Genomic DNA, 144,179 nt, shown 5'->3' on the forward strand with positions numbered 1-144,179 from the left:
CCTAACAACAACGCATCGCTCAAAGCTCTAGCCTTAGCAGTAGTAGCAAGCCTAAATGACGCTCCTACGATCGGATCTCCGAGTCTCCAAACACTTCACAAGCAAGCCCAAGCCTACGGCCGTCAACGACCTCCAGCTAGTATCTACGAAGCAATGCCTCCATCAACGAGGCAATGAAGCTCCCAAATGATGTCTTCTCCAACCACTCCTACTCACGGCTCTACAAAAGTGTCCTGCAACACACGCTCATGGGTGCCTCAATAGCCTGGGCTCCCTCGATGGCTCCATTGAACTCTCTCCTTAGGCTCTTCTCCTCGAGCTCCCCGTAGATCGAATGCCATGAGCTCTGATACCAGTTGTGGGAGAGGAGAGCACACACAAAGGGATGGGGAGACACCAAAAGTGGTGGAGCAAAAGCTACTCCAGCTTATTCCTCTATCATATATATATGAGTATACATGGGCACTGTACAAGTGGGTGGGCACACTGCCCTTTACCCCAACAAAAGGGGCCCCCAAGGATGAACTTAAGAACTGGAGACCCTTAATAACGCTAAACTACAACTATAAGATTTTTGCAAAAGCTCTAGCTCTTAGGGTACAAGGCAAGATGAAAGAGTTGATTCTCTCTGAGAAAAAGGGGCTTATTAAAGGACATCACCTTCTTGAAGCCATAATTAACATCTGGGAAGGGTGTGAGTATGCTAAAGAAACTAGATAGGATATATGCTTTATTAAAATAGACTTTGACAAGGCTTATGATAGACTGGAATGGGATTTCATAATCCAATCTTTACAGGACATGGGTTTGGGTCCTTCCTTTGTGTCAAATGTCAACCTTCTTCTCATGAATGCCACAGCCAGGGTTAATGTAAATCAAAAGATGAGTGATCCCTTTCTTCTAAAAAGGTCAATTAGACAAGTGTGTCCTTTGGCTCCTCTTTTGTTTGCTATAGCAGCAGATGCCCTTGGGTATGGCTCCTTAGAAGTCAAATTCAAAAGGGAAGTCTCCAAGGTATTGAACTTATGAATGGTAAATAGCTAGTCCATTTGCAGTTTGCTAATGACACTACACTGACCCCTAGAAATACTGATCAGGATGTCAGTTGTGTGATGGATTGCCTTGAGGTTTTTTGTAAAGCCTTAGGATCCTCAATCAACCACTCTAAAATGGGGTATGATACTCTCAGTGGTGGCAAGGAACAAGGGATTCTTCAATAGTTGGGGTGTCTCAAAATACAAAAGGGCACAATCTTTAGACTTTTGGGCATTCCAATGGGTTTTGAGGTCACAATGAAGCAAACATGGGTTGCTTGAAAGAGTTCTTATATAGCTAGTTCTTGTTGTTGACTTTCTTTAAATTACCTTCTTTGTGAAAGTTGTTGAATTTGCTTGTCATATAGCCTACTTGTAATTGATTGCATACGAATAAATCTAGTTGTTTACACTATGTACATTGATCTATTGCATGGTTGTTTTCATCTAATGTTAATGTATTATGTCTTTGAGATTTGTTTGATGAAATATCTAATTCAGTATGAAGTAGTGACACACGTGTTGATATTCTTAAACATTTGCATAAATGTTGGCTTTTTGAAAACTTTATGACATGTTGGTCTCCTCTTCGTTTTTTATTTCACTTAAATTGCTTTTGTTGCATACATTTTAGTCATAATCTAGTTGTAAAATTGCCATGGGATAATGAAAAAGTGCCATAATAGGATGACGTGTCAAGATCATCTTGCAACTCTAGATGATGCTGAAAAAGTGGATTCTCATAAGCTCTAAAGCTTTGTTGGCGACATTGTCACATAGACTAATGATGTTGTTCCCAAGATTGTCTTGCAATGCTTTAAAAGTGGGTTGTCATAAGCCATAAAAGCTTCGACGACTACATTTATAATATCCACTAATGATTGTATCCATATCACTATTATGATTATGAATCAATATTTCCCCATGTCCCCTTTTGGGTTCCTCTCTCCACCTTAGTTTATGGAACACGAGCAATTTACACCATTCTTAACAAGTAGTGGCGTTTGCAAATCACCTTGCTCTCATATTTATGCAATGGTTCTCCACCTTCCTCTCATGTTTATGTAATGGTCCAATCTTAATGAAATGATTCCATTGCTTTTGGGCAAAGCATCCACGAGTCTCCATCTTGTTGTTTATTTCATTTTGGCCTACTTTCTTTTTAATATTGGCAAAAATAATACATAGTTTTACATGTTTGTCAGTTGAGTTGTCACTTGTATACCTACCTTTATTATAACATAGTAGCCATAACTATACAATGTATAATTTAAGTATGATCCTAGCCACAACCATTGTACATAATGAATATTGCCCTATTTCAAAGTAGTCCTATTTGCTAATGAATATATTCCTGTTTTTGACTTCTCATAAGCATTTATTTTAAAAGAGGGAAGGTATGATTGCCACCTAAACTTGAGGTTGCAACTCTTCTGTAGGACTTGAAATTTATTTTTATATTTTCACATAATAAGAAATACTTATATCTAATACTACCTCTTAAAGGTAAAGTTGCCTTTCCATTTCCAAAGAGAGCGTAATTATAGGAGAAGGTGGAGCTTGAAGGCAATATAATTGATGTTGGCTATTGTGGAGCATGACATAGTGGCACTTCCTTGTATTCTTACATGGAAAGATGGTAGTTTTAACACATTAGATACTTAGGAATGGATAGAGATCTTAGAATTGTTTCCCTTGGTACTTTAAGTAAATTCAAAATATCCTCTTCCTATTTTGACAAAGAAGTGACACTTACAAAAGTGCGAACTACCCATTAGTTTGAATTGGAAAAAGGAGATTTAATCACTACACAAATCAAGGCATCACACCAAGGGCTATCATTTATAGAGCTTGCATTATCCTATACTATTTATGGGCCTATGCCCCTACATATCTAGGCAAAGCAAATACCATTTGGCTATCTAGTTAAGCCAAACATCCTTTCAAATTTAGGTAAATATGGGCTTACTTGGCTTGGTGCATGGTGTGTTAGGATTGTTTAGGATATTGACTTGTAGATATTCTTTTTTAAAGTTGACACCCTAGAGTTTCTTTTTTAAAGCTAACAAGCAAATAGTTCTTAACGGGGTCTTAACAAGGAGTCCCAAGTAGATATAAATTTTTAAAGCTAACACCCAATAATTCTTAACACCCGGTCCTCAACTCTAGAGAGTCCATGTGCGGTCTTCATAGGGTCCAAAGAGTATTCTCCATAGGGTCCCAACAAGTGTCCTCATTCATCTACAAACATATGTGCACACCACAAGGCCCCAAACTCCATGATCTTGATACTTATTAGACTTCAAAGACACCCTTAAGTTCCTAGGTTTTGCTTTCTTGCCTTGAAATTGAGTAGCACAGGACATTATATCATGTGTATTGTTACATTTTGCATGGATTGGAAAGGCTTATAACAAAAACATCCTCATCTACAAAGTTATGTGCATACATTCATGCTATACATACAAATGTGTGTGTGTGCATGTCCATCTCTCTCTCTCTCTCTCTCTCTCTCTCTCTCTCTCTCTCTCTCTCTCTCTCTCTCTCTCTCTATCTATCTATCTATCTATATATATATATATATGGACACACACCACACACATATATTGGAGAATCCATATATCGGTATCTATTTGTGTATGTATGTTTTATATATATACATACATACACGTGTGTGTGTGTGTGAATATACTTTTTTTCCATGAAATCCATGTATTTTTTATATTACTGGGAATTGCTTAATGTAATATAAAAAATACATGGATTTCACAGGGAAATAAAGTACATAAACACACACACGCTCCTTTTCTAGGGACTGCTTATTGTAATAAGCAATTCCCAATAATATAAGAAAGCAATTCCTAGTAATATAAAAAATAAGCAATTCCCAGTAATATAAAAAATACATGGATTTCATGAGAAAAAAGTACACACGTGCGCCCGCATGCATGCCTGCACACACACACGTAGAGAGAGAGAGAGAGATGCCTCTATATGACCAACATGCCAAGCACTAGGAGAGAAAATGAAGTCTAGTGCACAACAAAGTGCTATATTCTAGAGTTAGCCAAAGCATCCCTTTAGGCATATGGACATTTGAGTGCACGTGTTGTAGGGATTAGGGAAGTACAGAGATGAGTGGTTGTTGGGCCATGTATTGCACCATCAGTACTTGTGACTTGAGCCATGATGAGCATGCATGTCATGTACTTGTAACTTCAGCCATGATGAACATGCTGTAAAGGATGGAGCAAGCAAAGAATTGAACTCGAAACGAGTATATACATACATACACGTGTGTGTGTGTGTGAATATACTTTTTTTCCATGAAATCCATGTATTTTTTATATTACTGGGAATTGCTTAATGTAATATAAAAAATACATGGATTTCACAGGGAAATAAAGTACACACACACACACGCGCTCCTTTTCTAGGGACTGCTTATTGTAATAAGCAATTCCCAGTAATATAAGAAAGCAATTCCTAGTAATATAAAAACTAAGCAATTCCCAGTAATATAAAAAATACATGGATTTCATGAGAAAAAAGTACACACATGCGCCCGCATGCATGCCTGCACACACACACACGCAGAGAGAGAGAGAGAGAGAGAGAGAGAGAGAGAGAGAGAGAGAGAGAGAGAGAGAGAGAGAGAGAGATGCCTCTATATGACCAACATGCCAAGCACTAGGAGAGAAAATGAAGTCTAGTGTACAACAAAGTGCTATATTCTAGAGTTAGCCAAAGCATCCCTTTAGGCATATGGACATTTGAGTGCACGTGTTGTAGGGATTAGGGAAGTACAGAGATGAGTGGTTGTTGGGCCATGTATTGCACCATCTACATGTACTTGTGACTTGAGCCATGATGAGCATGCTATGTCATGTACTTGTAACTTCAGCCATGATGAACATGCTCTAAAGGATGGAGCAAGCAAAGAATTGACCTCGAAACAAGTTTGAGCTTCATATTGGATGCTCGGAGGCATGCACCACAACGATGTGAGTGGAGGAAAGCTTGTAATTGAAGGAGCAAGGAGGCTCGACATGTGGAGACCGGAAAGGGATGATGAGACAAGGCTTCATCAACACATTGGCCACCATGAGGTACGAGATGCAAAAATATCCAGTGGGGGGAGCGGGGCCAAGGTGCGCTAGCTCGTAAGTGAGATGGGGATGGGGAGACTTTGGAGGTGTATCCAGGGTGTGTGTGTCCTGGGATAGCTGTCAGGAGAAAGAATTTGGGAGAATCCAGGGGAGCGCAATGGGCCCCTGAGTTGAGCGTATTAAATATTATGGAAAAGGATTGAACAGACGCCTGAGATGGTATTAAATATGATGGGTAAGGATTGAACGGACGGCTAAGATGGGGCGATGAAACAGAGGGGTCCTTCTCTGTGTCACTATGACTATCGCCATCACCTGTGCGTTGCTGGTTCTCGCCATTTCTAGGGCTTCCGCACCTGCTTCTTCTTCTTAGCCACTTTTTTCCAGCACAGAATTTTCTCACCAGCTCCTCCATCTTCCCACCCTTCACCTTTCTCACATGGATAACACCCAGCATGGAGCCGCATTTCGTACCGTCTCGCAATCTAGTAAGCTCTTTCCTCGTTTTCCTTCCCGCTTTCAAAGAATTCCAAATAACACATAGCAGTGACGAGACTGCCCGTTCTCCGAATGCCACGGGTTTTCAAAACGACAAGCTGTACATTTTCCTGAAATTGAGCTTACTGCTAAGGATGATGTGCAACATTTTAGTCATTTGACCTCTCAAGTAAGCCATTCTCGCCACTAGCAGATGAATTCGGCTGGAACAACCGGCTGACGTCAATCCACCGGTTTCCGGAATTGCGATGGTTTTGCGCTCCGTATGCGCCGTCGTCCCCTGCAGGCACGCCTTTCTGAGGTGTCCTGTAGTTCAATTTCTGTCCCTTGCAGAGGGGTGCACGTTTTTTGGTGGTTGTCCTTCTATTCGTAGCAACGCTCCTAGAGCACCATCTCGTTCTCCTTTCCTTCAAAAGCATGCTCGTAGAGTAGCATCTCCTTCTTCTTCGCTCCAAAGAGTGTTCCTTTATTTAGCAAGGCCTGTGAACGATTTCAAAACTTTAAGAAGGTTAAGGACCATGAAGAGAACTCTTTCACGTCTTTTTATGAAAATACATGCTTCTGTTTATGGTTCATTTACGATGCCGATCCTAAAAAATTCTGAAGGCGAAAAAGAGAGAACTTTTTAAACTGTGCAAGGGTAGAAGAGAGTTTCTCGTCTCTCCAGGCCTGAAAACAGATGTAACAGAACCTTATGGGACAATGGGAGTGGTACAAAATCCTAATTTTGGCAATGGGTGTGATGGATAACTTGAGCCAGGTAGGGAGGAGTGCGGGGCCTCAAATGTTGCAATTTTATATGTCAGGCAACTAAACTGGGTCCTATGCCTACCTAGTAGATTTTGCCTTTGGCCCAGCAGCCTATGGCCAAGTGGCGATGCAAACTAGTGCAAACCCCTACAGTGGTGCCATTGAACCCCAAGGTTGAGGCCAAGGAAGAATTGCTTGATGCCATGATTAAACAAATGATGTGGAACTAAATTGGATTAAGAATCAAGAACGAAGGATCCTTCTAAGAAGGTACATAATAACATTTGGTGCGAACCCCATGGTTGATGCCAAGGAAGAATTGCTTGATGCAATGATTAAACAAATGATATGGAACTAAATTGGATTAAGAATCAAGAACGAAGGGATCCTTCTAAGGCGGTACATAATAACATTTGGTGCGTTAAGTGTAAGATTGGGGGCACTATCAAAATGAAGGCCTACTCTTGAGGAAACATAAGGTTAGAACTTAGGCAACCAAAGGATATGTACTGTACGTCATACGACTGAATGACACTAAGGATTGCTGATGGCTTAAAGCTAACGTTCCTCAAGTCCTACCTAGTTTGTTGGAAAAGCTATGCAGGCTGTGTCGGTGCAAGTGATGCCTTCAGGCCCTATGAATATCAGACATATGTGGTTAATCCAACAGTGCAAAATCGCAACAAGCTACAAATCCCCAAAAGCCTATCATTTGTGAACTGCATGCTTGGTGGACTTTATGTTCGAAGCTTTGTGTGTGCACTTCTGTCTCAAGATTACATATGTTTTGTAGAAATTTTGATGCTTGCTTTGGGAAGAGCTTTGAGTGGTTTATATTAATACCTTACAAAGTTTGCTCTTCAATGTAGGTGCTGATTTTCGAAAGATTTGGCAAGAAGCAAAATCTCGATGGCTGCGACCCAAAGAGATTTATGACATTCTTAACAATTATTGCAATTTTCAGATATGCACAGAGCCACCCAACTTGCCACCAAGTAAGTTTCCTGGTATTGTGACCTATATGGAATTTGTATGTTCAGCTTGACAGTGTCTCAAAAGATGCCTTTGATTCCTGCTGTTAAAGCATATTGATGATGTGAACTGGGTGGTTTACATGCAGGAAAACCTCGTTACTTTTGACCCTGCCCTGCAGCTTTGCTTTCGCTCTGATGCAATTGGAAAGCATTTTCATAGTTTGAAGCCAAAGTAGAGGTGCTTTTAGGGGTGTCTTGTTGTAGAGACAGGCTTAGAAGCAAGGAAATTGGGTTCCATCCTGCGAGTTAGACTCTTCTAGACCTCTCGGTTCTTAGGGCTCTTTCTTTTTAGAAAAGATCCATGTATGGATAAGCAGGGTTTATGGGAGACAATGTGGGTAGTTGTCTATGGCCGCAAAGATGTTCCTGCCTTGCAGATACCCAGCAGGAAGGCAGAAGGCACAAGGCGTATATAAGTTGTCCGACTAGCAGTCTCACTGGCGGATGGATACTACCTTGTGGCCAAGTTCAGGCTGATTGGCTAAGCAATTCAGAGGCTGGATTCGAGGACCTAGGGAATGTGTGGTCATATATCCAGATTACAGATTTATACAATATTAGGCAATCATAGCTGCATTGTGAAGAACTTGGAGCTTGTGCTAAACCGCTAAGTCCATATGCAATGTACTCAGTGCATAGCCCCTCATGATCTTTGGATCAGCCATTGTCTAGCTTCAGGGTTGCATGTTTTATATCATTGGTGGTAAAAAGTGAAGAAGCGGTAGGGCGGGGTACCTGTGGAAGTTTTGGGGTCTGCTAGTGAGGAGTACCATAGAGGTTGCATGCATATGAGTGCCAGATGGCTTGCTTAGTGAGGGTGGACAGGGACCTCCACTCAAGAGAGATTGCTTAGATGGCTTAGCTGATGAAGAGAAGACTGAACAGGACTGCATGAGGACAATGACTGATTGAGAGCGTATAGGTTCAAGAGAAATGAAAGAGAGGGACAGGTGGTCCCAGAGGAAACAAGAATGCATGGAACGCATAGCCCAGCCACAAAAGACAAATTAAAGCGGATCTCTTGACTTTTGAGAAAGAAAAGAGGATAAGAGAGATTTTGCAGCAGACAAGGAAGCGTTCTCCCATCTCTTCTAGGGAAAGACTTGGGAGGAGAAGCCAACACGGTAAGCCTCCCAGGCTTCCATACTCCAGGGAAACCACTTTTCCTTTGCATGATGAGAAAGTTGGTTGACTAATATTGATTACATGGACTAGTTAATTGGATAGCTACTTTTTTGTTGTTAGTAAGAGAAGTGCTTACAAACTACGCATGTTATTTATGAAATTTGTGATCAAGTGGCACAAATGGCTGATGTCGTAAATCACAACGTTTCCAATGGGATTGGTTTTGAAAGGACGTCAAGGCTCGCTTTTTGCGATTATCATACATCTCGTGATTGAAATAGATTTCTACAAGGCTAGATTCCTACAAGATTGTTTAAGTCATAATGAGATTGGTATGCCACCTGTTTCACCCAAATAGTAATCCACCTCTACTAGGATGATAATAGCATTCTAAAAGTTTTTTCCTTTGGCCCCATATGAAGCTACAATGGTAGGTTGTTATGAACCACAATGCCAAACGCAGCATGATTGTACATTGAATTCCTAGTTCGTAGAATCAGGAAAAAGAGATTATTGGCTCTCCAATCGGGGCCATTGTGGGTTTTTTTTGGCCTAGATTCCTACAAGATTGTTTAAGTGATAATGAGATTGGTATGCCACCTCTTTCACCCAAATAGTAATCCACCTCTACTGGGACGATAATAGCATTCTAAAAGTTTTTTCCGTTGGCCCCATATGAAGCTACAATGGTAGGTTGTTATGAACCACAATGCCAAACGCAGCATGATTGTACATTGAACTCCTAGTTTGTAGAATCGGGAAAAAGAGATTATTGGCTCTCCAATCAGGGCCATTGTGGGTTTTTTTTGGCCGAGATATTGATACCTACATGCAAGATCGTAAAGGAGGAGTATACGCATGCATGCAAGGTGGTTGCACATTGACCCATGATGAGGGATACCCTTTGTTTGGAACGAATGTTTTTCCATATGTTACCATACGCATACATCATAGGAGTAAGGAAGTATGATTGGAGTATGGTTCAGCCCTTGGGGCTGAAACATACGTGACCCTCAAAAATCAGGAAAATATACATTGTACACATTAAATTGACATAGAGCTACCAAACTTTCAGCTTGAAATTTGAAACTTGTATCAACTTTAATGTCATCACTCATGATTCATAAAGAGTCCAGCCTCTAGAGACCAAGGTCATCTGGATTCTGGATTCTGATACATAGTGTCATGAGGGCGTGATTTCTGGCACATGCATGTTGGCCTGCATGTGGGCAGGACCTTGGGAAAACAAAGAGCGAGGTCATGGGTTGCTTGATGTACTAGAACCCCTAGCATTTGTGCCTTGGGGGTAAATCAGAGGTTTAGGCCCAAGAGGGGTCGAAGAACCTTAGGATCCAAAGTTGGCCATTGGTTGTTTCTTAAAAAGGTCCAGGGGCAAATGAAGAGAAGGGGGGATGCCACGTGGCATTTTCCCCATCCTTGGATGCATTTAGCAAGGTTCAATGTGGAGGAAAGGGCTGGAAACTCACGTTTTCACGTATGGGAGCCGATGGGGAGCTTTTGGATGCATGGACGGGCTGATTTTGACGCTTTTTGATGCATGGCGGATCTGCCTCAGGGGCTGTGCACAGCAGTTTTGGTCGTCATGTGGCTGTTTGGGAGTCCGTACGGGAGGTTGGGTGTCCATTTGCAGCTCCGTGGGCTGCTGGTACGATGAACAGCCAGCACTAGAAAGGCTTCAGGCCTGGCTGCTGCACTGCTTGAGGGCCTGGCTGCTCACAGGGCCAAGTACACAGTTCATGAATCGCTTCCTGAAGGGGCTGTTCTCGTTCTGTTGTCTCTTTCTCTCCCTTTTCCTCAGCCATTGCTGTTGTATGAGCAGGCTAAGCTGATTTACAGACATGGTAATGCATAATTGGGGGCTGAATTGCTCAAGCTCGTGTGAGAGCTCGTTTGAATGCTCCTTGATTGACCAAGGTAAGCTGGTTGTCTTCTCTTTATCCTTGCTCAGCTTGTTAGCTGTGTTTGGAGAGGCCTGGTTGGTAGGGTGATTCACAATAAATGCTTGCAGAGGTTGTTCGTGCTTCTGTTCACTGTGGGCAGTTCAGTGATGCTTTAACCCATTGTTTGGGTATTCGAGCGAGTCAGTGGACACTTGCGATTGTCTGGGGAGCGTGTGGCCTTGTTTGGGCTGCTAGTAAATGCTCTTTGGCTCTTACGTAGGTGTTAGCACTGATGTAGATGCCTGTTGTCACTGGGGTGTGAGGGTAGAGCCCTGCAGGGCTAATGTGTTGTGATATTGATGCCTACTGAGTAAGGGAAGAGCACTGAATGCAAGCGGGTTTGAATTCATTGTGTATCCTATTTACTGGCTTTGGCAGGTAACATGTTCCGTGTGGGAATATGTTTTTGGTTTCTTTAGGAGATGGTCAGCTATGGGGGACTGAGTGGCTGAGTGGGCTGCTAGTAAGTGTTCCAGGCTGAGTGCAGTCAATCTGAAATAGAGATGGATTCTTATCGCCAGGTTTAGTGAGAGCGGTGAAAAGTAAAGGCTATGCAGGGTATGTGGATGCCCTCTGGGATGTGGAATGCCCCAATTGTAAGAACGAATGTATCCCCTTTGTAGGCTAGAATTCTGGGTCTCTCACTTAATTAAATAAATACCAAAAGGGGCGCTAAGGTTTGGGGCCAATCTGTGTCTTTGTCTTGGTGCAGGGGCACTTTAGCCCCCAATTTGCTGTTACTACTTTTGCTGAATTGTTAATGTAACAATGTTGACTGGTTACTTGTTAGTTTTACTGCCCTTTAATTTATTGAAGGCCGGTTTCACATTGTGTTAATGATAAATACTACACCAAAACATCATGATCAGAGGAAGTAGGTACTAGCAACTACACCAAAACATGAAAGGCAAAACATCATAGAGAAAAGGCTGCCACATCATGGAAATAAAGCTTAAGCTTGAAGCCTGAAATGCAGCACGATTCACAACCGATGAGGCTCAAGCCTCGAGCTGCATCTTCATCCTCATCCTCTTGTTCATCCTCATCCTTATCATCATCAGCATCAGTGCCTACACCCTCCTCCTCCTCCTTATCACTATCATCCTCATCTGCCTCACGATGGGGCTCCTATAAACTAGAGCTGTTTGAAGCTCCAGCAACATCCATCCTTCATGTAAGTGTAACAATAGGGGCTGCAATCTCTTCTCCCTCTGTATCCGCTTGCAAAACGAGCAGCCTCTGATCATCCCTCTCCTTGTTGATCATTTCCAGGGTCACTCCTATCTTCTCAAATCCCCTTTCCTTGGTTTTGGAGATGAGAAGTACAATAAGCTACACTTAAATAATGCAAGAAGAAACAATGCACTTGTACAATGTAGTTAAGAGTCAAGACTCGTCACTCAAGACTTAAAAGTTAAAGTTAAGACTCACGAATGAAGAGCTCGCAAGTTTTGAGTACTAAAAGGTTTAAACTGACAATTGAATCTTGTCACATGTGACATGAATGAAAACTGTATCTCGATACATATAATTGAAAGAAAGCTTTCGACTCTCAAGACTCAAATCTCTAAAGATTCATCCTAATCTGAATCTATGAGGTCACTGCCACTGCTAGATCCAAAGTCACCATCAATGATAGCATGGCTAAGTCAAACTCAATGTGTGTTATTACTCCCCACCCACCAAAAAAAAAAGAAAAAGAAAAAAACACTAGAGTGTCCAAAGGTGTCTTAAGATAAGACATGTGTCTTAAGTGTCTTATCATAAGACACGAGTGTCTTAACAACCATGGGTTTCACCAATTCCTTCTTGCTGAATTTTCTATACATTGCTAACACGGTGTGTTTTCGGCGGGTAACAAATGTCACAATCATGTTAGCATGTACCAACACTGGCTTCACCCATGTAAGCTTTCCAATGTCGTCAAACAAGAGGTCAAGGCAATGGCATGCGCATCTAGTATAGAAAATATGGGGCTACTCTTCCTCCAATTCTCCTGCCCGCACACAGTTAGATGCATTGTCCATACACACCTGCACCACATTTTCAGCCCCAACATCAAGAATGGCATCTTTCAATATCCCAAAAATGTACTCTGTGATTTATACTACCCACTGTGTCTAGTAACTTCAAGAAGCTGAGCCAAAAATGCATGAGACCATGATATTGATTATAGGCCGGTGCCGATTGTCAGACCAGCCATCACAAGTCATGCTGCAGCCATAGTTTTTCCACTAATCTCAGAGCTATAGCATCTCTTGATCTATGCATACTGTTAGAAACATGGTGTGTGTGTGAGAGAGAAAGAGCTAGGGAGTGAAGAACTGTAGAAATCATGAAGGCTTTCATTCGTTCATCATCATTACGAAATGAGACAAGTGAATACAAGCCTTTATAAGCTACACACTCACACATTGGCACCAAGTGCATATGGGATGAGTCCCATAGTGACACGTGGCACTCACACGACTCACACATGAACTAGTACTAGATCTCCAAGTGCTACATACCAACACATCACCTCAACACGCACGCTCTTTGGCTATGATATCTCCAACACCCCCCTTCAGAGCAAAGAGTGTGAGACGCAACACGCAACGAGTAGACCGATCCCCCTTCCACTGCAATACTGCAAAGAGCAAGTCCAACTATCGAACACCTCTTGTGTGATAGTGACTTCTCAGCCAGCTTGTGACCGACAAGGGCAAACCATCACTTGTCACCTCCCCTTACTCTTGAATTGGGTGGTCACCATCAAACCAAAGTAAAAGATAATACATTCATTTTTGGGGGACAACCGAGGGCAGAGTACGTCTTTATTGACTCCAAATACATTCATTTTAGAGGGACAAGTCAAGGCTGAGAACCTTTATTGACTCAACATAAACACACATCGCATAGGGGGCCTAGAAAGCCCAATTCGTGTAATATGGGTCCTCAAGAGAGAGGCTGTAAACCTTTGCTATAGCTGCATGTATCTCCTCAGGGGGCTCTTCAGGTTCAGCTTGTTCTTCGGCAAGGAGATTGACATGGTGGTTCTCTTGTTCCTGTTCCTTCTTCTTGAAGCAATGAGTGTGAAGAACCAGACTTTTCAAAAATGCAAATGTGTGCAATGCATGCAGAATTTGAATGCTGATTGGCCCTCCAATGAGGAAGAGCGTCCTTGTGAGAGTACTTGTTTCTATTTTTGACCTACATGCAAGGTGTGTGAGAGATGGCGGATGAATGCAAGGTGAATGAAGAATGCTACGTGAGATTCACAATGAAAGGGTGATACCCTTTCATTAATGTCCCTTGAGATCACTCAAGTTCCATCTTTCCATTTACACCTAGCCTTAGCCTATGACCCATGCATCTACCATTCAATGCACCTTAATGCACCCTTCCCTTCCTATTGCCCCTAGGACCTAGACACGTGTGTGCACATTTTATTAATAGAATAAGTATCACATGTCCAAATTCGATGCTGTCTGAAGCAGTGGCTCCAGCTCGACGAGTCCTATCTACTGAGGTGATCCATCGCCATAACAAATTGGTCGGTGTCCATCATAAATACATATACATGTTACACCATTGGCGTATAATATATAATAATGTTTTAATGGCTACTAATCACGGATTAGTGATTTCTCTTGTCATGACACTCCCTCCTGCTTGAATGGGCAGAAGTCCTGTTCTGGATCCTCTCTTGTCTTTTTCTCTTGCTTATGCTTCTCTTTTACTTCTGCATTTGCATCTCCTCTTCATACTTTGCAATAGTCTTCTCTTGGTAGTACACGATCTCTTCTGAATCAGAACTTAAATCCCATCTTTAAGTTTTGGTTCCTCTTAATGCTGAATATTCAAATGCAGAAGTACTACGGCAGTGCCTCTTCAATATCTCTTCTTACTCAGAATCCTCTTCTGAATACTTAGCTGCTGAAATCTCTTTACAGTAACCTGCTCAATAAGCTGAAACATGTTCTCAACAAACCGGTCAGTATTAAAACGATTCTCTCACCCAAATGTTTAATTGAACTTGATTTTGCGATGGAGAACTACTTAGGCTATAGGAACTATAGATCTTCAATCTTTTTTTTTTTTCCAGTTCTTCTATTTCAACCCTATTCATCCTAGAAGATACTCTACATGGAGGAGAAGATTCTTTATTCTTTGTCACAATGAATATGCCTACTCTCTATTCAGTTCACACATCCATACACCAGTGCTGGCTGAATGGATAGCATTTACTCTTGGTTCTATGTTCACCGTAGAGTCCTGGGATGAGGAGGTAGAAGCCTCACCCTTCTGCTTGGATGCTTTTCCTTTCCCTTTTACAAAATTAGTTTTGGCAATTTTGGCTAATAGAGTAGGACATTTATGCCATGGATGCCGTAGCTTATGTTTCTTATATCCGAAATATTTACCCTCCTTAATTAGCTTTTTCTTCTCATCGTCAGTCATGGAAGGAAATGGTATCCATCTAGGACGTGATTGACTGTTAACATTTTGTACAATAGCTTTCTCCTTTTCTTTGTTGAAGGGTTTACGAGGATTCAATTTCCTCTCAGCAATCTCAGCCAATTTAGTGAGGTCTTTCAAGGTGGTTGGGTTGAACGTCTCAACCTCATATCTCACTTTCGGGGTTAGGGCTGCTAAATATTTCTTCCTTCTATCATCTTCGCTCTTCTCAGGTAACTCTAAAGAGAGTTTCTAGAACCTAGCTGTAAATTCAGCGTTATTCTCAGTATCGAATTGCGTGAACCTTCCCGGCGGAAGGTCAATTCTTCTTCATACCTCGGAGGCATGAAAGTGGCCTTAAGTTGCTCTACAAATTTGGACCATTGAAGAATGGGCTCTTTTCCCGTTTGTGATAAGGACCACCACATTAAAGCGTCCTTTTGTAGATGTAGTGTGGCAAGAGCTAGCTTCTCATAGTTGGTCTTATCTTGATGGGCAAAATATAGCTCAAAATGGCGAATCCAATTGAGGATTTTATCCGCCTCTCTTGCTCCATCATACTTTGGGAACTCTATTCTCTCTCGGGGTTGGAATTTAGCTCTCTTTGAGGGGGTACTTAAATCGTCATCCCCAAAATTCAGCACTATCTTAGTCCCTAATTTTGTCATAATGGACTGTTCAATCATATGGCTAAGCTGAGAAACCAGCTTATCAACGGGAGACCCTTCTCTCCCTCTTGCACTTGGATTATAATCCATGTGTACGGGATTTTGAGTTAAAGGCGTAAACCTAGCGCCTTGCTCTTGGATGAACTCGTTTCTCTCTTCATTTCTAAAGGAAAACTCCCTATCAAGAGATTCTTGAAGGAGAGATGAAGGTAATTCTATATGTGGGTTATCATACTCAATATGTGTGTAACTCTCATCTACAATATCCTCTTCAGGAGGAGGTGATGGTGTTCTCTCCCTATTTTTTTCTGGTAGTGGAGGAAAAAGGACAAGTTCATTATTAAATATCCCTTCTCCTCAATTCTTTCCTTTTAGTAATACAAGAAAGAAAATGACTTGCTGTAAAATTTCAGAAAAGGGGTTTATTTTACAGCAAAAGTCAAGTGTTGTAGAGTTGGTGGTACTTATCCGACTCCTGCTTCCTTTGTGTCGAGAAAACACTTGAAATGACCTCTTCTTCCTTATGTGTTAAGATTTTCTTATTGTATTTCTGCTGTAAACTGGTGCGCTCTTTTTGGGCTACTTATTTTGAGTGGGTTGGAGCTCTAGACATTGTTATAGGGGGTTCTTGATGGGTGGATCACCCCCTTAAAATCTTGTTCCAATCCGACTTTCCGTTGGGAAGGATGGGGGGGATCTCTTTTTCCCATGGTTTAAGGGCTTCAAGGGTCTACTCACACCGGGGGGAGTCACCCCGTTAGGACACCCCGTTTCCCGTCCAAAGACCCAATAAATCAGAGAAGGCCCTTACCTCAGAGACTCTATAATTCAAGCATTCAATTCCAAATGCACCTTCCTTCGAAGAAAATTGCGTCGCAGCTTGTTGGCACTGCTTTGCCCGGATTTGCTGCCGATTGCCGGTCTTCAAGTCTCGTGCGTGTCATTCCAAGCTTGCCAAACCGTGACCCCCTTGTACGTCATCTTCTGTTCGTGGCGTCTCTTTCGTCTGTTAGTCCGCTTTCCGTGGGCACGTCTCCTCTCGCACGGGTCTGTTTGCACGTGGCCTATTAGTACGACCCTTCTTCTGCGCTGCGCTTGCAGTCCGTGATTTTGTGCCTGCAGCCTGCAGTCCGTATGGCTGCCTGCAGTCTGTATGGCGCTGTACGGACTGCCTCAAAATGCGCGAAAGCAGCAACAATTGAAAAAGCCTTGAAATGCATGCCTTCCGTACGGATCCGTACGACGCCTCAAGAAGAGAAGAGCTTCGAAAAACGTGCCCAGCCAAAATTCATCACTTTTCTTCCAAAGTTCAAACCTTGGGGAGGGATGGTAGGTGGGAGGCATTAAGGTTGCCACATGGCACGTCATTAATGCTCTAACCCACTCTACCAATGACACACTGGGATCCCCTTTTGGACCCCTCTGAGAATGCCTTAATTCTACCCTTGGTCCTAGTGGGTGCACCTAGAATGTGCCCCTAGAGACTTCTAGGAAGTCGACACTTCCTCTAGGCCAATCCCGATGGCCAAACTCGTCTCAGGTTTGTCCACGGGCGTAGCTACACATGACTTTTTACGTCCGCGAGACATTTCCACTGATGCAGAGGGGCTGGTGGGGCAGGAGCGGCCCCCCCTCTAGTGGTGATGGTGTTGGAGCGATGGATATCGAAGGAACATGAAACTTGCTCTGAATTGGACAACTCTTTGTTCGACAAGTTTGATTGGAAAGATCACTGATCATTTGTACGAGTGCTAAAAGCAAGTGGAGAGAAGGTTGCTGATGTGACGATCCAACTATCGCTGCATAAAGGAAAGAGTCATTATGATGTCACGGGGATGTGAATTTGGTAACCGTGACTACCTTGGCTTGGGGGATTAACCTAGGGGGGCCTTCCTTGAGTACATAGTAATTCATACATTCAGCATATAGCAGTTTGCAAAAGTGAGCTTGAAATTGAATATACAAAGCATTTTGCATTCAGTGCATAGCACGAGATGTGTGCCAACAGCAAAATCAGGTCCGTACAGCATAAATGTGTCCATACAATCAGTTGTTGCAGTCCGTACAATTGTTAAGTGCCTCCGTACTATCCATACATTAGCATTAATGGTGCCTAGGGATGAGTCCCAAAGATAGAGAAAGAGGCAAGCCTCGAAGCGTGAAGAGAGAGAAAGAAGATGCATTGAAAATCCCATACAAAATGAAGAATAAAACACTTTGGAGAGAAGGGTGCATGGGTGATTGCCACGTGGCACATTTGCCCCCCCTTCATCAAAGTCCTAATCCCTACAACCAATGACACACTTAAAAGCTCTAACCCTCTTTACCAATGACACATTGGTCTCCCCTTGGGCCCAACTTTTAGACCCCTCTTTTCTAGCATTAGCCTAACACTTGGGCCTAGTGGTTGCACCTAGGCATTGGATGAATTCCTAGGGACTTCTGGGAAGTACGTGACCATTAGACCATGGATCGAATCCTCACACTCAGGAGTGTCATAGAGGAGGCCAGGACACGGAGACAGAGGGTATATTGCTACTTTGTGGATTTTCGCAAAGCCTTTGATACGGTACCTCGAGCACGCGTCATCAGGAGGTTACAGGAGCTGGGGATTGGTTGAAAGATAGGTTGGACTGTTCGGACGGGGGGCGGATGGACGGATGAGATCATGAGCACCATTCGGGTCAAACAACTCTCACCGACCTTGTTTGGCCTCTACATAGATGAGCTTGAGTCTTTTATGAGGACACTGGCGCTGGTTGTTCTCTCGCCGGTGACTCACTCCAGATCCTTTTGTACGCTGATGATGTGGTGCTATTATCCTTGTCCGCTGAGGGTCTCTAGAGACATTTAGATACACTACTGGCTTTTTGTGAGTCTCATGACTTGAGTGTCAACCTGGGTAAAACCAAGGTTATGATCTTCAACACCTCCAGAGCAGTTGCACACAGAGAGCAGTTTACTTTTGACGGAGCACCAATTGAGATCGTTTCATCCTACACATACTTCGGGGTTCTGTTTTTAAGACCTATCTTCACGATGAGACTGGCGATGTAGACCCGCTTGAGTAGAGGTTACGCTTCCCTGGCTTTTTGCGAGTCTCATGACTTGAGAATCAACCTGGGTAAAGCCAAGGTTATGATCTTCAACACCTCTAGAGCAGCTGCACACAAAGAGCAATTTACTTCTGATGAGGCACTAGTTGAGATCGATTCATTCTACACATACTTGGGGTTTTGTTTTAGGACCTATCTTCACGATGAGACCGGCGATGCAGGCCCGCCTGAGTAGAGATTATGCTTCCTTGGCTGACTGGAGAGACAATGCCTCCACTCGCACTTTCACGACCCATGGACCAAGGTTCTCCTTTTCGACTCCTTGGTCTGACCTGCAGGCAAAAACGGTAGCGCTTGTTGGGGACCAGACCTCTCCGGCACAGAGTGGGCTCGAGTGGAGAGATTACAAGTTCTCCTACTCTCATGGATGATACACAGCAAGCCATCTGTCCCTCCCCAGATCATCCGAGCTGAGTTCGAGGCATCTCCCCTGTAGTTAGATGTGGCATTCCAGACTATCACTTATCTCTATCGAGTGCGCACATACGGCTCCCGTACCACAGAGCGACGCAAGCTTCCTTGGTTGACACTAGCATCTTCTATGGCACTAGTAGCTTAGGGTGATCAGAGATGTTGGTACGCACGCACATGCAAGTGGTTTGAGAAATTGGGTTTTCATATAGATAGGCTGCCACCCTTCTAGTACAGCATTGACGCTCCATTTGTCCCGTTCAGGGGCAACGAATTCAACTCAATCATCCGGGAGGATCTCCTACAACTACACACATTTAGGACCTGGCTAGCACAGGCAGAGCTCCTTGTGAAGCTTAGCTTCTATCGAGACCATTGCTTGCACATTTCAGTAGAGGGTTTCATCATTCCACCAGGATACACCCAGATTCACCTACCACATTCACTCAGGATTGCCCTTGGACAATTACGTGTGTCATCGCACCGTGCCCGATGTCACGAGGGCGTGATTTCTGCTGCATGCATGTTGGCCTGCATGTGGGCAGGACCCTCTGAAAACAAGGGGCGAGGTCAAGGGTTGCTTGATGTGCTAGAACCCCTAGCATTTGTGCCTTGGGGGCAAATGTAAGGTCTAGGGCCAAGAGGGGCCCAAAGAACCTTAGAAATTGAAGTTTGTCATTGCTTTGGTCCCACTAGAGGGGGAAAGGGGGAAATGAGCTAAGTTGGTCATTGGTGTTGACCAACTAGGGCTTAGGGGCAAATTAAAGCCCCTAGGGGCAAACTAAACTGTGGGCTGCCAAGTGGCAAGCCCATGCAATAGATTTTTGGAAAGGAATTCCAAGAAGCTTCTGGCAAGCCGACGGGCGTAAGGAGGAGTCGAGAGCTGGTAGAGGGGTGGCATCACGTACGAGAGCAAAGGTCCGTGGCTCGCTATGTGTACGGATGGGAGCGAAGCTGTCTATGGGACTGTGTATGACAGAATGGCCATTCGGGATGGACTATGTGTGCTTACGATGTGAGTACAGGCTGCAAAGGTGATGTGGTATGGAACTGCCGTACAGAATGCAGTATCGGCTGTTAGTCGTACAGATGGGCTGAATAGAATTGCAGGCAGAGGCTGAGTACCACTTGTGGCCGTACATGTACGGATTATCTTTCCTGGAACTTGCCGTACAATTTACACAGTTCACGTGCGGGAGCTGTCCGTAGGGCTGGAGCTATATGGAAAGATTCTGTTGTGCAGTACGGTGTTGAACGCAGAACCTATGAGGCTGAACGTTGTTGTACGAATGCAAATGAACAGGCTGGTCATCACTTTTTCACAAGTGGGCTCTGGACGTCATCACTGGTTGAGAGCTTGAGCTGACTGCTTGCATAGTGCTTTGTCAGTTGGTTGTGAGCTGTCCAAAAGGGGCTGGCTGCTCACATAGATTATGCTCTCTTTGCAGTCTATTTTTGGAAGACCTATGTCGTGCAGGGGGATTCCACAGAGGATAATTTCACGCTTTGTTCAGGCTTCTACTAATGCTGGTTGTATTTGTATGCTTTATTCTCTGCTCAAAGCAGATAAATGGCTAGGTGGGCCCTGGTAATGGTTATTGTAGGCTGTGTGGCTTGGTAAGGCTACCAGAAACAGTCTTGGGCTGAGTGCCTTTTATTGGATCAGCATTAAATGCTTACTATGAAGCTTGGTGAGAGTATTGCATAACAAGGTGTAAGCATTGGGGGCATAGATGCCTACCGAAGTGTGAAGCATTGCCAATGGATGCTAGCTGTGTATCCTTGTCCTGAGCAGGTGAATGGCTGAGAAGGCACTCAAGGCAGCTAAGGGAGTCTGTGTGACTAAGTATTGGCTGCTAGGAACAGGCCTAAGCTGAGTGCGAGTGTTTTGGACCTGAAATGGATGCTCTTTAGCTATGCTTGATGGAGGTCACTTTCAGTAGAGATTATGCTTTGGTTTCGTTAAGAGATGGGTCACATGCAGGCAGTGGTTGCTAGGCAGATGGCACATCTAGATTATAGCCTCGTTGCTGAGTAAGCTGGGGTTGGGAATCCATGCTTGGAATGGGAAGTATCTGTGGAGCCCCGGGAGGGATGGTACTGGTGTGACTGCCTTAGTTTTTGCTGTGTTGTGAATCGTGATGCCAGTTCTCTTATGGAAATCAACTTGATGTCTCAGGATGTATGCTGTCAATAGGGTGAGAGACTATTGGACATGACAGTCCTAGACAGTGGAGAAGGCCTATGTATGCTTTCCCTTTTCTGCTTTGAGCGGATAGTTCACTAATTGAGCACTAGTGACAGCTATGGGGAACTGTGTGCCCAAGTGTGGTTACCAGTGACAGTTCTGGGCTGTGTGCAAGCTTCCTGGACTAGGGATGGAGACCTACTGCCAGGAATAGTGGGAGTGGTGAACAGTAAGGGCTATGCAGGGTATGTGGTTGCTTACTGGGATGTGGAATGCCCCAGTTGTTGTAAGGAGTGTATCCTTTATATAGCCTGGATTTTAGGGCCTCTCACTTAATTGAAGAAATACCGAAAGGGGAGCCAAGGTTTGGGGCCAATCTGTGTCTTTGTCTTGGTGCAAGGGCACTCTAGCTCCCAATCTGCTGGTAATACTTTTGCTGAATTGTTAATGTAATAGTGTTGTGACTAATTAGTTTCACTGCCCTTTGATTTATTGAAGGCCGGTTTCATGGCCTGCCCATCCCAGGAAGATGAGCAAACCAGCAGTAGAATAGGCTACCAAACAGGAAGTCCGGGTTGCTGGAAATGGCTAGAGGGTGGAACCCTGACCTGCTCTGATACCATTGTAGGCTAGGGCAAGCAAATGGAAGCTCAAATGGAGGTGAGAAGAGAAAAACAAGATGCTGTAATGAATTGCTGCGAAAAGGCTCAAGAGAGAGCCAACATAACAAAACCCTAGGGCTAAATGCCCTAATTGGACTAAGTGTCCTAACTGTCCTAAGTGGTACATGTACTAACTGTACCAACTGACCTAACTGATTGTAACTAGGCCTACAAGGCACATATGAAGGAATGAGTGGCACCTATGGGTAGCCCATAGAATGGACTAGACCTCTCTCACGATTGACCCACTTTCATGACTAGGTCTGCATTGGGTTCTACCTGATTGAGATGCGACGACATAGAAAGACACTATTGCGATAGATCAGAGAGCAGGAGGAGGTGACCGTGCCACAGGTTATGGGGCAGACCAAGCATAGAGATATGTAAGAGATTTTTATGCATTTGAGTCAACTCCGAGACACAATAGGATGGAGCAGGAGGAGCTAGCTGATATGAGGGCAATATGGATCAGCAGAGAGAGCCGACACGATGCTGTCGAGTGAGGAACGCAAAGACCACACACGACACGGAGAGTGACCAGAGCACATACGATCCAGGTCCGGCCTATCTCAGCTTTGCTCAGAGGGGACCACTAGGGGATCACTCTTGACGTAGCCCATCAGATCCAGAGATGGAGGAGACCACGTCCTCTGCCACAACGCGAGATAGCTCGACAAACGCAGATATGGGATATCCTTGCAGCCTACAAGAGAGCCACCACGGTGTCGGGTTTCGGCTTCTGAGTCTCAGCTTCCAGTTGGTATTTGAGTTTGAGTTTTGTTTGAGCTCTTGAGCTTTTTAGCTTAGTATATAGCATTTAGAAAGGATCCTAGCACGCCCCTTGTTTCAGCCCTTCGAGGCTCGTATGAGTTATTTTCGCTTGGTGTACTTTGTCCCATATGCCTGCGAGGCCTCCCGAGGGTGTTAATATCTCTCTCTCTTCCCCCTCTCCCCAAAAAAGGAGAAAAAAACGTGACAGACACATAAGCTGTTTTCTTTTCCTTTTTTCTTTCTCTCACTGCTTACCTTTGTTTTGCAAGTCTTTTTGTTACAATTCGAGAAATGCCTACTTTGATAGGTTGAAGTCACTAATCTGTCCATTTATACAATAGGCCACCATCATTCAAGGGAACAGGAATATAAACCTTTTTACTTTTTTGTTTCTCATGCACCTTGCTTAAATATGGGATCCCTTGGCATGGTTATAAATATCTAAATCGCATGTAGTCATATGCTTTGCATTATGCATAGGCCTTGTTTGAATGTGCTTGTCTGTTCTTTTGGCTTTACAGCTCAATCGCTCTCAGCTGATATGGTTATCTGTTGCATTTAAGGTGGTACACTGATTCTCTTCGATCGTAAAATGTTGCGAAATTTTCGAAGGGATGGTCATCTGTGGCGGAAAAAAAAGGACAACAAAACAGTCAAGGAGGCTCATGAACATCTAAAGGTAAGCTCTTTGACACTTTTGATGAAGTCAAATGGGGCTAAAAACTGAATCATGTCTTGTCTCTCAGTAGGCAGAAGTAAGATGGGAAGTGGCAGTTGATACAATTTCAATGTTAAAGCATTTTGGGTGACAATCTTATTTGTTTCATACTTGGGTTTTTAATTAACATTCTTCTTTACTGGTAGCCTTAGTCATAGCCGAGTCTGCCTGAGATCACATGTTTATACAAGGTATCCGCTTCATATGAGGGCGTATGTTTGGACAGTGGTTTACACCCATCATGGGACATTGATTATGTCGGCGGGTACCACCGATGCCATAGTAGCTAGTCTCGACTCCTTTCCATGCGTGATGGAGTTTATCTTCAACCTTGTGGATGACTGTCATGACGTTAAAACAATACTGTGTTTTTTGTTTAAGAGAATGAACTTTGGACTTGCTCTTGCATTGTTTCACACACTTTTTTTTTTGTGAAAGAAAGATTTTGTCCAGAAAAATATAGCTTTCTTTCTCTCTCTCTCTCTCTCTCACTCACACACACACACACACACACACACACACACACACACACATTTTTTTGGGGGGTAAAAGAACTGGGAATGTACTTCATAGCTGTCCCAAAGTGAGACAGCTACTACACACACGCGCGTGCGTACGTGCACACACTCTTTTTTTTGGGGGGTAAAAGAACCATTCATGAAGAAGCACTACTTCATAGCTGTCCCAAAGTGAGACTGCTACACACACACACACACACACACACATTTATTGGCTCTGCCAAGGGTCCATGGAGAGTTTTTTTTCTGATCAGGTTCATTCTTTAGAAGTTAGTTCATTTGGTGAAGTTGACCATCTTAATGGGTGTTTAGTGTTAGGATTAGTGGTAGTTTAGGCCATTGTAATGAGTTTTAGGTTTAGGCTTTTGTCTTTTTGTGAGGGTCCTGAATGATTTTGTCACTTTGTGTGGATTAAGTTTTTGGCTTTACATGAGGGGTAGTGAATTATTTTGTCATTTAGTTTCCGCCAACAGATCAATCAAGTCTGAAATGGGAGCGACCCAACAGACCAACCAAACCTGAAAGGACAGCGTACCAATGCTGCCAACAGGTCAACCAACAATGAATATGTATCTGTAGAGCCATGGTAACAAATACAAAATACATTACACATAGGATGTAGCATAGCCAAGTGGCTAGCACACCAATCATAGAGGCCCTCACGGCGAAGATACTGTGTGTAAGAAATCCTAGATTTACTATATTTAGAAATGTTCTAAGGAACAGAAAGGAGACTGAAATAGCAGAGAACAAGGAATATTTGTATTGCTTGAGTGTCTGTAGTATCTGTAGTGTGTCATCCATACAATTGGGCCTCTCTTATATAGAGAGTGGAGTCACACATGAAAAGGTGTGTACTCCAAAGTGTATGTGCATGAAGAGGTGTGTACCCCTTGTGAAGGGTGTGACCCTTGATGAGAGGGTACATTACAATAGGAATGTCTCTTTAATAGAATGTCTCTTGTGAAGGGTTGTGCCTCATAGAAAGTGTCCCGTCGAAAGGGCATACCCTTCCACAAGTGTCCATTCATCAAACCATCCATAAGTCTAGATATAGAGAAAGGAATACGTCACAGATTGTGACATCCCCTCCCACTCAAAATAAGACCCTGGTGGAGATAATGAACTGATGCAGAAAATATCACGGTAAATTTTGAAAATACTGCTGTAAGTCTTCATCAGATTGCCAAGTAGCGTCGGAGTCGTCCAGATCTTGCCAAAGAACAAGGAATTCTGTGATAAGTCGATGTCGAGTCTCTCGCTGTCGATGGTCCAGAATACGCTCAGGAATAAGGAGAACACAATCGTCTTCAATTTCTAGGACATAATCACTTGCAGGAGGAAATGCTTCATCGCCTGGAATGTACGTCTTTAGCCAAGAAATATGAAATATCGGATGGATTTTACCCCATGATGGTGGTAATTCCAATTTGTAACTTAAAGGTGAATTTTTCTTGACGATCCGGAAAGGTCCATAGTATCTTGGTCGCAACTTAGGAAACACAGACTTAACCGTCTTATAGCGATGTGGGGCTACAAATAATAGCACCATGTCACCAGTGTTAAATTCTAGGTGATGTTTATGTTTGTTGGCAGACCGTTGATACTGCTCTTGCGCTTTTCGCATATGATCCCTGACTTGGAGTAGAATGTCTTGCATTTCTTGAACCAGTTGATCAGCTAGGGCCACTTGATGTTGAAGTACAAAATTCGTTGGTACAATCGGAGTGTGTCCATAAGCTTCTTGGAATGGAGTCATGCTAATGGCACTAGGGAAAGAGTTATTATAAGCAAACTCAAGGAGTGGTAGATACTCTTCCCAAGCTGCTAGGCATGACTGAATATAATGTCGAAGCATTTCTTTCAGAATCTTGGTTGACTCTTTCAGTCTGGCCATCTGATTCTGGGTAGTAGGTTGAACTGAACAGTAGAGTTGTACCCAAAGATTCGAACAGTGAAATCCAAAAGTGACTGGTAAACTTAGGATCTCTGTCAGATATGATATTCTTGGGCAATCCATGGTGTCGGAAGATGTGTTGTATGAAGAGTTTGGCGATGTCAGGAGCCTATGCACTACTTTTGCAAGCAACAAAGTGTGCCATTTTGGACAATCGATCAACAATTACCATAAACTGAGTGTTACCTCTGGAGGATCGTGGTAGTGTTGTAATGAAATCCATGGAAATACTTTCCCACCTTTCAGTTGGAACTGGAAGAGGCTAAAGAAGTCCTGTTGGAAGTCGTCGGCTTGCTTTCATTTGTTGACAAGATAAGCAAGATGTAACCATTTTGATGACGTCGCTTTTCATCTGAGGCCAGTAGTATGTTGCACTGAGTAACCGATAAGTCTTGTTGATGCCTGGATGGGCAGCATAAGGAACTACATGATGCTCTTTTAACAAAAGACGTCGAACATCCTTGTCATGTGGTACACAGACGCGATCTTGATAATACAGAAGGTCGTCCGTATAAGAATAGGATGAGAAAATCTTCTGTTCGGAAGTCGAAGGTTGATCTTTTGAAAGAACTTGTACTGCTGTGCCGAAGTCTTTATCATTGAAATACTTTCCTTTGAATGAATTCGGAACATCCACAGATAATGTAGAGATTACCATAGTTGATGCTAGAGTTAACCTGCTGAGAGCATCTGCAACTACATTGCGTAGTCCCGGAATGTACTCAATGGTCATGTGAAAGTGGGCCAGAAACTCAACCCAGCATGCTTGTCGAGCGTTCATGACTGGCTGAGTAAAGATATACTTTAGAGAGTGATGGTCTGTCTTGACCACCGAGTCGGCTCCCATGAGATAATGTTTCCAAGAGTGATAAGCATGTACAACGGCAAGAAACTCCTTATCATAAACCGGGTATCGGGTTTGGATATCATAATGTTTATGGCTGTCAAAAGCAATAACTTTGCCTTCTTGCATCAAGACTGCTCCTGTAGCGATGTCGGAAGCGTCGGTCATGACCTCAAATGGAAGGTTTGGGTCAGCAATAGTCATAACTGGTGTGGTAGTGAGTGCTTGCTTGAGTTGTTGGAAACTATACTTTGTTTCGGAAAGCCATTGAAAAACTGCTATGCTTTTCAATAATTCGGACATAGGAGCTGCGATTTCGGAAAACTGATAGACCTTTGTATGGTAGAAGTTTGCCAATTCGTGAAAAGAGCGGACATCATGAACATTCTTAGGAGGAGGCCAGTTTCGGATTACCTCGACCTTCCTGGGATCCACAGAGATGCCTTGAGCTGAAATAACATGTCCCAAATATTCGAGTTGGGTCTTGAAGAACTCACTCTTCTCAATGTTGATGTAGAGAGAATTTGCGCGGAGAACTTCAAAAACTTGGTGAAGATGTTGTTTGTGCTCATGTAGAGATTTGCTGAAAACAAGGATGTCATCGAGGTAAACGATGACGAACTTATCGAGGAAAGGCCTGAAGATGTCGTTCATTAGTGTCATGAATGTGGCCGGGGCATTTTTTCAACCCAAAGGGCATGACCAAACATTCATAGTGTCCATACTTTGTTCGAAAAGCTGTCTTGTACTCATCGCCTTCTCGTATGCAAATTTGATGATAACCTGAACGAAGATCAATCTTTGAGAATTGTGTTGCGTGTAGAAGTTGATCGAAGAGGTCATCGATGCGAGGCAATGGATACTTATTTTTGATAGTGAGCTTGTTGAGGGCTCGGTAGTCGATGCAGAGGCGCATTGACTTATTCTTTTTTTCCACAAGTAGTATAGGAGATCCGAAAGGACTGCGACTGGGCCGAATGTGACCTTTGTCGAGTAGTTCGGTGATCTGTCTTTGGATTTCTTCATTTTGAGTGTAAGAAACCCGATAAGGAGGTTTCGACGGTGGATTACTGTCGAGAATAAGTTTGATTGGGTGATCCACTGGTCGTTGAGGTGGTAACTGCTTTGGCAATTCCTGTGGAAAAATACCCAGGTAGGGCTGGAAAAAAGGTTGGTTGAGGTATTCAGGAGGATCCTTTGTTGGTGTCTCCTCTACTGCCGTAACCAACAGAAGTGAAGTCTTTACTTGACGTTTACGAACCCACTTCTTTACTTGTAGGGCAGAGGCAACTGGGGTTGAAGGAGAGTCCCTAGAACTAGTTAGCTCAATAAGTTTTCCCTGGTGGACACACTGGATAGTGTGGCTGCGAAAACTGGTTGATGGATCATAGTCGTAGAGCCACTATTGTCCAAGTATGACATCGTACCGAGAAAGAGGCATGATGTCGAAGTTCAACTTGTCCGTATAATGTTGGATGCGAAAAGACAAGTTTTTGATCCTGGTGTTGCACAAGAAGGTAGTTCTATTTGCGAGTTCAATCTGATAGTCCATGAGACTAGGACTGGTGGTCAACCGAAGTTTGTCGACCATAGAACTAGCTAGAAAATTATGAGAGCAGCCACTGTCGATGAGAATAGTGACCGTTGTTCCACGAATTGATCCTTGAACACAAAGTACTTGAGTGGCTAGGGAAGGTTTGGGGTTGCTGGCAAGGCTCAGGTGGATGGTATTCGCCATTCGAACAGCTTTGCCTTTCTTGTCTTGTGCTAGGGTAGCATCTTCTGTTTGGGAAGTGCGAGGTTCCATATTGGAGTTTTGCTTTGGTCGCTTGGGACAATCGAACCATCTATGGTCGCCTGTACAGATGGTACAAAGTCCTTTGTGTTGGAGTTGTTCTTCTTGTCAGTGGCCGCACCTTTATATTGGGGATGGCGGTGATGACTTTGTGAAGAAGAAGAGGCGTGATCCTTGAAGGAGTGCTTCTGTTGGAATCCAGCATACGATTTTTGAGACTTTTGGGGATCTTGAGATTGCCGCTGACCTTGATTACTCGAGTTTTTTCTAAACCTGGGGTTATCTTGAGGGCGAGCACCTTTGGCCATAGTAGAGTTCTGTGTTCGATTAGCACTCTGCTTCCCTGTGTTTTGGAAATCTGTTATGCGCTCTACGTAAGCAATAGCGCCAGCTGTGGTGGTGATGTTTGCTTTAAGGACATCAATGCGTAACGAGGGATTTAGGCCTGAGATGAAAGCATGAAGGCGATCATCCTAAGTTAAACCATCAATCTCCAACACCAATGTGGTGAACTGAGAGATGTAGGAAGACAGGGAGCCTGTTTGCTCCAATTGTCGAAGTTTTGAACGTGCTTGGAAGTCCGCATTGGCAAGTATGAACTGCTTACGGAGCACGTGTTCAAAACGTTCCCATGTTAACACACTTTTGCCGTCCTTTAAGCGTCTTTGCCACCATAGAAAAGCTGTATCCTTGAGGAGGGAGGCTGCCAAGGTGATCTTTTTGCCTTCAGTGAGGTCAATAGTATCAAAGTACATGTGCAAGTTTGCGAGCCATTGGTCAACTGTTCGGCGATTGCGTTGAAACTTGACCAGTGTAGGCTTCGAGAAGTTTGATGTCAAGTCTTTTAGTTTTGGAAGCTTGGAGTAAACGGTAGAGGGCACGAAGTTCAGTGTTTTCTACCTCTGGTGGGAATGAGTCCACATAGTCGTCTGGTTGCGTCACGTCATCCTCTGTATGTGTGGTACTGCGAGAATCTTGGAGTTGTTGGACTTTCTGGACCAAGTTGGAGATGCTGTCCTGAAGCTGGGAAAATTGAAGTTGCAGTAATATTTCGCCTTGTATGTTGACTTCAGGGGTCTTTTTTGGACTTGAGTCTTTGATCTCTGGAGAGGCTGCACGCGAGCGTTGCGACATATCTGAGGTCCCCATGAGAAAAGCACGAACCTGCGCTCTAGTTTGTACCATTCCTGGAAGAAGATTCGGGCTGCTCCTTGAGGTTGCTCATGTTGGAGGAGGTAGGCGAGGCAGGATGGAACCACCCGTGGAAATCTGGTAAAGGAGGTCCTGTCTGAGGTAACACCTGTGATGCCGAAATGGGTGTTACTGCTCGTGAGAGTACAGGAGTAGGTTGCAGAGTCCACGGATCTGAGAAGGGATAAGGAGCTGCTGTCGGAAGTGGAGGATATCCAGGAGAAAGAGTGCCTTCAGAGTGTAAATACTGTCTTGGGGAAGGTACAACCTGTAAAGGAGGATATCTGGGAGCTAAATGAGGTGGAGAGTACCCTGGAGATGCTGAAGCTGAGGGGTAAAAATCTCTCCAAAGATGGACAGCAAACTCATGAGGAATATCGGGTTCTGGGTATCATCGTGTCTCGTGGAACACAACCTGGACGGTGCTGAGGAAGTAATGTAACTGAGGTGCCTCACGCAGAAGGTATAGTATGTGGTCCAAATCACTAAGAGGGCACGTGACACAGAAGACCCACGATGCCAAAGCTCCGAAATGGGCTGGTTGTGCAATTTGAACACGATATTGTGTGGTAGATGATGCCTGAGGTGTCCTTGAAATGCCGAGTGAATTACCAGGGGTTTCCATGCTTTAAGGAAGTGTCTTTCATTTGCTGTAAGTTGATAATGACAAGAGAATCCTTAGAAGTAGAATTGAAAGACTCCACCTGGCAATGATTTAATCTGCCAAATTGTTGCGTAGAAGAGGCCTGCAGATTTCTGTCCGGAGGTCCATGTTGCAATGGGTGGCGAGAAGCAGATCTGGGCCTGGCATTTAACAGGCTGTCTTCATCGCGATAGGAGGCTGAAACTGCTGCTGATTTGGCAGGAAAATGTAGCGCCACAAAGGGGCAGGTTATCTATGGCACAACAGGCTGCAAGGTACCCAATTCTGGATCGCGATAGGGGCTGGCGCACCAGGCTGCTGATGTCAGGAAAGACTGGCGAAACAGAAGGGGGGGCGGCAGGCTGTCAATGGCGAAAACTGGTTGCAGGCTGGATCGCGGCAGAAATGGTGGGCTTCCAAGGCTGCAGGTTGATTTGCGGCAGAAAAGGCTGGCTGGCGCTGTTTTCACACTGCAGGCTGGCAGGAAACAAGGCCGGAAAACTGGCGAGGCTAAGGCTGCACATGGCGAGGGGAGCAAGGCAGCGAAATGGCTAGGGGCTGCGCGCTAGAAGGTGGGGGGCATTTCCTACAGGCAGGAGCGAAATTTGCTTTGATACCACTGTAAGAAATCCTAGATTTACTTTATTTAGAAATGTTCTAAGGAACAGAAAGGAGACTGAAATAGCAGAGAATAAGGAATATTTGTATTGCTTGAGTGTCTGTAGTATCTGTAGTATGTCATCCATACAATTGGGCCTCTCTTATATAGAGAGTGAAGAGTCACACATGAAAAGGTGTACTCCAAAGTGTATGTGCATGAAGAGGTGTGTATCCCTTGTGAAGGGTGTGACCCTTGATGAGAGGGTACATTACAATAGGAATGTCTCTTCAATAGAATGTCTCTTGTGAAGGGTTGTGCCTCATAGGAAGTGTCCCGTCGAAAGGGCATACCCTTCCACAAGTGTCCATTCATCAAACCATCCATAAGTCTAGATATAGAGAAAGGAATACGTCACAGATCGTGACACTGTCAGCAACCAATACCTTGGGTGAAACAAAATGCAACACCAAGTGTCCTCTAGATACATGAGCGGGTTTGTACGAAAGGCATGGAATTGCTAACTCCCCCCTGGTGTATTAGGTAATGCTACAAACACCTGAAGCTTTGCTGAACATGAATGAGTGCCACACAAAGTGGGCTCCAACTAGAAAGCCTCAAGGTAAAGCTGTAACACCTGAGGAGTATCTGCTAACTCATCCTCATCCATCGACTTCGCATGCAATTATGAATAATTACAAAATTTCACCAAGTAGTGTCGTGCAACTTTACGTCTTACCTTCCTTTCCCTATGTGCTAGAATTCGCTCAGGTACGAGGATCTTATCCAAGCCTTCGACTTCTGGTTGCATCTCTGAAGGCAGATCCATAGGCACATCACCTTGGAAAGGCTTAAGGAGACTCACATGAAAAGCATTGTGAATCCTCCAATGGTCAGGCAATTGTACATAATTAATATGTTGAGTTAAGGAGCATTCGTGAGTCTGAAAGGGATAACCAAAAACTCAAACAACCCAAAAGAAGTCGTGAACACCGTCTTATGCACGTCTTCTAGAGGTATGTGAACGTGATGATACCCACTCTTCAAATTAATGTGGCTAAAAACAGCTCCCTCCTTCTCAACCTATCCAGAACGTCATCTATCGTGGGTATAGGAAAGCGATTCTTAATGGTGATCTTATTCAAGGCGCGGTAATCATCACACATATGCCAAGAACCATGCTTCTTCTGAACGAACAGAACCGGAGAGCAATAAGGCGATGAATTTGGCTGAATCAGCCCCTTTTCTAAAAGTTCATTTACGTGACTCATGATCTCCTCCTGCTGCGCCGCACTAACTCTGTAAGGTGGTTTATTGGGCGGACTATTGCCAGGTATGATGTCAATCCCATGGTCCTCCGGCCTTTCTGGTGGAATCTCACTAGGCAATCCATTAGAAAAGCAATTTGAAAATTTAGTTAGAAAAACAGCTCTTTGCGTTTCCAAACGGGAGACAATATGCTCTTCATTCACAGGGGGTATCTCTCTAGTAGAAACCATGTACGCAAAAATACGACTTTTCATTACAAAATTAATGGCAAAAGCCGTTACGATTGAGATAGACTCCCCTTTTAATTTTGCATCAATTACATGGGTCTTCCCCTTATGTGAAACTGTAATTTTTCTCTTCTTGGCTTCTATCACCGCATCCCAACGATGCATCCATGGCATACCCCACAAAACGTCACAACTTGCAAGGGGCATAATATAAAAGTCTTCGCTGTCCACGAAAGACTGAATATGCAAGCGCAACTTCCCTATGATAGGTGTGACAGGAGTAGTGAACTCCGGGTTAGCCATACCGGCTTCACAGCTCGGTCCAATCTTCTCGGCTTGAATGCCTAATATCGCTGCCATCTCCAAAGAAATAGAGTTGGCCTTTGCACCTGGATCAAAGAAAATAAGGGTTGTTTAACCCCGAACCTTACCCCAAGCTCTGTACCCTGGGGTTGTTCACTGATCACATCATGCATCAAACCAACCATGGTCTTCTGTTTCTTCCCCTTTTGATCACCTTTACCTGCAATCTCGAGACACATGACCTGGTTCTTTGCATTTAAAACATTTATTTTCTTCATACAGATTTTTCCGCTCTTCTAGACTCAAATACGCAACTGCCTTTTTATTGTTTTTTCGCCTCCGTGCAACAAATGCAGCCTTTTGATAGAAGGAGGGAGAGAGAGAGGATGAGTCAGCAAACGGGGGGGCAGCAAGAGGAGAGGAGGGGGGGATAGAGGAGAGGATGGGGGGATAGAGGAGAGGAGGAGTGGATGAGGGGGGGGGGGGGGGGGGAGGCGGGGGGAGCAGCAGGTAGGGGGGAGGGGAGGGAGGAGGCAGCGCGCGGTTGGAGTCGGGGGGAGGGGAGGGAGGAGGAGCAAGCAGGGGAGGGAGGAGGCGGGGGGAGCAGCAGGTAGGAGGGAGGGGAGGGAAGAGGCAGCGCGCGGGGGGGCAGCAAGAGGAGAGGAGGGGGGGATAGAGGAGAGGAGGGGGGGATAGAGGAGAGGAGGAGTGGATGAGAGGGGGGGGGGGGGGGGGGAAAGCAAAGAAAGAGCGGGAGGGGGGGACACGGGGGGAGCAGCAGGTAGGGGGGAGGGGAGGGAGGAGGCAGCGCGCGGGGGGAGTCGGGGGGGAGGCGGGGGGGAGGGGAGGGAGGAGAAGCAAGGAGGGGAGGGAGGAGGCGGGGGGAGCAGCAGGTAGGGGGGAGGGGAGGGAAGAGGCAGCGCGCGGAGGAGGAGGCAGCGCGAAGGGGGGGGCTGAAGCAGCGAGGGAGGGGAGTCGGGGGGGCAGGGGGCAGCAAGGAGGGGAGGAGAGGGGAGGGAGGAGAAGCAAGGAGGGGAGGGAGGGGGCAGCAGGAAGGGGGGGAGCAAGGAGGGGAGCAGGAAGGAGGGCAGCAGGAGCAGCAGCAGCGATTTTTCCTTGTTTGATCCTGATGTCCCATGTCTAGGATGCCATTTCAAATAAATGAATTACAGAAATTCAAATGAGAGAGATCCTTCACTTAGAGCACAACAAGATTCTTAGTTCTGAGATGCCTGCTTTTCGCTTGTAGATGTTGATGTGTTGTCTCAATCTTGGCCTCGTCATTGAGCTTCAAGGCCTCGATTTCATTTGAGATTTCTTCTTCCCAACTACAAAAACAACCCCTCATGTAGCCGGTTGAACTCTTGCAAAACGTCCGACTGAAATGTTTATTTGCTTGTGAATAACGATTCGAATGTCGCAGGTTGACCTTTTCGAGTCTGAACACTCCTTTGTCCAATCAAGCCTCTGTGCTTGGTCTGTTCGAACCTCTACATTCTCTATTGATTGAAGCCCTTCAATGCTCAAGTTTTTTTGTCGATGGTCTGCATCAGATCCTTGAACTCCTGGTTCATATAGCTGAGCTCCAACTGTTCTATCTTCTCTTTGAGTTGCTTTGCTTCACGTATTCACTTCTTTGGATAGTGGATCAACCTTGCTGTTGATCTTCAATTGTCAAGCTATCAAAGGCCGGCTTTTCACAGCCCTTTTGATGGCTTTCTATAGCCCATTTGGGCCATTCGATCTTCGTTTTTGCAACCTCCTCACCCACCCTCTTAATCACATTTCGAGCTGTGAGACAGGCAGGAATTGACAGCAATGCAACACACGTGCATGCATGTGGCACCGTGGAACATCAATAAACCTTTATTACACATCATGGGACATGAGCAACATAACTCTAGTTTTGGGCAGCTTATACAGGGCTTTGACCAGTATGCAAAAAGCTTAGGGCAGCTCCAATGTGAGGAAGATCTGCAGCCCAATGAGATGCTTTTGATTACCATCCACAATCTATTGTACCCCCTTACATAGGATGTGTTGCATCAAGGCTTTTCTCCTTTTCGGCTTATTGAGAAGATTGTGATGCATGAGATTTCAAGTTGCGGCCTGCTGGTATTGTGATAATTGTTTCTATCTTAAATGGTGCGTTGCCCTATCAGCTAGATTTAGATTTAGATGCTCGTTGGGGAGAGACTAAAATGAAAATGTTTAGACTTCACAAGCAGTTGTAGCTTGAATGAAGAGATTTTGGACTACCTTTTGATTAGCCTTCTCCTTTAGTGCTAGCCTTCATCATGGCTGAGTCTGCCCTTCACCTCCGGAGTGCCGACAGAAACTCAGTACGAAGACTTTGTATAAATGGATGCTCAAGTATGTGTGGGTGTGTGGATTTGTATGTGTGAGAGCATATTTTTATACTATGGTCTACACCCACTGTTGGGCGCTGATGACGTCAATGGGGATGTCATAGTAGCTAGTCCCTGCTATGCATGATGGAGTTTATGGTTTTCAACCTTGTGAGTGACTCTCATGAGATTGAAACTGCACTATGTTGTGTTTTTAGAGGATGAGTTTGGGAATGTTCCCGGATTCATCTAGGTATATATACATGAGATTTCAAGTGGTCTCCAAGCTGCAATACACTTTGCCTCACAACTAGTGCGTTGCAAGCACGGAACAGTTCAATAGTACATGCACTCATTCACAAGGGTAAAGAGGCAAGTTTGCATTAAGAGAGTGAGAAATGCATATCCATTAGATATTCAAATACGACAAAGGCATATTATTTGTACCTAGAACGATGTTTTGTAGTCGGAATGCTATCTTTGAAGAAATGCCAAAGGACAACATACATGTCACGGTCATGATTCAAAAGATTAAATGCAGCCTGAACAGGACATTGGAATAGTTGGATGAGAAGTTGAACAAATAGGAGATGCAATGTCACGAGGTGTTGATTTCTGGCACATGCATGTTGGTCTGCATGTGGGTAGGACCCTGGGAAAACAAGGAGTGTGGTCAAGGGTTGCTTGATGTGCTAGAACCACTAGCAATTTTGCCTTGGGGGTCAAAATTGTGGTTTGGACGAGAAAGGGGTTAAAATGTTTAGTTTTGAAGTTGGTCATTGGTGGGGTTTTAAAAAGGCCCCACTAGAGGGGGCCTAGCCCTTGGGGGGAACCAAAGACCACTGCCGTACACACCATTAATTGTTGTATGGACTTATATTCAAGCACGGTATCCTTTGGCTGCTGTTGAAGGTTCATACGTGGCTTGCTTGGCAGAACTCATCGTTCATGTACGTATCAATCGTACAACCCGTACGGGCTTAGCCACCTATGAAGATCATGTAACAAAGGGAACCAAGTGTAAAGCCTGTCGGAAGACTTCGAACTTGGGACGAGGAAGTGCCTTTGTAAACATATTTGCTGTGTTGTCCTGTGTGGGAAGATAGGACAACTCTATGTCTCCTGCTGACAATCGCTTTCGAACATAATGATAGTGAACTTCAATGTGCTTGGTACGCGCATGAAACACTGGGTTACGCGCAATGGCCAAAGCACTTTGGCTGTCAGTGTAGACCATAGTGGAGGATGTCTGGTATTCTGTAAGTAACTGTCGAAGCCAGACACACTCTACTGTAGCAGTGAAGGCTGCCCTGTACTCAGCCTCACAGCTAGATGTGGCAATTATTGGTTGCTTCTTGCTAAGCCAAGAGATACATGAATTGCCAAGCAAAAAACAATTGCTAGTATGTGACACTTTGGTGTCGGAACAACCTGCCCGTCACTATCCGTGTAAGCATGCATGGTAAGTGAACCCTGATCACCATAGAAGAGAGCTAAATCCTGAGTGCCTCTGAGATATCTGAAAACTCTCTTCACTGCCTGCCAATGCTGTGAACTGGGCATGTGCATGAATCTGCTGAGCTGAGATAATGCATACCTTAAGTCAGGTCTGGTGTGACATAAGTAAATGAGACATCCAACAGCTTGTTGGTAAAGAGTGATATCACTTGGTGGGCTCCCATCATGAGCTGAAAATTTGAAGCCAGGGTCCACTGGAGTAGAGATTGGCTTGCAATCCTCGAACTGAAAATGATCAAGGAGCTGTCCAATATACTTGGACTGTGACATCATGATTCTCCCCTCAACATGAGCAAACTGAATGCCCAAATAATAGTGCAGCTGTCCCATGTCTGACATTTCAAAAACTTGCTGCAAATCAACCTTGAAAGCTGCAATATGCTGAGTATGTGGGCCCGTGATGAGCATATCATCCACATATAAAGTCAGCACTAAAAAATCAGATCCACTCCCAGGGACATAAAGAGTGGGTTCTGTGGGGCTATTCTGAAAACCAAGGGATAGTAAGTGTGCATGAATTTTGGCATACCATGCCCTGGGTGCCTACTTCAAACCATAAAGGGCTTTTCTAAGCCTGCATACCTTGTTTTCAGAATTAACAACCTCAAAGCCAGGAGGTTGTGTCACATAAACTTCTTCCTGCAGATCCTCATGAAGAAAAGCAGTTTTGATGTCAAGCTGATGCACTTGCCAATGATGGTGGGCTGCAATGGCGATGACACATCTAATGGTAGTAATCGTGGATGTGGGAGCAAATGTCTCTTCAAAGTCAATGCCTTGTTGTTGGGCATACCCTTTTGCAACAAGACGGGCTTTGTGTCGATCTATACTGCCATCAGATTTTCTTTTTAATTTGTAGATCCACCGGGTACCAATGGCATGCTTGCTGGGAGGGAGATCTACTAATTCCCATGTGTCGTTTTTGGCAATGGATTGTATCTCAGCTTTTATTGCATCCATCCACTCTTTGCTGTCAAAAGCATCTTTTTGACACAAAGGCTCTTCATTGCAAGCTGTAGCAAGGAGTGCAAACTCAAGAAAGTGACTATGCATTTGTCTATTCCCTGATCTTGTCCGGGCAGCAAAAGGCTGATCTTGTTTGCTGTCCCTCAATGTATCAAGAAGCCATCTGGGAACTTGCCTTCGCTGTCTATTTACAGCTCTTTCTTCAATCATTGCATCATGAATAGTGGGATCATTTTGTGCTGGAAGAGAAACCTGCAAATCAGCATGGGGTACTGGCTGATCATTGCTTGTTGGAGGGCCTGCAGGAGGCTCATGTTGTTGGTCAAAGTCCCCTTCTGAGGAAGCCAGAGGTAACCAAGAGTCAAAGGCATCAAACATGTCAACTTCTGGCTTAGCTTTACAGTCCACAAGAGGAGAAGCTGAATGTTCAGCAAAGATTACATATGCATTTGATTGCCTTGTCATCAAGCTTATGTCTCAGCTGAGATGGTACATGAACATATGCAGGAGACCCAAAAACTCTCATGTGTGAAAGTGAAGGCTTCTTGCCTTTCCATGTTAGAATTATTGTTATAATTTAGCAGTGACCAATGTAATGTAATAAGTAGGTTAGGGGCACTTTTCCCTCACTTAGAGGTTTTTCCCCCTAACCACAATTAGTTCACTAACTACGGTTAGTGAAGAATAAGGTTTTGTCACTTAGACAAAACCTATCACTCTCTTCAGTTGCAACTCTCTCATCTATTGCAACTATCGTTTTCAGCTCTCTCGCTCTCCTACTCCTGCTCCTGCTCTCACACTTTGCTCTCTCACTTCCACTCACATTTGGTATCAAAGCGGGTTGACCCTGCTTCCTGCTCCTAGCTCAAGAGCTTGCTGCCCATTCGTACCAACCCCTGTGCCATACCAGCTCTCTCGCTGTCCGTACAGCTCTGTTTGCCCGTGAACAAATCCGTACAGCCTTTGTTGGCTGTTCCGTACGTCCGTACTAGGCCCAGCTGTCCTACGCCATCTGCACGCTTGCCCGTACCTGCACTCGTCGTCAGCTTGTATAGTTTCGTACGTCCGTACTAGCTCGTCGTCAGCGCCGTCCGTACGCTTGTCCGTACCTACTACGTCGTTTGTACCTGCTACAGCGCCGTCCGTACATATGTACAGATGTGAAGCGGCGCCCGTACACTGCTCCGTCCGTACTTTGTACTACAGAGTAGCGTCGTCCGTACAGGTTGCCGTCCGTACCAGCTCGTCAGATCCGTATAGCCCGTGCCGTTAGATCCGTACATTTTGTACTGTCAGGTCCGTACAACCTTAATGTACATTCCGTACAGTTTCGTACTTTTGTACGGAGTGTGTCATCAGCTGTACAGCCTGACTGTACATTCGGTACAGTTCCGTACTTTTGTACGGACTGTGTCATTCGAGGTAGAAATTTCCTGTGCAGGCCATTTTGTGGGCAGATTTGGGCACATTTTCTGTATTGGGAATTTGGTCACATTTGGGGCTTTTGCATTTGTTGCAGAAATTGCAAATTTGGGGCTTTTAGTTAATTTGCCCTCTTTTGGATGCAATTTCCTTGAAGAAATTTGGGGCTTTTGCAGACAGAGTGCAATTTGTGCAACATTTGGGGCTTTTAGACCATTTGCCCCTTTCTGGTTGCAATTTTAAGCCACAAATTGGGGCTTTTGTGTTGGGAGAGCAATTTTGCAGGTTTCAGTTCACACTGCCTTTTTGTGAGTGTTTTGAAGCACTTTTGACAGGTTTTGGGAGAGATTGGATGCTCTGGCAGATTTCTGATAGAGACATTACGGAGATTTGAGTTGCATTTTTAGCCAGTGTTTGGCTGTATTTTTTGGGAATTGTGCACTCCACTCCCAGCAAGGGAATTCAGATTTGCATTTGCTGTATTTTCTTTCTCAGACATGGCCCAACAAAATTAGAATGATTTCTAGTTCAGTGGTCTCTCACAAGAGGATAAGCTGGATGGTACCAACTACTCCCTCTGGAGTTTTATGGTACGCAATATTCTGATTTCCCATAATTTGTGGGACTATGTAAATGGGGATGAGTTCCGGCCAGCAAATGTGGCACCTAATACCCCTCCCCAACAAGGAGGACGCAGAGGTCGTGCACAGGGTACAGCTGCAGCACAAGTTATTGGTGCAGTTATACCTACCACTCCAGAGCAAAAGAGATGGGATTCACGTGATGCTTTAGCTTTGTCATGTATTTCTCTTTTAGTGAAAAGATTCATCATTCCACATATCCGGTCGTGTAAGACCTCAAAGGCAGCATGGGATATTTTGGAGAGCATGTATGCAGCTCGGAATGATGCCAGGGTGTCTTTTTGAAAAGAGAATTGTCTCATACACATATGGAAGAGGGTGACTCCATGTCAGTGCACCTCACAAAGCTACAGGATTTACGAGAGCAATTGCTTAATATTGATGAGATCATTCCTGATTCAGAGATGATTACCACTACTCTGAATTCTCTTTCTGAGTTTTATCTGGCTGAATTTGTCATTGAGGGGGGGTACAAATCCTCTCAATTTTCACGAGTTGATAGGACTTCTCTTGCAGGAAGAGTAGACCAGGAAAAACATGGCCTCACGAGCAGGTGAACATGCCATGCTTTCAAAATTCAAGCCTAAAGTAAAGGGACAGGCAAAGACATCAGCAAATCAGCCTTCCAGTGGTTCAGGACAGCCTTCTCAAAAGGCTAAGGGTGATGCAGGTAAGCCCAAGAAGAAGGGAATATGTCATTACTGCAAAAAGCCAGGTCACTACATTGGAGAATGCAAGAAAAGGCTTGCAAAAGAAAAGAAAAACAGCTCCGGTATGGCTGTTTCAGATTGAGGTCCTCATGCATCTGACAATGAGCAAGCTACAGCCAACTTCGTGGAGCACGACTATGCCTTCTTGTCTTGCATTTCAGACTCTCAGTTGGCTGCTCCGGATAGTACAGCCACTTGTAATGATGACTCTTATGCTTTTCTGACATGCAGTTATGATTCTTCCAAGGATGCATCAGCTTTCAGTGTCAATGAGACACATTCCAATGATGTCTTTGAGGGATTACTACCCATTGCCTTGGGTTCCCTTGCTGATATATCTGATGCAAATCAAAATTTTCGGATACCTCCATATGCACCGATTCAGCCAAAGGATGTCTTACCACCTCCACAAGCAGTGGAAGAGGTTGTTCAGCAAGAAATCGCAGATATACATGCAGCAAAAACAGTCCCAAATTGGCTGTCACAAACTCTTAGGGAGAGTAAAATTGATGCTCCATTACCTGGCAGAACTGGGAGTGTAGTAAGGCATGGGGGGGAAGCTCTTTCAGTTGAATCAGCTTATGCTGGTACTCTTCTTGATGAGGAGGAACTCGAGACATTTGAAGAGGCACAAGATAATGTGCATTGCATGAATGCCATGCACGATGAGTTGCAGTCCATTCAGAAAAATCAGACATGGGAAGTTGTTGATTTGCCACCAGGTAAACACGGTGGGTTTGCAAAGATAAAAGAAAGCCAGATGGGACCATTGATAGGTACAAGGCAAGGCTGGTTGCAAAAGGATATGCTCAGAAAAAGGGAATAGACTATGAGGAGACTTTTGCTCCTACATCAAGAATGACAACCATCCGGTCAGTTATCGCCATGGCTGCAAATTTTCAATGGAATGTTTATCAGTTGGACATAAAAACAGCCTTCCTTAATGGAGACTTGTTGGAAGAGGTTTATGTCAAACAACCTCCAGGCTTTGAAATTTTAGGAAATGCACTTCAGGTATGCAAGTTGAATAAAGCTTGGTATGGGCTGAAACAAGCCCCAAGTTGGATGCCTCATTTATCTCTGCAATACACGACTTGCTATTCAGTTTGCAGTTTCTAAGGTGAGCAGATATATGCACAGCCCAAAGACTATCATTGGCAGGCTGTAAAACGCATCCTCCGTTATTTGCAAGGTACCAAGTCTGTTGGCTTGATGTTTCCCAGGGGGGGGTGACTTGCAAATGCATGCCTATAGTGACTCAGATTGGGCTGGAGACTATGACACTAGGCAGTCCACAAGTGGCACTTGTTTCTTTTTGGGCAAAGCTTGTATTTCTTGGTTAAGCAAGAAACAATCTATAGTGGCTACCTCTTCATGTGAAGCTGAGTATAGGGCAGCTTTCACTGCGACAGCTGAATGTGTTTGGCTGCGTCATTTATTTGCTGATCTTCATCTTTCATTTGAAGGTTCTTCTCCAATTCTCACTGATAGTCAGAGTGCTATTGCAGTGGCAAAGAATCCTGTGTTTCATTCTCGCACGAAGCACATTGAGGTTCACTATTACTACTACAGAGAGAAGTTGCATGCAGGAGAGATAAGTATGATCTATGTGTCAACACAGGACATTGTTGCAGATATTTTCACCAAAGCAGTTCCACGTGAAAAGTTTGAGGCATTTCGCAGTTCCCTGAACTTAGCTCCTTTTGGTGACTGATCATTTCCTTGTACATGACATTGGCATTGCAGGGGGGTGTTAGAATTATTGTTATAATTTAGCAGTGACCAATGTAATGTAATAAGTAGGTTAGGGGCACTTTTCCCTCACTAAGAGGTTTTTCCCCCTAATCATAGTTAGTTCACTAACTACGGTTAGTGAAGGATAAGGTTTTGTCACTTAGACAAAACCTATCACTCTCTTCAGTTGTAACTCTCTCATCGATTGCGACTATCGTTTTCAGCTCTCTCTCTCTCCAACTCGTGCTCTCACACTTTGTTCTCTCCCTTCCATTCACATTCCATGCTTCATAATTTGTAATAGTCTTCAATGCCCTTGTAGGTGATCTTTTCAGCACATAGGTTGCACACATCACTGCATCAAGCCAAAATTTATTGGTTGAGGACTTGACCTTAAGCATGCATCTGGCCATCTCCATAGTGGACCTGTTCTTCCTTTCAAGAACAGGATTATGCTGAGGAGTGTAAGGAGTAGTGCATGAGTGGCATGAGTGAGCAATGCCCCGTGAAGAAAAAAATGCATCAAACTCCTTTGACATATACTGACCCCCCTATCTATGTTGAGGGTGAGAAGCTTGCATCCGGATTCATTCTCAACTATATTCAGCCACCTTTGCAAGCATGAGAACACTTCAGATTTGGCTTTTAAAGCATATACCCAGCAATATCTTGTGAAGTCATCAATGAGAGTCATTAAATATTTGTACCCCCCAATGGCATTTGTCCTCATTGGGCCACAGACATCACTGTGCATTGGCTGCAATTTCCTTTGTGAGAGTTTTGGACAACCGATGCATCTTACCCAAAAGACAACCCTTAGACACATGTTTGGGAACTGTGTGAGTTTGAGGTACATCATTTGCCATGTCCTGTGAATGTAACTTGGCAAGAGCTCTATAATTGAGATGCCCCATTCTCTCATGCCAAAGATGAGTTTCAGCAAGCTGTGAATCTGAAATAGCAAATGCTTCAATAGAGAGTGCAGCTGAGTGATCATCAAGGTGATAAAGGCCATTTTGCAAAGTGCCAGTGAGAACTATGGCATTGTCATCACGAAGATTATATACTAGGCATCTGTATCCATAAAAAATCACTCTGAAACCTGAAGTGGCAATTGCTGATATTGAAATCAAGTTGACTTCAATTCCAGGCACAAAAAGAACATTTGTCAAAGTGACAGGATGGCTTGAAATGGATGTGAGCTGCATATCTCCAATTCCTTCTACAGCATAGGAAGCATTATTAGCACATGTGACAGTCCCTCCTCGAGGTGCATTAGCTAAGGAATGAAACAACTGTTTGCAAGAGGTGACGTGCTTGGAAGCACCACTATCAAAATACCAAGACTGAGCATCATTAGCAGTAGAAAGTGCATCAACTTGGGAGGCATCGAATGAACAATGGACAGCCCATGCCCAATCATCCTGGAGAGCATGTGCATGTGAAGCATCTGCTGGCTCATGGGATTCAATTGCATGTGAGGCATTAACTGTCAATCCTGCTTTCTTTTTCTGCGAAGCAGTGCGCTTCCTACATTCTGAAATGTCATGTCTAGGCTTGCGACAATAGGTGCATCTTTTCTTCTTTGACTTATCTGCTGTATTTTTAGATGCATTGGAGGAATTGCCACTATTATGCGCAGATTTAGGCTTGCCCATAGGCTTGGAAGCCTTGCCTCTTTCTGTCTGCTGTGAAGCAAATGCATGATCATGAATAATAGCGTGTCTATTAGCTCGACTTTGCTCTTCCATCAAAAGCAATGTGACTAGCTGATCAAAAGAGTAGTGGTATGAATTACCCATGGCCACTAATCGAAGGGTTGTAGCAAACCCTTGATATGTATTCGGCAGTCCATTCAATGTGGTACTGACAAGCTGAGAATTTGGCACCACCTCATCAATATTGGCAAGTTGTTCCATGAGGTCCTTGACGTTTGTTAGGTATGCATCCATAGAGTCACCTTCATTCATACTGACTTCCTGCAATTGCCTTCTTAAATATGCAACACGTGCCTCATTGCAAATCTGATAAAGAGAAGCCAATTTGTCCCAAGCATCCGTTGCTGTCCAAGATCGGATGTGTGGAATAATGATTCTCTTGCATGATAAAGTAATACAGGAATGTGCATTTGCATCTCTGGCATCCCATCTTGATTGTTCCTGAGTTGGGGGAGCAACAACAGGGGTGCTAGAAGATAAGGCATTAGGAGTAGTACCCTCTGCAGAGGGACCAGTAGTAGAGGCAACCACTGTAGCATTGGCTGGCCTTAGATCAACCCCAGAAACAATATTCCAAAAGTACCTTGCAACAAGATCATTAGATAGGACCACATCGGATAGTTGGTCCCATCCAGCTTATCATCTTTACGAAGAATGCCAAATAAGTCGTGATTGTTCCCAGCCATTGTAAATAGTACTGATAGAAATGCACTGATAAAGTGACGAAAGTATAGCCTCAAGGTTTTAAACTGCAAAAAATATGATTCATTGTCCCAAACACCTGTGAGCTAACAACAGATATTTCCAGGAGGCTGAACTGGGCCTCAAGGCAACACGGTCCCTTTTCTTGCTCAGATGATGAAATAGAGAGAGCAAATAGACTGAAAATATGTGCAGCAATGTATAGAAACAGGGTTACCAGCTGAAATTGAGCTCCCAACACAAAAGCCCCAAATTTTGTTGACTTGAGTGATGATGTGGCACAATGTGACAGTCCTGAACCTGAAATTGACTGAAAACTTCAATTTTTGGAAGGATTTCAGTTGTCAACCTTGTCCAAAGTATTGTATTAACAGGTTGAAGGTCGAGATGTCAAAAGCCTTAAATTTTTCGTTGGAAATTAGGCTTTGACAGTAAAAACTGTCAAAAAGACAGTAAAAGACTGCAAATGTTGCTTGTGAATGAGCTTCTGGTCCCCTGAACTTAAGGCTGAGACCCAAAAGACCTCTGTAGGTAGAGTATGACAGACCACGGAGCTGCTGCAGCAGATTGAAGTGCAAAAGGCGGCTGGAGCGAAGCTGGAACAGCCCTCAGGCACCTCGAAATAAGTGCGTGGCTGCAGGTGTTTCCTGTGGGGGTCTCTGAACAGGTCGCGATAGCACGCCTCCTCTTGCAGATGACTCTGGAGAGGTCACAGGAGCTGGGCGCCTGGATCTGAGTCTAGTTGAGGTCGCGGGAGCTGGGCGCCTGGATCTGCAGTACAAAAGTGGCGACAGATGGCCACGGGTGCTGTAGAAGACCTCGAAAGTGCTGCAGCAGGGGCGTAGAAGCAGTCGCACCTGCTGGAAGTCGCAATAAGGCAATTTTTGGCGACGAAAAGACTCTGGGAGCCTTGGGCAGCAGCTGGAGAGCCTCGAACAGGCTGGAACAGTGACGACCAGCAGAGGATCAGACTCCCAATGAGCAATGGAGGATTCAAGGGGCTGAGGAGAGCTGGAAGACAAGTGTAAGGCTGGCTCTGATACCAATGTAGGATCGATAAACGAGAGAGCAAGTACAAGGTACAAGAGTCGATAGTTATCAGCCGTCACGTCAACTAGACTAAAATGAAAATAAAAGTACATAGTATTTGTAGGTAGACCCTAGGACTAAGTGTCCTAGGTGTCACATAGGACTAAGTCTTCTATGTGGCATAAAAGGCACAAAATACACTAAGTGCCTATAACTATGCCTACAAGGCACATACCAGGGCCCATAGGGCATCACTAGAACATGGAGAAGATGGCCTACAGGGTGGTTCACAATGAATGCTTATAGGGTAAGTTCGTGCTTCTGAGCATCGTGGGCAATTCAGTTATGCTTTCACCCATTGTTTGGTATACCAATGAGTCAGTGGACATTTGTGGTTGTCTAGGGAGCGCGTGGCCTTGTTTGGGCTGCCAGAAAACAAAATGCTCTTAGGTTAAATGTAGGTGTTTGCACTGAGAATGGATACCTATGGTCACATGGTGTGAGAGCAGAGCCCTGCAGGGCTAGTGCTTGTGATACTGATGCCTAATGAGAGTGGGAAGAACACTGAATGCGAGCGGGTTCAAATTCATTGTGTATCCTATTTGCTAGCTTTGGCAAGTAACATGTTTCGTGTGGGAATATGTTTTTGGTTTCTCTAGGAGATGGGTCGGTTGCTAGGCAGTGGTTGCTAGGCAGTTGGGACATCTTTGTTAAAACCTCATTGCTGAGTAAGCAGGGGTCGGGAATCCATGCTTGTATCCTTGGAACAATGAGAGGGATGGTACATGTGTGACTGCCTTAGTGTTTGCCGTGTTGTGATGCCAGTTCTCTTATGGGAAACAAGTTGTTATATCAGGAGATGTGCGACCCATAGGGTGAGAGACTATTGGTCATGGCAGTCCTCGTCAGAGGAGCAAGCTTGTGTATGGTTTCCCTTTCTGCATTAACCAGAAAGGTGGCTAATTGGGCACTGGCAACAGCTATGGGGAACTATATGGCCAAGTGTGGTTACTAGTGAGAGTTTTGGGCTGTGTGCAAGCGTCTTGGACTAGGGATGGACCTACTGCCAGGAGTGTGAGAGTAGTGAACAGTAAAGGCTATGCTGGCTATGTGGATGGCCAATGGGATGTGGAATGCCCCAGTTGTAAGGAGTGTATCCTTTATGTAGCCTGGATTTCAAGGCCTCTCACTTAATTAAAGAATTACGGAAAGGGGCGCCAAGTTTTGGGGCCAATCTGTGTCTTTGTCTTGGTGCAGGGATGGACCTAATGCCAGGAGTGTGAGAGTAGTGAACAGTAAAGGCTATGCTGGCTATGTGGATGCCCAATGGAATGTGGAATGCCCCAGTTCTCAGGAGTGTATCCTTTATGTAGCCTGGATTTCAGGGCCTTTCACTTAATTAAAGAAATACCGAAAGGGGCGCCAAGTTTTGGGGCCAATTTGTGTCTTTGTCTTGGTGCAGGGGCACTCTAGCTCCCAATCTGCTGGTAATACTTTTGCTGAATTGTTAACATATTAGTGTTGACCGGATACTTGTAAGTTTTACTGCCCTTTAATTTATTGAAGGCCGGTTTCATGCAATGAAAGAGTTGTATGAGGAACATATGACCATAGGTGTATCTTGGTCATCTTAAAGCTTAGACATTAGAGTTAATTGAAGAAACAAGTTTTGCTCAATGGAGAAAAGTTATCAGTCTGCATTAGATGGGTGAAAAAACGGGCGGAAGAAGCAAAGGATTCTCTCAAGGACAAGAAACCTAGAAATTGAGGTCTATGTTGACTCTTGTCAATTATCAAAGAACTAGCATCTTTGGAAGAGCAAGCCACGCAAGAACATTGGCTTTAGTTATGAGGAAGAATATCAGATATCATGAAGTGTTAACAAGTCATGGAAACTTGTCGAACTACTTTGTAATTATAGTGTTCTTATGGTAGATGGCAGAGTGGAAAGATGCAAAGCAAGATTGGTCGCAAAACTCTTTAAGGGAGTAGATGAAGCACATCATATTGCTAGTATGCACAATGGACTTGCACGTTCATCATATGGATTCTTTCTTAATGGAGATCTACAAGCGGAGGTTAAACACATGAAACAATTAAGAAGCATATGATATGCTTACGGAAGCACATTGAAATTTCCCATCATTCCATTCGACATGAAACCGAGCAAGGAGAAATTCAATTGATGCATTAGTTTTTTTCAAGGTCAGTTGGCAAGGCCTATTCACAAAGATGTTGCCATTGTTTAAGATTTCAAAAGGTCAAAGAACTCTATGTATCAAAGACATTAGATCTTCAACTGAAGGGGAAGCGTTAGTAGTCAATATTACAATCTCATGGTGTATACGATGTCGTAGAGCAATAAAGGAGGGACTGAGACCTTCACCTAATCCTGTTACATGCATTCCACTAAAATTAAAGATGGTAGTTGTCCATAGTATGCTGTGTTCGATTTTAATCTTCGCATTGTATATGACATGGATGTTCAGGAGATGCGGTATTAGAAGAAAGCTATATTTTGTTTCATCAATAATTCATACTTATAGCAAGGGGTCACTACACTAAGTAGCTTTTCGAGATTGTTTTATTTAGTTGTCTATACTGGCTCCAGGTTGGCAGCGAGGAAAAAATACATGTTTATTATGCTCATGGTGAGGGTGAATCAAATCTTCAGCGACGGGTGTACTGGCTGCTGGACAAGTTAGTGCCGAACAGACTGGCAGATGCTATTTTTCTTTGACAGTTAGGAAGCACAAATTTCTCTGCTTTGCTTCTTTTGTAGTTGGATGCATCTAAACCCAAAATTGTATTCTCGTTTTGGGGATGTTCATGGATAAATCAATATATGGGATCTTGTTGCAGGAACCTTGAACACATCGTGCTCGTTCACTACTTGCAAGTAAAAGAGGTCTGAACTTTTGTAAGCTCAAAATGGTCACTGAAGAATTGAGTATAATACACTACACATTTTACTTGTCATTTGCGTGCATTTCTTTTAACCACAATACTTGCTTCTGAAAACAAGAGTAGATTGCTCATATTCCCGTTTCTAGTCAGGATTCCAAAATGAACTATGCAAGACACATTGTCATGCTGTAAAAATTTCAATTTTTGCAGGGTGTGTTTACTGCAGGGTAATAGGGTCAATACACAACACCCATGGCAACCAAATGCTTTAGAGGCTATGGAACTTGATCGGAACCCAGCATTTGAACCTCATCCATCCAGCACATTGTTTGCAGCTATGGCACCTGTGCAGAGTTCAGGGAGTTCTGTGGATGCTTCAACTCCTCAATTAGATCTGTATGGTTTTGATTCAAATAATGACTTCGACAAGTTTTCTCTTGAGGACTTACAGTCTACAGGGGAGACGGATATGAGCATAGACAGGACAGCAGTGGACAATTTGTGGTTGCTGGATTTCACTGGCCAGTCACAGGGTCAAATTTTACAAGGCAGCTTTGCAAAACAGACTATGCCAAATTCGGATAATACACAGTTCATCCCAACTGGTGCTGCACAACCTGCAACTTTTTCTGGATTGAATGTTGGGAAACAAGAAGTCCCGACTCCAGGTATGATCTCTTGTTGCAGGTTTGAGTCAGGGATATCAGTGCCAACCTCTCGCTCCATTACGGTTTCCCCTTTGTTGTTTGAAATGTGAATGGTACTTAGATGAAATGGGCATTATGTTGTTCTATTCCAAGAGACATGAAGATGATTAGTGTATAAAAAAGCCTTTGCATTTAAATCCCGTCCCCCACCCCTCTCAGCTATCCCAAGGATGATGAGATGGTCGCCTGACAATAAAATGGAAACACATTTGTTGTAGATCGGGGGAACACATTTGCTATCAACGTATCATCTTGGGCAGATTTCTTATCGCCAGCAAACACTGTACCTAGCCAGGCCTTTAACTGTGGTACACAGCATCCCAACAGCCTACAAACACCTACATTAATGGGCTGTACGGGGGATGCGAGTTTGGAAGGAGCATCCATAATTTCTCAGGTTTCTTTTGAAAACCAGGTAATATTAAGCACCGACTGGTCTGCTTATATACATAGCTTTGTTGGTTTGTGGAGGATGTCAGAAACAGGGCATAGCTGCTAGGGCATGTGCCATATTTGGCTTGTTTATATTGATTAATATATTCTTACTTTTGGTGTTCTTCTTGTAGGTGGCTTAGTTCTCAATAGCTGTGGTATTGCTTCATACTGACTATTGAATATGCATGCCTTTTGACACGTTGTGGTATAAACAATTACAAATCAGATCTCAGATGAAATTCATCAGAATCCCTAAGCGAAGCTTCCTACCTTTGTTTAACATCAAACTTGGAATATGATTTATAACATTTCAGCTTGGATCGGGGACATTGACGCCCCTTAATCATGCTGTCATGAATTGGTATGATGAGATTGATAGGTACCATATTTATGAAGTTGTTATCATCTATCTCTAGAGGGACGGATTGAGTTTAGGCAAGGATGGATGAGCTTAAGATTCTGTTGTGCACAAGATTGGCAGTGGACAATGAAATAATAAGAAACACCCGCTCATCTCAGTCAAGTGAAGGCTGTGTGGGCATTGCTAGGGTCCCAATGAGAGTCATAATGTAGGATGTGACAATCTCTACCAGTTCACTTGCAAGAGTGAATGACTCATGTTGAAGTTGGGCCTTATTCGTGTTGAAGATCATAATCTTGGTTTCACAAAGCTTGACTTTCATGTTGTGGCTGTCAGAAAATGTTTGTAGGGCTGGGTATCTCTGCAGCCCCCGTGCTGTGTGTGAAAACAGCACTATAATGTCAGCATAAACTATGATGGGGATGAGTGAATGTGTGTGGGCCGGGAGTAAATGTGTATGTGCCACAGACCTTGTCCTTCCAAAGTGTCCACAAAAGAAGCTAGCTCATTGATGTAGAGATTCAAGAGAGTAAGAGGATGGGGCACATCCCTGCTCCGTGCTACTCACGTCCTAAGAGACATTTTACATTTCCAACTCCACATCTTATAGTCTTGAAACAAGGTGGGCTGCAAAGAGCTTTTGCAAAGGACCTTCGCTCACCCAACCTAGTTGTAGTGTCCCCCACATGCTGAACATGGCATTCCTTAATAAAGCGTTTGATCTCTTCTATTTGGGCGCACCTTCTATAAGAGACTTCACTTTCTTTATGATATAGCTGTTTTGCAATAATCAAATACCTTCGAAGTATTTTTTTCATGCTAGGTAAGTTTGAGTAGCAAAATATGAAAAGATATTTTTTACTATAAAAAAGCTACAATAGGCAAGTGATTATGTGACATATAGGAGGTCGAGTCGGAGAAGCATTTCGTTTTCAGGTGCCTAGTATACTCCGAGATCCGAGGACACTTCTACTGCCTCTTTAGAGACAGTTCTGGGGCGTTGTCCCGATTTCTCTCCTATCTAGACGAGAAATGTTTGGCGCCTTTTATCCATGAGGCAGTCAAGCACCACGATCGTCTACTTCGATTGCGGAGAGAGGAGCAGACCTCCTCCTTGGTAGACTCTTCTTAGAGCTCAATCACAGAGTTCTTCGAGCCAGAGCATGTGGACCCCCATACTACGAGGTCCCGACATGATCAGGATCTAGAGCCAGCGACACGATAGCTTAGACAGAGGGTTGACGCACATATTACACTTGGGGATATCCCCTCTCTGTTCAGAGTCGGGGCTTGAGCGACAGGGGTCACTGTAGCCCTTGTTAGGCGCAGAGCTATGACCATAAGACGACACAGGACCACGCCCACGACCAACCGTCGATCGAAGAAAAGAACAACAAATAATTTCTTTTTCTTTGGTTCTTTTTATGTGCTGGGTTAGATGCGTCGATGTAGAGGCTGATGTGCATGTAGGAAGCTGATTTGTCCGGTGAGGCTCAAAGTGAGTGATACTTGCACCAAAATGTTTACGTTATGTGATGAGCATGTAGAGCACGAAAAATAAAGTGGCGTTCCTTTTTGGAGCGCCCTCAAATTCTTATTGGATCAAGAGATGCGACTTGATCTAGGTGGAGGGGCAAAAAAAGGGTGCAAAGTGCTCAATGATGATGTGGCATTCAGGGGGTGACATGCAGTGGCTGTGCCTGTGAAGGGGTGTGCTAGTGAAGCAGTGTGCTGATGTGGCAGCAACACTCTATAGCCGACTTTATGCTTCCGTTGTCTCATCCACCTTAATGACCTAATGATGATGATGATGATGATGATGAGAAGGATGATGATGAGGAGAAGGATGATGATGAGGATGATACTGATGTGTAGTCGATCACTTTGACATGACTATGTAGTACTTAGCACTAGCTTTTGCATTCGGCATTGGTGTGGATCCTCGTTTAGTAGCTCCACCCTCAATCAGGATTCTCAGAGTCTCATAGATCCATAGGTCTTCCGAAGATTGTAATAAACTTTCTTTCTTTCTTTCTTTCTCTCTCTCCCCTCTGTCTCTCTGTCTTTGTCTCTCTCTCTCTCTCTCTCTCTCGCCTACCCTCTCTCTCTCTCCCTCTCCCTCTTCGTTAGCCATACCTCTCTCCGTTAGCCATATCTCTCTTCGTACCTTTTTTGTACAGTCGTACCTCTGTACAACCGTACAGTCTTTGTTGGAATATGAAGCCAAAGTGAGTAAAAAATGAGTGTACTAGGTGTCTAGGGGGTGTTTTATAGTCTAGTGAGTCCTAGACGTGCCACGTGTCATATTGGGAGTTATCCCATATACACTGTGTCTTTCTAGAGTCTAGTGTCACACTATAGTGTTGTACTTGTCTTGAGTCTTTTAACATCAGTCAACATCAAGCTTTATATCATGTGAGTATTTTGGTTATCATTGCCTAGCACTTGTTCTTTCATTTGCTTTCCATTTTGCCATTATGCTTTCCATATTTCCATCCATTCCTAGTTAGCTTGGCATTCTCCTACTGCCATGTCTCTTCATATGGTATCAGAGCCACCTCCAAGAGGTTGAGGTAAGAGAGTAGCCATGAAGCTGCCTTGCCTCCTCCTCATTAGAAGGTCTGCTCTTCCACTTGGAGGGCTAGCCTCTCCTCCTCTCCTTCCTTGAGCACTCCCTCTTCTTCCTTTGCCTCTCCACCTTGAGCTCCTCTCCTCCTACCTATGCCTCACTATTGGCCGCTCCTTTAGCCTCAGCATCAGCTACAAAGCAGTCGTACATCCGTACGGACTGTACAGACTGGTGTGCCGTACAACAGACCTACTGATTGCCATACCAGGCTGCCCGTACACTTATGTCGTACTGTCTGTACAGCTTACTCCGCTGCCCATACAACCAGCTCAACTATCCGTACCAAACAGCCTCGAAATGCATGCCCAATAGTAGCTGCTCCTGCCCTCGAAATGCACGCCAAAATCTGCACTTAATTTCGCCATAGATTGCCTCTGCTACCATCTTCATTCTGCATACTTTGCATGAGGTACTACACATTGATTGGCATCTCGAAGTGTTCGTGACACCTCTGGCATCTATCTTGACATCGGTGACCCTCACTCATCCATTTTGAGAGTCACCATGTGAGTGCTCCATGTAGCTACCCCATGGACTTCACCGACACACATTGTGGGGTATCCATGCCTAGTGCTTCATTGACATCGTCATTGACTCGTAGGGATGTGCACACATGTGTATTAGCTACTTGGAGGACATCTCTTACTCCTAAGAGATCTAGTTTTATCAAACGTGTATTTATATGTGAAGAGCTCACCCCGACTTAGCTCAAACAAAGGAATGTTGAACTTACTAAAACGAAGGATGCACGCAACGTAAGAAAATGGGCAGTTTATCGTGATGGAATGGTTCTAATTAGAGACTTCAAACCTAAACCTAAAGACCCTCAGTCTTAAACTGATGTAATGCATGCCACTTTTGATATAAGACCAGAACTTAGTTGTGTGCTAAATAATCTCGAGCTGAGATGCCATGAGCACTCCTCGACTCTTTGAGTTTCAGAGATGTAGTAGCTACTCTTTTTTTGGTTTGTACTTTGTCTCATAGTCCTGACAGGGCTTCTGAAGACGTTAATATAATTTCTTTCTTCTCTCTCTCTCTCTCTCTTTCTCTCTCTTCTCTCTCCCCAATACAACGTTCCAATTCTCACAGGCAAAGTTCCACAAGGCTTTTAAATAGAGGGGTGCATCACCAACGAGATACTAAAACAGAGGAAACTGTCACAGAGGGGTGTTCACACAATGTTTACCCCAACTTTTTTTGGTGTGTACTTTGTCTCATAGTCCCGACAGGGCTTCTGAAGACATTAATGTAATTTCTTTCTTCTCTCTCTCTCTCTCTCTCTCTCTCTCTGTCTCTCTCTCTTCTCTCTCCCCAATACAACGTTCCAATTCTCACAGGCAAAGTTCCACAAGGCTTTTAAATAGAGGGGTGCATCACCAACGAGATACTAAAACAGAGGAAATTGTGACAGAGGGGTGTTCACACAATGTTTACCCCAACTTCTAAAATGTTCACTCCCAGAAGATCCCCTTTGAGGATTGGGCCCCTAATTCCCCCATTTTCCAGTTTCTACAAGACTACAAGAAGGCAAATGTATGAGACTATGGTCAAGATGAAGGAAGAAATTACCTTGCTGAACCAAGAGGTTCAACAGTTGAAGAACAACATGAATGAGATGGCCCAGAAAATGCTAGCCATGGACAGCAAGATAGAGAAGGGGTATGCAAAGGTTCTGAGCATAGAACAGAAAATGGGCAGCCAGTTAGAAAAAGGATATGCCAAAGTTCACAGCATGGAACTGAAAATAGAAAAGGAAATATCTGGGCAGAAAGGGCAGGTAGAGACAAAGCGTAAACTTGCACAACAGATGCCAAAAAAAGAAGACATCATCAACACCATTGACGAGTTGGTCAATAGTAGAATGAGGGAGCAAAAAGAGCAGCAAGAAAAAGCTCTAAACATCAGAATTGTGGAGGTGGAAGAGAGTGAAAACGAGGGAATGAGAGCCTTTAGGCAGGGGCTTGGGATTTCGGAGTAACAAGTGGCCGTCAACATGTTTTGCTTTGTAGACAATTTTATGGGTTCTGTTTATATACTTTTTGTTATGTCGTTTGTGTCATTATGACGTGATTATCGTTTTGGTGACAATCTTTGTTTTTCTGGTGCTTTGGAAGGTAATGAAAGGCCTTGTTGCTGATTCTCAAGTCTCACTTTCAGAAATGTTATGCTTATTTTCATATCCATGTGCTGCCTTACAAAGATGTGCTGCAAATCACTGAGATAAAAAGCAACATTCATTAAAGTGTATAATGGCTACTCTCAAGTTTTAAAGCTTTTGCAGGGTATAGCTCCACAAATTGACGTTATGCCATCCTCATTGGCATACAGTAGACAGACTGAGCAGACCAGCTGTGACAAAAGAGATGAGAATGGGCACCAATGGCCACAGAGTGCAGATTTTAGCTTGCAGATGACATGGTCAGAAAGTGACCAGGTTCCTTTTCTTGAATCTCAAAGTGATGACGGAGAAGAAGTTTTGAAAAAGTTGGATAGTCTGGACCGATGGATGAAGAGGGAACTTCCCATTGAGAACAAGAGTAGTCCTTTAGCTCCTTCAGTCAATTCGTATTCATACACTCCGATGTATGAGCAGAGTCAAAGAAAAACAGAGGATACTTCAAATTTGGCATCAGAAACACAAACGAGTGAGGAGTTAACCCCATCTTTCCGTCCACCGCTATGTTTCGCCATTACAGAATTTTCTCCAACTTGGAGCTTCTCATCTGAGGAAGTCAAGGTATCATCCTTTTATCACTCTAAATTAGACACTGATGTATACCAGTGTACTTGGATTATTGCCTTTGGAATGGTTGCTTCATTCTTGTCTTAAGTCGAGATGACATGAGGGAGGAGTTTCTATTCTAAATTTTCTGTGCATAGCTAAATTTATTACCACGTTTTGAACGCTTTTATCATTGAAATTGTTGACTCTTTGTGACATAACATAGGAGTTTGTATTGTAAATTTGTGTGCATACATTGCACTTTGCACATCAACAGAAAATGGTTTGCTGGATATGAAGCCTGTATCCTGTCTCACATCAGCACCAGGTACAAGGACAGTGACCACAATTATAACGTGATACAACTACTACAACAACGGCAGCGACGGCAACAGCAACGGCAACAGCAGCAGCAGCAGCAGCAGCAACAACATCAACAACAACTAAGATGCCACTAAGCCAATGGCATTTGCAACATGGCTGTGATAACAATTGCGCTAAACACGAATTAGCTTTCTCATGTTTATATTGTTGGGAGCATGCTCTCTTGAAATTTTTTGTATTGCTAGGGATTTGAACTAACTTGACAGTGCTTGGCACTAGGCATAGGGATCTATCTAGGTTAGTATAAATGCCTTGCGACCGATCCTTGGAAAATGCAAAGGTTATTGACTATTTTTTGATCTTGGTTCTTTACATATTATAGCACCCCACTCCGGTTAGCTTGCCAGGAGATCTTGGATTCAGGCTCCCTTCCACACTTCTTGAGCAAACGTTGGATATGCCCGATTCCGAAGGGAGGAGATAGATCAGATATTCGCCAGTGGAGACCGATTACCCTTCTGGACACAGCTTACAAGATCTTGGCTTAGGTCTTGAGTTTGCGCCTGAGACCCCATCTTCCAGATATCATTCATGAGACATAGCCTGGCTTTGTCTAGGAGTGCAGCATTGTGGATAATATCTTCACTTTCTAGGAGGCAGTTGACTGGGCCAGGGAGGAGGCGCAGCCTCTCACTATCTTTCTCCTCAATTTCGAGAAGGCATATGACGGGTCCTTACTGGAGGGGACTATGCAGAGACTCGGCTTTTCAAGAGATAATCAGAGGGATTTCAGCTCTTTATGCAGGAAGCTCCAGCCAAGTGATCATCGGGGGCCATACAAGCAAGGTCTTTCCGCTTTCTTGTTTAGTGAGATAGGGTTGCCCATTGGCCCCTTATCTTTTCCTTTTTGTGGCAGAAGCCTTGGCATATTTTCTGCGATTTTAGGCACTTGGCCTTACAGGGATGAGGCTACCGATCTGGCAGGAGGAGGAGCTTCTAGATTCGGAGTTTGCAGATGATAATGTGCTCTATGTTGACGGCTCTACAGCTAGTCTAGAGAGGGTCAGAGGAGTGCCGTCCGTCTATTGCGAGGCTTCCGGAGCTCGCATAAATTGGACCAAATCTGTTGGCTTCTTCATAGGCAAGGAGGTGAGCCAGGATGTTCGAGGTTGGGGAGTAGATTTTGGCTTTCGGTGGATTCCGAAAGGAGAGACGGCTAGATACCTGGGTTGTCAGGTAGGCATCGACATTTTGGCAGAGCAGTTGGAGAGTGTTTGGCAGAAGCTCTTGTATTGGAGCTCCGCTAAACACTCGCTCGTAGGTTGAGCATTGCCACATCTTGGTGCATTGCTACTTGTTGGTGTTTTCACCGAGGTTGCATGGGGCAGCTACGATGCTTTGTTTGCAATTTTCTTTGGTCGGGATCGGATAGCACGTGCAACACCAGAGCTAGGGTGGCCTGGTAGATAGTGATTTTGCCCCGGGCACAAGGTGGACTTCACATTTATGATTCAGAGATGCAGAGTAGAGCCCTCTTGGGCAAGCTAGTAGTGAGAGGCTTCACGCCAGGTGCGGAACCATGGAAACTCCAACTCTATAGGGGCTTCTTGGGAATATGCCTCGCACCGGTGGGCAGTGGTAGCAGTCCTATAGGTGGATCTTCTTTGAGGCTCCACTAACATGGAAGGGTTATCCGTTGATGCGGAGCCTCTACAGAGTGTGGTAGATATTGGCAGGAGTGTGCTAGGCTGTTTGCAAAGAGGATTTTGAGAGGCAACTGCTCATCTCGCATCTGAAGGTCAAAGTTTCGGAAGGGCGAATGCATGGGCAACGGACTTATATTGGATGGGCGCAGTGGGACAGGGGACCGGCCAGATCTTTTGGGACATGGAGATGACTTCCTAGAGAGACAGAGGCCTGCAGTCTAGCCCTCTCTTACCTCCAAGGAGCAGGCATCAGGATGCAGGAGATTGAGGAGGCGATCCCGGACTCTTGGTGGGAGGGACTACGGAGCCCTTGGACCCCCCATTGTTGGTCGGGACAGTTTTCGCGAACAAGGGTACCACTCTCGATATGCTTCTTTCGGGAGTGTCTTGGCTTCTATCAGTCTCGTTTCTATAGGGTGGGACTGGGAGGCTCACTACGGACCTAGCCGGAGATGGAGGGGTGGACTTAGAGGACTTGAAGTGGTAGAGGGTCAGGATTGTGGGCCGCTTGCGCAGGACTTGGTACATTGATCCCTCCAAAGTCTTATCGGCAATTTGGCGCCTATGGATTTGGGAGGGTAGACCCTTATGTGACATTCAGTGGGATCCATGGGAGTGGTTTTGGCCCGCCTGCATAGGGCATTCGGACCGAGTGGAGGAGGTTGCCTTCTTCTTGTACACTACTTGCATCAGGTGTCGTTTATAGCTTGAGGCAGCAGCATGGTCCCCCACAAGGTAGCGCCATTGGATAGAGTAGGATGTCTCGAGAGAGGTCATAGGCCGCTTTTGGCCCGGCCTTTGGACGAGTTTGTGCCTGCAGAATATATTTTATTTCTGGTTGGCGCATGGGGGCGTGCCCATCGGCCCCAGGCTAGAACAGATGTTGATAGATGGCAGATGCACTGGTTGTGTGGATGGAGTTTTGGAGACTATCCCGCACTGTCTATCGGGCTGCCTTGTCGCATAGCGGATATGGTTGGCTTCCTTCAGGATTGTTGCTAGCACATAGAGGATAAGCAGGGATTTCACGTGGGGGATGGTGGCTTGGCTCACGGAGGGAGGCTATGCCTTTGTAATCGACCCTGTCATGCTGGCTTACGGATCCATGGACAACAGGTCTCCCGGATTGAGGTCCATGGCGCAGTTCAGCCCTCACATTCACGCCCACCACCTCTCCCGAAGGATGGTGTTTGGGAGACTGTTTCTAGTATCACTGCCTTGAATGTTTGGGTGGCTTGATGCAGCCGGGTGATGGGAGGCCACACAATTTCTTCGACGGCTACCTTAGTAGCCATTTGGCAGGATATAATCTTCACCTTACGTGCCATTTTGGAGCGCGGTACTCAAGGCTCGAGAATGACTGTTGAGAGATGGGAGCACTTCCGCGAGACATGGCTAGCAGGAGTATTCTACATCGTTTCCGCGAGAGGTATTCGCTAGATGTATGGACCACCATCATGGGTGCTAGCTCCTCTTTCGGAATCTCTATAGGTGGTGATCCATGAGATCTGGAAATGGGTGTTTGTTCTTGTAGCTGGCAACCTGTTTTGTTTGTCTTTCTCATCGACAACTCCTTTTGGAAGCTGGTTGTATGGTTTTCAAGCATTAATAGAATTTTACCTCTTTTTGGGACGTTTTGCAGCTCTCTTGCTCTCTCTTGTTTTCTCACATGTGGTATCAGAGCTCGCCTCTACTCTCGGACCTAGAGCTCATCGTCAAGCTTGCCTCTCTACTCCCGGACCTTGAGCCCATCGTCAAGCTAGTGTGCATCGTGCCATCGTACATAGGTCCGTAAAGCTACACGCTACTCCCTGTCGTACAACCCACGTGTCCGTACGATTTTTGTTATACTGCATTCGTACCACGTTGTTAAATTGAGACGCCAAGTCTTCATACGGACTATACGTTTGTTGTCGGAATGCCTGCGCTCACCATTCGGTGCACCTGGAGCAACCATCATTCCGTACCTTGGAGCAGCCACTCAGCCAGACCGTACAACTGCCTCGTCCGTACAATTGCACCTCTTTGCCTTGTTTGTACTGTGTACGAATTTTTGTACCTGTAGGAGTGCTAGAGCCGTATGTTGTACGGTATTTTTAATTACCTGCAACCTGCGTTGACGTTAGGGTCGTACATTTTCGTACCTGCATGTGCAGCGCTGTACAGTTTGTACTTGCGCATTTGCTATAGCAGCGTTGCTGCTGTCTGTACAGGCTGGTTGTGTACCTGCAGCTCTTGGAAGCAGATGCTCTCTACAGGTTGTTTTGGCAAGGCCTCTTTGTAGGTGACCTTTGCAGGCTACATTTGTAGGTGATAGGTGCAGGTTACATTTGGGGCATTTTGTTTTTTGCAAACATTGCAATCAGTTTGCAAAATCTGCTCCAGAGTTAGGGGCTTTTGGTTTTTCTTGCAATTTTGCAGAGAAATTTGGGGCTTTTGCAGATTATTGCATACTTTGGGGCTTTCATCTAATTTGCCCTCTTTTGGATGAAGAAATTAGGGCTTTTGGCATTCGGATGCAATTTGGTAGTGTACTAACAGTTTGGGACTGTTGCAAGCAGTTTTGGACTCAGTTTGAGTGACATTGCAGACATTTGCCATCTTTGTAGTGTTATTTTGACATTTTTTGGGCATTTGCAGGACTTTTTGGGTGCATTCTAAGCCTTTGATTGGCTTTGACAGTAAGCTGGCATTGTTGACAGATTTCTTGGCATTTTTGGGTTGTGCATCTGAAATACCAGGAAGGGTAATCTTGTCACATTTGCTTGCTGCAATTTGTTTTTCTTTGGCAGTTATGGCCCAGAACAATCCGAATTAAGTGTTTGGAGTCCTCACATAGGAGGATAATTTGGATGGTACCAACTACTTACTCCTTATGGAGTTTTATGGTTCGCAATATCTTAGTTGGCAAACACTTATGGGATTATGTCAATGGGGATGAGACACGGCCAGAGAATGTAGTTGCACTTGTCACTCCTCCTTAACAAGGTGGAGGAAGGGGTAGAGGACAAGCTCAGGGGGCAGGACAAGTGTAGGTGCAGCAGCTGCTGCAATGTGGCTCCCTCACAGGAACAGAAAAGGTGGGATTCATGTGATGCACTAGCACTTTCAGCTATCTCCCTTTCTGTCAAAAGGTTTATTATTCCGCACATTCAGTCATGCAAGGCCTCATAGGCAGCTTGGGATATTTTGGAGAGTATTTCAGCCCGCAACGATGCCAGGGTCTCTTTCTTGAAAAGAGAGTTGACTCATACTCACATGGATGAGGGTGACTCTATGTCTGAGCACCTCACTAAACTTCAGGATTTGAGAGAGCAATTGCTGAATATTGATGAGATCATTCCAGATTCAGAGATGGTCACTACCACTTTGAATTCTCTTCCCGAATCTTATCTTGGTTTTATCACCTCGTTGAACCTGTCTTTGAGGGGGGGTGGCAACCCTCTCACCTTTCATGAGTTGGTAAGACTTTTGTTGTAGGAAGAACAAAGTAAGAAGAACATGGCTTCACGAGGTGGTAAGCATTGTGAGTAGAAGGGAGAGAGCAAAATGTGAGAGCAGGAGAGTAAGAGAGTGAGAGCTGAAAACGATAGTTGCAATAGAAGAGTGTGCTACAACTGAAGAGAGTGATAGGTTTTGTCTAAGTGACTAAACCTTATCCTTCACTAACTGTAGTTAGTGAACTAACTGTGGTTAGGGGAAAAAACCTCTAATTGAGGGAAAAGTGCTCCTAACCTACTTATTACATTACATTGGTCACTGCTAAATTATAACAATAATTCTAACACCCCCCTGCAGTGCCAGTGTCATGTACAAGGAAATGATCAATCACCAAAAGGAGGTAAGTTCAGGGCAAATGCCTCAAACTTTTCACGTGGAAGTGCTTTGGTGAAAATGTCTGTAACATTGTCATGTGTTGACACATAGATCATACTGATCTCTCCTGCGTGCAACTTCTCTCTGACGTAGTGATAGTGAACCTCAATGTGCTTCGTGCGAGCATGAAACACATGATTCTTTGCCACTGCAATAGCACTCTAACTATCAGTGAGAATTAGAGAAGGACCCTCCAATGAAAGATGAAGATCAGCAAATAAACGATGCAGCCAAACACATTCAACTATCGCTGTGAAAGCTGCCTTGTAGTCAGCTTCACATGAAGAGGTAGCCACTGTAGATTGTTTCTTGCTTAGCCAAGAAATACAAGCTTTGCCCAAAAAGAAACAATTGCCACTTGTGGACTGCCTAGTGTCATAGTCTCCAGCCCAATCTGAGTCACTGTAGGCATGCATCTGCAAGTCACCCCCCTTGGGAAACATCAAGCCAAAAGACTTGGTACCTTGCAAATAACGGAAGATGCGTTTTACAGCCTGCCAATGCATAGTCTTTGGGCTGTGCATATATCTGCTTACCTGAGAAACTGCAAACTGAATATCAGGTCGTGTATTGCAGAGATAAATGAGGCATCCAACAGCCTGACTGTAGAGTGTGACATCAATTGATTCACCTGCTTCATGCATTGTAAGCTTCAGCCCCGGCTCCATGGGAGTAGCTATGGGCTTACAATCCTGCATGTTGAATCTGTCCAGAGTTTCTGCACATACTTGGATTGAGACATAACGATGCCACTTTTCTCTTGAGTGAACTGGATCCCCAAATAAAAGTGTAGCAGCCCCAAATCTGGCATGTCAAAAGTGGTCTGCAATTCAGCTTTAAAATTTGCAATATTATCTTCATTTGACCCTGTGAGTAGTAAGTCATCTACATAAAGAATGATGACTAAAATATCCCCCCCATCCTTCTTGATGTAGACGGTGCTCTCAGTTGGACTATTGTGCAGCCCCTTGTTGGTCAGAAAGGCATGAATTTTGGCATACCATGCACGTGGGGCTTGTTTCAGCCCATACAAAGCTTTATTCAACTTGCATACCTGAAGTGCATTTCCTGAAATTTCAAAGCCTGGAGGTTGTTTGACATAAACCTCTTCCAACAAGTCTCCATCAAGGAAGGCTGTTTTTATGTCCAACTGATGAAGATTCCATTGAAAATTTGCAGCCATGGCGATAACTAACCGGATGGTTGTCATTCTTGATGTAGGAGCAAAAGTCTCCTCATAGTCTATGCCCTTTTTCTGAGCATATCCTTTTGCAACCAGCCTTGCCTTGTACCTATCAATGGTCCCATCTGGCTTTCTTTGAACTTTGAAAACCCACCGTGTTTACCTGGTGGCAAATCGACAACTTCCCATGTCTGATTTTTCTGAATGGACTGCAACTCATCGTGCATGGCATTCATCCAATGCACATTATCCTGTGCCTCTTCAAATATCTCAGGTTCCTCCTCATCAAGAAGAGTACCTGCATAAGCTGATTCAACTGAAAGAGCCCCCTCCCCCCCCCCCATGCCTTACATCAAGAAGAGTACCTGCATAAGCTGATTCAACTGAAAGAGCACCCCCCCGCCCCCCCCTCCCCCTCCATGCCTTACTGCACTCCGAGTTCTGCCAGGTAATGGAGCATCAATTTTACTCTCCCTGAGAGTTTGTAACAGCCAATTTGGGACTTTTTTTGCTGCATGTATATCTGCAATTTCTTGCTGAACAACCTCTTGCATTGCTTGTGGAGGTGGTAAGACATCCTGTGGCTGAATCGGTGCATGTGGAGGTATCCGAAAATTTTGATTTGCATCAGATATATCAGCAGGGGAACCCAAGGCAATGGGTAGTAATCCCTCAAAGACATCATCGGAAGAAGTAGGCAAATCAAATTCAGCTTGAGTGTGAGCTGAATTTTCTGAAAATATATTATCTCTACTGACAATAATCTTGCGTGTGACAGGATTGTAGAGACGGTAGCCCTTGCTCTTTGCACTGTACCCAACAAAAATGCATTTGATTGCCTTATCAGACAACTTATGCCGAAACTCAACGGGCACATGAGCATATGCAAGGCTTCCAAAAATACGAAAATGATCCATAGAAGGCTTTCTCCCTTGCCAAACTTCATAGGGAGTCTTGGTCTTCAAAGCTTTTGTGGGAGCCCGATTCAAAACATAATTGGCACACATGAGACCTTCAAGCCAAAATTTGTGAGGCAATTTTCTGCTTTTTAGCATGCATCTATCCATCTCCATAAGAGTACGATTTTTTTTCTCAGCTTTGCCATTTTGCTGAGGGGTTAGCCTCACTGTAAGCTGATGTGCAATGCCCTTGTCTTTCAAAAATGCATCAAAATCTGCAGACAAATACTCCCCTCCTCTATCTGTGTGTAATGTCTGTATCTTGAGTCCTGATTCATTTTCAACCATGGCTGCAAAGTGTTTGAAAACCATAAACACTTCTGATTTGCGTTTTAGCCCATAAACCCAAGTGTAGTTGGAGTAGTCATCTATAAAAGTGACAAAGTAAAGATGACCACCCAATGATGGAGTCCTAATGGGACCACAGACATCACTATGGATAAGCTGTAATTTTCGAACAGCTTTTACTGTTCCATCCTTCTTTAAAGGAAATGTGTGCATTTTACCAAGAATGCACGTTCACAGGCATGTGGAGGAGGTGTTTCAAGAGGAGGCAATGCATCAACCATAGCATGTTTTTGAAGCGTCATCAAGCTGCCATAATGCATGTGTCCATATCTGGCATGCCATAACTCCGCATTCTGCATAGCAGCAGTAGGAGTGGAAACTGCAAGAGCATGTGCTGGTCTTTTCTCATACATGTCAAGCTGAAAAAGACCACGTAACAAAGTGCTAGACAATCTCAAGGCATAGTCATTCTCTTTGTCATGGACTGCACACTTGTCTTCTTAAAAAATGACCTGAAATCCAACTCTGTTAAGAGTGGACACTGAAAGTAGATTTTTTGTGATACCGGGCACATACAAGACATCAGAAATTTTGAATATTGAGCCATCAATGGCTGTAAGTTCAACTTCTTCTGTACCACGAACTGAATAGGAGGAGTTGTTGGCACATGTGAGCTTTTTACCAACGGGTGGTGGATGCAGAGATGTGAAAAGACACTTCCTGGAAGTGATATGCTTTGAGGCACCGCTATCAAAATATTTGTGTCTCATTGACACTGAAAGCTGATGCATCCTTGGAAGAATCATAACTGCATGTCAGAAAAGCATAAGAGTCATCATTACAAGTGGTTGTACTATGTGGAGCTGCCAACTGAGAGTCTGAAATGCAAGACAAGAAGGCATAGTCGTGCTCCACGAAGTTGGCTGTAGCTTGCTCATTGTCAGATGCATGAGGAGCTGAATTTGAAACAGCCATACCGGAGCTGTTTTTCTTTTCTTTTGCAAGCCTTTTCTTGCATTCTCCAATGTAGTGACTTGGCTTTTTGCAGTAATGACATATTCCCTTCTTCTTGGGTTTACCTGCATCACCCTTAGCCTTTTGAGAAGGCTGTCCTGAACCACTGGAAGGCTGATTTGCTGATGTCTTTGCTTGTCCCTTTACTTTAGGCTTGAATTTTGAAAGGATGGCATGTTCACCTGCTCGTGAAGCCATGTTTTTCTTGGTCTGTTCTTCCTGCAAGAGAAGTCCTATCAACTTGTAAAAATTGAGAGGATTTGCACCCCCCCTCAATGACAAATTCAGCGAGGTATGAAAGTTGAGATAAGACTCAGGAAGAGAATTCAGAGTAGTGGTAATCATCTCTGAGTGAGGAATGATCTCATCAATATTCAACAATTGCTCTCGTAAACCCTGTAGCTTTGTGAGGTGCACTGACATGGAGTCACGCTCTTCCATATGTGTATGAGACAATTCTCTTTTAAAAAAAGATACCGTGGCATCATTCCGAGCTGCATACATGCTCTCCAAAATATCCCATGCTGCCTTTGAGGTCTTACACGACCGAATATGCGGAATGATGAATCTTTTCACTGAAAGAGAAATACATGACAAAGCTAAAGCGTCACGTGAATCCCATCTCTTTTGCTTTGGAGTGGTAGGTATAACTGCACCAATAACTTGTGCTGCAGCTGTACCCTATGCACGACCTCTGCCTCCTCCTTGCTGGGGAGGGGTATTAGGTGCCACATTTGCTGACCGGATCTCATCCCCATTTACATAGTCCCACAAATTACGGGAAATCAGAATATTGCGTACCATAAAACTCCAGAGGGAGTAGTTGGTACCATCCAGCTTATCGTCTTGTGAGAGACCACTGAACTGGAAATCATTCTGATTTTGTTGGGCCATGTCTGAGAAAGAAAATACAGCAAATGCAAATCTGAATTCCCTTGCTGGGAGTGGAGTGCACAATTCCTAAAAAATACAGCTAAACATTGGCTAAAAATGCAACTCAAATCTCTGTAATGTCTCTGACAGAAATCTGCTAGAGCATCCAATCTCTCTCAAAACCTGCCAAAAGTGCTTCAAAACACTCACAAAAAGGCAGTGTGAATTGAAACTTGCAAAATTGCTCTCCCAACACAAAAGCCCCAATTTGTGGCTTGAAATTGCAACCAGAAAGGGGCAAATGGTCTGAAAGCCCCAAATGTTGCACAAATTGCTCTCTGCTTGCAAAAGCCCCAAATTTCACTACAAAATTGCAGTGTGATTGCAAAAGCCTCAAATTTTTGCAATTTCTGCAACAAATGCAAAAGCTACAAATTTGACAAAATTCCCAATATAGAAAATGTGTCCAAATCTGCCCTCAAAATGGCCTACACAGCAAATTTCTGTCTCGAATGACAGAGTCCGTACAAAAGTACAGAACTGTACGGAATGTACAGTCAGGGTGTATGGACCTGACAGTACGAAATGTACGGATCTGACGGCACGGGCTGTAAGGATTTGACGGCACGGGCTGTACGGATCTGACGAGCTGGTACGGATGGTGACCTGTACGATCCGCGCTACTCTGCAGTACAGAGTACGGACGGAGCAGTGTACGGGTGCCGCTTCAGATCCGTACGTATGTACGGATCATGTGTAGGTACGGACAAGCGTGCGGATGGCGTAGGGCAGCTGGGCCTGGTACGGACGTACGGAACATCCAACGATGGCTGTACGGAATGGGACGGAAGCTGTACGGGCTGGGGCTTTATGGCAACGATGCAGCGCCAAAAGCTTGGGAAGCTCGAGTTGAAGGAGGAGCTTGGGCAAGGAGCTGGGAGCACGTCCGGGAAGGAGCACTGCTCTGATACAAAATGTGAGTAGAAGGGAGAGAGCAAAATGTGAGAGTAGGAGAGTAAGAGAGTGAGAGCTGAAAACGATAGTTGCAATAGAAGAGTGTGCTACAATTGAAGAGAGCTATAGGTTTTGTCTAAGTGACAAAACCTTATCCTTCACTAACCGTAGTTAGTGAACTAACTGTGGTTAGGGGAAAAAACCTATAATTGAGGGAAAAGTGCCCGTAACCTACTTATTACATTACATTGGTCACTGCTAAATTATAACAATAATTCTAACAAGCATGCCATGCTTTTGAAATTTAAGTCCAAAGGGAAGGGATAACATAAGTATGCAAATCAGCCTTCACATCAGCATAAAGCTGATTCTGGACAGCCTTCTCACAAGGCTAAGAATGATGCAGAGAAGCCCAAGAGAAAGGGTGTTTGTCATTATTGCAAGAAGCCGGGTCATTACATAGGAGAATGCAAGAAAAGAATCGCCAAGGAAAAGAAAAGGGATTCAAGTATGGCTGTCACAGATTCAGTTCCTCATGCACATGATAGTGGTGATGGGTGGTTGCTCCAGATATTACAGCCACATTGAGGATGACTCCTATGCTTTCTGACTTGTAGTTATGATCCTTCTAATGATTCATGTGCTTTCAATATCAATGAGACATTGAATAATTGGTACTTTGAGAGTGGTGCCACCAAACATATCACTTCCAAGAAGTGTTTGTTTGATTCCCTGCATCCATCATGTGCTGGAAAAAGGGTGTCTTGTGCAAATGATTATTCTCATTCAGTTTGTGGTATTGATTAGATTTTACTTACAGCCACAGATGCTACAAATTTCAGAATTCGTGATGTACTTTATGTACGCGGAATCAAGAAGAATTTGCTTTTAGTGTCCTCTCCCAATAAAAGACGATTTTAGGTTGTCTTTGAAGATGACAAGTGTGCAGTCCGAGATAAGGAAGATGATTATGCGTTGAGACTATTTGGCACGTTGTTTGGTCTTTTTCAGCTTGATGTTTTTGAGAAAAAATTAGATGATGCACTTGCAGTTTCCTTCCCACTGCTGCTATGCAGAATGCGAAGTTATGGCATGCTAGATATGGGCGTATGAGTTATGGCAGCTTGTTGATGACACTTCAAAAACATGCTATGGTTGATGCTTTGCCTCGTTTGGAGTCACCTCCCCCTCATGCTTGTGAAGGGTGCATACTTGGGAAGATGCACAGGTTTCCCTTCAAAAAGGATGGTGCAATACGAGCTGTTCAGAAATTACAGCTCATTCATAGTGATGTCTGTGGTCCCATGAGGACTCTTCCTTTGGGTGGTTATCTCTATTATGTCACATTTATTGATGACTACTCAAACTACACTTGGGTCTATGGTTTAAACTCAAAAAGGCATACTCTTCTTCCACTAAGTTGGCTGATGAATCTGGACTACAAGAAAAAATCAGATGTGTTTAAGCATTTTCGGCACTTTGTAGCAAAGGTTGAGAATGAAACAGGCCTCAGTTTTTAGATTCTACTTATAGGCAGAGGGGCGGAGTATATGTCTCATGAATTTAAGGCTTATTTGAAAGAGAAAGGCATCACACATCAGCTTATAGTGAGGCTTACCCCTCAACAAAATGGAAAAGTTGAGGGGAAGAATAGAACTCTTATGGAAATGGATAGATGCATGCTCACAAGCAAAAAGTTGCCCCACAGGGTTTGGCTTGAGGGTCTCATGTGTGCCAATCGGGCTCGCACTAAGGCTTTGTAACAAAGACTCCTTATGAAGTTTGGCATGGGAGAAAGCCTTCAATGGAACATTTTCGTGTCTTTGGATGTGTTGCATATGCCCATGTACTTGTTGAGTTTCGACATAAGCTGTAAGATGAGGCAATTAAATGCATATTTGTTGGGTATAGTGTAGAGAGCAAAGGTTACCGTCTCTACAATCCTGCTTCACGCAAGATTTTTGTCAGCAGAGATGTAATCTTTTTATAAAATGCAGCACATACACAAGTTGAATTTAATGTGCCAGCTTCTTCTACATCAGATGATGTTTTTGAGGGGTTAATACCCATTGCTTTAGGTTCCGCATCTGACATCCCTACTGAAAATCAGAATTTGCAGCAAGCTCCTCATGTTCCACATGCCCCGATTCAGCCACTGGCTGATTTAGTTCCTCCACAAGCAGTGGAAGATGCTGTCAGGCAAGAGATTACAGAAATACATGCAGCCAAATCTGTTCCCAATTGGCTGCTCCAAACTCTCAGGGAGAGTAAACTTGATGCTTCTTTGCTTGGCAGAACTCGTAGTGCAACAAGGCACGAAGGGGGGGCTCTTTCTGTTGAATCAGCTTATGCAGGTACCTTTCTTGATGAGGAAGAGCGTGCTACTTTTGAAGAAGCTAAGGATGATGTGCATTGGATGAATGCCATGCAAGATGAGTTGCAGTTCATTGAGAAAAATGAGATCTGGAATCTTGTGTATTTGCCACCAGGAAAGAATGCCATAGGTACCAAATGGGTTTTCTAAGTAAAAAGAAAGTCAGTTGGGTCCATTGACAGGTACAAGGCACGGCTGGTTGCAAAAGGCTATGCTCAGAAGAAGGGCATTGATTATGAGGAGACATTTGCTTCTACTTTCTGGATGACCACTATCAGATCAGTTTTTGCTATGGCTGCACATTTTGATTGGAATGTTCATCAGTTGGACATAAAACAGCTTTGCTTAATGGAGACTTGTTGGAAGAGGTTTATGTCGAACAACCTCTTGGCTTGGAAATTTTGGGTAATGCATATAAGCTTGCAAGCTCAATAAAGCTTAGGACTGAAACAAGCCCCACGTGCATGGTACTCCAAGATCGATGCCTTTCTGACCAGCAAGGGGCTTCGTAATCGTCCAACTGAAAGTACCCTTTACAATAAGAAGGATGGGGGGAATATTTTGGTCATCATTCTTTACGTAGATGACATGCTGCTCACAGGGTCACATGAAGAAAAAATTACAGATTTCAAAGCTGAATTGAAAGCTACATTTGACATGTCAGATTTGGGCATGTTACATTTTTATTTGGGAATCCAGTTTATACAAGAGAGACGTGGCATTATTATGTACTAATGTATGACCAATAAGTGGGTTAGGGGCACTTTTTCCTCATTAGAGGTTTTTTTTCCTAACTACAGTTAGGACACCTAACTACACTTAGTAGTGTTGGGGTAAAGGCACATTGCCAACCCTTCATTAAAAGATAGGACACCTATGACTGTCTTAAGACAGTCATAGGGTAAACCTAATCCTAATAAAACATAAGTGAGTTTGTGGTGTGGCTTATTATTCTTCACACCCGTACTAGAGTGTCACTCTCTCTCACTCTCACTCTCTTGCTCTCTTCCACTACTCTCTCCCCCTCTCAACTGGTATCAGAGCCTACCTTAGCTTCCCTTGCCTCCCTAGTCTCCTCTCCCTAGCCTACCGTACGGACGTACGGACAGAGCCGTACGGCCGTACGTCGTCCGTACGGTTGTACGGGCGGATCTGGCGTAGGACTACACACAGTACGGGTACGGGCGCAACATATCAGGGCTGCGCGGCGTGCGCGGAGTGAAGGCGGCCTGCGCGGCGTTTTTTCGCAGCCTCCAAGGGCGGCGCATTTCGTAGGGCTGCAGGGTTTTTTGTCGCGGGCGCGGGCGTCGTCAGGCTGCAGCAGTACAGCAGCTGCTGTACGCAGCAACAGTCAGCTGCATAGCTGCTGTGTGCAGCCATTCATACGGCAGCCGTACGGACTGTCCGTACAGTCGTACGGACTGCCGTACAACTGTGTACGGGCGTCTTCTTCACCTGCAGGTACAATTTTTGCTGCAAGACTCGATTTTTGGGGGAAGCGTGCCTGCTACAGGCACCGATAGTACACAGGTACTCTGCAGGGACAGAAGTACAGCAGGTACTTTGCAGGTACTTAAAAGTACAGCAGACATTTTTGTTGGAAGAGGAATAGTGCTAAAGCACTCTGTTTTGTGCATGTGCGCGCAGTACATGAAGCATTTCTGATACATTCCTGAAGCATTTCAGCTGTATACTGTGCATTTGTTGAGGTACAGCAGGTACTCTCGTGTCACTCACGCTTGAGGTGACTTGTGCCACAGTGGTGGTGTTTGCGCAGTTACTTGTCTTTCAGGAAGGTCAGATGCTTGTTTTGCAGAAGCTTCTATGCATTTACTGAGTGCAATTCTCAGTTTTGGGTGACCATTTCAAAGGGCTTTTGCCTGGATGTGTTTGCAGTATATGCCTGGAGGCAGTGTGTAGCTAGGGAGCACACATTTGCTTTGTTTCCGCAGTGCATTTGGTGACATTTGTTGCAGGTCACATTCTTTGTACGCACTTTGAAAATCTTAGTTGAGCCACGCTTGGTTAGGGCGCATCGAGTTTACTCGGTCCCTAACTGCCCATCGTTGACAGTGCTCAAAAGATTTTCTTCTTGGTGTTTGTACTTTGTGATTTGTGTTGTTACTGAGTACACAGGGGCAGTCTATGCATTGCACATTGTCAGGTACAAGTGTCAGAGAGATTTCATATTGCATGCTACCTCAGTGTTGAGGTGTTCTCCACTTGATTCAGGTGTCAGATCAAGGGGCTTTTGCCCAGACTTTGTTTGATAGCACTTCGGTTACCGACAGAGATCTTCAGATGCATTTTCTCCCCTTGGTATAAGGGTGATTGCTTGGGATTTATCCCATTTACTGTTGCAGGTTTTGTGACAGGCTGAAGGGTCATTTACTGTTTTTGGGGTGTTTGTCAAGTGGTTTCTGCAATTTAACTCAGTGCAATACCTCATCTGAGGTGGGAGAAGTGATCAGTACAGTCAGTACAGCAGTGTTTACAGCAGTGTTGGTGGTTTTGTCAGATGATTGTGCACTGTTAAGCACTTGTTGAGCAGCAGCAGCAGTCTGAAATTACTGTTTTTATGCCTCTCTGAGCTCAGAACAGTTTGTCAGAAGGTACAGTATTTGCAGGGACATTTACTGTTTTGCTGCAGATTTTACTGACAGTAAAAACAGCACCATTGAGAGTGCTTCTGGCTCTTGAATAGAGCAGGTTTTTTTCTGAGAAATCAGAATTTTTATTCGGTCTTTTTTTACTTCTAGGGAGTCAGGTACTTTCCTCATCTGATATGGCATCAGGGGGAGGTGATTCTTCAATTCTGAACATAAAGAAACTGGAAGGAGCACACAACTATGCATTATGGGCAGAACAGTGCTTGAATGTACTTCTGTTAAAGAAGATTGCTAAGCCCATAAGAGTGAAGGGTGTCAAGCCATCTGATATGGCAGCTGATGACTGGGAAGAGCTTGATTTGTCCGCGAGGGCAGCTATTATGCTCACTATTTCAGACACTCTTGTGTTCAATGTACAGGCTGAAAAGACCTCTTATGGTCTATGGCAAAGACTAGAAGAATTGTATGCCCAAAAGAGCTCAGCCAGTAAGGTTTATTGGCTGAAGAAGCTGGTCGATCTTCGCATGAAGGAAGGTACAGCTATGACCTCACACTTGAGTGAGTTCAATGCTATCTTTACACAGCTGATTGCACAGGGGTTGAACCTTGATGAGGAGTTCAAGGCTACTTTCTTGCTGTGTACCCTCCCCGAGAGTTGGGACACTTTCAAGACCACCCTGTCAAACTCGAATGCCACTCTTATTTATGCTGATGTAGAGAGCTCTCTCCTTATGGAGGAGATGAGCAGAAAGAATAATGCGGGCAGCAAGTCTTCAAATGCTTTGCAGGTACAGGACAGAGGCAGGACTCAGCAGAAGGGGAGATCTGCTAGTAAGTCCAAATCCCGCAGTCAGTCCCGTGGCAAAAAGGACATTGAATGCTTTTATTGTGGCAAGAAGGGACATGTGAAGTCAAAGTGCTTCAAGTTCATACGGGATCAGAAAGCCAAGAAGGCTGAAACAAAGGATGCAGGAAATGCAAGTAAAGGCAAAGGCAAGGCCAAGGCAGATGACTTGGATGCAGTGAATGTTGCAGCAGAGGACAGTGACAGTGACATACATGATGTTTTATGCTCTTCTGCTGTAATAGCACATGCTTTGGTTATTGATGGCCATGACATGCACACCTGGCTCTTGGATTCAGGTGCCTCTTTTCATGTTACTCCTCATAGGGAGTGGTTTACTTCCTACACAAGTACTCATGGAGTTGTTCATCTTGGGAACAACTATGCATGTCAGATTGCAGGGATTGGCAGTATACAGATAGTATTTCCTGATGGACAGTCATTTATGCTTGATGGTGTTCACCATGTGCCGCAAATCAAGAAAAATCTGATTAGCACTGGCTTATTGGATGACAGTGGTTACCACACCACATTTGGGGATTCCAAATGGGTGATTACTGATGGCCAGATTGTAGTGGCTGAGGGTTTTAAGAGTGATACCTTGTACCCTCTTTATGTTTCCAGTGTGGGTAATCATGTTGTTGCCATAACCGAGCTGCCAAAGGTTTCATTGTGGCATAGCCGGTTGGGACACATGTCTGTTAAAGGAATGCAAGAACTGTCACGTTTGGGTTATCTGCCGCCTCTCTCTTTTTCAGATTTGCCTACTTGTGATCATTGTATTTTTGGCAAGCATTCTGTAACTCCTCATAAGAGGAGAACTCCCCAGAATAGAGCACCACTTGATCTAGTGCACAGTGATTTGTGTGAGATGCCACAGTTATCACTAGGGGGTGCAAAATATTTTATTACTTTCATTGATGATGCCACACGTAAAGTGTGGGTCTATTTCTTGAAGCATAAGGGAGATGCCTTAGATGCTTTCAAGAAGTTTGTCGCTCAGGTTGAGAATCGGACAGGTCGTAGGCTGAAATGCCTCAGATCCGATAATGGGGGTGAGTATGTGTCACATGCTTTTGTGCAATTTTGCCAAGCTAAGGGCATCAAACAGGAACTCACAGCCCCTCATAATGCATCTCAAAATGGTGCAAGTGAGCGGATGAATCGAACTGTTCAGGAGAAGGTTCGATGTATGTTGTCTTATGCTGCATTACCCCATGGCTTTTGGGCAGAAGCCGTGCAAACAGCAGTTCACATTATTAACAGGTCACCAAATAAGGCTTTGGAGTTGAAAGTGCCAGAGGAGGTGTGGTCTGGCAAGCCACCCTCATATAAGCACTTACGTGTATTTGGCTGCGAGTGCTTTGCTCATGTACGCAAAGATCTACGCACCAAACTGGATCCAAAGTCTATAAGATGCATCTTTATGGGTTATGGTGACGAAGGTGAAATGGGGTACAGGTTATGGGATCCCGTTAAACGGAAGATTATACGCAGCAATGATGTCATCTTTAAAGAAGATAGTGTACACAAGGAACCCGTGCAACCTGTGGAATACAGGAGGGTTATTTATGATGATGTTGGACAGCAAAGAATGCCCATTTATATGCAGCAGCAGGCTGCTGCAGATCACCCTGTTCAAGAGGGTATACAGGCTGAAAATCAGCCAGATAATTTTGCCAATGATGCACCACTGGATGTGCCAACAGATGGGGCTGTAGAACAGCCAGATATGGTGGTACAGCCACCCGTCATGCATGAAGAACAGGCTGGACAGCAGCCTAATCCGGAACATTTTGTTAGGAGGAGCACCCGTGCACAACGGCCTCCTGCCAGGTTTGTTCCAGGAGCCAATAATGTGGCTGATTTTATCATGCTGACAGATTGTGGTGAGCCCTCCAGCTTCAAGCAAGCTATGGGAAGAACAGAAAAAAAGAAGTGGGAGAAAGCCATGCAGTCAGAAATGGACTCCCTACTTCAGAATGATACATGGGACTTGGTGCAGTTACCTGCAGGCAGAAAGGTTTTGCCATGCAAGTGGGTTTACAAAGTCAAAGTGGATTCAAATGCTTTACCTCGGTATAAGGCCAGATTGGTTGCCAAGGGATTTAAGCAGGAAAAGGGCATTGACTTTGATGAGATTTTTTCCCCTGTAGTCAAGATGACTACTTTGAGAGCAGTGTTAGCTCTTGTTGCTCATGATGACATGGATTTATGTCAGATGGATGTGAAGACAGCTTTTCTTCACGGAGATCTTCATGATGAGATCTATATGAGTCAGCCAGAGGGATATGCTGTTAAAGGGAAAGAACAGCTTGTGTGTAAGCTCAAGAGGAGCTTGTATGGACTCAAGCAGGCGCCAAGGGAATGGTACAAGAAGTTTGATGCCTTCATGCAGTCCCAAGGGTATCATCGGTGTGAGAGCGATCATTGCTTGTACACCAAACGGGCAAAGGATGGCAGTTTGATGCTACTCATTCTATATGTGGATGACATGCTTATTGCCAGTAAATCTCCGCATGAGATTAGTGCTTTGAAGAAACAACTGCATAAGTCTTTTGACATGAAAGACTTGGGTGATGCAAATCATATTCTTGGCATGCGTATTACCCGTGACAGGTCCAAGGGACTTTTGTTTCTGTCACAGAAAGAGTACATTGACAAAGTACTGCAGAGGTTTAAAATGGAGGGGGGGAAGTCCATTAGTACCCCGTTGCCTCCACATTTAAAACTCAGCAGTAAGGACAGCCCCAGATCAGATGATGATAAGGCTGAAATGGCCAAGGTTCCGTATGCATCTGCAGTTGGATCTTTGATGTATGCCATGGTTGCCACTCGTCCGGATATTGCTTTTGCGGTGGGAGTCATCAGCAGGTATATGGCAAATCCAGGCAAGCGGCATTGGGAAGCAGTGAAAGGTGTCTTGAGGTATCTCAAGGGTACCAAAGACTTATGCATATGCTATGGTAGGTAGGATGCATTGGTGCATGGTTTTACAGATTCAGACTATGCAGGGAATGCGGATAACCGGAAGTCTACTACCGGTTATATTTTCACATTTGCAGGAGGTGCTATATCATGGGTGTCTCGGTTGCCGAAATGTGTTGCACTGTCAACCACAGAAGCTGAATATGTTGCAGCCACTGAGGCTTGCAAGGAAGCAATATGGCTTACTCGGCTGGTGGGAGATTTGGGCATTACAGGAGATATGCCAGTTTTGCATTGTGATAGTCAGAGTGCTATCATGTTGGCAAAGAATCCGGTCTTTCATCAGAAGACCAAGCACATAGAAGTGAAATATCATTTCATCAGGGAGGTACTGGAAGACAAGCGACTTGAGCTTGTGAAAGTACATACTGATGATAATCCTGCAGATTTGCTCACTAAGAGCTTGCCTACAGAGCGGTTTGCACATTGCCGCCACATCATGGGATTAGGATGAGACCATTCTTATTTTATGGTCTTGTATACAGTAACTGTATATTGCTGTAATTTTTATTCTTTTCTCCCCTTTAGGCACATTGGCCTTTAGGTGGGAGGTTGTTGGGGTAAAGGCACATTGCCAACCCTTCATTAAAAGATAGGACACCTATGACTGTCTTAAGACAGTCATAGGGTAAACCTAATCCTAATAAAACATAAGTGAGTTTGTGGTGTGGCTTATTATTCTTCACACCCGCACTAGAGTGTCACTCTCTCTCACTCTCACTCTCTTGCTCTCTTCCACTACTCTCTCCCCCTCTCAAGTAGTTAGGATAAGGTTGTCACTAAGACAAAACCTTAGGCTTGTACTTTGTTCTTATCTCTTCTATTCATACGTTTTGCAGCTCTGTTGCTCTCTCTTGTTTTCTTACATTTCTAACCTGAATTTGTAATCTATCTATTTCTAATTTGAATTATGTGTGTTCCAAAGCTTGAGAGATAGATTGGTGCCAATAGAGTGTTATCATAGCACTCGGTCCCGATATTCTACTAAGATTCAACCCTAAACGCTAAACCCTAAACCCGAAACCCTAAACCCAAAAGCCTTGCTGAACACTATGATGTTGTCAAAGAATGTTCCTACAAAGGAACTTTGTTTTCAAAAGATTCGACTCATCCTAGTTTTGAATATATGTAATTTGCAATGGTAATCTAATCGTGTAATCACAACAAGATCTTCTTTAAACATTTAGCGAGGTATTAGCGTTATGCACCATACAGAGAGAAAGGAGATAAGGGTAGGGAGACAATGGAGTCGGCAACCTATTGGGTTTCCATACGTAGTGAGGGCCCCCTTTCCCAATCAGGGGATACTTTGCTTTATAATTGGACTTCATATTTACCCTTTAGGTCTTCTAGGTTGCCCTGGGCTCTGTCCGAGGGTGTGCATTGCTTTTGTAATTGAAGCTGAGCATTATGTAATAAAGAAATATACCTGGGTTCAGCCTAGGTAGGGGGTGTGCCTCATTCACACCCCTTTTGGTGCCAGAGTCTTCTCTTTGTCTTTCTTTACTTATCCTTTGTCAGAAATCTGAATGATGTATGTGTGTTTTTTTTTGGGGGGGGGGGGGGGGTTTTCTAAGTTCTTGAGTAATTTAACTGAAAATCACACACCTGCATAAGCATGACTATGACAACTAATTAGTTCTAGTCATTATGATTTCATTTAGAACTAAGTTAAGTCTTATAACATCAGCTGACCAGATGAGGATTTAAGGTTATCCTTGATAGGCTTGTATTCTAATTTCATCTTGTCTTTTTGCACTTGAGTGCTACTATAATACGTAAGTTCAGTTCGACTGTTGGCTGCCTTTTCTTGCTCCCTTGCTCTCATGCATCCCTTAGTGGTATCAGAGCAGGTTTATGCTCCCACCCAGCTCTTGGCTGCATCGGTTGCCTCCGTTTGCTTCTGCCATAGCTTTCTCAATGGTCCACTGGTTGCACCATTCTTTGCTGTTGCTGGTCGAGGGGTCACAGCCTTCTTGCACATTTGTCCTTTGCAAACTAGGGCTTTTGCTTCCTTTGTTTTTAATATTAGGCTCTTGTGCCTCAGGGTTTAATTTCAAGTTATTATTGTTGCAACATTGTGCAAGAAGCGCATATGGGCATTAAGATATTGTGCAGGCAATAACTTTTCGAGCTTGGATCAATGAGATCTATTCTTTGGGGATTTGTGCATTTGTGCCTTAGTTGCAATGGCGAACAATGACCTCTTTGACATGTGCTATCCTGAAGTCAAGTTTGATGGCACCATTACCCCATCTTCAAGAGGTTTTGTATGTTCTCAGCATTAAAAAGACTCTCATATCCATTTCAGCCATTGCTAAATCTGGATAAAGAGTTATCTTTTATGGTTATCTCTGTGCCATTTATGATTTCAAAAATGGCAACACCATTGTCATCCTTGGAACATGGCACGATCATTTTGAACAATGGCATTTTGCATCGTATGCCGTGAAAGGCATTGGCTGCACCAAACTCCAGACCTCTATTGATTCCCTTGATCGCAAGGTGGGCGAACATCTTACCCAGTGTAAGCTTTATTCTCTTTCCATTGACGCTGGCCCTTCTACCAGCGCCTTCTCTCTGCAAGATTTCTTCACTCAGCTAGCTTCTCTTGTCCATAATCCTATGAAAACCTGGCTCATCAATGTCCAGCTTCATCCTCTTGGCATTCCTCCTTATTCTTTAGTTGCCCTTGTCGATACTGGCTCTGGTTTCAATATTTGTAAATATCGAGCCCTTTCCCAAGATTGTTGGCAAGAATTACAATCCCATGATCAAATGCGTGGCTCCACTATGGGCGGTGGTGTCATAGCCTGCAAACGCTTCGCTCCTAATATCTCATTACTCTTGATGGGCATTCTACGTCGATCGATTTTCACCAACTCGAATCTCACGGCGTCGATCTGGTCATTGATAATGATTTCCTTAATCACCACCTCCCTTTTGGGTTTTCTGCCACGTACGCTTTGATGTCCTGTTATTTTATTGAAGGGGTATGAAGGATTGGAAAACGGGTGGATTTTTTTGTTTTGCTGAGATCAGCTAACTCAATTTTAATTGTTTCAGCTGTGTTTACAGGAAGCTCATGAGCACCGTAGGTTTTGACTGCTTCTTCATGTATGAGTTAGTTAATGGGTGTCACAAATAATGAAGAAGCCTGTTTTGAATTTTGAAAAGAAAGGCCATGGAGATCTCACAGAGATGATTAATTAAAGTATCTTTTTGCAGGTCATTGTTACAGGCCAGTTCATGAGTGAGCTACAGGACCTAGATAAGGTACAATGGTGCTGTAAATTTGGTGATATTGAAGTTCCAGCGGAAATTGTTCAGCCAGGTGTACTAAGGTGTATGTCTCCGAAGGCAGCTCCAGGTCTAATTGATTTCTATGTAACTGATGGTAGTGGACAAGCTTGCAGTGATTGTAAAAGGTTTGAATTTAGATCCATTCCGGACAGTCACAAGGAAATAGATAATTCCAGAACAGATCACTTTTTGGAAGATGTAATGCTGCAGATCAGATTGGCACACCTGTTACTAGGCAACTTTGAGAATAGTGCAGTGTCATCTCAGAATCTCCTGAGAACACCACCTCTGAATCGTACTGCTACAGTGGAGGATGAATGGGCTACCATTGAAAACCTAGCTGCAAGTGATTGCCGTGATCCATGTGAAATGAAAGAACAGTTGCTGCAGATGTTTTTCAAACAGAAGCTGATGGATTGGGATACAAATATATCCCAAACAGATGACAAGAGGTTGCATGCTTTTGACAAACTTGGGCAGGGAGTACTGCATTTAGCATCAGGGCTTGGTTATGAATGGATCATAGGTGCTGTAACAGCTTGTGGAATGAGCATTGATTTCAGAGATAAAAAAGGTTGGACAGCTTTGCATTGGGCTGCATATTATGGCAGGTGAGATGTTTTAAGTCTGTTCTTCAAAATCAAGACATACACACTCTTCCAGGCCTGATTGCTTAGAGTTTGTGTTCAGTTGTTGCGTCTATGTTTGGGTGCTTTAGCACGAATGAGTGATGTGCTTGGCTGCATAGGTCCTTTCCATTTGCACTCTATCTTCAGCCTTGTAAAGTCAAATGTATTAATTCTTGGTCATCTTTACAGCAGATGTGCACCTTGTCTTGCATAATTTTGTGTGGTAAAGATTGATTTAATGCATGACCATGAATATGTCTGCCATATGTTGCAAAATGGATGTGCTGTTGGTTTCTATAGTCTTCTCCTACGATGACTCCATGCCCTAGTAAGGGGACGAATTTTATGGCTTCATAAATTTGACGGATGGTCATGGGAACCTTGGCGCTTTTTGAGTTCGTCAGCATCCCATCACAGGCTTCATCCTACCACAGCCTTGCACATCACCAGCTTCCCATTTAGGCTTGCCCCATTTTTGAATGATCATCACATTGATGCACATCATAGCTTCTCCATGGGATCAGAGTGATTTTTCTTATGTATCGGTATCTCTATGATTATGTATTTGTCTTGGGTGTTACGCCTGCTTAGAGGCTACACACTTTCAGCTCATTGTATCAGGTTCTTTCAGTCTCATAGACCATTCGATCTTTCAAAGACTTTTAATAAACTCATTCTATCTAGTACGCCAGAAGAAACATGCATTTATCTGCCGAAACGAGGAGGAGCTACTGAACACTCTGTTTAGTAACAACTCCAAGGACTTTTGGCACAAGTTCCTTGAGCGGAAATTACCCTCACCCCTCACTAACACCCAACTTTGGCGCACACATGCACACAGCCTTTATGATGTCTCCCACTAGCCCACCCCTGATCTCTCCCACTCACCCCACCCCACCACTTGCACTCTGTTCAATAGAGGAGGCGTCGAGGATGAGGCATTGAAACTCCACAATGGCCGAGCGAAAGATCACGAAGGGCGTTGCACTGAATTTGTTGCATATGGGATTGACATCCTAGCTCCGATCCTAGCTAGGCTATTCAATGACATAGTTTGCCTTGGCTTCCCACACTCATGGACAACATTATCACACCTATTCACAGGGCAGGGGAATTCACGAATCTGGGGAACTACAGGACCATCATGATTGGGCATGTCATGTCCAGAATCCATGCATTAGTAATTGACACAGAGGTCAGTCGGTTCGCAGAGATGCAGGGACTCAAGGTTGAGGGGCAGGCAGGGTTCCATCGGGACCATGGGACCATGGATTATGTACTTACTCTTAGGAGCGTCATATAGGGGTCTAGATCACGGAAGCAGAGGGTTTACTGTTGATTTATGGATTTTCGCAAAGCCTTCAACACGGTCCCACGGGCCCACCTCATAAGGTCTCTGCAAGAGCTGGGGTATGACCAGAAGATCATATGGGCTGTTATGGTGCTTTATGAGAGTCTCAGGCTGAGTTCGGACAGGTGCTGGGTGATCAGAGGAGATTATGAGCACCATTAGGGTCAAACAAGGTTGTCTACTATCACCAACCTTGTTTGGCCTCTACATAGATGAACTCGAGACCTTCATGGGGGCACTTGGAGGAAATGGTTGCTCTCTTGCCAGTACCTTGATTCAGATCCTCTTGTTTGGCCTCTACATAGATCAACTCGAGACCTTCATGGGGGCACTTGGAGGAAATGGTTGCTCTCTTGCCAGTACCTTGATTTAGAGCCTCTTGTACATTGGTGACGTCCGGGAACTATAATGCACTTGTCGATGTAGCCAGTGTGTCACTTTGCACCCAAGTGCTGACACTTCCACAGCCCTGGAGAGGTTGTAGATAAAGCGCTTGTATTCCTTTGACATGAACAGTACATCTGTGAAAAAGAAACACAAAATGTCTACATCTTGCTACCGTGTAGATGTCCTGTGCTAGCAGCTGGCTAAAAGACTGGGAAGCTATATCAAGGCAGTCCTAAGTTGAAGCTGAAAGATTTTGAAAAGTGTGGAGGCAGCTTAGTTAACTGCTGTTTTCTGTTTGGTGAGAAGAAAGGAAGCTATAACCTGTAGGTTTTTACAGAGACTTTAGAAGCATTACTTCCAAGATTAATTGTTCCATAGGTCCTTTGCCTATGGATATTAGTAGACCATGTCATTTCAGCTCATTTGATCCTCCCCCTCTTGCTCCCCTCCCCACACACACACGCATGCACGCACACATGCACAGACACATACATGGACACACACGCATGCACGGACACACTGCTAAGATTATGCTCAAGTGGAGGATTGTATGGTCAAGTAGGCACATGATAGAACAAAGGATTCTAAAGCTAGAGAATAGGATTTAATCTTTTACAAATGCAGACAAATGTCGCAGCTAAAGTTGACTAAGTTGTGTGGCACTGTCGACAACATAAGCAGATTTTGTGGGGCTGAGGTTGGTGCTAGGAAAAGCTCATTATGTTCTTAGAATTACTTTAGAACATACTAGTAGGGCATAATAGTAGGGCATAAATGAATACTATTGGAGATTCACTGTAATAGTAGATGTAAAACAATTTAAAAACAAAATGGGTTTAAAAATGTATGTGTATACCTCTGAATGTTTGTCAACAATTATTTGTGAGTTAGGCATTACTGTTTGACTTCCAGCAAAAACACAAGGAGTGGAAAAAACTGGCTTACTGGTATGTTGTGCGACCCAAAACATGCAGTGGTTTATGCTTGGTTTTCTTACTGGAGTTGTTTTCTATGCAGAGAAAAAATGGTAGCGGCTTTACTAGCTGCCGGTGCAAAACCAGGGATGGTCTCTGATCCTACACCTGATCATCCTAGTGGGCACACGCCAGCAGATGTTGCTGCTTCTGCAGGTTATGATGGTATTGCCGGTTATCTATCAGAGTGTAACCTTGCATCTCATCTTGAAGTTCTGACTCTCAGTGAGAATGAGTACGACAAAGAATCTGCAAGCCAGCAAGGACATCGGATCGTGGAATATTTAAAAAGAAGTGCTAGCTTGAGGAAAAGTGTAGAGACCATTGAGGATGAGCTATCCTTGGAAGACTCCTTGTCGGCAGTGGGCAATTCTACAACAGCAGCTGCACGTATACATGCAGCCTTTCGAGAGTATTCATTGAAAGAACGCTTGCATGCTATTGTAGAGGTCGATGAATATGGGCTTTCACCAGAACAAGCACATACTTTGATTGCTGCTCAGAAAATACAAAAGGCTTACAGAAAACACCGTGAACAAAAAATCAAGGAAACTGCAGCTTTGCAGATCCAGAACCGATATCGTGGCTGGAAGAGTCGCAAGGATTATCTTAAGCTTCGGCAGAATGTGATAAAAATTCAGGTCTTTGCAGGCATTTATTTTTTTTGCTTTCTTTCACCTTTTTCCAAGCTGGTTCTGAGTGTCTCATAAAACGCAACGGTTATGAGACTAGTTGTCCTCCTTTGCTTGAAGATTGTATTGTTTTTCCAGCTTTTGTGATTTTTATCAAGGTAGGAAAAAACAAAGGTATCTATCACCATATTTAAGAATTTCAAGATAAAGGGTGAGGATGGCAGACAGAGGGTTAAAATGGGACTTTTGGAGTAGTCTTAGACTAGTCTCTACGATCAATATTTATCAAAAGAATTTAATCCAATATTCAACAAAAACTGAAGTTGAGCTTCAAGGCCGATACTTCTACGGTGCCCCTTTGGAAGCAAAGTAATAGGAGAGTTGAGTTACTTGACATAAGTATGCAATGTATCTTGAGCAGCCCAGGAGTGCCAATCATGGTTGAAGATTCTATGCCTGCATAGCTCCTAGTGCATGTAGGCAGATTCGAAGTCCAGCTCATTGAGTGAAGCAATCCAAGGCATGCCAATGAGATCACCAAATCTATGGACACTTTTGGTATGATGCTGTGCCATCAAGCTCTGGATATCGCCAAAGCTGTTACCCTTCGTGTCAGAAAATGAGCACACAATGGGCAACTTGAACTTGCACAGTTTGCCAAGGCTTGAAACAGAAGGGAGAGAGAGAAAACAGGTGAATGCAGCAAATGAAAGTATCAGTCTGATGAAACTAGGGACTACAAACCCGGCAAAGCTTCGAAATGTCAAATAAGGGGCTGATGGCATCCTTTAATAACCTCTGGAGGGGCTCTATAATAGGGATGTTGCCCTTTGGCTATCTATATTGTCCTACTCAATCACCTTCAAAGGCTATAGCTTATTGGTGATGAAGCACATGCCTATGCAAATAAGTCATGGGTTTCATCCCCCAGCCATCTTTGAAGGTATACTGTGAATGGTGTACTGAACCAAGGAGGAACATGTGGGTATGTGGATGTCAACTGGCTTGCTAGTAATTGGGCCTGCAAACTGATCCTTCTCATGGCATAATGTGTTATTGCGTGTCATTGTCATCGATGGGGGGCAAAAGCCATAATTCATTACACATTGCAGCTTGATACCCAAGGCTCCCTTGTGGCAAATATTGGATAGGAAAGCTCCAAAAAGGCAAAATATACCCTTTGGTGAAGGGGTCTGTTCCCTTGCCTTGTCTATGCCATGCTCCTAGTCTTCTCTCGACATGCTCCTAATTGCTCCTACGATGTTTTGCATTAATTAATTAGTCACAAAGAACACATTAACAAAATCGCCCACATTACATTTAATCAAAATTAACCTAATCTACTCGCGCCCCTCTGCCTCCATCGCCACTCCACCCCTCATCTTCCATCCGCCTCCATCGCCACTCCAACCTTCATCTCCCCTCCGCCTCCATCACCACTCCACCCCTCTCCTGCTGCCTCTCTCCCTCTCCACCCATATGCCTATGCTTTTTTGTCGACGGAAATCCTGAGCGGAAATCGCCTTCAACTCCAATTTTGGGACACAATTGCAATTACCTCCGTCGAGCTGAATCAAGACGATTCCGACGCCGCGAGCTTCTTTTCTTCTTCTTTGCGCATGTAGATGCCCTCCCTCTCTTGCTCACTCTCTCTGCCTTCCACTCACTCCCCTCTCTCCCCCTTTCTCCCTCTTTGTACTTGAGAGGCTTTCACAAGCCCCATCAATTGCATCCCCCCCCCCGCCCCCTTCCTCCTTTTGTAGTGCGCCTCTCGTTCAGAAGCTTGTGGATGCAGAGGCTTCTAGAAGAAGCTTGAAGCTTCCGTGGTACGTCCCCCTTTAAAAATTAATTCTATCTTTGAGCCTATGTTAATCAAGCATTGGACCGTCCCCCCGCCCGTGCAACTCATCACTCTATAATTAATGAAACCAAAACAACGATTGGGGGGCCCGGGCCCTATTCTATGCCATGAAACTTGTGAGTAAGAGAGTGAGCTGAGAGCTTGAAAGCTTGAGAGCTTAGTTGCAATAGAAGAGTGTAAGAGATACAACTGAAGGAGTGAGATAAGGTTTTGTCCTAGTGACAACCTTAGTAGTCACTAACCATAGTTAGTGGACTAACTGTGGTTAGGGGGAAAAACCTCTTAAAGAGGGAAAAGTGCCCCTAACTAGCTTATTAAATTACATTGGTCACTGCTGAATTATATCTATAATTCTAACACCCCCCTGCAGTGCCAATGTCATGTACAAGGATGATTAATCACCAAACGGATATAAGTTCAGGGCACTGCGAAATGCCTCAAACTTTTCACGTGGAAGTGCTTTGGTGAAAATATCTGCAACATTGTCATGTGTGGACACAAAGATCATACTGATCTCTCCTGCATGCAACTTCTCTCTGATGTAGTGATAGTGAACCTCAATGTGTTTCGTGCAAGCATGAAACACTGGATTCTTTGCCATTGCAATGGCACTCTGACTATCAGTGAGAATTGGAGAAGGACCCTCCAATGACAGATGAAGATCAGCAAATAGACGACGCAGCCAGACACATTCAATTGTTGCTGTGAAAGCTGCCCTGTACACAGCTTCACATGATGAGGTAGCCACTGTAGATTGTTTCTTGCTCAGCCAGGAAATGCAAGCTTTACCCAAAAAGAAACAATTGCCACTAGTGGACTGCCTAGTGTCATAATCACCAGCCCAATCTGAATCACTGTAGGCATGCATCTGCAAGTCACCCCCCTGGGAAATAACAAGCCAAAACACTTCGTGCCCTGCAAATAATGGAAGATGCGCTTAACTGCCTGCCAATGAGTATCAGGTCTAGTGTTGCAGAGATAAATGAGGCATCCAACAGCCTGACTGTAAAATGTGGCATCAACTGATTCTCCTGCATCATGCATTGTGAGTTTCAGCCCCGGCTCCATGGGAGTGGCTATGGGCTTACAATCATTCATGTTAAATCTGTCCAAGAGTTTCTGCACATACTTGGACTGAGACATAACAGTGCCACGTCTCTCTTGAGAGAACTGGATCCCCAAATAAAAGTGAAGCAGCCCCAAATCTGACATGTCAAAGTTGGTTTGCAAATCATCTTTGAAATCTGCAATATTATCTTCATTGGACCCTGTGAGTAGTAAGTCATCGACATAAAGAATGATGACTAAAATTTCCCCCCCATCCTTCTTGATGTAGAGGGTGCTCTCAGTAGGACTATTGTGCAGTCCCTTGTTGGTCAAAAAGGCATGAATCTTGGCATACCATGCACGAGGGGCTTGTTTCAGCCCATACAAAGCTTTATTTAGCTTGCATACTTGAAGTGCATTGTCTGAAATTTCAAGGCGTGGAGGTTGTTTGACATAAACCTCTTCCAAGAAGTCTCCATTTAGGAAGGCTATTTTAATGTCCAACTGATGAACATTCCTCTCAAAATGTGCGGCCATTGCAATAACAGATCGGATGGTCGTCATCCGGGATGTAGGAGCAAAAGTCTCCTCATAATCTATGCCCTGTTTCTGAGCATAGCCTTTGGCAACCAACCTTGCCTTGTATTTGTCAATGGAGCCATCTGGCTTCCGTTTCACCTTGAAAACCCATCGTGTGCCAATGGCATGTTTACCTGGTGGCTGGCAAATCTACGACATCCCAAGTCTAATTTTTCTGATTGGACTGGAATTCATCGTGCATTGCATTCATCCAATGCACATTGTCCTTTGCTTCTTCGAATGTTGCAGGCTCCTCCTCATCGAGAAGAGTACCTACATATGCTGATTCCACTCAATTAGCACCTTCCATGTGCCTTACTGCACTGCGAGTCCTGCCAGGTAATGGAGCACCAATCTTACTCTCCCTGAGAGTCTGTAACAGCCAGTTTGGGACTGTTTTTGCTGCATGTATGTCTGCAATTTCTTGCTGAACCACCTGTTCCACTGCATGTGGAGATGGCAAGACATCGTGTGGCTGAACTGGAGCATTGGAAGGTGGCTGTAAATTCTGATTTGCATCAGAAATATCAGCAGGGGAACCCAAGGCAATGGGTAGCAACCCCTCAAAAACATCCTCTGAAGAAGAAGGCATATGAAATTCAGCCTGAGTGTGAGCTGAATTTTTTGCAAATATCACATCTCTAGTGACAATGATCTTGCGTGTAGCAAGATTGTAGAGACGGTACCCCTTGCTTTCTGCACTGTACCCAACAAATATGCACTTAATTGCCTTATCTGACAACTTATGCCGAAATTCAACTGGCACATGAGCATATGCAAGGCATCCAAAGACACGGAAATGATCCACTGAAGGCTTTCTCCCATTCCAGACTTCATAGGGAGTTTTTGTTTTCAAAGCCTTAGTGCGAGACCGATTTAAAATGTAGTTGGCACACATTAGTCCTTCAAGTGAGAATCTGTGAGGCATGTGTTTGCTTTTCAGCATACATCTGTCCATCTCCATAAGAGTTCTATTTTTCCTCTTAGCTTTGCCATTTTGCTGAGGGGTCAGTCTCACTGTGAGCTGATGCACAATACCCTTGCCTTTCAGAAAAGCATCAAAATCTGCGAACAAGTATTCCCCACCTCTATCTGTGCGCAATTTCTGTATCTTGAGTCTAGATTCATTTTCAACCATGGCTGAAAAGTGTTTAAACACCGTGAACACTTCTGATTTGCGCTTCAGCCCAAAGACCCAAGTGAAATTGGAGTAATCATCAATAAAAGTAACAAAGTAGAGATGACCACCCAATGATGAAGTCCTCATGGGACCACAGGCATCAATGTGTATAAGCTGTAATTTTCGGACAGCTTTAACTGAACCATCCTTTTTGAAGGGGAATATGTGCATCTTGCCTAAAATGCACCCTTCACAGGCATGTGGAGGAGGTATCTCAACAGGTGGCAATTCATCAACCATAGAGTGCATCTGAAGTGTCATCAAGCTGTTGTAATGCATTTGGCCATATCTGGCATGCCATAATTTTGCATTCTGCATGGCAGCAGTAGGAGTAGAAACTGCAAGAGCATGGGCTGCTCTTTTCTTAAAAAGATGAAGCTGAAAAAGCCCATGCAGCAGAGTACCAGATAATCTCAAGGCATAATCATTTTCTCTGTCTCGGACAGCACATTTGTCATCCTCAAAGATGACCTGAAATCCAGCCCTCTTAAGAGTGGACACTGAAAGGAGATTCTTGGTGATACCACATACAAGACATCTGAAAGTCTGAAAACTGAGCCATCAATGGCGGTAAGCTCAACTTCTCCTGTACCACGTACAGAATATGACGAGTTGTTGGCACAGGTGACTTTCTTACGAACGGGAGGTGGATGCAAGGAAGTGAAGAGACATTTCCTAGAAGTGATATGCTTGGAGGCACCGTTGTCAAAATACCAAGTATTCAATGTTTCATTGACAATGAAAGCTGATGCATCCGTGGAAGGATCATAACTGGAAGTCAAAAAGGCATATGTATCATCATTGCAAGTGGCTGTACTATCCCGAGCATCTGGAGCAGCCAGCGTAGAATCTGAAATGCAAGATAAAAAGGCATAATCCTGTCCAACAAAGTTGGCTGCAGCATCACCACTGTTAGATGCATGAGGAGCTGAATCTGAAACAGCCATACCGGAGCTGTTTTTCTTCTCTTTTGCAAGCCTTTTCCTGCATTTTGCAATGTGATGACCTGGCTTTTTGCAGTAATGACAAAAACCCTTCTTCTTGGGCTTACTTGCATCATTCTTAGCCTTTTGTGAAGGCTGTCCTGACCCATTGGAAGGCTGATTTACTGATGTCTTTGACTGTCCCTTTGTTTTTGACTTGAACTTTGAGAGCATAGCTTGTTCACCTGCACGTGAAGCCAAGTTTTTCATGGTCTGCTCTTCCTGAAGCAGAAGTCCTATCAACTCATATAAAGTGAGAGGATTTGCACACGCCCTCAATGATAAGTTCGGCGAGGTATGAAAGCTGAGATAAGTCTCAGGAAGAGAATTCAGAGTGGTGGTAATCATCTCTGAATTAGGAATAATCTCATCAATGTTCAATAATTGCTCTCTGAGATCCTGTAGCTTTGTGAGGTGGACTGACATGGAGTCACCCTCTTCCATATGTGTATGACTTAACTCTACGCTTGCATCATTCTGGGCTGCATACATGCTTTCTAAGATATCCCACGCTGCCTTCGAGGTCTTACACGACCGGATATGCGGAATGATAAATCTTTTCACTCAAAGAGAGATGCATGACAAAGCTAAGGCATCCCTTGAATCCCATCTCTTTTGTTCTGGAGTGGTGGCTACAGCTGCACCAGCAACCTGTCCTGCAACTGCACCCTGTGCACGACCTCTTCCACCTCCTTGCTGGGGAGGGGTATTAGGTGCCATACCTGCTGGTCGGATCTCACCCCCATTCACATAATCCCGTAAATTGCGAGAAATCAGAATATTGCGTACCATAAAACTCGAGAGGGAGTAGTTGGTACCATCCAACTTGTCTTCCTGTGAAAGACCACCGAACTGGAAATCATTCTGATTTTCCTGGGCCATATCTGAGAAAGAGATTTTAGCAGATACAAAACTGAATTTCCTTACTAGGAATGAAATGCACAACTCCCAAAAAACACAGCCAAGCACTGGCTGAAAATGCAACTCAGATTTCTGCAATTTCTCTGTCAGAAATCTGTGAAAGCATCAAAACTCTCCCAAAATCTGCCAAAAGTGCTGCAAAACACTTACAGAAAGGCAGTGTGAACTTTAATCTCCAAAATTGCTCTCCCAACACAAAAGCCTCAAATTTGCAACCAGAAAGAGGCAAATTGACCAAAAGCCCCAAATGTTGTAAAAATTGCGCTCTGTCTCCAAAAGCCCCAAATTTCACTGCGAAATTGCAGTGTAATCACAAAATCCCCAAATTTCTGCAAGAAATTGTATTGCAAAACTGAAAGCCTCAAATTTCGAGCTTGAAATTGCAACCAGAAAGGGGCAAAAGCACAGAAAGCCCCAAATTTTGCAATTTCAACAGAAAGCCCCAAATTTTTGGGCTAAACCTCTAAATCTGCCTGCAATGTCTGCTTCACAAGCAACTACAAACCCGAAAATACCCAAATGACTGCAAAAGACTGCAAATGTCTGCAAAAATACCACCAGATCTGCTGGTACGGTGAATGCACGAGTATGGATGACCGTACTGTATGGTCGATGTAGGTTGGTGCCACATGTGCGGACGAGCAGGTACGGATGTACGGGCAAGCAGATCTACGGAGCAGTTAGTATGGCGCAGGTACGTACGGGGCTGAAGCCTGTACGGCGACAAGCTGTACAGTCGTACGGTCGCACAGTACAAAAGCAGCAGGTACGAGTAGGTATGGTAGATCTGCAGTTGACGAAGGTACGAGCATATATGGTAGGTACGGACGATGAGACTATAGGTATGAGCAGGTACGGGTAGGTACGGTAGGTACGAAAGCATCAGGTACGGTAGGTATGAGCAAGTACGGACGATCAGCGCATGTGTAGTACGTGCTGGAGTAGCAAGGCCGTACGGACTTGTACGGAATGTACGGAACTGTATGGGATGACGAGACTGCAGCAGACAGAAGGTACGGCCAGCAAAGGGAGCTTGCGGGAGCTAGAGTCCGGGAGCAGGGAGCAGGTCCAAGAGCACGATCTGCTCTGATACCAAATGTGAGTGTGAGTGGAGAGAGAGCAAGAGAGTGAGCTGAGAGCTTGAAAGCTTGAGAGCTTAGTTGCAATAGAAGAGTTTAAGAGATACAACTGAAGGAGTGAGATAAGGTTTTGTCCTAGTGACAAAACCTTAGTAGTCGCTAACCATAGTTAGTGGACTAACTGCGGTTAGGGGAAAAAACCTCTTAAAGAGGGAAAAGTGCCTCTAACTAGCTTATTAAATTACATTGGTCACTGCTGAATTATATATGTAATTCTAACAAAACTTTGAGCTGAATCCAAGCAATCCTTGATGCATTTGACAAGTTATCTTGATCTTTGAATGAAGCCTTTTCTGTAACATGAAGATAGTGGTCCATGTACAACTTATGCTTCGTAGGAAGTGTAGGCTATCTCATGGGCTGTCCATAGATGCTACTTATACTTGTAGGCTATCTCATGGGCTATCCATAGATGCCACTTATACCTTGGTATGAGCCTTGTAGGCCTAGTATAGTCAGTTAGGACTATTGGTACAGTTAGTTTATGTACCATCTAGGTCAGTTAGGACACTTAGTCCAGTTAGGGCAGTTAGCCCTAGGGTTTTGTTATGTTGGCTCTCCCTTGAGCCTCCACACTTCAGATTTGCAGCAATCTATTACAGCATCTCATTTTTCTCCTTTGTGCTTCCATTGCTTCCAGCACCCAACAGTGGTATCAGAGCAGGTCAAGAATCCATTCCCTCAGCCATTGACAGTTTTCCCAAGCTGTTTGGCAGCCTCTGGAGCCCTCATTCCTGCTGGTCTTGCTGGTTTTCAGACTCCCATGAGTGTTTGAGACCTTTCCAAGCACTTCTGTGACGAAAGATCTCATTCTGATGCACAAAGATTGCATTTTGGAGCAGTTACCGCGAAGGGACGCACATTCAGAGCATTTTCCTGCTGTTTTTCTTCACATGTGTGAATCCGTACAACTGTACGGAGCTGTCAGAACTGCATTTAATGCAGTACAGAGCACGTACAGGCTGTACGGACCTGCTGCGTCTGCATTTAAAGCTGTACGGATCTGCTGCGCCTGCATTTAAAACTATACGGCATGTGTACAGACATGTCAGCTGCATTTATTGCAGTACGGACTTCATCTGCAAGCATTAATTGCAGTACGGAGCTCCCTCGGGGTGCGTGCCAGCTAGATTGAAGCTTTCTCAGCATTTTGGAGCTGCCTCTAACTGCGTGCCAGCATTTTGGAGCTGCCTTGAGCTGCGTGCCAGCGTTTGGAGGCATTTGGAGTGTGCTGAATTGATCCGGAGACTTCTCTTTGAGCCCTTTCCTCCTCATTTGGACATGATGGGACATGTTTTGGTGCCACCAAGAATCTATGGCATATTGTTTCAGGTTCTGAGGCCAGGCCTACACGCATTGTGACTTCTGGTGCTACACCTATAGCCTCTGCTTCTTCAGGTGATGGTTCTAATGCTACAGCTGGGACACTTGCTCCTCCTGCTCCAGGTGCTTTGCCTCCTTCACAGGAGCAAATACAGTGGGATGGTCGTGATGTCAAAGCACATGCCTTGATTGCTCTTTCAGCGAAACGGGTTGTTATCCCTCATATTCAATCTTGCAAGACAGCTAAGCAAGCATGGGATCAGCTTGCATCTTTGTATCCGGTGCGGAATGAGGCGAGGGTTGCTTATCTCCGCAAGCAGTTGAAAGATTTAAAGCTTGATGAGGATGGTAACATGGATGCCTATCTCACTAATGTGAAGGATTTGAAAGAGCAGTTGGCCAACATTGATGAGATTATGCCTAATTCTCAGCTTGTTTCTAATACCCTTGATGTGTTGCTTGATTCATATCAAGGCTTTGATACTACCTTGAGGTTGGTTGCAGGGGGTGATGCCTATCATTTCTCATTTGACCAGCTTGTTGCTCTTCTTTTTCAGGAGGAGCAAAGTCGTGTGAATCGCAATGCTACTATGGCTAGTGATCAAGCATTTGTTGCCCATCACAAACAAAAAGGTTAAGGGAAGGTTTTAGCTGGAAAACCCTCTCATTCCCATGCTGATCATTCACAGGGCTCTTGACCAGGAAAGAGCAAAAATTCAGGAGTCTAAAAAGGTACCCCGTTGGCTCCTTGACACATTAAAAGACAGCAAACAAGACACTCCTCTGCGAGTCTGTACGAGAGCAGCTGTCCGGAAAGAGCATGCTAGTTTTGTTGCTTATGCTTTGGTTGCTACAGCATGCAATGAAGAGCCATTATGTCATCAAGATGCCTTTCAGAATGATTGTTGGATGAAGGCCATGCAAGCTGAATTGGATTCTATCCATGAGAATAGCACTTGGGAGTTGTGTGATTTGCCTCATGGCAAGAATGCCATTGGAACTAAGTGGGTTTACAAAATCAAATGGAAAGCTGATGGTTCAATGGACCGTTATGAAGCCCGTCTTGTTGCTAAGGGCTATGCTCAGGAGCATGGCATTGACTTTGAGGAGAGTTTTGCTCCCACATCGAAGATCACTACCATTTGCAATTTTATTGCCTTTGCTTCCCACTTTCATTGGCAGATAGATCAGCTTGATATTAAGACAGCTTTCCTTCATGGGCATTTGCAGAGGAAGAGGTCTATGTTTCCCAATTTCCTGGCTTTGAGGTTGAAGGTTCTGAAAGCAAGGTATACCGCTTGAAAAAGGCTCTTTATGGATTAAAGCAAGCCCCTCGGGCTTGGTATTCGAGAATTCATTCTCATTTGCCTACACTTGGCTTTCAAAACAGCCCTACAGAGGCTATCCTTTACATCCGTAAGCGTGGGACAGATTTGCTGATTTTAGTTCTTTATGTGGATGACATGCTTGTGACTGGGACCCATGCTCAGAAAATTGCAGATTTTAAACTTGATTTGCAGCAGACATTTGCTATGTTTGATCTTGATCTTCTGCACTACTATCTGGGCATCCAATTTGCTAGTAGTGAGGGGGGCATTTTGATGTCACAATCCAAGAACATTGGACAGCTTTTGCAGCGTTTTCAGTTTGAGGATTGCAAGCCAGTATCCACACCATTAGAGACTGGATTTCACTTCTCTTCTAAGGATGGCAGTAGTACATGTGATGTCACTCTCTATCAACAGGCAGTTGGTTGTTTGATTTACCTATGCCATACGAGACCTGATCTACAGTATGCTATCTCACAGTTGAGCAGATATATGCACAGTCCATCTATGCACCATTGGCATGCCGTGAAGCGTGTTTTCAGATATCTTAAAGGCACTCAGCATTTAGGCCTTCTTTATGGGGCTGATACTTCACTTGTCATGCATGGATTCATTGATAGTGATTGAGCTACTTGTTCTGACACTCGTGTGTCACATAGTGGCAATTGTTTTATGCTTGGTACTTCATGTGTTTCTTGGTTCAGCAAGAAGCAGAGTACAGTTGCTACTTCTAGCTGTGAAGCTGAGTACAGAGCGTCCTTTACAGCTACAGTGGAGTGTGTTTGGCTTCGGAAGCTACTTGCAGATCTTTGTGCATGTTAGACTGCTCCTACGGCCATCTTCACTGATAGTCAGAGTGCTTTGGCTGTCGCACGGAATCCAGTTTTCCATGCTCGCACAAAGCACATTGAGGTTCACTATCAATATATCAGAGAGCGACTATCAGCAGGTGATATTGAGTTGTCTTATGTTCCCACTGAAGACAACTTGGCAGATCTTTTTACGAAGGCTCTACCTCGACCTAAGTTTGAGGCTTTTCGGCAAGCTTTAAACTTAGTACCTTTTGTAACTTGATTTGTTGTACTCTATATAGTCATAGGTTGTTATATCCTACGGGACGAACATGTGCAACCATGACACTAGATATTTAGGTATCCAGAGCTATGTCCAGGATACTTCAGTCCATACCATGGAGGGGGGTTTATAGGCTATCTCATGGGCTATCCATAGATGCTACTTATACCTTGGTATGAGCCTTGTAGGCCTAGTTATAGTCAGTTAGGACTATTGGTATAGTTAGTTTATGTACCATCTAGGTCAGTTAGGACACGTAGTCTAGTTAGGGAAGTTAGCTCTAGGGTTTTGTTATGTTGGCTCTCCCTTGAGCCTCCACACCATGTCGTTTCGCTCGTCTCCGTTTCCCTATTGTTTTTGTTTTTGTTTCGCCTGAGCGAAACAACATTTCATGCTGCTATGGAGATCATGACCTACATCTAAATTAGCTATAGAAAGATCTAATATTAAAGCCAATGTGTGACAATGCACCAAAGTGCAAGGGTGCATGTGACATTCCCCCCTCTATAACTTGGCAGTAATTGCATCGTTTTCAAGTAGTCTGCCAAAACCCTGGAAAACTCTTGAAAAAAACTTTTGTCTAACCATACCGCCTAATAGGTTCCTTGATCTTGTGTGTAGAACTCCTGGATGCATCGTCCCGACCTATGCTTCCACATATGTAGAAGAATTTGTTTTGGCTCTAGAATTTATGCATCATCGATCACTGCGCACTGTGGCTCCGCTGAGATGTCGGTGAGTGTTGGTTTGATGTATGGCTTCTGCCACAATACGTGAAAGACATTGTGTATAGTCTAACTTTCTGGTAGCCGTAAGTTCATGGAGGGGACGATGATCTTTTTAATGATAGGGAAGGGTCCAAAGCTCCTGAAGGAGAGCTTGGGGCATCGCTTGTTCACTTGTTTTGACCTTTTCTTGATAATTCATAAATAAACCCATTCATCCCCCTTGGATGTGTCATCTCCTCGGGGCTTGTTTTCTTTGTGCGTATATATTGCTTGTGCTTTGGCTAGACGTTCTTCGACTTACTCCGTAATCTATGCCATAGTCTCTGTTGTCGTCTTATTGGCTTCGAGAGATGGAGAATCATCCTGGTGAGGAGTAATATAAACCTCTTGCTGAAAGCTGCTTCGTATGGTATACAACCAATGCTTGATGAATGAGTGTCATTAAGAATGTCCTACACTAGAGGAAGATAATGCTCACACTTCGACTGTGTATCATGACAATACGCTTTAAGCATTTCGAACACCAAAACTGATTGTAGATTTCTACTTGTCCGTTTGTCTGTGGATGAAAAGCGTTGGACAATCAAACATGGCCCTCCAAAAATGAGAGAGAAACTTGGAATTCTTATATGATGTAATGGTCTGTGGCGACCCTCCAATGAGATACGAATGATGGATAAACAAGCATGCTACATCGTCTACGCTTGCTATCTGTTTACAAGGTACAAGCACCCGAATAACTCCAAGCAATTCTTTGTCATACATGGAATAATGTCATTCAACTTCCGATTGTAGTAAGCCACGGGTATGCCTTCCTACTGTAATATTGTCCCGATGGCCACATTACTTGCATCTGTGATAACCAAGAAAAGATCATTCCATGACGCTAGCTTCGTGATTGGAGCTGTGGTAGCCAACCATTGTAAGTCGCGGAAGGCTTGTAAAGATGCATTGGTGACCAATATCTTTTTGGGGAGTGTTTTTCTCCCTTTCGATAAATCTATTAAATGTGTTGCATGTTTTGAGAATATGTCCATGTGAGAACAATAGGCCTAGCAAAGCCCAACAAAATAGGGGATCTCTTGAGCCATCGTGGGGATAGCCCAACTTGTGATGGCTTGAACCTTTTCGGGGTCCAAGCGAACACCATCTGCACTTTTGATATAGCCAAGATATCAAATCTCTATCAGCTAAATTTACTCTTTTTCCATTTAAGTAGAGCTGATTGTCGCGCAATAACTGAAGGGCATTCCGTACATCCTTTAAATGTTTCTCCGTTGTAGCTGAAAAATGAGGATATCATCAAGAGAGAAAATAAACGCACTCCAATGTATTGAACAAATACCTGCGACATCATTTTGTTGAACGATGGCAGTGCATTCTCAAGACCAAATGGCATAGCTACGAACTCATAATAAGCTCGCTCTATCTTAAGCGTTGTTTTTGGTATGTCATTGTCGAAAATACGGGCCTGGTAGTAGTGACTTTTCAATAAGGACACTACATTGGCAGGCTATCAAGCGGTTTCTCAATAAGAGCGTGTTGAATCGCCGTGTGGATGTGATGGAATCCGTAGACATGCCGTGTTTAAGATTCTAGTGACCAACGTCGTTGTTCGCTACTTGTGAGACACACAGTTTTTGGGATTGATGTTTTGCTGCTTAGAGTGACTTGGATTGGACTATTGATTATGACACAATAGTCAAGCAATGGAAACTGTTTCTTTTTGGGACATTCATGCAGTTGATGGTTGAGTAAGAAACAATCAACAGCTACTAGGAATTCACTATCATTATGTCATAGAGCGGTTACATGCAGGAGAGATCAGCCTAGAATGCGACCGATCCATTCACATGTTGGAACATGAAGTCAAAGTGAGTGTTTTATGTGTGTTTTAGTCTACAGTGTCCTATGGATGCCACGTGTCATTATCCCATATACAGAGTGGTATCTTATATGTTTGTGTGAACTATGAGAGAGCTGTACTTGTCACTTGTCACATCAATCAAGTATCAAGCCTTTGGTCATGTCAGTTCCTTTTGGTTCATTGTTCTTGCTATTTCATTTCCATTCCATTATGTCTTAATTTGAGTATCATTATCTCTCCCCCTAGCCTACCCTCTCTCTCTCTCCTTGTCCACCATGTGTCTTCATGTGGTATCAGAGCCTCGCCATGTTCCTAGCCATCCCTCCTTCCTTCATTTCTTCCCTTCTTCTTAGCCTCTACACCAAATTTTGAAGCTGTTGTCCACGCAGTTCTTTCTCCATCTGCTGCCCGTCATTTTGGAGGAGAAGGCATTTTCTCTTTCTGTCATGCACATCTTTGAGGAGCCGATAAGATCATGTTGGAGGTCGTGTTCGTTAAGGAAGAATCCGTGGTCCTAGTGGCGTAGGTGTTCAGGTCGCCATCATAGTGATCTCCTTTACTGTAGCAAGGCACAACTAGCAACTTGGTGAAGCAACGATTTGCTATGGACCAACAAGGAGTGGAGAAGATGTCCAGAGATTGACGAGCTGTTTTCAAACGGCATTCAAGTGTGGGAATGATGCATCAGACGTAGTCAATGAGCTACTTACTGCTGCCCGTCGCCTCCAATCCACTGTTCATGATCAGTTAGACTTCCTGAAGCTCCACACCCAGCTCCCACAATGAGCAGTTGCAGCGTCGAACAGCTTCTAGCTGCCAGTCAGTCGCGAGATCAGAAGCTCTTCGTGATCTGCGTGCTCATGAAGCTCTTTGTGATCAGAAGCTCTCATGACCTGCCCAGATTCAGCCACCATTCATCCTTACATGCGTCTAGAAACAGCCGGCCTTGCCCATAGACCGATTTCCTGCCCTACAGTCTCTGAAACCATAAAAAAAGCCATCTGCAATTTCTGCTGTGATTTTCAAATTTGTTTGGTGATATCAAGCCCTGAGGGTTCTTGAGTGCTGTAGGAACACTCTGATACAAGAGATTTTAAAAAGCCCCAAAATAGTTTGAGCCCTAATTTTCAAAATTTAGGGCTTTTGTGCTTTTTGCATTCCTTGAGATGTATTGAAGTCTCGTGCATGTAGACATTTGGGGATTTCATAAAAAATTTGTAATTTCATCACTATATTGTACATTCATTTCGGAAATTTGTCCCTCTTGGGCATAATTGCCCAAATTTGAAGTTTCCAACCTGACCTTGGTAATTCAACATCTCCAGTTTTGAGAGTCATGGGGCTGATTGTCCTTGGTGAGTAGCTGCTCCCATGGCCGACATCGACATATCTTCAGAGACATTCTCGCCATGATCTTCATCAACACATAATTGATACGAGGGATGTGCACACTTGTGTTCGGGGAACATCTCTCATTCCGAGAGATCTACATTTTTTATTGTGCGAGTGCCTAAGGGTACTCTGCCTTGGATGTCCCCCTGAATAAATGCAAATAAGTTATGTATGTTGAGTCAATAAAGGTTCTCTGCCTTGGATAGTCCTCCGAAAATGATGTATTGATTATATATTCGTCGTGTATGGCTCCATGTCCCTCATTAGTCCCTGGAGCGAGGAGGGGATGTACTGTGGGAGCCATGTATTGTCTTTGATGTGTCTTTTTATCAGGCCTGGCCGAGTTCCAGGATGTTGATGAATTGGTCCCCTAGACCTTTGAGTTGGTCATGCATTCATGCTGAGACATGAGCCTTTGAGTCATGGTTGGGACGTAAAGCCATGAGAGTGCTCAGTCCGACCTCTGAACCATGCTCAGACTTCAGCCTCTGAGTTAGCATGGGAGCCATGTCTAGTTCTGACATTGCACAGAGCACTAGACTCCATCATTGTCATGTTCTATTTTTGGTTCCATTCCAGTAGTCCCTCACATTTCCTTCATGGAGGGGTGTTGGAACATGAAGTCAAAGTGAGTGTTTTGTGTGTGTTTTAGTTTAGAGTGTCCTATGGATGCCACGTGTCATTATCCCATATACATAGTGGTATCTTTTGTGTGTGCACTCTATAAGAGAGCTGTACTCATCACTTGTCACATCAATCAAGTATCAAGCCTTTTGGTCATGTGAGTTCCTTTTGGTTCATTGTTCTTGCTATTTCATTTCCCTTCCATTATGTCTTTATTTGAGTATCATTCTCTCTCTCCCTAGCCTACCCTCTCTCTCTCTCTCTCTCTCTCTCTCTCTCTCTCCACCATGTGCCTTCATCACCAAGGCACTAACTCAAGTAAAGTTTGAGTCTTTCTGCAGCTTCAAACTGTTGGGGTAAAGGCACATTGCCACCCTTTTATTAAAGATATGACACCTATGACTGTCTTAAGACAGTCATAGGGTGAAAAACCTAATCCTAATAAAACCTATGAGTTTGTGGTGTGGCTCAACACTTCACACCCACATCTTTTGTGTCTCCCCTCTCTCACTCTCTCCCCGTTGTTCCACTCCCTCATTCTTTCCCTCTCAACTGGTATCAGAGCCTTCACCTCTCCCTCTCCCTCTCCCTCTCCCTCTCCACTCCTGTCTACCTCTCCCTCTATCCCTCCCTATCCCCTCGGGCCTCGTGCCCTCAGCAGCGAGCTCACAGTGGGGCAGCGCGCAGGCAGCGCAGCGGGTAGAGCAGGCAGCGCGCGCGGGCAGCAGCACGAAGTTTATGCAATGTATGCCTTGAGGCAGTGTGGAGCCAGGGTGCCCACATTGGTCTTGTTTCCGCAGTGTATTCAGTGACATTTCTTGCAGGTCACATTCTGTGTACGACACTTTGAAAAATCTCAGTTGAGCCACGCTTGGCCAGGGCGCATCGAGTTTACTCGGTCCCTAACTGTCCATCGTTGACAGTGCTCAAAAGATTTCCTCTTCAGTGTTTGTACGTTGGGATCTGTGTTGTTACTGTGTACACAGGGCCGTGTATGCATCACATTGTCAGGTGAAAGTACCAGGAGAGTGCTGTATTTTGTATGCTACCTCCGTGTTGAGGTGTTTTTCACTTGGTACAGGTGTCAAATCAAGGGGCTTTTGCCCAGATTTTGCTTGTGAGCACCTGAGTTACTGTTTGAGACCCTCAGATGTCTTTTATCCCCTTGGCAGAAGGGTGATTGCTTGGGATTTGTCCCATTCTCTGTTGCAGGCTTGTGACAGGCTGAAGTGTCTGGAGCCTCTTTTCAGTGAACAAAACAGTGCATGATAAGTGGTTTATGCATATAAAATCAGTGCAATACCTCATTTGAGGTGGGAGAAGTGTCCAGGACAGCAGTGTTTTGTGCTTCGTCAGCTGATGATGCACTGATAAAGCACTTGTGGAACAGCTGCAGCATTCTGAAATTACTGTTTTATGCCTATTTGAGCACGGTAAAGCGTGTCAGAAGGTACAGTAACTGGAGGGAAAATCTTCTGTTTTGCTGCAGATTTTTTTTGGACAGTAAAAACAGCACTATTGTGAGTGCTCCTGGCTCTTGATAGAGCAGGTTTTGAGCACGGTAAAGTGTGTCAGAAGGTACAGTAACTGTTTTATGCCTATTTGAGCACGGTAAAGTGTGTCAGAAGGTATAGTAATTGGAGGGAAAATCTTCTGTTTTGCTGCAGATTTTTTTTTGACAGTAAAAACAGCACTATTGTGAGTGCTCCTGGCTCTTGATAGAGCAGGTTTTTCTGAGAAATCAGAATTTTATTTAGTCATTTTTTGACTTACAGGGAGTCAGGTACTTTCCTTATCTGATATGGCATCAGGGGGAAGTGAATCATCAATTCTGAATAAAAAGAAATTGGAAGGGGCACACAATTATGCATTATGGGCAGAACAGTGTTTGAATGTACTTCTGCTAAAGAAGATTTCTAAGCCCATAAGGGTGAAGGGTGTCAAGCCATCTGGGATGTCAGATGATGAGTGGGAGGAGCTAGATTTGTCCGCTAGGGCTGCTATCATGCTTACTCTCAGTGATTCTCTTGTGTTCAATGTTCAGGCTGAAAAGACCTCTTATGGCCTATGGCAAAGGCTAGCAGAGTTGTATGCCCAAAAGAGTTCAGCCAGTAAGGTTTATTGGTTGAAGAAGCTGCTTGATCTTCGCATGAAGGAAGGTACAGCTATGACCTCACACTTGAGTGAGTTCAATGCCATCTTTACACAGCTGATTGCACAGGGACTGAACCTTGATGAGGAGTTGAAGGCTACTTTCTTGTTGTGTACCCTCCTTGAGCGTTGGGACACTTTCAAGACCACCCTGTCTAATTCAAATGTCACTCTTATGTATGCTGATGTAGAGAGCTCTCTCCTTATGGAGGAGATGAGCAGGAAGAATAATGCGGGCAGCAAGTCTTCAAATGCTTTGCAGGTACAGGAGAGAGGTAGGACTCAGCAGAAGGGGAGATCTGCTAGCAAGTCCAAATCCCGCAGTCAGTCCCGTGGCAAAAAGGATATTGAATGCTTTTACTGTGGCAAGAAGGGACATGTGAAGTCTAAGTGCTTCAAGTTTATACGGGATCAGAAAGCCAAGAAGGCTGAGGCAAAGGATGCAGGCAGTGGAAGCAAAGGCAAAGGCAAGGCCAAGGCAGATGACTTGGATGCAGTGAATGTTGCAGCAGAAGACAGTGAAAGTGACAGGCATGATGTTTTATGCTCTTCTGCTGTAATTGCACATACATTGGTTATTGATGGCCATGACATGCACACCTGGCTCTTGGATTCAGGTGCTTCTTTTCATGTTACTCCTCATAGGGAGTGGTTTACTTCCTACACAGGTACTCATGGAGTTGTTCACCTTGGGAACAACTATGCATGTCAGATTGCAGGGATTGGCAGTATACAGATAGTATTCCCTGATGGACGCGTATTTATGCTTGATGGTGTTCGCCATGTGCCGCAAATCAAGAAAAATCTGATTAGCACTGGCTTGTTGGATGACAGTGGTTACCACACCACATTTGGGGATTCCAAATGGGTGATTACTGATGGCGAGGTTGTAGTGGCTGAGGGTTATAAGAGTGATACCTTGTACCCTCTTTATGTTTCCAGTGTAGGTAATCATGTTGTTGCCATAACCGAGCTGCCAAAGGTTTCATTGTGGCATAGCCGGTTGGGACACATGTCCGTTAAAGGAATGCAAGAACTGTCACGCTTGGGTTATCTGCGGTCTCTTTCATTTTCAGATTTGCCTACTTGTGATCATTGCATATTTGGCAAGCATTCTATGACTCCTCATAAGAGGAGAACTCCCCAAAATAAAGCACCGCTTGATCTAGTGCACACTGATTTGTGTGAGATGCCACAGCTATCACTAGGGGGTGCAAAGTATTTCATTACTTTTATTGATGATGCCACACGCAGAGTGTGGGTCTATTTCTTGAAGCATAAAAGCGATGCCTTAGATGCTTTCAAGAAGTTTGTCGCTCGGGTTGAGAATCGGACAGGTCGCAGGCTGAAATGCCTCAGATCCGATAATGGGGGTGAGTATGTGTCACATGCTTTTGTACAGTTTTGCGAAGCTAAGGGCATTAAACAGGAACTCACAGCCCCTCATAATGCATCTCAAAATGGTGTGAGTGAGCGGATGAATCGAACTATTCAGGAAAAGGTTCGATGTATGTTGTCTTATGCTGCATTGCCCCATGGCTTTTGGGCAGAAGCCGTTCAAACAGCAGTTCACATAATTAACAGGTCGCCGAACAAGGCTTTGGAGTTGAAAGTGCCAGAGGAGGTGTGCTCTGGCAAGCCACCTTCATATAAGCACTTACGTGTGTTTGGCTGCGAGTGCTTTGCTCATATACGCAAAGAACTGCGCACCAAACTGGAGCCAAAGTCTTCCAGATGCATGTTTATGGGTTATGGTGACGAAGGTGAAATGGGGTACAGGCTATGGGATCCCGTCAAACGGAAGATTATACGCAGCAATGATGTCATCTTTAAAGAGGATAGTGTACACAAAGAACCTGTGCAACTGTGGAATACAGGAGGGTTGTTTATGATGATGTCGGACAGCAAAGAATGCCCATCAATATGCAGCAGCAGGCTGCTGTAGATAACCCTGTTCAAGAGGGTATACAGGCTGAAAATCAGCCAGACAATTTTGCCAATGATGCACCACTGGATATGCCAACAAATGGGGCTGTAGAACAGCCAAATATGGTGGTACAGCCACTCGTCATGCATGACGAACAGGCTAGACAGCAGCCTAATCCGGAACATTTTGTTAGGAGGAGCACCCGTGTACAACGGCCTCCTGACAGGTTTGTTCCAGGAGCCAATAATGTGGCTGATTTTATCATGCTGACAGATTGTGGTGAGCCTTCCAGCTTCAAGGAAGCTATGGGAAGAACAAAGAAAAGGAAGTGGGAGAAAGCCATGCAATCTGAAATGGACTCCCTACTTCAAAATGATACATGGGACTTGGTGCAGCTACCTGTAGGCAGAAAGGTTTTGCCATGCAAGTGGGTTTACAAAGTCAAAGTGGATTCAAATGCTTTACCGAGGTATAAGGCCATATTGGTTGCCAAGGGATTTAAGCAGGAGAAGGGCATTGACTTTGATGAGATCTTTTCCCCTGTAGTCAAGATGACTACTTTGAGAGCAGTGTTAGCTCTTGTTGCTCGTGAGGACATGGATTTATGTCAGATGGATGTGAAGACTGCTTTTCTTCACGGAGATCTCCATGATGAGATCTATATGAGTCAGCCAGAGGGATATGCTGTTAAAGGGAAAGAGCAGCTTGTGTGTAAGCTCAAGAGGAGCTTGTATGGACTCAAGCAGGCGCCAAGAGAATGGTACAAGAAGTTTGATGCCTTCATGCAGTCCCAAGGGTATCATAGGTGTGAGACCGATCATTGCTTGTATACCAAACGGGCAAAGGATGGCAGTTTGATGCTACTCATTCTATATGTGGATGACATGCTGATTGCCAGTAAATCTCAGCAGGAGATTAGTGCTTTGAAGAAACAACTGCATAAGTCTTTTGACATGAAAGACTTGGGTGATGCAAACCATATTCTTGGCATGCAGATTACTAGTGACAGGTCCAAGGGACTTTTGTTTCTGTCACAGAAGGAGTACATTGACAAAGTACTGCAGAGGTTTAAAATGGAAGGGGGGAAGTCTATTAGTACCCCGTTGCCTCCACATTTAAAACTCAGCAGTAAGGACAGCCCCAGATCAGATGATGATAAGGCTGAAATGGCCAAGGTTCCGTATGCATCTGCAGTTGGTTCTTTGATGTATGCCATGGTTGCCACTCGTCCGGATATTGCTTTTGCGGTGGGAGTCATCAGCAGGTATATGGCAAATCCAGGTAAGCGGCACTGGGAAGCAGTGAAAGGTGTCTTGAGGTATCTCAAGGGTACGAAAGACTTGTGCATATGCTATGGTAGGCAGGATGCATTGGTGCATGGTTTTAGAGATTCAGACTATGCAGGGAATGCAGATAACCGGAAATCTACTACGGGTTATATTTTCACATTTGCAGGAGGTGCTATATCATGGGTGTCTCGGTTGCAGAAATGCGTTGCACTGTCAACCACTGAAGCTGAATATGTTGCAGCCACTGAGGCTTGCAAGGAAGCAATATGGCTTACTCGGCTGGTGGGAGATTTGGGCATTACAGGAGATATGCCAGTTTTGCATTGTGATAGTCAGAGTGCTATCATGTTGGCAAAGAACCCGGTCTTTCATCAAAAGACCAAGCACATAGATGTGAAATACCATTTCATCAGGGAGGTATTGGAAGACAAGCGACTTGAGCTTGTGAAGGTGCATACTGATGATAATCCTGCAGATTTGCTCACTAAGAGCTTGCCTACAGAGCGGTTTGCACATTGCCGCCACATCATGGGATTAGGATGAGACCATTCTTATTTTATGGTCTTGTATACAGTAACTGTATATTGCTGTAATTTTTATTCTTTTCTCCCCTTTAGGCACATTGGCCTTTAGGTGGGAGGTTGTTGGGGTAAAGGCACATTGCCACCCTTTTATTAAAGATATGACGCCTATGATTGTCTTAAGACAGTCATAGGGTGAAAAACCTACTCCTAATAAAACCTATGAGTTTGTGGTGTGGCTCAACACTTCACACCCACATCTTTTGTGTCTCCCCTCTCTCACTCTCTCCCCGTTGTTCCACTCCCTCATTCTTTCCCTCTCACAAACTTGTTCCCATTTGGTGATTGAGATCGTACCCTGTACATGGGGACATTGTCACTGTAGGGTGGTGTTGGAAATGTGAAGGCAATGGTCAATGTTAGGTTAGTAATATGGTTAGGGGCACTTTTTTCCTTATTAAGGGTTTTCCTCGTAAGCACTGTTTGTGCTTGAGTTAGTTTTTTGTATGTGTCTTAACTGCCCTGTTAGGGTTACACCCTATTGTTTTAGGGTTTGTACCCTTGTACTTCATTTCAGCCTCTTATTCTGAATACAGGGGTTCAGCGACCGTTGTGCACCTCACTTCCATTTTCTCACATTAGGCTGAGCTGTGATGGTCTGTGATTTGAGTCGAGTAAAATCAAAGAAGGTAAATGCAGCTATCCAGCTGAGTCCACTCGCTGATATTAAAGCATAGTTGACCACACTACTTCCTTATGAGAGAAAGAGAGAGGTAGAATATGCTGCAACTTTGACCAGTATTGACAGTAACTTTGCATGTAGTTTTCTTTTATGCAAATCTACACATTAGATGAAAGATACAGGTAAGATAAAGAAGGATGGGTCTGAAATAAAGGTGCTTTGCCATCAAGTTCCTTTTGCTTTTGCAAGGGCAGAGGAGCTAGCTTCTTGAACTTAAACCCATACCTTTCTAAGCTAAAGCAGTCTAAATAGAGGCTTTAGTCACTCTATTGACTTCACTTACCTCAACAATTTTTACAGGCTAGCTCCAGTTCTTTCCTCGTACTCCTAGGAGTTCATGAAACTGCTTTGGTACCTGTATTCCTGCCTCCTTTCCTATTAATGTTTTCTGTTGCAATTGGCTGGGCCCGTGTACCTGGCTCACTTTGTATCAGTTTTTATCAAATATTGGTCTTGTTTAGAGGCAGCCTCACTTTCCTATACTTTTGGCTCCTCAGCCTCAGACAAAATCATCGCCTCTTTCCTTTCATAAGCCCATCGTGACTTTCCAAGAGATGCCATACATAAAAAACCTGACCAGTATTTTTCCCCATATAAGGACCTGGCACCCACCCGGTCCCCCTTTGTCACATTCTCTCCTGGATCAGGGCCAGCATCCCAAGCAGGTCTAAGTCTTCTGGAATTCATTACATGTTTTTCCCAGTTTGCATTTAGGCTTTCCTATTTTGGTGTCATCTACATTGTACATACTGGTTTTCTCAGACAGTCGTTGATCTTGTGAGAATGTTAATGAAATACAAACTTTTGCTCCCCCAAACAATTCTGAAATACGAACATACAGAGCCTACATTCCATTGGAGACGAAGAACAAACTCTGCATGCCCCCACTGTTTTGTTGATCCTTTTTGTCATAAGCTTTCTGCCACTCTTTTCTTCAATCAAAATAGTATTAAAAATCAGTAAGTGTTCTTCTACAGGCTTACTTCAGAATGCATCAAGCTCGGAAACAGTACTACAAAATAGTTTGGTCTGTTGGAGTCTTGGAAAAGGCAATTTTGCGATGGAGGCATAGACGAAAAGGGTTACGGGGTTTCCAGGCAGAGGAGGTGTCTGTTGAAGGTTATGGCAATGATGATTTCTTGAAGATAGGCAGAATGCAAGCTGAAGAATCTCTGGATAGAGCTGTTATACGTGTTCAAACCATGGTTAGATCACGATTGGCCAGACAACAGTACAGGCGAATGCTTGAGAATTTCAAACAGGCCAAGGTACATTTTCTCAAGTATCCATTTGGAAAAGACAATTTGCAGCAATCCTGTTGCTGTTTTGCTTGGTTTCTTTTCAAGGCAGTATTTGTCCTACATACGAAATCTGTTTTGTCTTAATTCGCTCATTTCTGAACATAAATTACTGTTTTCTTTAAAAGGAATCCAAACTCAATAACAGTGGATGGAACGCTCCCAGTGCTCCCTGCCTTGAGGAACACTAATTTATGGCTAAGGTTTGAAGTTGTGGATGTAAGTTCCTGAATCCACAGAGCTGTAGTTTCTAAACTCTTCGAATTATAATTGTTTAACTATACTCATATTGTTTGTTGTTGCAGGGTTCATTTCAATGATGGGATCCTTTCTTCTTAGGTGAGAGTTTTGGGAAAGAAGCAATGTGTAAATAATGGTGTTTATACAGCATATGGAAGTCAGTTGTACTTTAAACATGTAACATGTTACAGCAGCAAAGGACTGGTAAACTGGGCAAGCTAGAGGTCAGTGGAAGAGGTTGATTCTTTTTGTACAGTGGTAGCAATATTTGTCATAATATGTATTTTCTTTATTATCTCTTACATTTCTCAATGGCTGTGCTATCAAATGGAATTCATTGGATAGTTTTGAGGCCACAAACATGGTTTTTAATGATTTGGGATATGAAAGGCTGGCAAGGCTGGTAAACACCTCTACAATATGCTGGAAACAGTATCTGATAAAAGAGGGGTTCAATTTTGCTCAGTTAAAAGGGAAGTAAAGTACAAAAGGAAGAATATGGATGGATGGAATCAGCGTGTTATCCTTACACATTCATAATATTTACTTCAAAGTGAGTGGTCGAACAAAAAAGAAGTTGAATTACCAATATCAATGGATCTTCGAGAGTGGGTTATCCGAGATATAAAACAGCCTTGAAAACCTATATATGGCCTATTTTATCTTCTTTTTAAAGCAATGGTTCGGACAGGACTATTAGCCGTCCTTGTATAGATAGGGTGGGTAGACAGATATACGAGCCATGCATGCATTCATGTATGTATGTATCCTTTTCATAGATAGATATTTATTTTGAATCAAAGAACGAATGTCAGTGAGATGCATATATATGTTTATATAATGCGTACACGTGTACAGGTTTGTACGCCTGCATAGAAATATGTTTATGTATATTTAAGTGTAAATATGCGTGCACATTTGTCTATATGCATGCATTAGGGCAATAAAGAAGACATCCATACCCTTTAACAATGGCATGTTCTTTGGACGTTGGTCTGGCTCAGCATGCCATTGCATATGTCCTTGTATTTTTTCATTGTATGTTAACTGAATTCTCCCGTGCCTCAAATCGTTCTATGTCCCATGTTTTCAGGGGTCCTCAATTTATGCCTTGGCAATTTTCTCATTTTGAGGTGGCGAGCTTCTTCAATTTACCAAACGTGTTGAAGTTGTTGGCTAAATGCTCCTATCCACTTGCTTATATGCTCATGTTGGTACAAGCTTTGTTCCAAACTGTTGCAAGCTACCATGCGAAGATGTTATTGCTTGGCTTAATTATTTAGATTACATTGGGGAATGTCATGGCAAGGATTGTCATTGCAAGGTTCACAAATTTTTACTAAAGGGAAATGCATTGCGGTAACATGGTTTATCAGAAACATTTCTCACCACAAAAGATTGGGTGGAGAGAAGGCTAAGTCAACACAAATTTACATGGAGTACTTAAAAGGAAAGCTTCAATTTGTTGATTGATTGTTGCAAGTAGAAGCTTGTGTGATGGGAATTTATTAAATAGGAAGGTTTCACTTACAATACACTTTCTCACCGCACATTACTAAATCCTAGGTAGGTTGTCATTTTGGACCATGTGCAATCCATGTTAAAGATAGGAATACAAGCTTTAGTAGAGTGAGGCACTTCTATCACTAAAGAGGGGGTAGTTCGATTAGCTAAGCTTTTGACATTTTGTGTTATTTTATTTCATGAAGGTGATATTGTTGCTTACATCCATGGTTAAAGATGTTTAGAGAAAACAAGATTGCTAAAGTCTATGCTAGCCATTATCTTACACCCCCTTCATTCAGCATGATAGTATAAAAATTCAAAACACGTTTGGATGCAAATCATGTGTCTTCAAAGTGTAATTATGGTTGTACAGATTTCTAAAGTCGTGCGATTATATAGAGGGCTTCTTGACTTGGTGATATGTACATTTAGCAAATGCTTTTAAGGAAAGTGTAATTATTCAAAAGCTATGAACAAACGAAGCGTACATTTTTGGTTTAGTTCTGAATGCTTCAAATTCTTTGGAAAGCAATTCAAATCTTCTCCAAATGCAATGATGGGGTCATGGGCACTTAGGGCAATGTTTTTGAGTATATATCTTGACACGTTCAATGCCAACATTTCAACTTGTGCGATGTTGTCTTGGTGAATGGATTGTTGTATTGGGGGCTAGTTTTACTTATATTATGATGTGTCTTAAATTTGGTTAGGAATATATATATATATATATATATATATATATAGCTAGATAGATGATCTATTATGGATGTAATGAGAATGATCCTAACAATTAGACTTTTCATATACGTAATCGCTCTTTGCATATTGGCAACACATAACACACAAATGGAGATTCAAATTCTTTGCAAGAAAACATAGGTTTAGTTCTGCGATTTCCAATGTATTTTGAGATGCAAAACTTTGCTATGTAAAGGAAATAATGAAGTGCATAGTAGTATAAAACAAGTGATTGAAAGAGAAGTATTACACACTTTGAGGCATATTGAACAAAGCCATTTCATAAAGAATACATATTGAAACAATATGGTCGTGATTTTATCTTTGTCATGTTAAACATGTTGGAATTGTTTGTATTCTAGCTCATCCACTGTCAATGTAGAGTCAGGTTGTGATGAAACATAGAACTGTCCAATAGAGATCCTTAGTGAATGTGGGAGGTGGACATGAGTATACCTTGGTGGATTAATGTATCTCTCCTTAAAGATGCGTAAGCAATGACCCCTATAGAAGTCGAGTTTCATTGGGAGCACACTTGGTGCCACAGCACATTAGTAGATAAGGATTGCTTTCTTTGGTCCTATTAGTTGTCTTGAGAGTACACTGGTGCAAGGAAATATATATTCAAACCCCCCTCCTAGGTAAATAAAGGGTGATTTACAAACATATGTTCTGATTTTATTCTTTTTGAAAAAAAAGTATTGCATATTATATGAAAATCAAATTATGAGCATATGATGCAATAAAAGTACAAATATAAAGTACAACTTAACCATTGTTAACTTCAACGTTTAACTGGAAACTTCACAAGTACCAAGTCAATATAAATAGTTAAGGGAAAGTGGCTTGGTAAATATTTTTGCTTAAGTTCTAGAAGATAAACATCATCTATCTCACCATTGAGAACTTTTTCTATGATAAAATAACAATGCATCTTAATGTGCTTTGTCAAGCATGAAACATTGTTCTTTGTAGTCGTAGGCTCTCTTAAAAGGCATAGTGTTTCACATGTAGAAATTCTTAATAATTTGTATTCTATTTCAGCGGAGGATAGGTGAAAGTTGGTTATTTTCTTGTTTGCCAAGGAAAGGCTACTAATGGAAGCTTGTATGAAAATTCATTCCATCAATCACATTACTTTTCCAATCAACATTGTGTATTCTTAAGAGTTGAGATCTATTAAGTTGTCATGTTTTAAATCATAGCCTTGTGCCTTTGAGATATTTAAGAAATCTTTTTGTTAGAGTGGGATTATTGTTTATGGGATTTCACATGAATTGGTCAAGAATACTTATTGAATAAGATATCTATGAGCAAATGATTACAAACCACAATCTTTACTAAAGAGAACTAATGTCATGAAAATTGTCATACATTTACAAACTGGGAAAACTTGTCAAGGGAAAGTGGCTCAGTGAAAGACTTGTTCTTGGGTCTGACAATGTACCAAGTAGATCTCTGCACTGAGCACTTTCTCACGGATGAATTGATAATGCTCTTCAATGTGTTTTCTTTTGGCATGAAACACTAGTTTCTTTGCCAGTTGGATGCTGCTCATATTATTTGAATAGAGCACAGTAGGGTCTATAGAAAGGATCTCAATCTCTGAAAGAAGCCTTTTGAACCAATTTGCTTCACATGTTGCATTGGTGGCTCCTATATACTCTGCTTCGGTGAAAGACAATGCCGCTGTTTGTTGCTTCTTGCTTTGCCATGACAAGGCTATGGAGCTAAGGATGAAGTAATATCCTTTGGTGGATCTTTGGTCATTTTACAGTTCCTACCCAATCAGCATCTATGTATCCATGGAAGTGCAAGTCGGATGACCTGGCATAGTGTAGTCCATGATCCCATGTACCATGAAGGTATATGAGTACTCTCTTTACTGCAAGGAGGTGAGTCTTCTTGGGATTCTGCATGAGCTTAGAACTGAGCACACCAACTGCATATAAGATGTCAAGCCTGGTGATTGTCAAATATATCAAGCTGTCAATGAGCTGCCTATATTGAAGAGGATTTGAAGCTAGGAAAGTGCCAAATATTGCATTCCCTAGGAGTAGGGAGTGGCTTGCAGTCATGTAGATGAAACTGCTTAAGTACCCTTAAGTGCACTGGCTTTGTGAATATGTGATGCCAATGTCATCTCTCCATAATCTATCCCAAGAAATCCATGGAGTTCTTCCATATCCTTCATGTCAAACTTTGAGGTGAGCTGACTCTTAGCTTCTAAGATGAGATGTTTGTTGGAGCCAATGATGATCAAGTGATCAACATAGAGCACTACAAGAAGGATGTCTTCTCTAGTCTTTTTGATGTAAGGAGATGGATCTAAATTTGATGGTTGAAAACCAAATGTGAGAAACTGATGATGAACTCTTGCATTTTATGCATGAGGAGCCTGTTTGAAACCATAGAGTGATTTCGCAACTTGCAAACCTTGTGTTCCATCCCACTAATAGCATGTCTTGAAGGTTGTATCATGTAGGTTTCCTCATTGAAAAACCCATTGAGGAAGGCATTCTTCACATCCATCTGGTGGATGGGCCAATGAAAGTGACCTACAAGAGCTATGGTTGTTTTGACAGTGGGTCATTTTCGGAACGGGTGCAAAGGTCTCCTCATAATCTATACCATACTCTTGGGATATCCCTTGGCTACTAACCTGGCCTTGTATCTGTCAACCTCTCCATCTGAGTTGAGTTAGACTTTGTAAACCCATATGCATCCTATGGGCTTCTGTTGTGTAGGAAGATCTGTCAAGGTCCAAGTCTAGCTCTTGAGAAGAGCATTGTACTCTTCATTCATTGCATGTTGCCACTCAGGGACTTGCACTGCATCTTTGAAGTAGGTCGACTCATCAAATTCCATCACTTTGGCCATGAATGCATACTTACTCTTATAGGTCCATCTCTCAGATTACCGTTCGATCACGAGTAGATCTTTTGAGATTGGAAGTAGAATTCTCAAGGATATGAGTGATGACTGTGGTAGTGGCTGTATTTACTATGTCAAGGACCTTCTCTTTGCTTTTACTCTGAGTGGTCATTGTGGACTACATACTATCTAACTCTGTAGGCAAAGAAATCTATTGTATTATTGGAGCTGCTCGCATTTGCGGAGTCGAAATTGTAGTTGGATTGTAAAAGTATGATGAATCCTCATCATCCCTAGATATAATCAATTTTTGATTAACTGGATCATAGAGTTGGTATGCCTTCGACTCTGCAACATATTCGAGAAAAATGCACTTGATTGGCTTGACCTCAAGTTTAGTCCTAAGTGGATCGGGGACATGAGCATAAGAAAGTTTAGTTCCTTTGAATGCCTCTTCTTGTGTCATGTTCTGCAATGAAGCAGTGGGGCTCCTATGTCACATGCTTGGACCCAATGCTATCTCAAAATATTCTCCTCATCGAGCATGCATCTAGATGACTCTGCAATCACCATGTTCTTTTTTTCAGTAAGTCCATTTTGTTGAGGAGTATATCTACATGTGAACTGACATGTAATGCCATAATGTTTGCAAAAGGCATTGAACTCTATGGACTTGTATTCACCATTGTCACAACCGAGTACCTTTAGTTACTTGACAGTCTGCTTTTCCACCAAGGCTTTGAAGTCTTTAAAAGTGTTCAATGCATCACCTTTTGTTTCAAGAAATAGATCCATGTCTCCCGTGATTAATCATCTATGAAGGTGATGAAGTATAAAGCCTTGTTAAGAAACTGCATAGAAGTCGGACCCCATAGGTCAGTTTCACGTTTGTCTTTTTGAAGGATACAAGGCTTCTAAAGTTCAGGTGACCATACTTCTTGTGTCGCAATATACTCAAATAGGCATCGTGACTCTGATATTGAGTTGCTAGGGCTCTCTGGGTCGGAATGGTAGAAGAAAGCTTGAACATTCTTCCAATCTTGACACCCTGAGCAATGATGGATCCAAGACTCGAGAACTCTCTCATAGTGCATCCATACTTGTTGAAGACGACTTCCATTCAGTGGATGATGGGCAAAAGTTGGTTATTTCTTGTTTGCCAAGGCAAGGCTACTAATAATGGAAGGTTGTATGAAAATTTATTCTATCAACCACATTACTCTTTCAATCAACATTGTGTATTCTTAAGAGTTGAGATCTAATAAGTTGTCATGTTTTAAATCATAGCCTTCTCTACCTTTGAGATATTTAAGAAATCTGTTGTTAGAGAGGGATGATTGTTCATGGGATTTTACATGAATTGGTCGAGAATACTTATTGAATAAGAAATCTATGGTCAAATGATTGTAAAGTACAATCTTTACTAAAGAGAACTAATATCAGGAAAATTGTCATACATTTACAAATTGGGCAAACTTGTAAAGGGAAAGTGGCTTGGTGAAAATGGCTGCAACTTGTTCTTGGGTCTGACAATGTAGCAAGTTGATCTCTTCACTGATAACTTTCTCACTGATGAATTGATAATGCACTTCAATGTGTTTTCTTTTGGCATGAAACACTAGATTCTTTGCCAGTTGGATGCTGCTCATATTATTTGAATAGAGCATAGTAGGGTCTCCAGAAAGGATCTCAATCTCTGAAAGAAGTGTTTTGAACTGAATTGCTTCACATGTTGCATTGGTGGCTCCCCTATACTCTACTTCAGTAGAAGACAATGCTACCGTTAGTTGCTTCTTGCTTTGCCATGACAAGGCTACGGAGCGAATGCTGAAGCAATATCCTTTGGTGGATCTTTGGTCATCTTACATTTCCTACCCAATTAGCATCTATGTATCCATGTAAGTGTAAGTTGCATGACCTGGCATAGTGTAGTCCATGATCCCATGTACCATGAAGGTATCTGAGTACTCTCTTTGCTGTAAGGAGGTGAGTCTTCTTGGGATTCTGCATGAGCTTAGAGGATCTAAAGCTAGGAAGGTGCCAAATATTGCATTCCATAGGAGTAGGGAATGGCTGACAGTCATGTAGATCAAATTGCTTAAGTACCCTCGAGTGTACTTGCCCTGTGAATATGTGATGCAAGTGTCATCTCTCCATATTCTATTGCAAGAAATCCATGGAGCTCCCATATCCTTCATGTCAAACTCTGAGGAGAGCTGACTCTTAGCTTCTAAGATGAGATGTTCGTTGGAGCCGATGATGATCGAGTGAAATCACCATGTGTCGTCATCCTTCTGTGTCTGAGTTGTGGACTTCTCAGATTAAGCATACTGCAATATGAGAACTTTGTGTTGATAGACTTGAGAGCTGTCTTCATCATAGGCATAGTGGGGGGACTACCATTGATGATTGTTGCCTCGACAAGAGTTGTGAGACTTGTTTGATTGGCTTGCATTCGCTAAATCCCCTTGTTTCTTTCTACATTCTGGTTCCCAATGGCTTGGGATGCCACAATAGTTGCAATTTCCCTCTCATCTAGGAGTACTTCTTGGTTTCCTTCTCTTCCAGTGTTGCCTCTACCTCTAGAATTCCATATCCCCCTCTGGGCAAGAGGAGCTTGATTTTGAGTCGATGAAGATGGAGACTGTCTGCCGTGGTACTGACCTTTTCCTTGGTTGTTAGGGCATCTGAAATTCTTGCCTCTTCCCCTGTATGACCCTCTTCTACCTCCTCTTACTATGAAGGCAGTGTCTTGATTCTTCGAATCTATTTTGAGACTCTGTCTCAAACGCTCCTGCATGAGCATGTCTTACATGAGTTGATATGATCGAGGTGTGTCTCGAGTTATTAACGCAATCACATAATCTAGTCCTAGTCCATTGATTGCAAGTTGGACTAGTCTCTCTTCTTTGACCTCTTGTCCGAGTGATGTGAGCTGACTGCTTAGGTCAGTAAAAAATCTAGACCTGATTTATTTGGAGGCGTTGGGTTGTTGTTCAGCCAATTCTCCAACAAGAGAATATGTGACATGTTGTTGGCATTGTATCTTCTTTGCAAAGTCTTTCAAGCAAGTACAGCTCAGGTCTAACCACAAAGAAGAGGGATAATCATATTTTTTCACACTGAAGTTGATGATATTCAATGCAGGCTAGGCCTTTGTATCCCACTCTTTTTTGTTGCTTTATTGATCTATGACGATAAGAGTGGTCGAGGTAGGCTTGGGTCTCTTTTTATCTTCTATGACAATGTCCCACAAGCCCTTTAGCTTAAAAATGTTCAACAGTTTGAATTTCCAATTGCCATAGTTGTTATCATCAAGCTTGCTACTCTGATCCAAAAATATGACATCATCATGTGATTTCACCATGTTATGTGGTGTGCACCAAGAATCAAAGCCTGTATACAAATAGCAACTAAGTTCCAGTAATAGCGAGAGGCTTTCCAAGGCTTGAAGAAGTAGTGCAAGAACCAATGCCAATTAGTCAACTACTGGCTTTATAGGGTGGCAAGTGAGTGAAAATAGGTGTAACTTCTCTGAATTAGTAACCCAAACTGCCAAGTGACTCAACAAGAGTGAATCTGCCCTCAGTCAAAGGATGGAACGAGTATTGATATCTCTGATGTGAATATCGATGATAGGTTCTACCAAGACTGACACCGAGTGGGAACTAATCGGGAATTTTCAGGCACGGCTTCAGTTGCTTGTTTTGGAGTTGCCTCATCCAAGCTAGCTAGTCCTATAACTAGTCCACATGTCGATCGAGATAAAAATTAGCAAAATAAAATTTATCTTGATTTATTTTATGTGTTGGGTTTGGAGAGGATTTGGAGAGAATGCGATCTAATCAAAAGAAGAGGTTTCAGCAAATATTACAAAGTGAAAATACCAAATGTAAAATCTGAGGTGACCCCCGCGTAGAGCTCAAGCTGCCGAGTAACTTTGCTTTTTTGAGCTCCTCCAAATCCCACTTGGACCAAAAGTTATGGCTCTCGAAAGAATGGTCAAACTTTGATCACAAGAGGCCCAAAAATGACGACGTGGGTGCACTGATGATATGGATTGTGGGTGCATATGCTGGAGCACATTGGGCTGAAGTTGAGGTGGCACTATGAGTGGCATTGTCACGTGTCAGGTGAGGTGGCAAGCAGCGAGGTGGCATTGGTGACATGGCACTACCATGTGGCTGGTAGTGAGGTGGCAATGATGATGTGGCACTACCACGTGGAGTGATGATGTGGTAGATCAGGTGCTAATGTGGTGCCTAGTAGATAGGTGGCCAGAAATTAACCACTCTCCAAACCCAAAGTCAGCTAGACGTAAGCAGGTTCAGAGCTTATCTGTAACATGGCAGAGAGACAGGGTAGTGAGAGAAATTGATTAAAGAGAGGTTAGACAGATCTCTCCAACCTGCCATAGATCCACGGAACAACTTCACTTGTCGTGTTGAGAGTCGCAAGCTGATTCGGTGTATGGCACTTACTTGCTATGTCTACTATGAGGGCGTCACTTTGTAGTCTACGTTGTTGGTTGCTTGGTATAAACTGTTGTTTGCTGCTGTGGTCGATGGCTTATTGTCTATCGGAACTTTGAAAGAGCAAAGTATCTGTAGGAGCACACCCATCAGATCTCCGGCGGCTTTTCTTTAGACCGGTGGGCTATCAGGAGGTCTGACAAAGCATGGAATCCAAGGAAAGGACACTTTTGAGTACTCCTCGCAGAAACGGGACAGAGAGAAGATCCGAATATGCAAGAGGAGGCTACAACTCATGTGCAATGTTGTAGGAGCTTTGTTGCAAGCGTTGTTGGCTAGGCGTGGCTATGGCGAGGCGTCTTGTTGAAGTCGGCTCTTTGGATGCGCCTCCATTGCAGCTTTTGAGTCTGCTGCGTCTGTTGGAGAGGCTGTGGTTGCATGGCGTGGATGCTATGTCACTATGTGTGAAGTCCGGTGGGCTACTGCTAGTCCGTCACGTAGAAGGGCTACCGAGCATTTCTTGTTGTTTGCGTCGCTGTAGTTGTTGCTCAAGCTTGCATGGTTGTAGGAGTCTTTCAATAGGCTGCTACCAGCCACTTAGACGAAGAAGACTTTGGGCAGCAGCTGCAGATGACCAACAAAATGACGTTGCGGAACGCGGGCAGAAGTTGGTTTGTTGATGCTGGTCACCTCTTTGTTGCCTTCTTTCCCATAGTGTAGCTTTGGAGTGCCTCCGTTTCTTGTTGTGCCTCTATTTTACACCAAAGATTTCTCAATAGGACCTTATGAGGAGTATTCTTTCATTCCATTGCAAAGAAACCAAGACGAACCTAATGTTTTACACAAAAGATTTCTCAATAGGACCTTATGAGAAGGATTCTCTCATTCCATTGCAAAGAAACCAAGACGAACCTAATGATGACTCTCTCACAGAACTTTGAAGAAAGAAATGAAGAACTCTCTCAAATGGAAACTAAAGAACTCTCTCTAGAAGGAAACTCTCCAAGAAGAGCTCTCACAAACTTCAACTTTCTCATTTAAAGATCTCAGATTGAAGATGGGGATGCCTTGAACAAGGAGGGCTTAATGCCTTGACAAGATGCAAGGGCTTGTGAGCATCATAAGCTCTGGTATCATGATAATGCACGTGGAAGAGAGAGAGAGAGAGAGAGAGAGAGAGAGAGAGGAGTGCACACAAGATAGACTAATTGTACATTAACTTGTATGCCAAGGAAAATAGGAATATATACATCAACCCCTCGGGATTACGGTTAGGATTTGTCCCATAACCCTATGGTGCAGTTTACACGATCCTCAACATTAGTGGCATAGTCAATAGCCACAATTATGTATTTGTTTTGTGTCGATTGAGCCACCTGCTTGAATGGTCTCAAGAAATCTAAAGCCTATCTTTGAAATGGAATGTGATCTTGAGGAAGGGGTTTTTTTGTTCTTTGGTAGATGTTGCATTTTGTGCTAAGTCAACAGGAATCTCGGAGGAGCATTCTCCATCATAGTTTGACTTGCAGTATTGTACTTACTATTAAAATAACCACTTGCAAGATGCTGATGTGCCTTGTTTAAGTACCACATACCTTTCATGGAGTAAACACCATCACATAAGTGCATCCTACTTATACAATTGACCACCAATGAGGCTATAGCATTTATGTTTTTTTGTTTTTTTCTAAGATAACGCTTCTATAAAATCTAGTAGCCCTTTTCACTAACCGTATGCTTTCATAATGCACACAATACTTTGGCTTTCCGAGTTGAGCACATTGTTTCTTTGTGTGACTGTCTTTATCACATCTATTGAATTTCTACATACCCTAATATGGATGCGATTGAGATTGATGCTTCATTTTTCATGTTTTAAATTTAAGGAAGTGTATTTAAAAAAAGGTCAAAAGGATGAATACTATCCTTCCTAGTCATCTCGATCATTGGGAGCTATGAGGTCTCTTGATCCCTAGGCTATGGCTTCCTCCTCTCACCTACAACCCAGTCCCACTCCCTTTATAGGACATAGAATACTCGAAGGCATCAGGGAAAGGAGGCTTATTCTCGCAACTTCCAAGTCCAAGGCCTCACCCTGGACAATCCCTATCAAGGGAGTTTTGGAGGCTTGGATGATGGAATTATTTAGTGGTTATGAGTGTGGTTGGTTCCCCACTCGCGCCCTTTCTACAGGTTTCATTTTGCCTCCACAAGAGAGGAGCAGTGGACCCCATCTCACTGTTTGATCTCATGATGGGAGAGTAGATGTATCGCATGATGGAGGAGTGGATGGGGTCATAGGGGATTGATTTGTGGCTCACCGACAATGACTTAGCTACCTTTTAGCTCGGCTTCACCGCATAGCGACCAAGCGTAGACATGGCATTCGAAGTGATTCCCTTCTAGCCTAAGGTGCAGGTCACTTAGGCAACTTACTGGATGCTCCAGTAGTGCATTGACAAGTTTGGGGCAAACGTCTCCTTCATGATGCATCAAGCTCGAAAGGTTGGCATAGAGCTCGTCATGCCCTTGGTATGTTGTCGAACAAATACAAGCTACCGTCCTTCCAATCTCCTTTCACAGTCACAAAATCTATGGTTGTAGTGGATGCTCCCACTCATAGGAGAGCCCAGTTCTCCTCCTCCCCATGAGATAGACAATGGTGAATTGGAACATGCACCCATGCATGATAGCATCCGCAGCTTCTGATTCATAGTGGACTTTCTTCTCATTCAAGAGCATATGTTTTCGGTGTCACTCATTGGTCACCATCGCTACTTTCTTCCAAGTAGAAACTCGAAGGTGTGGCCTCCCGTAGTAGGTCAAAATGGAGGGTTTGGTATTTCACTTTCCTAAGCGGTGGCCCCATATGTTTGTGGCTTACCACATGACTAGCAGTTTGGATGGGTATCTCGGTGAGCAATTGGGATCTTGAACGTGTACGCACTAGCTCGCACTAGCTTGCAAACAGCACCACCTTGCTTTTTGGAGTCGGTTGATGGAGTGCCTCCTAGATGTTGACTCTTGGATTGTTGGAGGAGATTTCAATAACCTAGAGTTTGCAAAGGACAAACATGGAGGAGCTTCTTTCTTTTGAGATGCCAGCAGCAAAGATGAGTACATGGGTGTAGTCCATATTCATGATCAGTGTCTGGGATTTGTGGAGAGAGGTGGAGTTCTTCAAGCTCCCTAGCAACCTTCTTTTTCATTCGGGCAGAGGAGGCATAATGGGTTGCTAGAGAGCCTTGACAGATTTTATGTTGGATGCATAGGGGGGCACATTACAATGTTAGATCACCCTTCAATCGTGCTTCACTCAAAGCAGCCTCACTGAGGACCCCCCCTCATAGGGGGATTCACATCCCAGATGTTCTACTAGAGGAGGTGCATCTTGCAATGGCTGTGATTTGGCAACATCGAGAGGGTGTGTTTGAGGATGGTTGGGCTACTTGGGTGGCAAATATAGTGTAGAGGAGCAGTATGAAGCTCTAGTCCAAGGCCCTTAAGTCAGAAGCATGCTCTATAGAATGAGAGAGAGAGAGAGAGAGAGAGAGAGAGAGAGAGAGAGAGAGAGAGAGAGAGAGAGCTCTAACTTAAAGATAGGTTTTAGCATCCATACAGAGACTCAAGGAGCAGGATCCAAGTTCTTGGTGGATGAATGACCACTATGAGAGTGGGAGGCTTGATCTTTACTCCATGGACGTCTAACGAGCTAAGTTCTCTTACCACTCCTCTTTAGCTAGATGGGTTCAGTAAGGAGACAAGATGACCAAAAAATTCTTTTAGACCGCTGGCCCCCATCAAACAAGTTTTAGTTTCAAAGATTGAGAGCTGCTCAGGGTCAATCGCACATGGATCCACAAGAGATTATTGAGTTGACCATAGACTTCTATCGGCAACTATTTGAGTTTTAAGAGGAATCTCCCTCGATTCTTATAGCTCGAGAGGCAATATGGGATCAGATTTCAATAGTGGTCTTGTAAAGCTTGAGTAGGTGCCATTCATTGATGAGGAGCTTTAGGAGGCCCTCAAGGCCCTTCTGCCTCAAAAGTGCTCAGGGAGGATTGCTTGACTCCTACCTTCATTCAAAGCTTTTGGTAGCATATCTCCACCCTACTTTGGTTGGCTTCTTAGGAGATCTTAGACTCAAGATTGCTTCCTCAGTCCTTGAGTAGAGTCTATATTTTCTTGATTTTGAAGGGGGGGGACATGTTAGATATTTGTTAGTGGAGATCGGTCTCCTTGTTGGATACTCCCTACAAGATCTTAGCCAAGGTCTTGAGTTTATGGTTGAGGCTACACCTATCGATATTATCCATGACAAAGCAGATAGGTTTCACTCAGGATCCTAGCATCCTGGACAACATCTTCACCTTTTGGGATGTGATTGGATTGGGCTCATGAGGAGTCTCAGCCTATCGTGATCTTGCTTTAGGATTTTTGAAGGCTAACAATAGGGTAGAGTGGTCTCTCAGTGGTGTTTTTTGAAGGGCTACTATGTAGACGATGGGCCTTTTAGATACATGGATTCATGGGGTCTCGTCAATGTATGTAGGGAGTGCCAATCAAATGCTTATCAATGGCCACAATGGGAAGGCTTCTCCATTTTTGGCTCGATTTGGCAGGGCTGTCCCCTTGCTTCCTTCCTCTTTCTCTTTATTACAAAGCTCTTGTTTATTTTCTTCACTCCTAGGCAGCAAGTCTCTTAGGGTTGAGGCTCCGGATTCATTGGGAGGAGGAGTAGGGGCCTGTGAGTTTGGTGGATTTTGAGAGGTCAAGGTGGGCATTCATATCTCAGTAGAGTAGTAGATTGCCCTTGTGCTAGAGAGAGTGTGGCACAAGATTTTGTATTGGATCTTGTCCAAACTATCATGAGACCACGAAAGATATTATTTTTCTTCTGGATGGTGGCATATGGAGACTTTCCCATTGCTCCTTGGTTGGAGCAGATGCAGGTGGATTGGCAAATATCTTTGTTATACAAACAGAGTGTTAGAGATGATCCCTCGCTGCCTTTGGGGCTATTCAACAGCATAGAGGATATGGAGAGTTGCTTTTAGGATTGTGGCCAGCACATAGTAGATGCAGCAAGATTTCACATGGGGGATGGTGGTGTGGCTCACAGGGGGGCACACTTTCTCCATTGATCCAATATCTCTAGCATAGAAGATCTGGGCCTAGAATATGTCTAGAATTGAGGCACTTGATGCATTGCCTCCCTTTCAAGTGCCCCCTTTGACATCACCAAAGGCTAGTGTATGGGAGACGATGTCCATCTTCATCATTGGTTGGAACATTTGGTCACCTACTGCAATTAGGTGATGGGAGGCCATGGAAGGCCCATTAGCTCTCCTAAGCAACTATCGTCATCTCGCCATCTGGTAGAACATCATATTCACCTTGTGTGTCATCTGGGAGTGTAGTACTCATCTTTTAGAGAGACAACTGAAAGGCGAGAGCATTTCTACAAGGCTTGGCATGCATGCATTTTTTACCCATCACGGCGAGAGGTATTTACTGGAGACCACCACCTTGGTTATTAGCCCCTGTTACAAGGAGTCCCTAGGCAATGAGCTATGTTCTTTGGATACAGGCTTGAGTCTTTGTGACAACCAATTTTTTAATTTTCTTTTCCATGATTAGCACCTTTTGGTTTTATTAATTTGTATGGGTGATTTTCAAGATTTAATAAGAGTTCTTTTCTTTGGGGAAGACTAAAAGGAAAGATACATGGATTTCCAAGTAGATAATGCAATAATTTCTTAACACTATAAACCATGCTGAGGACTTTCCACTTGGTGGTACTTTAAATGCATTTAGGAGGCATCACCATCCTTCTTACCCAATATCTTGAGTAATCCAAGCATCATTCTGGTTGCACAAGTAAAATCCTAATGCATCCACATGTACATGAAAAATAGCCACCCATGTTTGCTATCATACGATGGTCGTTATTGTGGTCCTTCACTTCTTTATATTCTAGAACTTGGTCTTCATTCTATGAAACTTCACCTACTTCTTGGTGAGCTCATATAATGATGTAACTCTGACAAAATCTAATAAAAATTTTTAATAACAAGAGAAGAGTTGATGCAAGTTTCTCAGCAGCATTCAAATTTCAAAACACAAGGTCGCACCTAAGGGGAGGGGGGCAAGGAGGAAAATGACAGAAGAGAGGGAAAGTGGTCAAACAAAAAAGAAAGAGGAAGGGAAAAATCCAAATGAAGAGATTATTACAACGATGGATTTTTGCAATGTGGGCTATAGATTCCACTTTCAAAGCTTTTCAAAACATACCAAAAGGGGGAGGAAAAGTAAGACTCATGAATTTTTTTGGACTATTACTAAACCATCATAAATTTTGCAAAATAAGACTCTTGAATAGTAGTAGATTTATGCAATACTAATCCCCTTCCAATGTGGGTTATAATTCTTGCTTTTAAAGCTCCTCAAATTTTAAAGCAATTTGAAAAGTAATGATAGAATAACCAGAATTATGTTGTATCAAGTTGAGAGAAAAAGGTGATAGAATACAAAAAACATCATGAAGCAAAGGAAGGGGCAATGAGTAACCTAGAAGAGCAACCTAATAAACAGAGAGGAGTATGCTAAGGTTAACCAAATATTCAAACTTCTTCACCAATTCCAATTTAGAGAATATCAATTTCTTATCATCATGATCAAGATGCATATCCAATACCTCAATTTTTAGGAGTTAGTTTCTCTAGAAAAGTCAAATATTGATTTCTTATCATCAAATTCAAGATGCATATCATTGCTATAAATACACACTTGATTGATTTGATGTCAAGCTTATAATTGACTTTATTTGGAATCATCATCATAAGTAAGATAGCCAAATACTCTCAAATGATTGACTAATGGCTTAACACATATGAAAGCTTATTCAAGAATTAAAGTAATAACATAGATGGAAACCTATCCATCAAACAAATGGGTAACTTTTTCTTGCATCTAGCATGCATCTCGCTAATTCTATAATTATGTTATTATTTCTATTTGCAAGTGTATATTACTCGATAGTGCATCTATAATTAAATTGGTAATACCATATGCCTACAAAATTCATTGAATTCATTGGATATATATTCTCATTCATTTGTTAGCAGTATGATTTTCCAAAAGGGCTTTGTTTTCTTTGATACATCAAGAAATAAATCCATGTCTTTTTTTAAAATCATCAATTAAAATCTTGTTCAAAGAATTTGTTGAGACATAACATTAAATGTCTAATTGAATTATCTAGAGAATGTTTGACTCATGTTTGAACTCTTAAACCATGAAGTGAGAAAATATTGGTGGTCTTGCTTACCCCGGTAGAGCATGATTCACAAATATCTTTTGATAAATACATCTATGAAAGTCCTTGAACAATATTTGGCATCTCAAGAGAAACTAAGCTCCTAAAATTGAGATATCATCATAACCTCTAATGCGACAATGTAATAATTTTGGTGCTACATGATCTTCTCCCTCCAATCGTTCAAAAAAATTCCTTATTTCAATCAGCTATCAACCCATTGTGACTATGCAAAGAAAAGGGAAGTAAAAAATGCAAAAGATTTGTGGATGTTATAACTAAAACAATTACACAATAGCCACAAAAAGCTACATTGTATACATCCCATCGGAGGCAGGAGCGAAAAAACTAATTTTGCATTTGTGGCCCAAATTCAAGGATTTTAAAGAATTGAAATCTTTTAAAGAAGTAATCAAAGCTATAGAATGGCATCATGCTAGAGTCAAAATTCATCAAGATCGGACAATCAATAAATATAAATTAATATGTGAAAGTTGCACTAGTTATGAAGAGACAATTGTATTAGTTACAAAGATGTCCATAGCTAGAACATAAATTGATCTAGCTTCTCACTTTATGTTCATTCATTAAATGGATGTGAAAATTTTTATTGTATGAAATTAATCTACATGCAATATCTATAAGGATATAATGTCAAAGGTTAATAATACAAAGTCTAGAAGATGCCAAAATCCTTGTATGGATTGACACTAGCACCACAAGCATGGAATGATATGATTCATAATCGTTTTCTTGGTATGAGTTTTCAATCATCAGGTTTTTATCAATCATTCTAAATAAAAAAGATAGCACATCATTGCTCTTATTGTGCTCTATATTGACGACTCGATCATCACAAGTTCAAAGGGCTAGTTCATTGCTTGAGTCAAATTCACTTGATTTTGACATTAAAAAAATGGGAGATATGCATTATTTATGGTAGAAAATCATGGATAAATAAAAATGGTGGTTTCACTTGCATGACAACAAATCTTTCCCAACTTCCATTGAATAAAAGATAAACATATTAGCTTATGATAACTCTCTTGATATAAATCTCTTTAGATAACCATGTTTAGCTAAATCTACATCGCCTAGCCATATATTTCTTTTTAGCTGGTATTCTCATGCAAAATACCAAGAACAGTCATCTTCATGCAACCAAAAGGTCCTCAAATATCCCAAAAGCACATGGATGTATGGTATAAAAGAAGACTAATGATTAAATCACAACTTTTATGGATGTAAAAATGCTAATACGACTTATTATGTGGATGAAAGGATGCACGAATGGATTTTCCTAGTCTTGATTAACAGCTTGTACATAGAAAAGTAAGAAACAACCAATTTATAATTTATCATCAATAGATGCAAAATACAAAGGATCAACAAATTTTGTATGTGAAGCAACATGGTTTAGTGGAGTTCTTTTAGAGATTGAAATTCTTCCAAAAGACCTACAATAATTTACTTAGACAACATTCAAACATTCAATTGGAAAAGGAACTACAATATTTTACTTAAACAACATACAATTAGCAAAGGACCTAGAATATTTTACTTAATAGACAACATACATGGAAACAATGATATCCATTCCTCCAACCAAATTTCTCAAGAAATATCATCTTCGAGCAATGAAAGGCATTTTCTTGGATGATAGAATTTCTTAACCTAGAGTATTGTAATTGAATACTCTAAACTCATCAATTTTCATCAAATGATTAAAGAACACTTGAACTTTGAATATTAGAATTCTTTGGATTGTTTTATTTGATACCTATTAAAGTATCACTTGACCACTAACTTATGATAAAAGAAGTAACCAGCTTAAAGATATAAATCAATTGACAACTTTTAAAAAGCACAATTGCAAGAACCATCTCATATTCCACACCAATGGAAACACAATTTTGCTATAAACTAAGCACTGTTAATTTGAAAAAAGTTCCATGGCAAAATCATCTTCGAGTATCAAGGCTATTTTGTGGATGGTAGCATTGCTTAGATGGAGCTAATAAATGCATTACTTTGAACATGTTTATTTGCATTGAATGAAAAACAAACATCTAAAATTTGAAGACTGGAATAGAATGGACTATTGTATTTGATGCCAGTTAAAGTATCACTTTACTTTGTGATAATAGAAGTAGCTAGGTTAAAGATAAAAGCACACATTTTTTAAAAGCATAATTCCAAGCATCATCTCTTCTTCCACACTGATGGAACCACAGTTTTTCTATCAACCAAGCACTCTTATCTTGAAAATAACAAACAATGCACATATTTTTGTAGATTAAGAGCATGTGCATCTCCTCCCACATAGTTGCAAGTCTTATGCAAGATGAAAGAATAAGAAAGAAAGCCCTATTTGGTGTTTTTCTTCCACATAAATTATTTTTAGCATTTACATTCTTGATTCCAATAGAAGAACTTAGTAATGCATAAATTTAGACCACTGCTCTTGTAGGTACATAACAAATTGTCTATAGATGGGTTTAGAGTGCAGCTTGTTTGTAGGTACATAACAACTTTGGGTTTAGAGTGCATCTTGTCTGTAGGTACATAACAGCTTGTCTATAGATGGGTTTAGTGTACAAAAGTGTGATATTTTAAAAATATATATTGTATCAATTACAAGAAGATGATGTCCTTTTGAAGAGGTTATGTGATCTCTCTCCCACAAGAAAATGATGTATCATACCTCCCACAACAACATCATGTCCTCATAAAGACATCTATGATATCTCTCCTATAGCAAAATGACGTCTAGGTCTTGACAATGCTTGGTATAGCTCAAACTTTCTTAATGTAGGTTGATGAATGAACTCATGCACTTGCATATCTAGACCAAAAAATGAATTAAAACAAAGTTACTGTGGATATGCTTGTATGTTTCTTTCTTTGTTTCTCTTAGAAACAAATCCATGCAAGTATGATGTAGAAATTTTGATACTTCTACTACATATGTGACGCCGTTCTTGATACATCCCTCCATCTTCAAGTGAATGGCCACACCCCCATTTGGTATAACCACACTCTCATACACCATCTCCCCTTACGTCTATGCTAAAGTATTTAAGCATTCCTTAAAGCTATTATCAAGGGTAGAATGCCATCGTATATTCTTTCCATCTCACTTTTGTGGTCATACATTGCTCCTACCCTCTAAAGGCATTGCATGTCTTTGACCAATCATTGACATCATCCTCAATACAAAACTAGCATGAATAAGATATTTATTAGTCATAGTAAGATTTACAGCTTGTGTAACATTCCATTAACCTAGTGCCGACCGAAAGGCCCCCAAATTTTGACTATTTGGTTCCATTATATCATTGCAAAACCAAAAGAAGTGCTCAGAGCAATGCCATTTTGATGAGTTGATTACCATGCATGGCTCTTTCGTTTCATTTTCAAGGCCCCACATTGAGTACCAATGGGCCTCAAAAAGCCAAAGAAACTCCATGATGTTTTTTGTCATATTGCCAATTTTGCATGATAAGCCCTGCTCACTTTGTAGTTGTGCACCCCAATATTGATTCATTCTTCTCTTTTCTCTTCCCCCCATGTGTTTGTTACATGCGCATAAGGTGATGGTTGTCCCTCTCATTTATGATGTTTGGATCTTGTGTGCACCTCTCTGACATCTCATAGTCCTCCCATCATCATCAAGGTTTGTAATTATCATTGATTCCAATCTAGATTCATTATGGCATCCACCACGTATTCACATTATACCAAAATGAAAGAAATGTACAATTACTTGAATGGAAAATCAACCCCAAACTAATCACATAATTACATAGTAGAAGATGAAATCAAATCTTTTGTTGATTACCATGATGGCCTCTTTGAAAATTTACATGTAAGGATATAAGAAAAATAACGCTCAAGTGAGACCTAAAAATGTTGGCAAACCCCCCAATGTTGGCGTTGGGGGTTCTACTAGGTAGGTACCCACACCATCATGTCTCCTACACCCATCTTCTTATCCCTTTTCATCGATCAAAAAAACCCTCTCATCACAATCATACGATCAACTCTATGTACATAGAATTTCTTCCCTCTCACTCCCTCCCTAAGAACATATACAATAGGTTAGATTCCCTTACATTTGTTATACATAGCTCATCAACAGGAAGAACTAATCAAGACTCTAACATTCTTAACAACAAGGTATAATTTCCTACTCAAAATGTTTAAAAACAAACATCTAGAATTGACCAAAAGGAAGAAACATTTCAATTTCAAGCTCGGTAGTCCCAATGATGCTAATTATTGTAAGCCCTAAAAATGTTAGTAGACCCCTTGAACATTTTGGGCTTGCCCATGTCCTACATTCATCCTTCTCACCAATGCACAAAAAAACCTTTCTCATCACAATCCTTTGATTAATTCTGCACCACTCAAAATTTTTTCCCTCTCACTCACTTTTGAAGAACATATAGAAGGAGCAAAAGTCAAACCTTACCTTGTTTTGTATCTAGAACAAATGTGCACCATAAATCACATTGTTCTTCACTATAGGAGGGATTCTCCATCTGAAACATATTTTTAAGAATAATATGGACTCCCCTACTCCAACCTTAACAAAATATCCTAACAATAATCAGACAAAGCTCACCAACATTCTCAAAATCTCCTAGCATTTACCCCACTAACAAGAAGGACCAATTTGAGACTCCAAAAATCCCTTAAAAAGATATACAATAAAGCAACTCTGTGAGGGTTGCTTGTAGAAGAAATGTGAATGAATTCCAAATAAAGAGGGCCTAACAGAGGTGGAAGTGAGTAGCATTATTCATTGTCCCTAGACAAGGGCTCACAGCATACGACAAAATCTCCTATTAGGGGACTATTACACACTTGTCAATGTAACCAGTGTGTCACATTGCACCCAAGTGCAGGGGTGCATGTGACAAGCCAATTGTGTCGAAGAAGAGTTTGCTGGATTGTGTGTTACCAATGATGAAATCGATGAAGATGAGTGGGCTCTCTGGCGTGCACACCTCTGTGCAGTGGCATGAGTGTAGTCCTCGTAGATGCTGCCCATGCGCAGTTCACACATCCATGGAGAAGTAGAGATTTACCACAATTTTAGTGTTGAAATGAGTTCTCACCTACAGTTATTATGCGAGAACTAGCTATACCTCAATGCAAATAAAAGTGAGTTTGGGTTGCTGGAAATTCAGTATCTGGGATACATCATCAATGCTCAAGGGATTCGATTAGATCCAGAGAAGATTCAAGCTATCACCAATTGGGTTGTCCGCAAGATAGCTCAAGAGATCCGATACTTTGTGGGTTTGTGTCAAGCCTATAGCTCACATATGGATGGATTCTCGACATATGCAGCCCCTCTTATAGATATATTAAAGCGGGTAAAAGCACGCAGACAGAAAATTCAAATTACATGCAAAGGTTTGCAGACCTTCCATGACTTGCAGCGGTTGGCCACAACAACACCACTTATGAAGATTGCCTCTTGGGATGATCCATTTCTAGTTATCATAGACGCTAGCAATGTCGCCATCAGGCCCGTGGCAAATTACAACAGAAATCTCAACGATGCCACAAAGAACTATTCAATTTATGATAGAGAGCTCCTCGGTGTCATTGAGGCATTAAAACATTAGAAGCCTTTCCTCTATGGACAGACTTTCACTTTCAAGACAGATCACCAAGCCCTTGAGTGGCTTCAAACAATGCAACGGTAACCTAATCGTGTAATTCACAACAAGACCTTTACACCTTTAGCGAGGAATTAGCATTGTATGTTGCATTGGTATCAGAGCTTTGGTCCAGCTTGACTACCGCAAGTATATGGTTGTATTGAGATCCGGAAAGGACACACAATCAAGCACCATGGAAGGGTCAAGAAAAGATTTCAACCTTGAAGACTTTGAAGAGGAGAAAGACTACCAACAAGATACATTTCTGCCAAGTGCTCAAGAAGATGGTGAACCTTCTAGAGCAGAATCGGGTCCTCCTACAATAACTCGAAGAACATTCATTTCAGCTAGAAGAAAATAGAAGATAGCTGGATCAGACAAAACAACCTCTGGAGGAAAAAGCCATTGGAAGAAAGAGGAACCACAGATTTTGAAAAACTACTCTAGTTGTGATGCAAGAGGAATGCAAAAATGAGGAGACACTATGACACACAAAGCTCGTCTAGGTAGAGAGGCAACAAAAGCTAGATTGAGAGGCGACGCTCCTCGAACACAAACAGATGTTAGCCACTATGCAAGCAAGTTTGAACATAGTAGCCATCACCGCCAAAGCTTCATCATCTCGACAAAGGTAACACCATTCACTCGGTCCACTCCAAATTTTGTTAAGTATGATGGTAAGTGTGACCATTCCACAATTTTGCAATTTATTCATCAGTTTGTAGCTCATTTTCCGTTATCGCGGATTCAAGATGAGCAAGATAAAGTCCACCTCGTAGCCCCCCATCTTATGGGTGAGACAGTGACCTGGTGGCAACATTGGACTAGTAAGCATACTGACCCAACAATGTTTAAGACGAATTTCATTTGGACAACATTTGTGGTTGACCTGAAAGCCTGTTTTCTCCCACCCCAATATATGCTTAACCTAGAGGATGAGTTCTCTCATCTCTCCCATAATGGTTTGCTTGTGTTGACATACAGTAACAAGGTCATCATGTCGGCGCAGTAGTTGGACATGACAGAGAGCACCAAGATGAAGCAATTCATTAGAGGATTGGACACGAACATCCCTTATACCATTTGAAACTTCGACCCACTGGATTACAAGCGGGCGCTAACTCTCGCATAGAATCAGGAGATGATGCTAAACGGGGGAAAACCCAAGCAAGTCCAAAAATATTCCAAAGCCCCACAGCAGTCAAACAATATAGTGGGTAAGGATCAGAAGAAGGACAACAAGTTCCAAAAGAAAGACTAGCATGCTTCTTGCCTCCATCCTCAGCTACGAATGCTGTCTTCTGTGCTTTGAACACGTTCCCATGGTGGCCTTTCATGGTGGCCTTTCAAGGTAAGGAGGGCGATTTCTCATTTTAAAAAAGGCGCTCATTTGAGTGTACAGAATAGCTAATGGGCATCAGATTATTATCATGTTTGATATGGGGAGTTCAAAAGATGCCATCTCCCCTCAGCTTGCAAAGACTGTGGGGTGCACCTTGGTGCCTCACGAGCTTGCAATGGACGGGTCCATACCCGGCTTGTGCACACACATCACGCATAAGGCCATCCATTTCACTTTTTCAATTCAAAAGACCATGTTTATGTGGGATTTTATTCTGACTCTTTTGATGAGGTGCGACATGATCTGCGGGACTCAATGGTTCTATGAGCATGTACCGATGCCTGATTGGCACACGACACCTTCACAATTGTGAAAGGTTTACTTGAGCCTACCGTGATACGCAATGAATAGAGCATATCAAGGATTCCACTAATCTCTCATATTCAAGCAGGTCGCGCCACCCGTAAGGGTGCCATGTGTGCACTTGTCTACATCTAGTGCCAAATCACTGCAGTTCAAGTTGCTCCTTCATCGATGAGGCAAGCAATGGTGGATCTACTCCAAGAGTTCCAAGACATCATGCTCTGGGATGATTTGCCACCCCAGCTTCCTCTCAACCGACCGGAAGACCATCGCATTGATCTACTTCTGGACTCGACACCTTTAAGTAAGTTCCCATATCAACTTTCCAAGTCTATGGAAGGGGAGTTAGAGCAACAATTGTCTCAATTACTAGGTGCATGGTTTATTACACCTCCTTCTTTGCCTTTTGCTGCACCCATTCTATTTGTGGAAAAAAAGGATAAGCAATCAATGAGCTTACAATAAGCAACAAGTTTCCTATGCCCCACATTGAGTACATCTTGGAACAAGTCAATGGTGCAAAATTTTTCTCGAAGATTGACCTCAAGAGTGGCTACCATCAAGTCCGGATTTTTGAAGCTAACATTCCAAAGACAACTTTCCAAATAGAGCAAGCTCATTACGAGTTTGTCGTCATGCCCTTTGGTCTGAAGAATGCACCACCAACATTCAACAAGATGATGTCACGTTTATTTGCACAATAAATTGGAACGTGCATGTTCATCTTTCTTGATGATACCACTACAACCGAGCAGCATATTAAGGATGTGTGATGTGCCCTACAGTTATTACATGATAACCAGCTATACCTCATGTAAAGAAAAGTGAATTTGGCTTGTTGGAAATTCAGTATTTGGGCTACAAAATTAGTGCTCAAGGGATTCGATTGGACCCAGAGAAGATCCAAGCTATCACAAGTGGGGATGTCCCCACAATGGCTCAGGAGATTCGATCCTTTGTGGGTTTGTGTCATACAACTCGCTCAACATACGCAGCCCCTCTTACAGATTTACTCAAGGGGGTAAAGACATGCAGACAAAATTTTCAAGTCATAGGCAAAACTGTGCTGGCCTTCCATGACTTGCAACGCTTGGCCATGACAACACCAGTTATGTAGATCACCTCTTGGGATGATCCATTTCTTGTAATCACAGACGCTAGCAATGTCGCCATCGGGGTAGTTTTACAGCAAGAGGATAGGCTCATGGTATATTACAGCAGAAAGCTTAACGATACCGAAAAGAACTATTTAGTTTATGATAGAGCGCTCCTCGGTGTCATCCAGTTGTTAAAACATTGGAAGATTTCCCACACGGACGAACTTTCATGGTTAAGAAAAATCGACAAGCCCTTAAGTGGCTTCAAACAATGCCTAGTGCATAATGTAGCGATCGGTAGCAACGGTGGAGATAGAAATTTCAGCAGTATGGGAAAACGATCGAGTACATTCTCGGCAAAAACAACCCCATTGCAGACGCTCTCAATTAAAAAGGTTCCATCCACACCATTGAGCAAGCCACTGTGCTCAAAATCAAAGGAACGGATCTTGATAGCATGAAGGCACTATACGCGGAGTCAGCAGAGTTTGGCATGTAGTTCCAGTTAGCCACGATGCTTGCTCCAGGCTATTACTCATTAGAGGACAGTTGGCTTTTCTATAAGAAAAGATTATGTGCACTCAAAGACAAATAGCAGTTGCTTCTTCATGATGCCCATGACACCCTTACCAATGGTCACAGAGGTATCAACGGGACGTTGGAGAAGTTAGAGCACTATATCTATTGGCCAAAGATGAGGAAGGACGTATACAGCTATGTTTAGAATTGTCAGATATGCCAAAAGGTCCAGGCTTCCCACAAGAAAGCGGGAGGCTTACTTATGCCATTGCCAGTCCCTGATGGTCCTTTTCAGGACATAGGTATGGATTTCATGGGCCACTTCCAGCATCCGTAGGTAGGCATAATACTCAATGTCTTACTATTGTTTGTCGCTTTAGTAAATATTGTATGCTTATTCCCTACAAACAAACAGCCAGCACTGAAGATGTAGCTCGTTTGTTTATCAAGTATTGGTATCCCATTGGAGGGTTGCCAAAGACTATCACATCCAATAAGGACTCCAAGTTTATGTATAACTTTTGGCGAGCCTTGTTTGATAATTTTGGTACTAAGCTACAGATGTCCAACACTTTCCATCCGCAATCAAACAGCGAGACATAAAAGTATAATGGTATGGCATTTGATATTTTGAAATCATGTTGTCATGATGCTCAGGGAAAGTGGAAGCAGTTTCTTCCGCTTATGCAGGCCATTCAAAACAATACCTAGTCTTCGAGTATTGGTTGCACACCTTATGAAGTGGTGTTTGGATGGCAGTTTACCTCACTCCTCATCCGGATTGTGTCTCCATCTCTTGAAGCCAACAAAACCACCAAATCAATGGCAGAGATTACAGAGTTCGTGAAAAGCCGCATCACTAAAGCTCAAGCATCGTATATGTGCTAGGCTAACAAATCCAGACGAGATGTCCAATATAAAGAGGGTCAAAGGGTGTATTTAAATACACATTATCAAGCAAAGATTGAAGTATGTGGGCAAGCGATGCCTTAAGCTGTCCTTTAGGAGCTTCAGACCATTGCCTATTATCCAAAAGGTCAACGATGTCTCAATGAAGTTATGCCTACCAAACAGTTGGACTATGCACAATGTGTTTCATGTAGCTTGGTTGAAGCTATATTTTGGACCTCCTCTTTCAGAGATTTCCAACGAGCAACAACCTGAAGTTCTTAATGAAGCCAAAGTTTTGTAGCCAGAATAGATCCTTCCTCATAAATTCAAGCATGGGTCAAAACGCAAGATCTGAGAGTTTTACACCAAGTTTCATGATCAAATTACACATGAAGCAGTGTGGTTGGACGTAGATTTTTTCCAAGAGTTTCCCTAGATATTGGCAGACTACTTGGAAACAATGAATCTACCACCAAGTTAAGGAGGAGGGAATGTCACATGCACCCCTGCACTTGGGTGCAAAGTGACACACTAGCTACATCGACAATTGAATAATAGTTCCCTAATAGGAGATTTTGTCGTATGTTGTGACCCCTTTGTGAGCCCTTGTCCGAGGATAGTCAGGCACAAGCTACGTAAGTCAGTCTCTCAGCCTAAGGTCAAGTCAAAAGATCAATCCTTGTTCACTAGTACCCACTGGAGTACCGTAGGGTTGTGTTTTCGTCTTAGGTTTAAGGATAGATTTAGGTTCAGCCTAGGATAGGAGCCCTTCTGGGCCCCCTCAGGGCTGGAGCAAGTGTAGAGAATGGCAGGGGAAGGACTGCCTTTATAGGCTACCTTGCACTCCTCCCTAGGTTGCCATTTATGGGGCCTAGGGCTGCCTTTATAGGGCCAACAAGGGACTAGCCAACCAGCCCCAAAAGCCCTATAAATAGGGGGCCTACAGGCTCTCTTTCCTCATTTAGTTCTCCCAGCACTTCAACCTCCTACAGCTCCTTCTTAGGCCCCTCTGAATAGCCTAACACTCACCCCCAGTGACCCTCTGACTAGCCTCAGCCTTTGGCATCAATTCAGCCCTCTGGGAAGGTGTTCATGCAGTGCATCAGATGAAGAGCTGGGATAGCGAACGGAGGAAGGTTTAGGGTCTGTTTCAGCAGCTCCTTTCAATTATCTTTTATAATTTTACACAACTCCTCTCGGCTCTACACTTCAGTCATCTCTCAGCTCTCTTTTAGGATCTATCACTCCTAGCTTTCACTCTCTCACTCATGCAATAACCCTACATTTCGGTGGACAGCGCAAGCCTCTCCCTTGCCTTGCAAAAGCGTTCTACATCATCAGGGTGGATAGCATCAAGGTCTTGGTATTGGTCGGTGTTGCCTCGCAAGTCTTTGGGTCTACTATACATGTGCATAGTGAGCTCTTCAAAAGCGCATTTCATGCTCTCTCGAAGAGTGTTCTTTGTTTTTCTCAGTTCTCCAAGTATAAAGCAAATTCTCCCTTGATTGGGGGAGGGGGCCCTCAGTGGGTACAGGGACCCAATCGGTTGTCGACTCTACTCTCTCTACCCTCATGTCCTCTCTCCCTCTATGGTGTACAATGCTCATTCCTTGCTAAAGGTCTAAAGAAGGTCTTGCTGTGAATTACACAATCAGATTACCGTTGCATGTTACACTTTCACAATCAAGATAGATCACCAAGCCCTTAAGTAGCTTCAGACAATGCCTAGTTTCCAATGGAGTCATCGACAGCATCAGTGGAGCTAGATATTCCATCAATTTAGGGGAATGATCAAGTACTTCCCCGATAGAAACAACCCCATTGCCGATGCTCTTAGTCGATAAGGCCCAATACAAACCATTGAGAAGGCCACTGTGCTTGAAATCCAAGCAAAGGATCTTAATATTATGAAGACACAATATGCAGATTCAACAAAGTTTGACACAGTTCTAGTTAGCCATGACTCTTGCTCCAGGCCATTACTCAGTATAGGATGGTTGGCTTCTCTATAAGAAAAGATCATGTGTACTCAAAGACAGATGGCAATTACTTCTTCATGATGCCCATGACGCCCTCACCGGTCGTCATCGGGGTATCAATAGTACTTTGGAGAAGTTAGAGTGCTATTTCTATTGGCTAAAGATGTGGAAGGACATATACGGCTATGTTTGAAATTGTCAGATATGCCAAAAGGTCAAGGCTATTAGAAAAGACCCAACACAGGGTATGCACAGCGAAACACTGATAGTAATGCCCAGGAGCTCACAAAGTGTGCGTGTGGGGTGTGGAATCACAAACTTCTTAAACTTATGTGCATAGATGTGCAAGCCAATAAATAGACAATGCTCAGAAACAAATATAGAAGCAACTCTTTATATTTCCATCTGTCCACAAAGTAGGACAAGATACAATACCAAAAGGTTCTCCTACTAGATGTCAAGCACTTCTAGATCTCTCAGCCTGCGTGCTCCACATCGAGCAAATGTAGACTCTCTGTCTAGAGTGATCCTCTCCACCTTGCTGTCTGGAAACTAGCCTAGGTGGGCAGCCCTCTGAGTGAGCTAAGTCTATAGGTCTCCAGCCAAGTTCACCTCCAAGGTGAGGCCCAACTGCTTCTGCTAGTAGTGCTCCTTTCTGCTCCTCAAGAGCTGCTCCAGATGATGTGGAATGAGGGCATGGAAGCCCTCCTTTTATAGGGCACAAGGCCCCCTTGAATAGACCGACCAGCCAGCCTCATCCTGGCTGACCAGTCTGCTCGCTAGCTGACCTGGTTGGCTAGTCCAACCAGCCCCCTATATAAGTGCCTCTGGCAGCCCCTTTTGGGCTACTACCTTTGCCCATTGTAGGCCTGTTTGTAGGCCTTATGCCTGCCCATAGACCCCCACCATGCAGTCGTACTGCAACCATACTGGTCCATGCCCTATTCAGGACCTGCTGTAGGCAATAACCCTGTGCACAGGCCTACTTAAACAGGTCGCCATGCTATGCCTCCAATTGCAGGTCCATGGCCTACCCTTTGTCTTGACAATTGCCCACATGGTAGTTCATGTGCTACCTATGTGGCAGTCCCAATATTTCCAGGTCTACCTTTCCCATGCTCTCCTCATATGGGGGCTTACAGATGGGGAGGTGACCATTCCAACACGCCCTCTCACCAACATATCCAGGCCCAATGCCAACACGTCGAAGATGATGCTCCAATGACTCCTGGGTCGTAGTCCTCCGGAACTCTTTGATGTCAAAATCTTTTCCTGGCTTTTCATCCAGTGGCTCCTACTCCACCAGGTCTAGTTCCACTTCTGCACACCATCCTAGTACATAGGTCCATCTTTGGGAGCACCACCATCTTCAATCACATTCCTGCCTTCGAACTCGAGCAATCCAACTGTCACATATTCTAGTTGTCCCCCTTATAATGAGTGAACAACCTGGAGTCTTCCATGCATCATACTCTGAGCGTCTATTTCAACCCATCCTTCCTTTCGCAAGGTTTGCAACTAATGAATATTTCCAGATAACCTGGACCATGAACTCTCACTGAGTTCTCAAGCAGGTACTCTTTTGGATTCATTACTCTTTGTCCATCATGTTCTAGCAATCTGCGTCCGAGATTTGAAGAAGCACCAATACTTCCCCTTTTGCCTTCGAAGAAGGCCCATTCCTTCCAATCTCATATCACCTGAGACAAATGAAGAGCAGAGTCTCTTCACAGCATGCTATAAAGGCTCAAATGCATAATATCAAGTACATACCAGACTGTCGTACTGCTTGTGTGCTTGCTCTGAAAGCAAACCCTATACCTCATCGAGGCGCCCACCAAAAGCCTTTGTAATCTTATACTGTCTCCTTCTAAAGTACTGCATCCATCTGACCTTGAGACCCCAGGGCCCTCCATGGAATCCACCCTCGTATTAAGTGTCAATAGCCACGCACCTGGAAGGTACCAAGCACTTAATGTTGTCCTTTGCCTTCACAAAGGCATCTGACTCCTTGTCGACCCACATCTCTATGTCAGACATCCTCACTGTGATTTCTTGGTCAACATATCTGACCTCAATAACACTCGATGATGTCACAAGGAACAACTCTTCGATTACCACATTTGCTTTGGTCTCTCCCTCTGAATCTGAGTCGAACTCCTTCCTTCTATTTTTCCGATCCACCTTTTTCTTTTTGCAGTCCTTTGCAAAATGTCATGGCATATTATAGTAGAAGCACTTCTTTTTCTGCTTCTCTAGGAAGTCTCCTCGTCATCAGAGTCGTCTTTCTTGGACTTGCCACCGTTAGGCTTGCCCTTTCCTTTGCCAATGCAATCCTTCATTAGCAACGCCTTGTCGTCTTTGTCATCGTTGTAGACCTTCTCCCGAGCGTCCTCTTGTAGCAGTAATGACCCAACTCCTCAAACGTCAGAGGTTTGGTCCTCTGTCCTATTGTCATGGTTGTAACAAAGCTCTTGAAACTCCAAGGTAGCCTCCTCAATACCATCAAGGCCAAATGGCATGAGTCTGTCTTCTGACCAACTACCGCTAGTTGATTCCTCACCACCTTGACCTTCGTCAACTGGCTATGTACCATATCTCCTTTTTCCATATCAAGATTGTAGAATTGATGCTGAAGAAGCAAAATCTGGGAGGTGTTGTCCATCTCCTATAGATCCTTTAGTGTGACCCACGCCTCTACACGTCTCGGCCATCTAGATATGAGGAAGAACAGAGTTCGTCGCCGTAGTCCCAATGATTAATGCTAAGGCATGGGCATCTCTGTCTTCCCAAGCTTCAAGCTCCTCTCTATCTACTACCATGAGTATCTTCCCTTGCCTGTCCACCATGCCCTTCAGCTTTGCCTCCACTCCCATTGTCAGTTTCCATAGTTTCTGAGCCACTAAATGACTCCAGATCTTCACTTTCCAGATGGGGTAGTTGGTCCCATCCAGTTTCCCAGACTCTCTGAAGTTAGGGATAGTGAATGAGAGAAAACTGGGGGAGGAGGAAGGGAGAGTAGGGGCTGAAGATGCTGTAGCGGTCGATATCTTTACTGTTATACCACACAGCAAAGTCAACCAAAATCAATTTTCAGTAGACCAAACTTTTGACTGCACCTAACTGAACCTCAGTTACCCTCCTTCTCGCAAGGGCAATGTCCTCCGTTCATGGAAGTCAATTCCCTAGAGCTTCAGAATTAGGGTCGTCCTTCAACAAGGTCCGTGCCTTCAGGCTCCCACACATGTGAGCCTCCTACTTTGGCTCTGATACCATGTTAGAAAAGACCCAACAGAGGGTATGCATGTCAATGGAAGATTGATAGTAATGCCCAGGAGCTCACACAGTGTGCATGTGGGGTGTGGAATCACAAACTTCTTAAATTTATGTGCATAGATGTGCAAGCCAGTAAATAGACAATGCTCAGAAACAAATTAGAAGTAATTCTTTATATTTCTGTCCATCGACAGGATACAATACCAAAAGGTTCTCCTATTAGACGTCAAGCACTTCTAGATCTCTCAGCTCACGTGCTCCACCTCGAGCAAATGTAGACTCTCCGTCTAGAGTGATCCTCTCCACCTTGCTATTTGGAAACCAACCTAGGTGGGCAGCCCTCTGAGTAAGCTAACTCTACAAGTGTCAAGCCAAGTTCACCTCCAGGATGAGACCCAACTTCTCAAAAAGCTGCTGCAGATGATGTGTAATGATGGCATGGAAGCCCCCCTTTAATAGGGCATAAGGCACCCTTGAATGGACCAACCAGCTTTAGTAAATATTGTATGCTTATTCCCTGCAAACAGATGGCTAGCACTCAAGATGTAGCTCATGTGTTCTTTAATTATTGGTATCCCATTGGAGGGTTACCAAGGACCATTGCATCCAATAGGGACTCCAAATTCGCGCCAAATTTTTGGCGAGTCTTGTTTGATAATTTTGGTACTAAGCTGTAGATGTCCAACGCTTTCCATCCACAATGGAATGGAGAGATGGAAAAGTATAATGGTATGGCATTTGATATTTTAAAATCATACTGTGATGGTGCTCAGAGAAAGTGGGAGCGATTTCTCCTGCTTGTGCAAGCCATTCTGAACGATACATATTATTTGAGCATTGGTCGCACACCTCATGAAGGGGCGTTTGGATGGCGGTTTACATCACTGCTCACCCAAATGGTGTCTCCATCTCTTGAAGCCAACAAAACCGCCGAATCGATGGCAAAGTTACGGAGTCCGTGAAAACCCACATCGCCAAAGCTCAAGCATCATACACACTCCACGCTAACAAATCCAAATCAGATGTCTAGTATAAAGAGGGCCAATGGGTGTATTTACGAATTATTAAGCAAAGATTGAAGCAAGTGGGCAAGTGATGCCCTAAGCTATCTTTCAGGAGCTTCGGACCATTCCCTATCATTCAAAAGATCAATGAGGTCTCAATGAAGTTACGCCTTTGGGCAGTTGGACTATGCACAATGTCCATGTAGCTTGGTTGGAGCTGTATTTTAGACCTCCTCTTACCAAGATTTTTGATGAGTAGCAACCTGAAGTTCTTGATGAAGCTGAAGTTTTGCAACCAAAGCAGATCCTTCTTCATAATTTCAAGCATGGTTCAGGATGCAGGATCCAGGAGTTTTACACCAAGTTCCGTGATCGAGGTACACATGAAGCAGTGTGGTTAGACGAAGATTTTTTCCAGGAGTTCTGACAAATTTTGGCAGACTACTTGGAAGCAATGAATCTAGCACCAAGTTAAGAAAGAGGGAATGCCACATGCACCCCTGCAATTGGGTGCAATGTAACACACTGTCTACATCGACAAGTACATAATAGTTCCCTAATAGGAGATTTTGTCGTATGTTGTGACTGCTTTGTGAGCCCTTGTCCACAGACAATTAGGGACAAGCTACATAAGTCACTCTCTTAGCTATAGGTCAAGTTAGACAGATCAGTCCTTGTTCACTAGTACCCGCTGGAGAACATTAGGGGAGCGTTTCCATCTTAGGTCCAGCCTCGGATAGGAGCCCTTTTGGGCACCCTCAGGGCTGGTGGAGCAAGTGAAGGGGAAGGGCTGCCTTAATAGGCTACCTTGCACCCCTACCTAGGCCACCTTTTATCAGACCAAGGGCAGGCCAAGGGACCACATACCTAGATGAATCCAGAAACATTCCCAAACTCATCCTCTAAAAACAGAACATAGTGCAATTTCAATCTCACGAGTCACTCATAAGATTGAAAACCATAAACTCCATTATGCAAAGCAGGGACTAGCTACTATGACATCCCCATTGACATCAGTAGCGCCCAACTGTGGGTGTAGACCATAGTATAAAAGTATGCTCTCACACATACAAATCCACACACCCAGACATACTTGAGCATCCATTTATACAAAGTCTTCGTACTCAGTTTCTGTTGGCACTCTAGAGGTGAAGGGCAAACTCAGCCATGACGAAGGCTAGCACTAAAGGAGAAGGCTAATAAAAAAGTAGTCCAAATCTCTTCATTCAAGCTACAACTGCTTGTGAAGTCTAAACGATTTCATTTTAGTCTCTCCCAAACAAGCATCTAAATCTAAATCTAGCTGATAGGGCAACACACCATTTAAGATAGAAAGAATTATCGCAATACCAGCAGGCCGCAACTTGGACGAAAACTTCACAAGGTGAAATTCGCATGTCTGCTAATACAGCAGAATCATATACCTAGATGAATCCAGGAACATTCCCAAACTCATCCTCTAAAAACACAACATAGTGCAGTTTCAATCTCACGAGAGTCACTCATAAGATTAAAAACCATAAACTCCATCATGCATAACAGGGACTAGCTACTATGACATCCCCACTGACCAGCGCCCAATCAACCAGCCAACCATAAGCTCCAGGAACATTTCCAAACTCATCTTCTAAAAACACAACATAGTGCAGTTTCAATCTCACGGGAGTCAACTCATAAGATTAAAAACCATAAACTCTATCACGTCATAGCAAGGACCAGCCAACCAATCAAAATAACTGACTACAAAGTCGGCCATTTTGGGTTGGTTGGCTCAACCCTCCAACCCTATAAATAGGGGCCATCCATGCCCTCATTTCTCACTCAGCTTCTCCTGCCTTCAGCACTCCTACAGCTCCTGTCCAGCACCTCTTGAGCAGCATGACACTTCCAGAAGTTGGCCTCTGACCAGCCTCAACTCTTAGCCTCAGTTTAGCCCTCCTAAAAGAGGTCTACGTAGCACATCCGTTGGGGATTTGGATCAGCAAACGGAGTAAGGTTTGGGGTATTGTTTCAACAGCTCTTTACAGTTTTGCACAGCTCACTTCTCAGCTCTATATTTCAGTCATCTCTCAGCTCTCTTTTAGAATGTATTAATCCTAGCTTTCACTGTCTCACTCACGCAGTAACCCTGCATCCCGGTGGACAACACTAGCCTCTTTCTTGCCTAGCAGAAGTGCCCTACATTGTCATTGTGGACAGCATCAAGATCTCGGTATTGGTCGGCATTGCCTCTCACGTCTTTGGGTCTACAATACATGTGCACAGTGTACTATTCAGAAGTGTGTTTCCGTGCTCTCTCGAAGAGTGTTATTTGTATTTCTCATTTCTCCAAGTATAAATCAAATTCTCCCCTAATTGGGGGAGGGGTCCCTCACTGGGTCCAGGGACCCAATCGGTTGTAGACTCCATTCTCTCTCTACCCTTATCTCTTTTCTCTCTCTATGGTGCATAACGCTAATTCGCTAAAGGTTTAAAGAAGGTCTTGCTGTGATTACACGATCAGAATACCGTTGCATGTTAGATGGCTCCTTCCTTCTTTGGGTCGTCGTTCTCCTCAAAATCCTTCTTCTTCCTATAACAAAACTCTTCCTTATGTCCAGGCTTGCCACCATAGCTGCACTTGAACTCGCGATGCTCAAATAGGCACGATCTTGATTTTCAAATGGGTAGGAGATTCGTCTTTCTTCATCAATCAAGGTAGAAATCATTTTATTCAAAGTTGCATCACTTGCTAACACGTAAGTTTTTACTTTGTCATAATATGCGGAAGATAGATTAGACAACAGCACAGCTTTAGAATTGTCTTCATGCAAGATCTGATAGTTGCTTCAATCGACATCAGCACGGCTTTAGAATCGTCTTCATCAACTCGAACACCCAGATCTAATAGTTGCTTCGTGATTGACCTTAAGTCTCCCGGATGCTCACTAAGCTTGTCTCCATCTGACATCTGCAATCCGAAAAAACTCTTGCTTCAATAAGGCCTTGGAGCCTTGAACCGAAGAGAGTTTCAAATGTAGCCCAGTCCTCTGCAGCAGTCTTTCCAGGTCGAGATGGTAATTGAATGTGCTTCCCAAAGCTCTGCCGAGGATGCCAAGTGCTTTCTCATTCCTGTTTTCTCATAAATTGATCTTCTCTGATCCCTGATTGTTACTCAGCTTGTTCTCGGTACCTACAATAAAGGACCACGAGCCTTTCTCCATGAACTACGATCGGACTCCTAATTGCCATGCAGGGAAATTAGGCCCGGTCAATTTTTCAAGCTTGAGAGAGTCTTCCTTCAACAAGTCCATCTACTTGCTCTGATACCAATTGTAGAAAACTAGATCGATTTGCAATAGAGAAGTCGTATTGGCTCAAAAAATATTAACGATCTTGGATTATAGGATATCAAGGAAGCATTACAATGAAGGTAGCAATCCTTTGGAATCAGCAAAACTAAAGCGTAGCTAATAAAATCGTTCTAGGAATACAACGTAGCAAGAAAACGTAGCAAATCAATTATGCATAACTAACTCTAGAAGGCTCAGCTCTACACAGCTTGTTGCCAATTACAAAACGTCAAGATAGCTATGACAAGCCCTAACCATCCACACACACACAAGCAACTACATCTCTATCTTCTCTGTCTACAACCTACAACTCACACACAAGCAGCTACATCTCCATCTTGCCAATGTTTCGGCCTCGGAGAAGAGAATACGTATTTTTGTTCCCCTCTTTCTTGTTGTTTTTCTATCTTGTTTCGCAAGCCGTCATGCTCTTGTAGAAAGTGTTGCTTGAGTGTGGGAGAAAACCACCCTCAATCAAGCCAAGAATCGCTCCTCTAATGTCGCATGAACGGGTGTGCACCTCCAAAGTTAATTGGACCACCTCACAAGGCAAACCACACACTTCAAACCAACCCTGGCTTTGATACCATGTGAGAAGTGCAGCAGATCTGGACAGAAATGGACAGAGAGAGAGAGAGAGAGAGAGAGAGAGAGAGAGAGAGAGCGCACCACACATGAACTAAACAAGAGAGGAGAGAGAGAGACCAAAAGGAATGCAAGGGACAAAATCCCCAAACGGTTCTGACAACCTCTGCTATAGATGGGCAAAGCTGCTCTAAGAAGGAGGTAGAAGCGACAGGAGTGGCATGGCGGGGAGGAATGCGGGGCAGGGGTGAGGATGAGGCTACCACGTTGAAGGGCGGGTTGCATCGTTGGCGGGCACTACAAGCGGGCCGTCGAGCCACCAGACTGCCAAAGGCTTAAGC

General features: G+C 43.4%; 1 protein-coding gene across 3 annotated transcripts; it reads left to right on the forward strand.

Moving 5' to 3' along the window:
- Positions 1 to 5,428: 5,428 nt before the first annotated feature.
- LOC147899640 (calmodulin-binding transcription activator 6-like) lies at positions 5,429 to 107,801 on the forward strand. 3 transcript variants are annotated; one of them, XM_087377979.1, is made up of 13 exons: positions 5,429 to 5,631; positions 7,261 to 7,386; positions 23,331 to 23,446; positions 48,230 to 48,318; positions 48,481 to 48,526; positions 48,752 to 49,193; positions 49,451 to 49,647; positions 54,942 to 55,397; positions 78,603 to 79,288; positions 82,062 to 82,659; positions 106,304 to 106,594; positions 106,753 to 106,843; positions 106,930 to 107,801. In XM_087377979.1, the coding sequence occupies exons 1-12, from the start codon at positions 5,583 to 5,585 to the stop codon at positions 106,813 to 106,815; spliced, it is 3,159 nt and encodes a 1,052-aa protein (XP_087234105.1). In that variant the 5' UTR covers positions 5,429 to 5,582; the 3' UTR covers positions 106,816 to 106,843; positions 106,930 to 107,801. The 3 variants fall into 3 exon arrangements, with proteins under 3 accessions (XP_087234105.1, XP_087234106.1, XP_087234107.1); XM_087377980.1 differs by lacking the exon at positions 106,753 to 106,843; XM_087377981.1 differs by lacking the exons at positions 5,429 to 5,631; positions 7,261 to 7,386; positions 23,331 to 23,446 and having other exon boundaries at positions 48,242 to 48,318; positions 48,736 to 49,193; positions 106,930 to 107,800.
- Positions 107,802 to 144,179: the final 36,378 nt, after the last annotated feature.

Source organism: Dipteris shenzhenensis, chromosome 8 (assembly GCF_047967505.1).
Source record: "Dipteris shenzhenensis isolate YYH24624 ecotype China chromosome 8, Dip_SZ_1.0, whole genome shotgun sequence".
Classification (NCBI taxonomy): domain Eukaryota; kingdom Viridiplantae; phylum Streptophyta; class Polypodiopsida; order Gleicheniales; family Dipteridaceae; genus Dipteris; species Dipteris shenzhenensis.

Coding starts and splice junctions, on each gene's coding strand:
- LOC147899640 (XM_087377979.1), top strand. CDS start 5,583: ATGGATAACACCCAGCATGGAGCCGCATTTCGTACCGTCTCGCAATCT. Junction 49,194..49,450: donor ACAAGAAGTCCCGACTCCAG/GTATGATCTCTT, acceptor CATTTGTTGTAG/ATCGGGGGAACACATTTGCT. Junction 82,660..106,303: donor AGAATGTGATAAAAATTCAG/GTCTTTGCAGGC, acceptor GTTCTTCTACAG/GCTTACTTCAGAATGCATCA.